The sequence below is a fragment of the Myotis nattereri genome (assembly GCF_964212035.1).
Source record: "Myotis nattereri genome assembly, chromosome: 10".
Lineage (NCBI taxonomy): Eukaryota > Metazoa > Chordata > Mammalia > Chiroptera > Vespertilionidae > Myotis > Myotis nattereri.
This window is the reverse complement of record NC_138085.1, coordinates 76680146-76824324: the sequence shown is the minus strand read 5'-3', so window position 1 is coordinate 76824324 and position 144179 is coordinate 76680146. Positions and strand designations below refer to the sequence as shown.

The 144179-nt window shown below is 46.1% G+C and overlaps 2 protein-coding genes and 1 pseudogene across 6 annotated transcripts; 1 reads left to right on the top strand and 2 right to left on the bottom strand.

Annotated features, from left to right (window-relative positions):
• Positions 1 to 23986: 23986 nt before the first annotated feature.
• On the bottom strand, positions 23987 to 45012 carry SDC1 (syndecan 1; the record flags this gene model as incomplete). Its single annotated transcript, XM_081100802.1, has 6 exons — positions 23987 to 26041; positions 26202 to 26337; positions 26920 to 27410; positions 28361 to 28442; positions 44483 to 44681; positions 44774 to 45012. 6 exons carry the CDS (start codon positions 45010 to 45012, stop codon positions 25872 to 25874), a joined length of 1317 nt encoding a protein of 438 aa, XP_080956928.1. The 3' UTR covers positions 23987 to 25871.
• A 13924-nt stretch (positions 45013 to 58936) lies between these two features.
• Positions 58937 to 125493, bottom strand: PUM2 (pumilio RNA binding family member 2). Of its 4 annotated transcripts, XM_081100925.1 has the most exons (22): positions 125230 to 125489; positions 111245 to 111313; positions 110228 to 110352; positions 109256 to 109329; positions 104607 to 104715; positions 100576 to 100763; positions 99836 to 100005; positions 96599 to 96869; positions 96262 to 96355; positions 94576 to 94701; positions 91763 to 91905; positions 90050 to 90179; positions 86077 to 86220; positions 85662 to 85958; positions 70151 to 70418; positions 67572 to 67701; positions 65579 to 65707; positions 64067 to 64204; positions 63292 to 63417; positions 62937 to 63058; positions 62252 to 62444; positions 58937 to 60881 (listed from the first exon to the last, which is right to left on the bottom strand). In XM_081100925.1, the coding sequence occupies exons 6-22, from the start codon at positions 100738 to 100740 to the stop codon at positions 60750 to 60752; spliced, it is 2778 nt and encodes a 925-aa protein (XP_080957051.1). In that variant the 5' UTR covers positions 100741 to 100763; positions 104607 to 104715; positions 109256 to 109329; positions 110228 to 110352; positions 111245 to 111313; positions 125230 to 125489; the 3' UTR covers positions 58937 to 60749. The 4 variants fall into 4 exon arrangements, with proteins under 4 accessions (XP_080957051.1, XP_080957049.1, XP_080957050.1 ...); XM_081100923.1 differs by lacking the exons at positions 109256 to 109329; positions 110228 to 110352 and adding an exon at positions 81452 to 81688 and having other exon boundaries at positions 125230 to 125493; XM_081100924.1 differs by lacking the exons at positions 109256 to 109329; positions 110228 to 110352 and having other exon boundaries at positions 125230 to 125493.
• Positions 87756 to 89312, top strand: LOC308526364 (charged multivesicular body protein 2b-like; annotated as a pseudogene). The gene is made up of 2 exons: positions 87756 to 87783; positions 88702 to 89312. The product of its transcript is annotated as a charged multivesicular body protein 2b-like (transcript).
• Positions 125494 to 144179: the final 18686 nt, after the last annotated feature.

The following is a 144179-nucleotide window of genomic DNA, read 5'->3' as shown; positions in this document are numbered from 1 at the left end:
GATCGGTCGTGGACTATGGGGCACGAAGCAGGACAGGGACCTCCAAACAGGCCTGAGGTGAGAATGCTGCCTCTCTCAGCTCCATCCCCGTGGGGATGGGGGGAGTGGCTCCCAGCCAGGTCCTCCAGCCTCCAGCACAGCAAGCTTGGGTGGGGCCACTTCACCTCCTGGCCACCTTCCCCCTGTGCTGGGCTCCTCCGGAGGTGCTCAGAGGCCTTCTACAGACACACCTGCCGGGAACCTATCTCACACCAGAGCACACGTTAAGCTCTGATGTTAAAACAAATGCAATGCAGGCCCTTCCCTGAAGGACTTCCTGGTGGGGAGGGAGCAGGAGCAGCGAATAGATGGCACAATCGTGCAAGGATAATGGGATGCATAGCCGGTCCTGGGGGCACCGAGGGGAGGCCCCCCGAATTGAGGTGGCAGGAGGGCAGACTGTGCATCCTGCAGGGACCACCGCCACCCAGCCCAACCTCGGCCAACTGCTCCCAGGCCCTCCTGGCGCTCCCACCCTTCCCTAGGGTGGCCAACAGCCAACAGGAAAGAGAGCACCCTCCCTCGGGGTGCTTCCCCCAAGCTTGTTTTGGGCTGAGGACACACACCCCTCTCCAAAGACCCAGCCAATTAGCCAGGCTGGGTGACTAACCCTTTGCACCTCAGAAAACCCAGAGTGACTTAGCTAAGTGGCCGGGTTCCCTGTCATGTGACCATCAGTTGCTCACAGGGGCCCAATATTCAGGTCACACATCCATGTTATTGAGTGCCTGCCATGTGGGAGGTCTCATGCTAGGTGAGGCTCACACTTCCCTGAAGGTAGGCAGGGTGTTGGGTTATCATCTGATGCTGGGTAACTAACCACCCAAAACTTAGTGACTTAAAGCAACAGCCACATTTATTCTGCTCATGATCAGGACTCAGCAGGGCCAGCTGTGTCTGCTCGGCCTCAGCTGGGGCAGCTCAAAGGCTCGGAGCAATCAGCAGTCATCTGAAGGTGCTCACTCACGTGCCTGACTCCCAGCTGGGAAGAGCCAACAGCTGGGGGCAGGATCAGCGGGGCTCCTCGAACACCTGCCCCTCCAGCACAACAGCTTCTGAGTGGCCAGGCGGACATCTGGCCCCAGGGCCCCTGGGCATGTGCCCGGGCGAGAGGAAGCCAGACAAATGCTGTACCCCTTTCCCAACGTAGACGCTGGGGTCACGCAGCAACATTGCTGCCTCCGCTAATTACAAGCATCTCATCAAAGCTGGCCCATATAAGGAGAGGACAGCAAGGCTCCACCTTCCGTGGGGAAGCGTGTCAAAGAGTGTGCGAACGGGAGTGTGACCTTGCGATAAACTCACCACGCAAGACAAAGGTCGTCGCCCCGTGCTGCACGGGCCCGGAATGAAGTGGCTTGTCAATCACTCAGAACCAGGTGAGTATTCGTGGCCACGTCTTCCGGCTCTGAGCCCAGGCCCTCCTCCAACCCGCCACCTGGCTCGGTGACAAAGGGCTCAGAGTCCCTCGGAGCATCTGATAAACTTTATAGTCAATTTTCCCAGGAGGAAAAAAAGCATACATAAAAGTGTGACTGTAAATCTGTTGGGGGCACTTTCTGTTTCTGGCCCAGGATGTAAGAAGCCACAAGTCGCCACTTCGTCCTAACAAGCAAAAAGCTGGACAAATAGAAAAATCAACAACTTTTCTCGGATTGGTCAGTGAGGTGGGGTCACCGGGCAAACCCCTGCCCGCACCCCCAGTGAGAGAGGCCAACAGGTGAAGACGGAGAATAACCTCGGCGGCCAGAGCAGAGCACCAGCAGCACAGACCTGGGGGGTGGGGGGGGAGCCAGAGCAGAGCCCCAGCAGCACAGACCTGGGGGGAGCCAGGGCTGGAACTGTAATGGACGAGTTGCTGGAGGCTCTGTGAGGACCAGGCTGAGGGAGAAAAACTCCCAGGGGGCGGGGGACCCAGTCACCGGAGGTCCCCACACTTTTGTGAGTTTTTCCTCTAAGAGCTCACCAGGTTCCCAGAGTAAAAACAGTGGGGCCTTGACTTACGAGTTTAATTCATTCCGAGACCGAGCTCGTTAAGGAGCTCGTTAACTCAAATTACTCTATCAACTCAATGCAAAAAATCGGCAGAGAGACAGCTGGTATCTCAAAAAACTCGTTAGTTGGGACACTCGACACTCGTAAGTCAAGGCCCCATTGTAGTAGAGGAAAATCCCTGGTGCTTCTGGCAGGGAGGGGAAAGGAACCATTTTCAAAGACCCAGAGTCCACTGTCCTTACCAAGGCCTGCTCTCGGGAACGGGTTAACCAGGGCCCTGAGCTGGGAGAATGCAAGCAGCCCACTCCAGCCTGCGCTAGCCATCCTGTCCCACCAAAGGGGGGAAATGCCGGCAAGCACGTGTGACGTTCACAGTCCAGAGGTACAGCTCACAGAAAGAGGAGACCTGCCCAGCTGGTGCGGCTCAGTGGTCGAGCGCTGACCTATGACCCAGGAGGTCAGGGTTTGATTCCTAGTCAGGGCACATGCCCGGGTTGTGGGCTTGATCCCCAGCAGGAAACATTTAACACTTTAACCAAATGTCTGTGAAGCGTTTTCCCGTGCCTCATCTCATTTGATCCTCACAGAAGTCCTGGAGTAGGTAGATAGGAGACTCGGCGGAATCCTATTTTCTTTTCATTAGCCGGAAAACGGAGATTTAGAAAGCTTAGAAACTTGACCCGACTGACTGAAAAGAAGAAATGGTGGACCTTGAAAATGACTTCAGGTTTTCTCACTGAGCAGAATATAGTCAGACACTCCTGCAGTTAAATATTTTACCCTTTGTTCTCCCTGCGTGATCTACGATAATAATCAGCTTTGTGTTGATATTTACTGCTGTGTTGCTGACAATTACTTGAAAGAGAAGTTGGGGTGCTTCACTGGGCTGGAAAAGTTTAGCTAAATCAGAAAGCAGGTCTAATTAAGCAAGTTTATTCTATATGTATAAAAGGCTAAGTTGACCCGCACATGCCCGATACATATAAAGCTCTCGCTGGCGCCAATCACACACGTGTGTTTCGATTTGTCATTGTCGATCGTGAATTTGGTTGACACTTGTATTATAGAGAAAGGGCGACTGGCGATATTAAAATATTTCATCTTATTAATTTCCTTTCGATGTGCACGAATTCGTGCACCAAGCCACTAGTCTTGATATAAACAACTTTATGAGAGACTTCACATTACTAGCTTACTTCCCGTAAGGCTCAGCTGATGAAAGGTGATACAGATTAGAAAGAGAAAGGACCTTCCAATGATGGGGGGCGCAATCCAGTGGGGTCTGAAGGCAAGGCTGCCCTGGGCCGGTGCCTTAAGTGTTTTGTTGCTTTGGAATGCAAGATAGCAGAAGTGGAAGGAAGGAGCAGGTGACAAGGGTGCCAGCAGGTGTGGCTCATTCTTGAACACACCTGCACACACCTTCGACATAGGGGGTGAGGATGACCCTGAATGGCACTGACGTCCTACAGTGGTGTGGCAGGGGGTGGCAAGTGGTCACGCCCACATGGCCTTGTGTGTGCCCAGTGAGGTGGGAGCTGAGAACTCTCGTCTCACTGGGGACATTGGCTGGACTTTTATTAATTTAACATTAATATGTTTTATATGTTTTTACAGAGACAGAAACATCAGTGAGAGAGAATCATTGATCGGCTGCCTCCTGCATGCCCCACACTGGGGATTGAGCCCGCAACCTGGGCATGGGCCCTGACTGGGAATGGAACCCTGACCTCCTGGTTCTTAGGTCAACACTCAATCACTGAGCCACACCAGCTGGGTAGCTGAAGTGTTAATAGAGAGATATGCAAAGCTCAGGAGCCCTGAGAGCAGGTTTGAGCATTGGGAGCCCACCCATGCATCCCTGTGCACCTGCCTTCCGAGTGTTTGTGGCCCTGGGTTCTCCCTTGGGGTTCCGGGAGAGCCTGGGCATCTCAGCCGAACACTGCTTCTAACAAGAGCCAGAGAAAAGCTGACCACACCTTCCTCATGATACCCAAGAATTGGTGCCAAGGCACTGAGACACTGTGCCAGGCAAGCTCATGTCTCACCACCTTGCCGGAAGCAGCAGGACCCTGGCTCTGCCTCACTCCTGCTTTCTGGTCTCTTGTGAATGCGATTACTAGGCAGAATGGAATTCACCCAAGAGCTCTAGCTGCAAGGGAGCCTGTAATGGAGGTTCTACATTTCTCACCTCTAGTCACGGGGAAGGCGCATTAGAAAGAGGAAATGGATGCTCCTGGTCTTATCAAACTGTCAGCAAATCTGACACGTTAAGTCTGCATTTTACAGGTGGTGACACTGGGGTGTAGAGAGAGAAGCGTGTGAAACAGAGTCACCTCCCAGCACCTAGCCAAGCCAGGACTTAAGCAGTGGGGTGTCAGCAAATGTTTACAAACCAGTTCTCCACGGGCAGTTCCAACATGCATGTTAGTTGGTATTTTTCTTTATGTTCATGAATAAAACAAACGTAAAACAACAAAGACATATGTGAAAACTTTGCTCTTTCTTAAAATGGCCTGAAGGAACTTAAAATTCGGTTCCTTAGTTGCCAGTGTTCAATGCGCACATCTGGTTGGGGTGATGGTGCTGGATGGAGCAAATACAGAACATTTCCGTCATCACAGACGGTTCCACTGACGGCACTGGGCCTGGAAGGAAGTCAGAGACCATGTGGAAGACGGGTTCTTGGGGGGAAAGGCCTTGAAGGACCAACTGCCATAAGCAGGGCCCCACCCCAGGCCCAGGCCTCCCTCCTTCGCCCGCCCAGCCCCGGCCCCAGGCCTGAACTTGTTCTCAGGCTGCCTGCCCTGACCGGAGGCCTGTCTGCAGCCCTCCCCACCGTCCACCGGTGGAGAATGGAGCTTGTGGGGACTTGCAAGGACCTAACCAGGAGCCAACAGCTGCGGGAGCAGCTGAGCCTCCTCAGGCCACAGTGACTGCAGCCCAGCAAGGTGGAGCCCACAGGAGCACCACCCACCTGCCTGAGCCCCAAAGAGCTTGGAGGACAGAAACCTACGCTCCGGAAGGGAGCTGGCTGCGGCCGGAAGTGATTCTGTGGCTCCGGGAGGGGCGGGCACTGCGCGTGTGTTTCTCCGAATCTTTGATGCACCTCAGAGACTTTGATGTTGGAGGATGTCCCTGGCCAAGCTGGCCTTGTGCCGTTTGCTCTGGGGTTTTGCTTTTATTTATGTGTAAATTCGTGTCATTCCATTGGTTCTGTAAAATGCAAAACAAGTGACCCAGCAGAAAAAGAAATGCTCTACAGTGTACAGGGCAGGGGAGGCCAGAGCCTGTGTGCGGCTGGCGGGGTACCGCTGAGAGCAAAGTCCCACGCATCCACCTCACACGTCGAGGATTTGGGGCGCAGACACGTTAAAAATCTAGTCTTTACAGAGTCTGTGTCCTTCTCGTGGGCTGGTCCTGCTGACAGAACATAGGCTAATCTTTGGGGCACCAACCTCTGGTGCAAGAGCCGGCTGGCATTCCTAGGGACAAAGGAAGGGGATGTCCCCACGCCTAGTGGAGAGGGTCAAATGACTGCTTTTGTGCCTCCTTGTTATTCAAAACATGTCACTGTTGCAGGATCTGATCTGAAAGTTGCTTGCATTGTAACTTACCTCCTCCTGAAGACTCATAGCCCCACCTAATCCTCGGGGACACCAATGTTTCCCTAACAACCTGATAGTCATTTTAGCGGCCACGTTGGCTGAGAGCAGGAGAGCATGCTGGGGGTGTGTGGGGAGGAAAGACAGGAGAGATCAGACCGTTTTCACTTCCTTCAGGATCTTCAGTGTCTTCCTCATACCTCCTGGCACCACCACCACGAATCACACCTCATCCCACTTACCAGGGTCTCATCTGTGGCTCCTCCCACCTGCATCTGTGGCTTCGGCCATGGTCAGGAATGGTCAGTGTGTGTCCAAGGCCTGGCAGGAAACACACAGAAGGGCTGTGAGTCTGGCCTTTGGGGCTGGAATTTGTCCTGGTGGCCAGGACTGGTTTCTCGCTTCCTCTCATCTGCCTCCAGCTGCAGCCAGGCAGGGACAGGCTGCCTGTGTGTCCCAGAGCGCTAGGGGGCCTGGCAGCTCCGTGCCACACTTCCTGCCCAGAGCGGGACTCCCTGGCCACAGGCCATGGCCATGCATTTGGGGGCAGGGGACAGTTAAAGAACAGCATGAGAGGCTGTGGGGGGGAGGTGGGCATTGAAGCAGCCTTATGTTCGGTCACCGGCAGCTCAGGGGAGATGAGCTCATCAGAGCATATTCTAGGAGCCTGTTTGGCTGGTGAGAGGTGGATGGTGGGAGCACTGTGCTTTGGAGTGGGGGGAGGGTAGGCATGCGGGGGGGGGGGGGCTGGGGGGTGCCAGCACCCAAGGGAGGACCCAGGGGGAGATTTCTAGAGCTGCCATGTGATGAACTCCACAAACTATACTGCTGCTGCCCTGGTCAGTCCTAAACACCATGCACATGTGGGCGTGCGCGCGCGTACACACACACACACACACACACACACACACACACACGTCCCTGGGCTGCGTGAGTTGGCCTCAAGGCCTTTTCTTTCACAAGGTCTCAGATTACTTGTCCTACATGGATGCTTCCTAGCTGCCAATCCCAGGGTGTGCTGACTCCCATGGGGTCCCCAAAATCCTCCCACCAGCCCCGGGGCCAGCTCCCAGCCTCCCAGGACTCTCCCCAAGGTGCACCTCTGACAGACTGAGGCAGAGGGCAGAGGCCTGCGCCAGGGTTATGCAGTGGGGTCTCTCGCACACCCAGCTGTGGCTGCCTTTGCCTTCATCCCAGCAGGTAACTGCGCCATGGGGGGCTTGGGGTAGGAAGGAAAGGGGTCCCAGCCTCTGGCAATCCTCTAGTTCCTCTTCCCCAAACCATGACAAATAAACATATACTGCCAACACTCCAGTGTGTGCCACCAAGGCCCTTTTTCCACCAGCTACCACCCAAGCCTGGCCTGTCTAGGGGTCCTGCCCCGCCCCCCGGATCCCAGCCCACAGTGGCATGTCACGGGTCTTCCTGTCTGCTCCTCCATCCGGGGTTCTCCGAGCTCTCAGACTGAGCATGGCAGTGATGGCGAACCTATGACACGCGTGTCAGAGGTGACACGCGAACTCATTTTTTTGGTTGATTTTTCTTTGTTAAATGGCATTTAAATATATAAAATAAATATCAAAAATATAAGTCTTTGTTTTACTATGGTTGCAAAGATCAAAAAATTTCTCTATGTGACACGGCACCAGAGTTGAGTTAGGGTTTTTCAAAATGCTGACACGCCGAGCTCAAAAGGTTCGCCATCACTAGAGTAGGGCATTGTTGGTGTACGTCTCACAGCAGAACTCAGCCCAGCACCCCCAGCCCCAGCCCCATCCCCACCCCCATGCTCCGAGGACGTCAATGAGTGTGGGCAGAATTTAATTGCCTGACAAGTTCAGATCCGCATCTTTGATCTGCGAAACTGGCAGCATTGGGTAGTGGAGAGAACTCGGGATTCTGGCCCAGATGGACCTGGGCTTGTCGCTTACACCGTGTGACCTCGGACAGCTGCCTCCCTCCCTTGAGCCTGGTGTCTCCTGGGAAATGGGATGGTCGCTGTACCTAACCCACAGGGACCATGTGCGGGCTGATTACACAACCTGCTCAAGCAGCCCAGCCCAGCGCCCGGTGGCCGCAGGCTTCCTCCAGCTGAGCCCAGTGGAGTGTGGTTTAGTCCTGGTTCTGGGCACCCAGGTTTCTGTATCATTGGCATAGTATGCACTTACGTATATCCTACTCTCCACAACGGTCCTGGGAGGAAAGCACCATCATCATCATCAACAACACCTTTTCATAGCCCAGGAAACAGACAGAGTCTGTGAGACTCAGCCAAGATCACACAGCTGGCAAGTGGCAGAGCTGCTGCTCGAACCAAGGCATCTGGGCTGCCTTGAGCTCATGCTAAGAGAGGAAGTGGACAAGGAAACGTTCTTTGATGCAATAAAAAAAGTGTGCCCAGCTGGCGTGGCTCACTGGTTGAGCGTTGACCTATGAACCAGGAGGTCACGGTTCTATTCCCAGTCAGGGCACATGCCCAGGTTGCAGGCTCGATCCCCAGTGTGGGGCGTGCAGGAGGCAGCCGATCAATGATTCTCCCCCCATCAATGGTGTTTCTCTCCCTCTCTCCCTTTCCATTCCTCTCTGAAATCAATAAAAATATTTTTTTTTAATAAAATGTTTGCTAAGCTCCCAGTAAAGAATCGAAAGAGGTGACTTCAGCTGCACCAGAGGGTCTGGGAGCAGCTCCGGCCCCGGGCCTGCTGGGAGCTTTGCTGAGACCTGGCAGAGGTGGCCCTGCCTGTCACGTCTTCCACCGCAGCCCACTCGCCTGGCAGGACATTTGAACAATGATTAACTGCGGCGGACAGGCCGGTGCAGGCTGGGGCGGGCACAGCAGGTGAGCTCACCCCTTGCACAACGGCTGCCACACCCGCCTGCCGGCTCAGGCTCCGGGGCGACTCAGTGGGGCAGGGCCAGGCAGGCTCCCAGCAGCTGGGAAAATGGCCCTGGGAAGGACAGGGACAGCCTGCTGGATGTGACGACCTGATCACCACCACGTTCACCCTCCTGACCCCTCCCGGCTCCTCACCTCATGGAGCCTCTTCTGGGGGCTCCTGTGCACCCCGGGCAGGCTCCAGCCTCAGTGCTCAGTGGGATCGGCCTTACTGGAGATTTCTCTCCACCAGTGTCCCCGGAGCCTGCCCTCTGCTTCAGCCACAAAACCACACCCCCAGATGCCACCGGAAGAGGCAGGAGCTGGCCCTTGGGAGCCCCCCAAGCTCCGAGAGCCTGCTTCTCTGCACCTCTCTCCTGGTCCCTGCCTGTTCCCCGCAGAGGCGCTCCCCGACACGCCAGCCCCCGACACCCCTTCCCCAGGAGCACCCCAGCTGCTGGAGTGGAGGTAGGAGCTCACGTGCGGACTGGGCAGACCTGCCTCCAGACTCGCCCTGGCCCACTCCACCTGCTCCCTGAATGGCGCACTAAAGCCCTTTGTCCTACATAAGCTCTGCGCCCACATCAGGTCTGCTTCAGGCTCGAGTCTGGAGCAGCTTGGGATGTGTGCGTGAGAGGGGGCACGGGGAGTGAAAGACAATGGTCTCTGAAGGCGGAGGGGGTGGCGGGTGCCAGAGGCAGAACCGACCCTCTGCCACCCCACCTCCATCCCTCAATATCCTGCTGGTCTGAGGAGGGGTCTTAGGTCGTTTGAGGAGTCAGTCAGCCTAACTGGGCTGTCCCTCCCCTTCCCCAATGGGAGACCCAGCAGGAGGTGCAGGGAGGCGTAGAAGAGTGAGGTCAAGGCATTAACTCCTGTTCCCTCCCTCCTGGCAGCAGGGTGCCCACAAGCTGGCTGCATCCCTTAGGGCAGACTTACAGACTTACGTCTCTAGTTCTAGGCGTCTTCCTACCCCTTGCCCAGCCGTCACAAGCCCTTCTCAACTTCTCCTGACTTGAGTGCCACCTGGCCGGCTGATTGAGTCAAAGAGCGTGAGACTGGAGAGAGAACCCAGTTAGGAGACCAGTGCTGTAGTCATGGAGAAAGATGAAGAAAGATGACAGCTGGTGACAGGGAAGGGAGAGCTGCAACACAACCGAGGCAGATTCAGAAGCGAACCTGGGGGAATGAGGAGCAGGAGGGGGGACTCTCTGAGGGGATGCATCCTGGCTTGGGTAGCTGGGAGTGGGGAGATGCCCAGGGCAGAGGAGGTGTTTGGAGTGGAAATGGTGAGTTCAGGTGGTGCCTGTAGGAAGGACACCCAGGTGGCTCAAGGCACAGGTGTACCTGCAGCCTTGGTTTTCTACCCACCCACCTTCCCCAGATGAGCCCGCAGGTCAGGAACGGCCTGGGAGCCCTGGAAGGTGGTCCCTGCATAAGTGATTGCTGGGCTTTTCCTTCCCTTGCAGGTGCTTGGAGAAGGCTCTCAGATGCATGAACTTGGCTGGGGGGAGTGATGGAGGCATGCTGCCCCCACCAAACTTCTGGGAGGACCCTGTCCTCAGAGGGGCCATGGGTTAATAAAGCCAGAGCAGCCAGCCAATGACGTTGACCATGGATGCTTTGGCCCATCAGCCAGGGAGGCTGATCATGATAAGGTGTCATTTGGGGGACAGTCACTTTACATCTTCCTTCTAACCACCCATTTCTGTGGCTTGCAGGAGGCAGGGGTCAGAGCCGGGCTTTCCTCCAGATCGGGTCCTGGTGTCAGGGCAAAGCCACACGTGGGGCCGGAGAGGAATAATCCTTCCCCAGGTCTTCATCTCCTTCCGATTACTGCATTGTCCTTCCAAAGAGAAACACTGGATTGAATGTTTCTCAACTGAGCCAGCATTTGGTTTGCCTTCTCCCAGGAAATCAAACGCTCCAGCTTTGCCTCCTCACTGCTCTGACCACAGCCGCGCCTTCCCCCCTCTCTCCCTCACGGGCACAGGACAGTTACTCTCATATTCACTGCCCGTGAGGGGCAGGCGTTTGCTCTCCAACTGCCCACAGTGAATTACCACATCTCCTCCTCCTGGGAAGCTGGCCTGCCTTCAAGTCCCCCACCCACCCCACCCCTCCAGCCCGAGTCCACAGGCCTGGCATTCATTAACGTCTAGCCAAGGCCTGATTCAGCCACTTGCTTCCCAGGCAGCCCAGTGGGCAGGCAGCTGATGCTGTAGGCAACTCAGGCCTGACCAACTGGTTGGTCCTATCAGTGGTCACCCAGCCAATAGGAGGAAGGGTGACGCGGGGTCCCATGCGTGTGGGCCGTCTCAGGCGTGCTCAGGACCCTCTGAGGCCCCCAACAAGCCCAGAGTAGGGCCCTGGGCAGTTTCACATATGGGGGCCTTCAGGGCCTGGGGGATCCCAGGCTCTGCTCAGGATCCATTGTCCTAAGTGCCCTGGGGGGTCGAGGGAAGGGGGCACCCAAACCGCCTTCTCCTGGGAAGATCCGCTTTCTGTTGGGATTTCCCTGCTGACATCCTGAGCCTCAGGCCACCAGGCAGCCTCTGTGGCAGCAACTCCCACAGGACTCAGGGAGTTGGGGAGCCTGGACTCCCTGCCCCAGGGTGGGCTCTGCTTAAGAAGAGTGACTCCCAGGGCCATTCTGACCATGCCCGGGACGCACTCTCAAAGGTCAGGAGCCCCAGGGGTCATCTGAACAGGAAGTCCTCAGGTCACATCAGATGTTCCGAGTCACAAACCCCCCATTTAGCCCCTTTTCAGGAAGTCATCAGCCTCACTGGCGGGTGGGGGAGGAGCACGGCGTTGTAACTGTCACACGTCTGCGGCAGCCAGCTGTCCCTCCGCCAGTGCCCCTGGCAAAGGCTCCAGCAGCCGGTTCCCGAAGCAGCCCCCACAGCAGCACAGCGTGGGGACCAGGCCCCGCAGGGGTGGGCACCGCTGGCCCTGAAAGCACCAGGGCTCTCCAGGAAAGAGAGAAGGGGTGCCTGGCAACAGAGACACCAAGACACTGCCCAGGGGGCCAGGAGGGCTCCTGTGCTCAGGATGGTGAAGGCAGTGAGGGGGCTTCTCTCTCTGTGCCTCTCTCTCTCTCTCTCTCTCTCTCTCTCTCTCTCTCTCTCTCTCTCTCCCTCTCCTAAATCCTCTCTTTGTGACCCCAGGCAGTGGCCAGCCCTGAAGATCCCACCAGACAGACAAAATTCTTCTTCGTCCCACAGATGCGAGCTTCTTCGTCTAGTCCTGCCTCCTCCCACTGCCCAACCCCAGCCCCACTCCCACTTGCCCGAAGAGAATCTGTGGGTCAGAGTGGCGGCGGGGAATGAGGGGCCAAGCTGCTTCCACTCACAGCCTCGGCCTCCCCTGGAAGCTCCTGGAAACTCCTGGAAGTTTCTAGAGTCACAGCAGAGCCTCGTGCACTCCAGGATCCAGTTCTGTGACCACTTCCTCCGGGAAGCCCCCCTGTGAGTGCTGACTGACAGTCTGAGAATCCCCTGCTGAGAAAGTAATTAGGAAAAGCAGAAGCCGGAATAGCACAAGAATAGCAAGCGGGGTGAGGAGGGGCAGGGAGGAGAAGCCACAGGTCTGTCCTGGGGCTCTGGCTCCCCAGGAGGCTGGCTCATTGGTGTGTGGCCCCAAATCTGAGGATCCCTCTCCCCAGTGGCCGCCCATGCACACGGGGAGCTGCGGGGAGAGGCAGCGGGGAGAGGGAAGGTCTTGCTAAACAAGACAAAGGGAGTGTCCAGAGGCCCAAGGGAAGCAGCCCTCACACTGGAGAGGGGGTGCTGGGTGGGTGGGAGGCACATTAACTATGCTCTCTGAGCCCCTGCCTAGGGGCACCCGGAGAGCTGACTAACCCTCCCAGGAGGTCACCTCCAAGCAGGGAGTGTGAGCCCATGCATCACAGTTCCCTGGGCCCATCATGCCCTGCAACCGTGGGGCTGGTGGAGGGGGGCGGGGCGCTGTCTGGCCACTGAGCCAGCTGCTACAGGGAAGCCAGCACCCACATCAGCACCACCCGGAGGCCAGGATCCAGCCCACCCCCACCCGCCACCAACTCACTTCCCTACAGGACCTCAGCTTCCTAATTTCCTTTTTCCTTATGTAGCTCTAGGCTTTTCCCATGGGGAATTCTAGGCCAGCCTGACGCCCTCTCTGCCGCCCACAGCCCTCCTGCCCTCACTCCTCCAGGCTTAGAGCCACTCAGCGCCAAGGGCAGGGAATCTGACGTGGGATTGGGGCTGGAGAAGCCCTAAGCGCAGAGGAGCTATTGCAGAGAGGAGCCCTGGCCGGGTGATCAGTGGGGACCCCGTGGAGGGCCGGTTCCTCAGCTCAGCCCCTGTTTGCCACCCTCTCTCCCCTCCCCACTCCGCTGGCCCGGGGAGCCGGGCCCCCTCAGAGCCACTGGGACTCCTGCTGTGGGCTCAGCCCTGCCCCCGGCTTCCCAGGCAGCAGCCCAGCCTCCTCCAGGCCGCACACACCTGGGGCCTGGTCTTAGCAGCTGCCCCTCCTGGGCGCTCTCGCTGCTTGGCGGTCACTGGCCATGCTCCTTTCCCTCCGAGGAACTGACTGCTCTGTGAGTCAGTAATGGGACAAAGGACAGGGTGGCCTCATGTGACGGCTACAGTCACGGAGGGAGGCGCATCTGCTTCTGCTTCTCCAGGGCGGGCTCCTTGTGTGGACAGGAGGTCCGGGTCACGGTCCGGGGTCCATGGACCTGCAGGCTAACCAATGGGTGTCTGACAGCCAGCCTCGCCGAGGAGAGGGCACTGGGCTGGGAGCAGGGAGACTGGGAGGTCTTGGTTCCTCCTCTGACTGGCAGATCACTCCTCTGAAATTCAGTGTCAAGGGTGTGGCATCAGAACCCTAAGAATCCCCACAGTGTGTGATTCCCAGAATCCCTGTACGTGGAGAAGTGCCGAGGGGCTGGCCATGTCCTAAGCAGGGGTGGGGGACGTCCAGCCCGCGGGCCGGGCTGTATAAGGCGCATGAGATCATTTGGTCTGGCCCTGCCCAGGCACTAGGGGCGAGTTAATTAAATGTTTGACGGACCATAGCAGGCTAATTATTGAGTTGATAATTCTGTGTGGCCTGCAAATGACGTTATAAATATCCAAATGGCCCTTGGCAGAGAAAAGGTTCCCCACCCCTGTCCTAAAGGATCCCTTGAGCAGCGTGTTGCAGTTGGGCTGGCTGCCCCGGCTGCCGCAGGGACCCCAAGGTGCCCCCCTGTCCCGGCTGGCGCAGGGACCCCAAGGTGCCCCGCTGCCCCGGCTGGTGCAGGGACCCTGAGCCCTGGGAGGAAGCTTTGAAGCCAAGCAGCTCTGAGTCCGGTTCCTGCGCTGCCTCTCACTGGGACGTTATGTAACTTTCTGGCCTGTTTTACTGATGGGGTGACCTGGGCCCAGGGGGAAGGGATGCACCCACGCTCTGGGCGGAGTCCCTGGGCCTGTGGGCTCTAGCCCAGTGCTCGCCCCTCCTTCCCCAGAGGACTCACCATAACGGGGTGATGGTCAGAGGAGGGCCGGGGTGCTGGGGAGGGTGTGCAGCGTCCAAGGGCTGAGATGAAGGTGGCCAAGTCCCCTACCTAGGGCGTCTGCCTGCACTGGGGACGCCGTGTGCCTGGAGGTGGGGTGGGGGCCGGATGGGACCACTTGGCTCCAGAGGGGACCCCTGGAGGGACAGCTGGCCTTTCATCTCCAGATGCCTGGGCCTCCCTCGGCACATGGAGCCCAGAAGGAGCGTGGGCTTCTCCCCTGGCTGCCTGGCCCCCGCAGAACTGTCAGCAGGAGGCGGGTGCTTAGAGGGGTTCACAGTGGGGTTCACAGTGAGCTCACCTCCCACAGCCCTTGCAGCATGTGAGGATTCTGCCTCCACGGCTCTCCTCCGCCTCCACGTGCCCGCCGGCCCCTCTCCCGGGCTGTTTACTAATGAGGCTGGAGTGGCCCGTGGATGGGGGAAGGGCAGAGAGGGAGGTCATGGAGACCGGAGTTTGTGCGCCAATGGAGCCCTCTCCTCCGGCTGCGGGAGGGAGTGCTGGGACCCAGGGGAGCCCCTGTGCGCTCCGGTCACTGCACAAGGGCTGCATCTGTTTGAAGGAGGGCCTGGAGCCCAGCCACCACCATGCCCACTCCAGGCCTCCAGGCACAAAAGCCTACGGGTCAGTTCTGATCTGAGAGCCAGGCTGAGCCAGGCCAAGCCCCGGTGGACACTGGGAGCAGCTGCGTCTCCCCTTTGGGGTCTCAGACCCTCCCTCACCCAGGCATCCTGGGAGGGGGATGCAGTAGGAGAGGACTCAGGCTCCGTCCTTCCTGCACACTCACCAATCTATCCCCCCCCCCACCCCCCGACACACAGAGGACTCGGGGACCTGGAGACCCAGGACCTAACCAAATTATGGCTCTGACATTCCGTGACCTTGACCAGAGCGTTCACAGATTACGCCCCCACCCAATCAGCGCTTTGGCTCGGCCATCACCAAGGGCCACGTCCAGTGATCCCGTCGCTGTGTCTCCTTTAGCCCTCTGCCTTCCGCGCCTGTTCTCACCCGGCCCAGGCCCGGGGCCCTGAGTGAAACACTGAGTGAAACACGTGGACGAGCTGATGAGCGAGCAAATGCACGGATGGAGGGCAAGGTCCTTCCTTCTCCAGCCTCACTTCCCATCCCCTGGTCCCCCTTCCCCAGCTCCAGCCAGGCGGGGCAGGGCCCAGGTGTTTCTCATTAAGGGTTTTATTGCGGATTCTCAGGCTCTGGCTGAGGAAGGCTGCAGGAGCTCCCTAATCCTCCCCCTCCCCCAGGCTGAGCTGGCAGAGCCCTCAGGTGATCAAGGGGCCTGGCCTCCTCTCCCATCACCAGCCCTTCTCAGGCAGCCTCTCAGGTCACCCAGGGCCCCGCTCCAGGCTCCACGCCCACTCCTCCCACCCATCATTCACATCGAAACAGCCAGAGCATCCTTCTGAGAAATAAAGCTAATTACTGCATGCCTCTTTAAAATCCACCAGAGGCTGCCCTCTTTGCTTTTGTTCTCTCTCTCTCTCTCCCTCTCTCTCTCTCTCTCTCTCTCTCTCTCTCCAAACAACTGGCTCTGATTTGTAGCGCTTGCCAGTGCCCATGGTGTAAATATTCCACCATGGCCAGTGTTCCACACTACCAGCGCCGTGAGGTCGTGGGACTCAGGGCACAACCAGCTCTCACAGCTGGGAGAATGGCTCGAGCTCACCACCACCTATTCCCTTCACCCTTGACCTTGACCTACAAAGCCCTGTTTTACTGGCCCCAGTTGTCCCTCCAGGCTCATTTCTCACTGCTTTCCCACCCCCAGCACAGACACAGAACACTGAATGACACCCCTGTGCATGGGTACTTGCTCCAAACACCCGTCTCCTGCCCTCGCCTGGGCAGCTCCTCTGATAATACTCTATTCAGATGTCTCCTCCTCCAGGCAGCCTCTCTAACTCCCCACACTGGGTCAGTGCCCTTCCTCTGTGTCGCTGGTACTGCCTTGGACATCTTAATAGTGCGTGTGGGGGTCGGGCTTGGTTAGTACTTGGATGGGAGACCACCTGGGAATGCCAGGTGCTGTAGGCTTAAAAAAATAAAATAAAATAAAGTAAAATAAATAATGCATGTCACCCAATTGGTGGCTCAGTGGCTGAGCATCAGGAGGTCTTGGTTTGATTCCCGGTCAGGGCACATGCCCAGGTTGTGGGCTCAATCCTCAGTGGGGGGCGTGCAGGAGGCAGCCAATCAATGATTCTCTCTCAACATTGATGTTTCTCTCTCTTCCTGTCTGAAATCAATAAAAATATATTTTAAAAATAATAATGCGTGTCTGTTCTTGCCATAAGCCGTGCAGAACCAGGGCTATGTTCTGGGGTCTCCGGGTCCCAGCCCCTGACCCAGAAGAGGCCTCAGTGATTGTGTTGAGGGTGAGGTGCATGGAGTGGTGAGCTCAGGGCCCAGGGCTCCAGGAGGAGAGCTACCCAGGGGCCCCAGTTGTTCTCTGGGGCCTTTCCTGGCAGAGCCCAGTGCCACCTTCTTGGCCAGCTTCCTAGGAGAGCTGCAGGACAGGAACAGGGGCACTGCCCCTGCACCTCCCTACTGGGGCCAGGGACATCCCCCTGATCCTGGATCTGGGCTCACTCGTGTCTCCCCTGCTTGCCCTCTAGCACAGAGGGGCACAGAGCTGGCTGGGGGGCGGGGGGACGAGCTCCACCCTCTCCCAGTTGTTTGTATCCTCGTGACCATGGTTTCCTGCAGGGCAGTTTATCATTATTGACTTTGGCACCAGCACCCAGGCGTTTCAGGGAGGCCACCGTTTCCCAGGCCTGGGAATACCTCGGGGCTTTCACAGCGGCCTCGGCCTAAGAGAGCCTCCCCCACTTTCTGTCCAGGTGGTCCTCTGTGGGCGGAACAGGTGAGACAGGAAACAGCCGTGGTCCAGGGGAGCGCCCTGGGCTTCTGAGTGACCAAGACCTGGGTCTGCATGTCAGCATGGCCACTCCGTAGCTCTACAAAGGAACAGCGTAGGGCCTTTACTTTTCCATCTGTAAAATGGGGTAGTAATACCTGCTTCTCAGGGGTTTGGGGAACATCAGAGTAACAGCCTCTATTTATGGAGTGCTTGCAAAGTGCCCTCAGCAAAATGCCAGTTTATTCGCATTATCTTACGTCGTCTCCCCTCGGCCCTCCGAGATAAAAGCTGCTAGCCCCATTCCACAGATGAGAATACGGAGGTTCTGGGAGTTTATAGTCACACAGCAAGTAAAGTGGGGTCTAGCTCCAAAGTTCCTGCCACCGTGCTCTTCTGTGACCCAAAAATCAGAGAGTAGGTGTGTGTAGGGCCTGGCACATTGAAGCACAGAATAGATTGTAATTATTATTAGTAATTACACAGAACCCTGCTGTCGGACACGTATCAGGAAATGGAATTTTCAAAACCCTTTTCCCACTCACTTTGACATTTGAATATGAACACATTTCACTTCCTGGGTATTTCTAAAGCCCCGCCTGAGTTCCAGGTCCTCGCCCACTCAGGGACCCTCCTCCAGGGTGTCCTCAGCCCACGCCCTGTACCCCACCTCCCAACCAGAGCGCCCCTATTTCTCTCTCACGAGGACTCTGGATCGCTTCAGCCCAGCGCTGACTGATGCGGGTCCGTCGGCAACTACGTGCTGAAATACTGGAATTTCTGAGACGTTTCCACGGTTTATGGGGCCATAATATTTGAGGTGGGAACCTGGAAACCGTCCTTGACACCTCCCTCCTCCTTGCCACCCCTCCCTGTCATGCCCCACGCAGGCAGGGAAGGGAGGGGCACAAGCCAGGCAGGTGGCCCAAGGGGCACAGGCCCAACTCTGTGGTTTCTGAACATGAACCCTGTGTCACAATTTGGGGGGAGGGCAGTCAGGACTGTTGTGTTTTTTCATTGACCCAAGAGTTGCGCAAAAAATCAATCCGCTGGCTGGGCCTGTCCGGCTTCCTTCCTGAAGGTCGTGCCAGCGTCCCTCCCCAAGGCCACTGCTGGCTCCAAGCCTTGTGCCTCTCACAGGGGCCCTGCTAGTGCCCTCACACCACAGCCAGAGCCATACTTCAGAGACCAAAGCCCCTCCCTCAAAACCATTTGCACCTAGGAACCCACGCCAATCCACGAGGAATAGACGAAAGGCCCATTAGGAAAATGGGCCCCTCCCGGCCGGCGTGGCTCCGTGGTTGAGCGTCGACTCATGTTGAACCAGGAGGTCACTGTTCGATTCCCAGTCAGGACACATGCCCGGGGTTGTGGGCATGCAGGAAGTAGCTGATCAATGATTCTTTCTCATCATTGATGTTTCCATCTCTCTATCCCTCTCTGAAATCAATAATAAAAATATATTTTTTAGCCCTGACCAGTTTGGCTCAGTGGCTAGAGCGTCGGCCTGTGGACTGAAGAGTCCCAGGTTCGATTCCCGTCAAGGGCATGTACCTTGGTTGCAGGCACATCCCCAGTAGGGGGTGTGCAGGAGGGAGCTGATCAATGTTTCTCTCTCATGGATGTTTCTAACTCTCTATCCCTCTCCCTTCCTCTCTGTAAAAAAATCAATAAAACATATTTTTAAAAATATTTTTTTTAAAAAGAAAGAAAAATAGGCCCCAAAATATGCAAAGCAGTTCCCCTCTGGAAAAAGAAATGCAAATGTCAAAAGCTTATGAACAGATCCCTTGTCTCCTAAATAAAGAAACATCAAAGCAACCATGTGATGTCATCTGCACCCCGACCCCCGACCCCCGTGGGAAAAAGGAAATGGAACCGTTTGGTGATCCCTGCGGTGACGGGTGAGGGGTGGCCCCTAGGACCCCCACAGGCGGAGTGTGATGCCAGGAGTGGCAAACTGGTGAGACTTCTGGGGGCGGTGGCCGGGAGCAGCCCTTTGACTAGAACTCTCCCCTGGGAGGGCGTCCAGGTGCAGACCCGGGACAGTCCCCTGTGTCCGAATCACACGGTGCTGACAACAGCGAGGCCTGGGGAGAGAGACGCCCACCCCAAGGGGAGAGCCGAGTCAGCGGCCTCCATCCACACACTAAGCCAGCGGTTCTCAACCTGTGGGTCGCGACCCCTTTGGCGGTCGAACGACCCTTTCACAGGGGTCGCCTAAGACCATCCTGCAGATCAGATATTTACATGACGATTCATAACAGTAGCACCATGACAGTGATGAAGTAGCAACGAAAATAATGTTATGGTTGGGTCACCACAGGAGGAACTGTATTGAAAGGGCCAGAAGGTTGAGAACCGCTGCCCTGAACGCTCCGCAGGCACGAGGAGGGGTGGGGTAGGGCTGACGAGAACCATCCCTCTGGTGTAACTACTTGAAAGCACAGACTTATCCTCAGAAATGTACGCGTGGAAGGAATTTCTGGACGCACACGACGCAGGCCCGTTCGGAGGAATCGCCGTTGGCCGGGGAGGCAGGTGGAAAACTCTTCACCCGCCCTGCCCTGCCCCGCCCGGGTTTCTCACCACGGGCACAGAGAATTGTCATGTTTAAAACGGCGTCAGGAGCTGCCTGGGTGGTGGGGTTCGAGACTGATTTTGTTTTCTTCTTCAGACCTTTCTCTATCAAAAGAATCAAAATCCATGGGTTCAGATGTTGCAAAACAAAAACTCTCGCTGCCTCGGGGGAAAGTCCACGTTCCTGAACTCACGCGGACGTCTCGTGGAGCCAGCCAGCAGCTGGGTCCCCTCGGGCGCCGACTCCTGGGTCCCCCACAGCCGACCCCACCCGCCTTCCACACCCCAAAGCCCTGTGCTCTCTCGTGCCTCCGGGCCTTTGCAGTTCCATGTTGTTCCATGCTGTCCCATTTACCTGAAAGGGGTGCCCATCCCCCCTTCACTTGGCTCCATTCAGCCTTCAGCCGGCCCCAGGTGCCAGCCCCGTCTTCCCCCAGTGGCCATCCCGCCCTGCCAGGCTGGCCCCCGGCACCCAGGGCTCCTAGATGCCGTCAACGGCCTTTCCACTGGCCAGTCTCCCTCACTGCCTCACGTCAGCCTTGAAGGTAACGCCAGGGCCCGGGTCCCCCACGACATCCGGGGCCCAGCGCTGTGCCTGGCTCACAGGAGGCTCCGCCAGCTTTTGAACTGACCGTGACTCCTGACCTGGAGGCACAGACAGCTGGCCCCCCAGGCTCAGCCCCAGAGCCGGCCTGGGTGGGGGGTGGGATTCCTGGGCCGGGCCCCAGACGGCAGGCCTGGGCCTCGGAGGCAATCTGGAGGGGCAGACAGACAACGAGGCCGCGCCGCCCGCTCGGCTCCAAGGTGGCTTTTATTTCCTCTTCTGCGGGTGCCAAGTCCCTGAACAAATATTTTCCTGGAGTGGAGGAGCGGCTTAGCTCCCGCCTTGAGTGCTGGAAACACCGGCGGGTCGGGCAGGTTCCAGGAACCAGAGGGAGACGGGCCTGGCTGCAGCCGGAGGAGGAGGGTCATTAGGGCTGCCCGCCGGCTGCGCCCACCTCCTGGCTGAGGAGGGGCCTGTTCCTCCGGCCGCCAGGCCCGGGAAGCCGCGGCTGCTCGCTCAGCACCGCGCGAGGCTTTGCCCTGGGCCGCGCTGCCCATAAATCAGGATCCTCTGGGGCCCTGAAGAACACGCCGGCCATGTGGGCCGCCTCGCTCCTGCGGAGAACGCTGCAGCGGCGTTTGAAGGAGCTAATTAGAATCTCAGGAGGCCTTTTATAAGCTTCCCCCCCTTTAACTTTCTTATTACAGAATAACATACAGAGTGCACTCATCGTACGGGTATAACTTGATGATTTATTTACATATACATACACCCTGGTAATCACCGCCTCCATCAAGCCAGAGAACATTCCAGAGAACCTTTCAGAGAAGGGGCCTTCGAGTGCCTGCCTGGACAACACCACGCCCCCAGCAGAGGTTCCACGGGCTGCAATGACCATCGGTTCGTTTTGCCTGTTCCTGGACTTTATGTAAGTGGAATTGTGCAATGTGGGCTCTTTGGTGCGACCGGAAGTTAGAGCGGCACAGAGGACCCAGTGCCTCTCCCTAGAGAAGCTTGGAGCCCATTCTGGACGCTGAGCAGGCGTGGGACACAGCACAGACGAGGGGCGCAGCCACACTCACACCCCTGCCCCCTGAGTAGGTGCTGGGTGGGGTGCAGTGGGGCTGGGGAGTGGGAGGAAGGAGGGAGCCAGGCAGGGCTGTGTCCACTGCCAGACAGAGCCAGCCGAATCCCAAGCCCACCCAGGCTCCCCGCCCAGGGCCCGCCCCCAGCTCCTGCGCCAGGAACCCTGAGCTCACCTAGGCCCACCTTTCTTCTGACCGCTGGAGAGGACAGGACATGAGGGGCCTGGGCTCCTCTCTGAGGAGCAGTCCCCTGCACACCCAGGGAAAGGACTTCTCTCCCCGAGGCTGCCTAACCTGAGAGGGGGCCTGAGACACCCCCTGAGGCCCGGCTCTGGGGTGACTGCCTTCCAGCCCCACCCCTGACGGCCAGCACAGAGGACAGCCTCCTCACAGGCCCCTTCTCCCTCGGGCTCCACTTAGTGCACCTATGGGAGGCTCCTGCCGCCCCAGTGAGGGGACAAACCTCCTGGGTCCTGCCAGTTTTAGCTCCTAACAAGCCCTCAAACCGAGCCCCTCCCCCACCCCCAGCCCCAGCCTCTCCGCTGTCACTGGGACTCTGTCTGCCGCCCCAACCCTCTGCACGTCCTAATTCGCCTGGCATCACCCTGGCTTCCGGCTCTCCGAGGCCCTCAGAGGTTCCAGGCGAATGGCCTGCCGCCTTCCCACCACATTCAGCCTCACCTCTCGCCACACCTGCTTCCAGTTCACATCAGCACGCAGTCCCTGTTTCTGCCAAAGCTGTGCCCTCTGCCTGGGATACCTTCTCGCCCTCGCTTGGGAGGCCAGTTTGAATGTCCTTCAAGACCCAGCAGAAGCACCAGCCCACACGGAGCCCGTCCCTGAAACTGCTCTCGCCCGTCTGTCTCCCCCGGACCCCAAACGCCCTGCCAGCGGGCGGTGCGTCTTTGCTTTGGATGTGAAAACCCAGCACCATCCCTCGCCCAGCCCCAGAGACAAGCAAGGCAGAGCGGCCGCAAAGTGCGAAGGCACACAAAGAGAATGGCTCATCCGCTAGAAAATAATTGAAATGAACTGTTAGTGGGAAATCCAGTGAGTCCCTCCTCCCTGTACCCTGTGGAACACACACACACACACGCACACACACGCACACACACGCGCACGCGCACACACACACACACACACACACACACGCGTGCGCGCCACATGGATGCGGCCCAAAGGCGAGGGGACTTGAAATGGCGCTCAGTCGCTCAGCCCCGGGTGTGGCGAGGAGGGAGCTGGGAAAGCAGAAGAGAAGGGGTCACGGTGGTGGAAAGGGGGGCAGCAAGCTAAGGCCTGAGAGATGGGCAGAGAGAAATTCCTGAGGCCAGGGTGCCCCAGGGACTTGAAGATGGTGTTTAAACCCCTTCACACGTGAGCTTCCTTACTGTTAGCCTCCAACATTCAGTAAATAAAGCCTGTGATGGCACCGTCGGGGCAGTGCCCTGGGGAAGGGACAGAGGTGTGACCCAGGAGCAGCAGGGAGCCCGAGCATTCAGCAGACAGAGGGGGTGGCACTGGGCAGTTTAACCCATTGGGATGTGACAGGAGCAGGTGGCCCAGAAGGCTGGGTCTTGAAAACCTGCTGATGGAGGTCTTGAAAACCTCCCCCCTCCCCACTCTAGTGCCACCTTCTGTGTGTGCACGACCCATGTGGCCTCAGGACCCAGGCCCCTGTCCAAATCCCAGCCCCACCCTCACCAGCATGAGACCTCGGGGCAAGATCCTTGCCCTCTGTGCCAGCTGTGGTCTGTAGAGCGAGGACCAATAACCGCAGCGCCGTCTCCGCCGGGTTAGTTTTCGGTGGGGAATGGAATAAGCGGGTGCCGTCTAGCGGTGTCTGGCCCACAGGACGTTCAGTAAAAACATTAAGTCCAGGTGGCCTCTCCCACAACGGTGCCCTCGATGTCAGCCCAGGGACGGGCAGAAAGCAGGCACTTGGGACAGTCAGTGTGTGAAAGACCTGAGGATTGTCCCGGCCTCCAGACCTTAGGAGCCATGTCAGGAGGGTAGCATCCCCCACGCTGCAAAGCGGCCCAGCGCCGGCCATCCCTGCCGCGCCCACAGGAACGGCCCTTCCCCGTGTCCCTAGGACACACCCGGGGTCTGGTGTAAGGGGCAGGCCTACACCCAGGGCCAGGCTGCAGGGAGATCTGCCATGAGGGGACAGCTGAGGGCTGGGTGGGCGCCCACAGCCTACAGGAGACTCTGGGTCAGGCTGGGCCGCCAGGTGCCCTGAGAACACGGGGGCTCCTGCAGTGCTGAGCTTTTCCAACCCCCCGAATTCCCACTGCCATGTCAGGCAGAACGGCCGCCGATTGTGTGCAGGCAGTATTTGCAGACCTTCGGCGCTTCAGACCGTCTGCTGGTGAGCTCTCAGGGGCCCCCGGACAATGAGCAAACATAGGGGCTAGCACACCTGAGTCATAGGGAGCCTTGTGTCCTGTGGGAGGGAATGATCTAGAACAGCCGTGGGCAAACTACGGCCCGTTTGAAATGAATAAAACTAAAAAAAAAAAATAAGACCGTACCCTTTTATGTAATGATGTTTACTTTGAATTTATATTAGTTCACACAAACACTCCATCCATGCTTTTGTTCCGGCCCTCCGGTCCAGTTTAAGAACCCATTGTGGCCCTCGAGTCAAAAAGTTTGCCCACCCCTGGTCTAGAAGGAGAGTAAGGCAGCGAGCCTCAGGAGGGAAGATGGTGAGGGCTGACGCAGTGGGAGCAGGAGGGACCGATGCTTCTTCACCAAGCCCAGTGCACAGCCCAGAGCCAGGCTATGCCTCCCAGAAGGTGACCGGAAAGGACATCGCCAGCCCAAGAAGACACGCGACCACACGGCAGCCCAGAATGACAAGTACCGTTTATTCGAGTTACACGAAGGGGCCCCGCCACAGGCTGGGCACTGTCCCAGGGACCAGCAGAGATGAGCTCGGTCGCAGACCCCTTCCCCACCCCCGAGCCATGTCCAGTCACACGTTCCAGGGCAGGAAGTCCCAGCACTGAGCACAGGGCACAGGTGCCCCTCCTTGGGCGGTGCGCCTGAGTCACATGTGTCCCCCCCTCGGAGCGGCCGACAGAGCAGCTGGAAGGCTGTCAGGTTAAATAAGCAAGTACAGGAGTTCCCAGAAGCCCGGCGGGGGGCCTCTGCTCCTGCAGAGGTGTGAGGGGGGCCGTCCAAGGTGTCTGTGAGGCCGGCCTTGGCTCCGGAGGGGCCTCCGTGTGGCCATGACCTCGGGTCAAGCTGTGCTGGGGGCGCTGCAGCTTCGTTAACCGCTGAGGAGACGGTGCTTTGAGCTTGGCTACGCGTAAATGTACGTCAGAACTTCTATGACCTTGGCTGAACCGACCGACCTCCAGAAGGGTATTAGCAAACAAACAAACAAACAAACAAAACCAGAGCGACTCTGGCCCCGGAATTCCACCCCGGGCGGCCAGGGGGCCGGGGAGGGGATGAAGGCACGGAGCCCTAAGTTTCCCAGCATCGTCGTGGTCAGAGAAAAGGGTGGTCGCATCCGCTGGCCAGCAGAGAGGAGACACAGGCAGCAGCGCTCACGTGACTACTTATATTACAGTTTATCACACCGGGAGAAGCTACTGTACAGGGAAAAACCCATTGGATTAAGTCGTGTTTTGCCAAAAGCAAAAGACTATCCCTCTTTGGAACATTCCGGATGCCAGCCGGGCCAGGGCCGCAGGAGCTCATTGAAGGTGAGCCTGGCCCTCGGGAGGGGCTCGGTGCCAGGTGTGCCCTGGCCGCCTCTGGTCACCTCCCAGGGGAAAGCGTTCCCAGGGATGGTGTCTAAGGAGCGGGGTCACGGGAGATTCCCGGGCCCACCGCCACCTCGGACCCGGCAGTCCTCCCTGGTCCCAGCCGGAGGTTCCCGGACGCAATTCTCCCGTGGGCTCCCCACCGCGGCTGAGCTCCTGGGCACGGGCCGGCTGCTCAAAAGAAGTGACTGCCCGCGGCAGCCGAGGCCGGCCAGCCCCCCGATGGGGCCGGCCAGACATCCCTACCCTGTTGCACACGTGAGTGACAAACTCGAGACCACACATACACTCGGCCTCTATGCCGGCTTCCAGATTTGGTTCTAGTTTTACAAAAAAAAAAAAAGTCTTCTTAACCCTGATGCTGCATCCTGACGGTAGATTAGGGAAGCAAGATGGGGGAGTAACCAAATCAGCTTAACTTACCTCAAAAGTAATAACGTCTACTGGGCTATGAACAAAGAAACTAGAGGAAACATGTGCAAAAACAAGTTGGTATCTAAGTCAGCCCTCCCCACAAAACCAAGCGAGCTCGCAGGGAGCCCCGAACTCCTCTCCCCACCACTCAGCCGACAACGCCCCCAAGACGGTGGGTCTCTCCCAGTAAGTGCTACAGGAGCGCCAGCCCTCAGCCCCAGCGGGCCATCCAGGTCCACAGCAGTGGGGTGGCCCCTCACCAGGGCTGCTCCAGGTTGGAGAAACTGAGTCAGGCGGTGAGATGCCAGGTGCTGGCTGGGGTGGAAAGGTCAGATGCGGAAGCCCTCGCGCCCCAGGCTCCAGGCGGAAGTCAGAGGAGCAGAGGAGAGCCCCCAGACTGCGCAGGACTCCGTGGGGAGGGGGCCGGAGGGGCTGGGAGCGTGGGGAGATGGCCCGGTGCCCGGGAAGGCCGGCCTGCAGTTGTTCTTCACGGAAGAGGCAATCGGGGGCCTACAAGCGGCAGGGGGAGGGGAGACGGCTCCTGTCAGGCATAGAACTCCTCCTGCTTGCTGGGTTTCTGGTAGGCCCCGCCGTTGGCCTGCTTCGGCTCCTCCAAGGAGTAGCTGCCTTCGTCCTTCTTCTTCATCCGGTACAGCATGAAGCCCACCAGGCACACGGCGCAGATGAGCCCCACCAGGCCTCCGGCGATGACCCCTGGGGAGGCGGACAGAGGCCAGCTCAGCGCAGCTGCTCCTGGGCTGAATGAGCAGCCGCCCCACCCGCTCCGGGCAGCCCCGACACCAAGGCTAAAGACACCCCGCACCCTAAAAGCAGCAGTCTGCCCTCCGTCCCACCCACCCGAGAGAAAACTCACCTCCCAGCACTTCCTTCCTGTCCAGGAGGCCCTGTGAGGCCCCGGTGGCCCCGCGACCCACTGGGGGTTCCTTCAGCTCCTCTCGTTCCTCAGGAGACCAAGTTGTGCTCTCCGTAGACACGTCGAAGGTGAAGTCCTGCGGGAGGGCAGCGACAGGATCAGGCTGGGTGGCAGCATCCAGGTCCATGTCCAAAGCCAGAAGCAGATCAGGCCTCCCCGGTCACAGCCACCGCCAACTCAGCCACGCCCATCCCCACCCCCGGACCTCTGGGACCTCCACGCCAGGTGCCTCCCGCCACACGGCGCTGGACTGTGGCGGAGATGTGTGCACGGATATGAAGCTCGAGTTTCAATAGGAAAATAAATGGGCTCGCTCTAGTGTGAATCACCACGCCCTACAGGACCGGCACACGCCCTGGTAGGACGGCACAGCCCAGCAGGGGCCTTGCAAGCCTGGGGCGCCCCGGTGGTCTCGGAGGGCTCCTCCACTCTGGCCTCATTGCTTTAGTCTGTCCCGCTCAGGGAAGGTGGGACCCCACGACCTTGTCTTCATGGTGGGAAACGGGATGTGCTCAGGGCACAGGCTGCTGGGTATGCCAGTCAACCAGCCACTGTCCCCGCCCCAAGCCCTGTGCTCAACCAGTCAATAGGGGCCGCCAAGCCCACTGGGCACCCCTCGTCCCAGGAAGCACAGAGGCCCGCAGGGGCCGGCACTCACCTCCTCCCCAGAGCCCTCGCCTTTCGGGAACTGGGTGACGGTCCCAGCCTCAGCAGTCCTCTCGGTGACCCAAGGGTCTCTCTCCTCCGTGACGGCCGTGTGAGGGTCGGCCGTGTGAGGGTCGAGTGGGCCACGGCCTTCGGGGGTTGAGGTCTTATGGTGGTCAGGCTGCATGTCCCTGAGGGGATGCAAGGTGACAGGTGCCTGGGCAGTGGTGGCTCTGGTTGTCGATGCCCGGTGGGTGGTTGGGTGTGGTGTGGTCTCGCTGGGCGGGTGGGTGGTCTTTTCCCGGTCGGGAAAGCCAGGTTCCAGGTGGGCCAGGAGCACTGTGTCTCGCTCCTGGTCTCCCGCTCCGGCGGGCAGGATGGAGGTGGAGGCAGCCATGGTGTCGGCGCCGGTGGGCTCTGGAGCCGTGGGCATGACTGTCAGGAGCCCCAGGTCCTTCCAGGTGAAGGAGGTGGTCTGGGACACGGTGAAATCTTGCAGAGCGCCTGCAGGGCCCAAGCAGAGCAGGTTGGGGTGGGGCAGGCCACAGAACATCTCAACGAGCCAAGTTCAGGCTGCGAGGACCCCTGGGTGGGTCGGGTGCCCAGGCTAGCACACCCAGCTCTTCCTCCCGAGAGGAGCTCTGCCCCTGGGGTCGAGCTAGCTGAAGCGGAACCTGACTCTGGGAAATGAAAAGACCTGCCTCTGTCTGCTGCCTGTGCCTCGGACGGCCTGGTCTCGGGGCCAAGAGGCACAAAGACCGCCTGGAAGAAACCTTCCCTGCACTGGCCGCAGCCGCTCCCTGGCTGGGGGTGTCCTCAGGGCCCTGGGTCCCCGTGCAGGCACCTCTCTGGCCCCCTCCGTTCTCTCTGCAAAGGTCCGGCTCCCACAGCGCAGAGGCCTATGTCCAACTCCCGGCCCCAGGCCCCTGCCCAGGCCACCTCCCCCAGGGATGGGCCTCAGCTCTCTTCTGAGGTCCAGCTAAAAGCACCTCCTCCGGGAGGCCTCCCTGACCCCCTCTAGCTCAGGGACTTCATTTCCCCAGGGAGAGGGAGAGGGGGGAGGCAGGGGAACATTTAGAAAGATACACGCCCCACCAGGCTCTGCACTGCCTTACAGCTAGTTCCCAATGACCTTATGAAGTCAAGGTATTATCCCCCTTTACAGATAAGGAAATAGGGGCTTGGAGAAGTCAAACAAGCTTCCAAAGTTTGCCCAGTGAGTAGAGAGGAGAGTAGGAGCCCACGTCTGTCTGCAGCGGGTGGCCTCCGGGACCTCTGGAACCCACCACAGTCCCTCCTGCTCGCCAATACATGTTTTCTCCTGGCAACTCGAACCCCATCCTTCTTCCCCGGCATCTCCAATTGGGCCCAGCCAGGGGGCTGCCGGGCCACTGTCCTAGCCCACAGCCCACAGCCCACAGCCGTCTTGGAGTGAGGCCCTCCTGCTAGCTCACCTGCACCCGAGCCGGAGAAGTTGTCAGAGTCGTCGCCAGAGCCATCCTGATCTTCGGGGGGCACATTTGCAGCCACAATTTGCTGGAAAAGGGATCAGAAACGAGTCTGAGTGGAGGCTTGCCAGGGTGCTGGGGTTCCGGAGCCCCGTCCTACTCACACACAGCACAGGGAGGAGCCCTGGTGGGTGTCTCAGGACTCAGCGCTGGGCAGGCTGTGGCCCCCCCCACACCTCCTAATGTTGGGGTGCAGAAGCACACGAGAGGGGACCAGGCCCTCGGTCCATGAAGCTCCATTGGGTGGAAGAGCCCAAGCCTCAGAGAGCAGACAGAAGACGCTGTTTCTGGAACACGGGCTGTGGCTCCCATGGGATCCCACCAGCCCAGCCCACACTGGGAATCGGCTCTTGGGGTCAAGGGCCAGGGAGCTTCGGGGTCGAAGACTGGGGCTTTCAGGGGCCCCCAGGAACAAGGACACAATGCCCTGGCTCCAGAAAGGCAGTCCCAGGCGCGCTGGGGACCAGGATACGGGCACCGAGGGCCCTGCGTGGAGGTGCGGGGGGCAGAGAGGGCACGGGCTGAGCTGTCTGTGCTGAGGCGGGTGTGGCCATGATGCCCCTTTCCACAGCTGACCTGATGTCCCAGCCGCAGGAAGGACTAGGTCAGGCCCTCTTGGGAACAGGTGAGGCTGATCTAGAGGGGCCCTGCACTAAGGAGGCACCTGCAATGGGCCCTGGTGCGAACAGCCGTCCCAGGCATGCTGCCCGCTTGGCCGAGGCTGTAGGTGTCTGGTCCTGAGGCAGGAGCCCCACAGCAGGACCAGGGAGCAGGCCGGAGGGAGGTGGGACGCTCCACACACAGCCGAGTGGGCATGTGCAGAAACACGGGCTCCAGGAGAGCAGGTGTGGAAGGGAGGCCAGCAGCCAGTTGGCAGGTAAGGTAGCTATGTGTCCTGTTCAGCAACAAGACTTTGACCCAAACAACCCTGTCACCAGTTTGTTTTGAAATGACCCAGCATCAGAGCCAGAACCAAAAAGAGGCAGAGAAGCAAACCAGCACAGGTCAGGTTTAGAGAACCCTTGGCCTTTGCCACTGCTGGCGGGGTGGCCCTGGGGACATGACTAACCCTCTTACAGCCTCAGTCTCCCCATCTGTAAAATGGGGCGATAGTCAAATCTCCATTCCAGGATTATTGCAAAAATCTAATGAGGCTATGCCAGCCGTGGGCAAACTACGGCCCACGGATCCAGCCCATTTGAAATGAATAAAACTAAAAAAAAAAAAAGACCATACCCTCTTATGTAATGATGTTTACTTTGAATTTATATTAGTTCACACAAACACTCCATCCATGCTTTTGTTCCGGCCCTCCGGTCCAGTTTAAGAACCCACTGTGGCCCTACAATGGGGCTGCCGGAACCCAGCTCGGGGAGGGGGGCCATGGGGCTGTCTGGGAAGAGGTGAGATGGAGGTGGGTAGCGTTTCAGGAGAAGAGGGGGCAAGAGGGCGCCGGTTCACAGGAGGCTCTGTGCAGACTTGTCAGAAGGCAGCCACCACCGGAGGCTGGGCTCCAGGGAACCGGCCTGCTTGCCAGGTGCTGGCCACGGCCACACGGCCTCACTCCTGAGTGGAGCCGATCAGGGAGGCACAGGCAAGCGGTGCGGCCTCCTGAGGCTGCCGGGGGCGGAGCTGGACCAGGTGGGGGCTTCCCATCAGGGGAAGCTTCAGACATGTGTAGAAACCGCGGGGCTAGAAATACCACTGAGCTTCCTTTGAAAGTGCAAGACCCAAACTGCCCCCCCCCACCCCCACCCCCGCTCCCAAGAAAAGGGCTTTGGCCCCAGAAGGATCTGAGCTGTCATGGCCCATCTACAATGAACAGCGTCCCTGACCACCCCCTGCACCCCCAACCACATCTCCCGTCTCTACTGTCCCCATTGAGGCTTCAAAAACCGGTCCCGCGTCCCCAGAACCCGTCCCCCCAAGGCAGGTCCAGAGTGAGGACCCACCACCCCAACAAACTCCCATCCAGGCCCAGGGCAGACTGCTCCCAACTGGGCAGCTGGGGGTGGGGGCAAGAATTCAGGGGACCCACCCCCCGAGACCCTGTTTCACCCTTGCCCAAGGCCTCTGCCCAGCCTCAGGCTGTCCTGAGAAGGCCCTGGGATGAGCCAGTCCCCAGGCACCGACTCCCTCCCTCGGAGAGGAAGCTGGATGTGGGACAGGGACAGGGCTCTGTCCAGGCAGAAGCCGTGGGGCCAGGCCCTGGTTCACAGATGTCGGACCTAGGCCTGCAGAGAACTCAACACACTGGCACCCTACCCTGCCAACCTTGAAGGCACCACCCGAGACCCAGGCAAATGCCAGGGAGGCGAGCCTCTCACCTACACAGAGAAGCCGCAACAGGTTAGCAATTTCCCAAGAGGGCCGCTCACGACTAGATAAGACTTCGGATCTGCCCCATCCCTGAAAACAATTTGTCTCCTCAGCTCGGCTCAGCTAATCCCTCGGGGATCTTGTTTACACAACAAGCTCTTAAGCAAACACTTTCTCCACTGAAACCAGCTCCCAGGCCCCAGGGCAGCCTCTCCCTGCAAGGGCAGGGTCTCCAAGCGGGAAGGGCTACGTGGCCTCCTCAGTCCCCTGCACCTGACGCCGCCTCCTGGGATGGCCTCAGCTCCCCGGGGAGGAAATCAGCAGAAACTGCTGAGCTTGAACTTGGATCGCCAGCTGCCAGCTGACTGGAGCTTGTGGTGAGACTTTGGTTTCACTCCGCAGTCCTCTGTGCTAAGCACGTGTGGCCTCATGGGGGGCCCTGCTTCTGACGCTGGTCCTCCCAAGAGACCCCTTGGCAGGACTTGGGGCTGCTCAGGGACAGGCTGGGACGGGAAGAAAGGCAAGCCAGCCCGTCCCTTTCATGGGGCCCTTGCACATCTCTAAATCCCAGGAAATCCAGCTTTTCATACAAAAATCAAAACCCTTGTGGTCAGTCAAGGTTGGAACCGCCACATACTCAGTTTGCTCAAAGCCTGGACCGGTTTGCTCCTTCCCCATCCTCCGCACAGACCCTTGGAGGCCCACCCGCCTGGGAGGGCGAGGCCAGGGTTGGCTGCGGGGGGGCTGGGGGTCGTGGGGCAGAGACTTGGAGACAGGAAAGGGTCTGAAAGCAGGCCGTGTTGACGTTGCAGTCTCCGAGCACCTGCTCTCCGCACCTGCCACCTCTGACCCTCCCCACCCCCAGGGAGCACCTGCCTGGCTGGCCCATCTGTTTTAAGAGTAACTTGCCTGAGCTTTTCAACACGGCCATTGGCTCCAGAGAGCGTCATTGAGCAAGAATCCCTGCCCCTGCCCCAGAGGCAGGGGGGACAAAGGTGCCAGCCAAAATGCCAGAGGTGGAGAGGGAAGGCATGGACACACACAGGGTCAGGGCTGCCAGGGGCCGAGTCCTCATCACTCAGCTGCCGGCCGCTCCCAAGAGCCAGTCGAGAGTCTGTGGCTAGAAGACTGGCAAAGAAGCTTCGAGAAGCAGCTGCAAGCCAAGTCCTGGCAGCTCTCACCCACACCAGCCACAAAGAGGGCCACCCTCCCGGGGGACCTCCGTCCAAGGGGAGCCCTTCCCGGGCCAGCCAAGGGGACCTGGGGCTGGGCTCCCTGCCAGAGCACCTTGGGCATGACAGCTCCTTGGCGGGGTCACAAGGCAGGGCACCAAGTGGGCATCTCAGAGGTTCAAGTAAGGCGCTTCTAACTCTGGGGTGACCGCTCCCCGAGCCCCACACCACCCTATCAACTGCAGCCACCAAGTAGGTCCCTAGCCCTGTGGTTTGCAACCCGAACCCTGAGTCACGAACGTGTCACCTGCTGCTTGACTCCGTGATGGGTAAACCACAGACCCTTTAAAAAGCACCCCCGAGTCCATATGATCCTGTTGCTTTCCAGCCTCAGGCGCTGTGTGAGGTCAGGCTTTGATATGTAACAGGCCCTGGGAGCATCGCCCCGGGGCTTTGGGGAGAAAGGCGGGTGAGAGATGGCCGGGTCCTGATGACCTCCCAGGGCCCAGCGCCAGGCACCCACTCCAGGCGGCTTCCGGAAAAGGGGGCTGCGGAGGCTGGGGCACAGAGAGCCACCCTACAGGGGGCGCCAGGGCCAGGCCTCGAAACCCCCAGGCAGGCTGGCGAGGATCAGACCCGCTCAGCCAGAGTCACGAACATAGGCAGCCCCGGCAGCACCCGTGGAAGAGGGCGCAGGGGTCTGCTGGCCACGGCTGCCCTCACCGTGGAGCTGGGGGGCACGGACCCCTACCCCCAGCAGCTCAAGAAGCAGGAAACTAAGAAGCCTCGGTCCTGATGCGAGGCTGGGTCTCCATCCTGCTCTTCCTCCTCCTCCTCCTCACCGCTCTTCTCCCCTCTCCCCCCTCAGGTGTCCAGGCAGCGAACAGGGCTGGCAAGGGGAGCAAGGGCCTCTGGGACAGGACCAGAGCCAGGGCTGCCAGCGGGGAAAGGGCCCTCACCAGGCGGCTGCCCCGGCTGAGGTCCAGCTCTCTGCCCCCTCCCTCGCTTTGGGCCTTGGTTGGAAAACCCTAAACTGCCCTAGGGCTCTGACAGGCTGGCGTCTGGGAGCAGAGGCCCCGATTCCTGTCTTTGTGGCCAGAGAGCTGCGGTGGCCAGTTGGTCACAGACAGGCATGCGGGGGGCGAATAGGCCCAGGGCCCAGGACGTCCCGGTGGGAGTGCGTCAATCACTTCCTCTCCCAAGGCTGCTTTCCTGACTTGGGAGCTGCTGAGGCCCACGGGGGAGGCACAGACGTCTGGCGGTGGCCTCCAGACCCTCAAATTTGCCCCTGCCCACACTCCCAGGAGGGAGGACCCCCGTGCCTCAGGGCAGCACCAGCATTTCCGGCCTGACAGGCAGTTATTTATCAGCCCGGTGTCTCTCCACCAGAACCAAGTCAAGCTGGGGCCTGCTGAGGGGGTGATGGGACTGGCCGGGTGGGAGGGGCCTGGGGAGCAGGCAGCCCCCACTTCACCCTGAGAATGTGCTTCCTTAGGGCCCCCCACCCCCCGAGCACTTCCATGGGAGGAGTGTCTCACAGGAGACCTCCTGGGCACCCGACCCTCCCCCCACACACACACAACCCCACCTCCACGGTGCCCGCATGGCCACCTGGACAGACCTCGATGCTCTGGGGAATTCCAGGGCAGGGCAGGGGTGCAGAGCAGCACTCATCCTTCGCTGTAGAGACCCCCCTGCGGTAACGTTTCCCATGGCACCGAATGCCAGGGTTTACAGATGGGAAACCCAAGGTCAAGGTGGTAGAGCCCTTTCCCCTGCCTGCCCCGTGTAGCTGGCTTGGGGCACCCCGAGACGCCAGGGATGTGTTGAGAGGGGATCCTGGCAACCGGTGCCAGCCCTGATGCCCAAACCAGGTCAGAGCTGCCGCCGACACCCGGGTCCCCCTTCCAGAGGAAGGGTGCCGCCTCCAGCCCTCATGAAGGGACTTGTCTGGGAACAGGCCCGGCCGAGGGCTGGGTGCAGGGCGGAGCTGGAAGACCAGTTCCTCTGCTTTCCCCGCCTGCCAGAGCCTGGGCCGCTTGGAAAGATTCCGCTCAGTGTTGAGCAAGGCCGCCCGGCCCGGCCCGGCCCGGCCCGGCGCTGCCCTGGGAGCCAGACAAGGAGTGGCAGGGAAAGTGACCAGCCCACGTTCCGGGAAAACCTGGCTGTCGCCTGGGCCCTGTTCCCAACTCACCGGGGGCCCCGGGGAAGACCCTGCCGGGATGCCCACTGCACCAGGTGCTTAGCCGAGTGGTGGCTAGAGAATCAAGGCCCGCCCTCGAGGGGCACCTGAGGATGGCACACCACAAACAAGGTCACTCAGGGTGGTAAGGTGGGGGATGGGGGGCTCTTGATCACAGTGACTCAGAGTCATGGGTCTCAGCTTCCCAAAGGGGGCTATGGCCCAGGCAGATTGCTGGAGGTGCCCCAAATCAAGGTGACCCCGGCGATGGTAACTGGTGCCCCACAGGGACAGAGGGAGCGCCAGGCCTCCAGAGCCTGGTCCCTCCCCAGCGCTGGCTGTCCTAGCGAGACAGCCAAGGCCGGAAGCTCAGTGCAGGATCCTCTAGATGGTGCGCCCCCCACTACCCCCCCCCGCCGCCCCCCCCGTGAGGGCCCCTGAAACTGCTCTCGAGCTGATTAATCTCCAGACTCCCCCAGGCCTGGGGGGCCTGTCACCTCTGGCACACGGGCCTGTAGAGACATCCTCCCCCTGCGCTGGCTAAATAAAGTGTTCTTCGGTTTCACTGGAGGCAGAAACGTGCAGCTTCTGACACACCTGCAGCCAGCAGCGCTCCAGCTGTGCACGCGGAGGAGGGAGGCGCGCTCTGTCGCCCAGATCTCCCCATCGGCGTCCCCTCTGAAAAAAAAGTGCCGCTGGGAAGGCTCAGGGGTGGCAGTCACCCACAGGAGAGTGGAAACCAGCTCTGTGTGTGTGAGGGGGGGGCTATTCTGGATCTGGGGTGCAGGGGTGAGCAGGAGTGTGGAGGATGGGGAAGGATTGCTAAAGGGAAGCTGGAGGAGCCAAGAGCACATTTTCCAACCTGTGTCAGAATGCGCGCCAGCCAGCTCCATACCCAGGAGGAGGACTGAGTGAATTCCCTGTGCCCCAGCGCGGAGCCACAGACGCCCTTGGCTTCTCTCCCGCACACGGAACAGTAACGGGCCAGCCTGGGCCCGGCCTCTGGAATAAAGCGCAGTTCGGAGCGGTCAGCACACGGAGGCTGCTGGGAGCCCAGCCAGACACACAGGAAGGGCAGAGCGTCCTTGAGGGGGTCCCATGGCTGAGCAGAGCTGGTATTTTCTGGCCTGAGTGAAGGAAGGCAGAATTTTCTAGAAAAGTGCAGAAGGAAGGGGGGGTCCTAAGGGTGGGGAAACCCTCAGTCTGCAGGTCTAGACACCAGCCACTGCCCGCACAGCCGGGGGCCCTGCTGTCTGGGTTCAGCTGGCCTCCTCCCACCGCCTGCCAGCCACCCCCCCCCGCACCCCCCCCCCCGCCCCGCCCCGGGGTCAGGAGCCAGCCCCTGGCAGAGGTCAGGCAGAGGGGAGGCTCCGATTTCTGAGAAGGGGCAAAAGCCAGGTTTGCAGGCCCTGTGACGTCAGCACACTGGGGTAAGACCAGGCGGCCATTCACACGGGGTGACTGCAGGCGCAGGTCAGGTTACGCTGCGTCCCTCCCCCATTAACGGGCACTGGGTGGGGGGCTCTCCCCAGGGACTCTCCAAGCAGCGTTAGCCCCAACGCTCTCCCCCAGACTTGCCCATCTGAGCCCAGGAAGGGACTACAAATCACGCCACGTATGTTTATTTCACTGAATATTTTCCAAAGCCCCTCTGAGTCACACAGGACATGAAACGCCCAGCTTACAGATGAGGAAACTGAGGCTTCGACGCAGACGCAGGAACATGCCTCAGGGCACAGGGAGGAAGTGATGGCGCCTGGTGATGAGCTGGGGGGGCCAGACTCCACGTCCTGTGCTCTCCCCATCCCTCCCCCTGCACCACCACCCCCCGCCCAGCACCTCGCTCTGCTCCAGCCCCAGGTGGAGCAGACTAGCCAGCCAGTTCTGGTCCCATCCTGCCTGCCCAGCCCCAAGGCTTCAGGACCCCAGTCCCTTCCCCAGAGGAAGGCAGACCCTAGATGGGGGTCTAGCAGAGGTCCGTTCCACAGGGGCAGAGGGGAAAGGGCATGAGGGGGCTCTCTGCTCCTCAGACAATTCCCAGAGGTCAGGATGCCTCAGCCAGTGCTGCAAGACCTCGGGCGGCTTCCTGGCTTAAGCCTTCCCAGGACTTTATCACAACCAGGCCTTTCCCAGGAAAACTGCACCTAGACCCATCCCCCAGCCCCAGCCCCCCAGCGTGCCTGTGGGGGATGGGAAGGGGAGGTGGGGCAGTGCCGAGGATCTCGCTCAGCCCAGGGGCCCAGTCTCCTAGCCTGGCCCACACAGCCCAGCAGGTCTTGCCGCCCAGACCCTCCCCAAGCCCCATCCTGAGGCGATGCGGTCACCAGGACGGCAGCACCGCACCCCAATGGCTCTCTCTGAAGTGACGTCAGAGGCTCCTCAAACCCCCGCAGCCTGGGGCCCTGCAAGCCCAAACCTGACCACACATCCGTCCAGGACACTCCCTGGAGACAGGACACCAAGGCCCCAAATAGTTTCCTGGGCAGCAGGGATGCCGAGAAGCTACAGGAGGGAAGAGCCAGTGCTACCCCGTGCGCTCACCATGGCACTGGTACAGCCACGTCCCACGGCGGGTCAGGTGAGGCCCCGGGCTTCCGCGGCCATGAGGTGCCAGGGCGTGGAAACAGAAGTCCAGGTCCTCAAGCCTCCCAGGCCTCCTGGTGCCCAGCACAGGCTAGATTTTGGGGTGGACCAGCTCACCTTGGCCCTCCAGAAGTCCCTCCCGTGGTTCCCATGTCCCCATGTCCCATCCACCCTGGCCAGGTCCCAGAACCCTGTCTCCTCAGTAGGAAAGGTAGTGAATTCAACATCACTGTGGGGGGACGGTTCTCCGCCTCTCTAGAGCTCAGTGGCGCCCAAGCTGTCCGAGAGCAGGGCTGGCCTATCTGCACAGAACGCCGCTCCTGTCTGGTCCCCGTAATAGCCACCCTCTCTTACATGCACCCCTGGACCAGGCAAGGACCCCTCCACATCTGCCCAGGGCTTTTAGATCTGGTCAGGCCAGGTAGGGCTCACGACCCCCATGCTTGAGACAGAACTCTGCGGGCAGCAGGAGCAGAGGCAGGCCCTGCCCAGATACCCTCCAGTCCTGTCACATCGCCGCGAGACCTGTGAACACCCAAATGCATGACCTCACCTCCGCCTCTGAGCCCCCTCCCCATTTCACAGATGGGCTCACTGAGGCCCATGCACAATCACTCAGCAGTAAAGGGGGCCGGGGCTGGAAGCCAGGCCCCCAAGTAGTGCCCCCACCCCATGGCCAGCACACAATGGGCTCACGGTCAAGGCTGGCTGGGTGAGTCTCTGAAAAAGGCCCGTGGGCCTGGCACCATGACTCAGCTGATGAGCGGAGCGATAAACAGATCTGCCTTCCCCACTGCCCCAACCTGCCCACCATGGCTTCCGTTCCTGCTAATGAGTGGCCCTGGGGCAGGCGGCCAGGGTGCCTGGGTGTGTGCGGGTAATATTCCCTGACCCCCACCCCCAGCCTGACCTCGCCCAGGGCCTCGTCCACCCGAGGTTCCCACACTGAGCTCCAAGTTCACCTCCTCCACGCAGCCTGCCCTCACCCCACCCCACAGACGCCCCTCAGGCAGCTGGTGCTCCCCACGCAGAATACTGGTGGAGGCTGCTGAGCCCACCCCAGTCCCCCAGGGCCACCTCCTCCTTCCCAGAACAAGGTCGCTCTGCAGCCACCGGGCTGTCAGAGCTGACGAAGGGAAGGGAGACCACTTGAGCAGGTGGGGGAACTGAGGCCCACAGTCAGGGCCAACCTGGGACTAGGACGGCCCAGAGCCCCGGCTGCCCTTTTCGGTGGGAATAATGCCGCAGACTCTGAACGAAAGCCAGGGATGGAGGAGTGTCAGAGCTGCAGCTATAAAGGGGAGAGGGCCAGAAAGGACAGGAGAGAGGAAGACAGCTTCCCGGTTTCTGAGAAGGAAGTTGCAGGCAGGTAGGTGACAACCAGGTTCCCAAAAAGCTCTGGACTGCAGCCTACCATCAGGAGAGCCTGGGGGGAAACGGAGTCAGGACTGACCACGCAAAGCCCAGCCATAGCTGCAACCCATGCTGCCAGCTGGACCCACCATCCTACCCCTTCGTACACACACACACACACACACACACACACACACACACACACGAGGGCCTTGTGGGGCTGCAACCCCCAGGTGAGTCACTGGGAAGCGTTTTTCCCAGGGCCGAAGGCCAGTGGAAGAGCAGCCTCTACATATAATTAGGCAGCCCACAGAGCCATAAACGCCAGGAGGAGAGATGCTCACCGGGTTCCTGGGGCAGGAGGGGGGCATCTGAAAGCCTAGGAGTTCCCGGGTCAACAAGAAGAGTGACTGGGCAGACAGCTGAGTCCAGGAGAAGGTCCTGCCACCAGCCTCCCTCTCCGGACCCGATGGTCCCAAGCCCGCGCCTGCCTACTGCACTCTTCTCCTCTGAGAGCCCGTGTCCACACACGTGCGGTCCCCAAACAGGCACAGCCTGACAGGCAGCAGGACACTTTCCGGAGGAAGCCTAGGCCCCCCACACCACCCTGGCTCTGGACCCCACAGCACCAAGCCCAGAGGAGCTGATCAGGTGCCCCTGCTCGGGCCTGGGAATGCAGCAGACCTTTTAGGGCCAACTCCCCACCCAACGGAGCCTTCTGAGGACAGGAGGCGGCGGTCACATCGCAGACACAGCTAGCCCTTCCTGGGCCGAAGGGGAGGCTTCCCTTGTCCACCCAGAGCTGGAAGGTACCGTTGCTTAAGTGACCCCGAGCACCGGGGCTTGCCTCTGTGACCTCAAGCTCTACAGCCTGCGCCCCAAACGAGCCTCCTGCATCGAGGGACAGCTACCCGCCTGCCCTCCCTTCCCTGGGCACTCAGGGCGCGCAAGGCCACTCTGAGAGGTTCCAGGGCGCGCACTCCACCCGCCCGAAGCCCAGCCCCTGCTGGATCAGCTGGAGGGAAATGACAGGGCGCTGAGCCTGTTCCAGGTGCAGGAGCCGGCGCCAAAAGCCCTCTTTCCAGACTCCCTAATCCCATGCCTTCTCTAGACACACGTAGGCAGGCCCTGGGGGGAGAGGGGGACTTTCAACCCGAGACTCCAAAATTGGTTGTTGAATAGGAGGAGGAAATCAGAAAATAGTTTGTTCTGTAAAAGGACCAGAGTTCTGGAGCTAGACGTCATTTAATGGCCAAGTCCTCGTGTGTGTGGCTGCTCCAGCAGCGGGACCTGGATTGCAGCGGGGCAGGAGGTGGAAGCCAGCGCAGGAGCCAGGAGCCCTGGATTCTGGTAACCCAGCTGTGCCATGGTGCATGGCTCTCAGGCTTATTCGGCAAATGTACCCCCACCCCATCCCTACCCCCATGCCCAAGAGGAAAGACAGTGCAGGCTGGCTGCTGGCTGGGGCAAGACTGAAGGTACCATCCGAACAAGGGAACTATATGCCCCCCAACCCACTGGGCCTCGGGTGCACACTCCCCACCCCACTCTCCTGGGTCCCACCGTTTCCTGGCCTAAATTTCCTGGGAGGAGCTCTTGCCTTGTCCCTAAGTGACCATCAAAGGAACCCAACCCAAACCCAGTATATTACCTAAACCCTAGGATTGCCTAAAGCCGTGGTCGGCAAACCGCGGCTCGTGAGCCACCTGCGGCTCTCTGGCCCCTTCAGTGTGGCTCTTCCACAAAATACCACGTGCGGGTGCGCACATACAGTGCGACTAAAACTTCGTGGCCCATGCGCAGAAGTCGGTATTTTGTGGAAGAGCCGGTGTTTTGTGGAAGAGCCATAACGAAGGGGCCAAAGAGCCACGGTTTGCCGAGCCGCAGTTTGCCCACCACTGGCCTAAAGCACTGTTCAGGCCACTGCAACAACACCTCCATTCAAAACACGCATCCATACGGCTCTTCAGGATGGAACCGCAAACACCCACGAGGGCTGTGCAGGACTCAGTGGGCTCCGTGTGCTGGCCTTCATGGGGGTCCATCAATTTATTCATGCCATGCACATACACGTGTACACACACACACACACACACACACACACACACACACGAGATCCTGGTTCTGCCCCTTGGAGGGGCTCGGCTCTACAGGCTCACCCACAAAATGGAGGCAATGACACAGGGTATACAGGTTTGGGGTAAATATGAAATCAGGTCGGGAAAGCCCTGAGCCCGATATCCACGGCTAACTTTCCTCGGGCACTTTCATTACCAAACGCTTTCACGAATTCATTATGAAACGAGCTCGCAAATGACAGAATGAGGGCAGGGAGAACAGGTATGTTACCCGCTTTTCACGGGACATCAAGATTTGGGAGTGAAGTGACTCACCCAAGATTACGTGGTAAATTAGGGGCAGAGTTGAGACTCCGTCCTGGGGCTCTGCTCAGCCCAAAGCTGTGTGTGGCCTGCCAAACAGTAAGGTGTGCAAAGACGGTGCCCTACAGTCCAAATCCACACGCTGAGCGGAGGGAGACGGACCCACGCGAAGAACGAGGCCTGGGCCAATCAGGATCTGTGGCCAGTTAGCCTCCCTGGGTCCCGGCTACTTGTCATTGGCAAGTCACTTACAACTCAAGCCAGGAGAGGAGCATGGGGTCATCAGGTGCTCCCACCCAGAGGTCACTCATATCTGTTCACCAAGGGAGCCCCTAAGAAACTCCCTTGAGCCCTGGCTGGTTCGGTTCAGTGGATTGAGCATTGGCCTGAAGACTGAAGGGTCCCAGGTTCGATTCTAGTCAAGGGCATGTGCCAGGTTGTGGGCTTAATCCCTAGTAGGGTGTGCAGGAAGCAGCCGATCAATGATTCTCTCTCATTGATGTTTCTATCTCTCTCCCCAATCCCTTCCTCTCTGAAATCAATGATATATCTATATATATCTATATCTATCTATATCTATATCTATCTATATCTATCTATATCTATCTATCTATCTATATATATATATATATATATATAAAGAAAAACTCCCTTGACAGCCTCTCTGTCATTCTAGGCACTAGAAGGGACAAGGCAGAGGTCCCAGTGGAGGTCCCTGAAGGCACAGGGTCCACATGTCACAGATCATGAACATTACTCAGAGGCGAGACCCTTACTCCAAGCTGAAAACTCTGGTCTTAGGATTAACTCTAACACATCGGACTCGTTTCTCAGAATGGAGAAAAGTGCCAATTAGAACTGAACGGGAGAGTGGCTAACTACACTTAAACACACCCATGTCCTTTTGGCTGCTCCCAGACAGAGATGGAAGAGTTGGGGGACAAAATGTAGCAACCTGGGGGCCCCGGGCACAGGGGCCAAGTACTCTTTGGAGCTCCATGAGCCCAGGAGACGTAAGATCACCTGGTACAGTGACCACAGTGAGGACCCTAGCATCCAGAGGGCCAATTACGGTTAGTGTTCTTCTGTTAGTAACGGAAGGGAAATAAATAGTTCAGAAAGCCCTGCTCAAAGTGAGAATACTTTTTTTTTAAAATATATTTTATTGATTTTTTACAGAGAGGAAGGGAGAGAGATGGAGAGTTAGAAACATCGATGAGAGAGAAACATCGATCAGCTGCCTCCTGCACATCTCCCACTGGGGAGGTGCCCGCAACCCATGTACATGCCCCGACCGGAATCGAACCCGGGACCCCTCAGTCCGCAGGCCGACGCTCTATCCACTGAGCCAAACCGGTTTCGGCATGAGAATACTTTTAAAGGTACCATGGATTCTTAGCTCCCTGAGAAAGCCCTGTATACTTCAGTCCCAAGGGATTTCAGAACCCCAAATTCTGCTGCAAAAGAAAAGACTTCTCTATAAAAGATTCCAAAATTCAAGCTTCTCACTAATTCTTTCCAGGCCCTTCTCCCTCCCCTCCCCCTCCCCGCCGATCTGGGTTAATGAGGTTTTATTGGAACCCACCAGAGCCACAGGTAGAGACTTACACCGGCTCCACCCTCGCTGCGGAGCCGAAGCCAGGAGTGACATCACCTCTGGAAGGCTGCGCGCCTGGCAGAGGCAGCTAGCACCTCCCCCACCCCACCCACTCAGCCAGGCCGTGGGGAAGTGTCTCTACTAGCCCCCATAATTAAGGCAAAAAGGAATTTTATGCCTTTCAAGAAAGAGAAGAGGGAAAGAGAGCAACCCAGCAAATAACTATTCCAGAACAAGCCATTTTTCTTGCACGGCAGAAACAAAAGACCACAGAAAGCTTTTTAGACAAACCTGTTCCCTTCTCTTGGGAGTGGCTGAGCAGCCTCCCCTTGCCCATTCAAAGCAGGTGCCCAGGCATCACACCCTACCTCCCCAGGCCCCAGGGGAGCTGTGACCTGCTTCCCACTGGGACCAAAGTGAACCCTTAGACACAGATCTGTGTGACCTATGAACATCTTCTCCCATTTTAGGCAAACCCCACTGCCTCATTTCTTTCAGGAAACAAGTAGAGGTGAGCTCTACGAAGGCATTTCATGGCACCTATATATACCCCCTTTTACCCAAACCTGGAGAGGAAGAAGAGGGCAGCGCTGGGAAAGAGAAAACAAACTAAACTTTAGTTAAAAAAGAAAGTGAGAAAGACCTAAGCTCAAGCCAGAGCCTTACCCCAAAGCTTAGGGCTTTCAGTCTCGGGTCTCAGTTCAACCACCACCACCAGGAAGCCCTCCCACCATCTCAGCTCTAAGAAGCCTCCCCACCTCTCCCTCCTTTCCCCTTTGAGATTCAACTAGTCCCTGGGCCCTGTGTCTCCACAAAGTGTCAAAGTTTCTAGGCAAGAAAAAAATGCCCCACACCGCAGCCCCTGCCCCTTCCCCACACACAAGGACTCTGAGCACCGTGGTCCCCGAGAATCTCAAATCCCATCCGCTTCCCTGTTAACGGTCACTCTGGGATCGGAGCGCACAGACACCCCAGCCTCGGCCAAGGCAGCCAGAGAAACCGCCACCGCCCCCACCCCCATTCTGGCTGAGAAGAGGTGGAGAACCCCACCTCAGCATCCCTGCTGGGGCCCCACCCGGGGCCTGGGGAGAGAGGAGCAGCCAGGTAAGGCCAGGGGGGCAAGGGAAGTAAGCCAAGCACCTCCACTCTCTTCTCCAGAACAGCCACTGTGACTCAGGACGAAAGCTGAGTCCCACAGAGGCCAGCAAAGGAGAAGACAGGCGTCAAATTCTTAAACCTGAAAGCCAGGATCGCACTGAAGACCCTGCTCAGAAAGCCTATCTGTCGCCATGGCTCCCCAATAGGGTACCCCCCACCACCACCACCACACACACGCACACAAACACACACGCGCGCGCGCACACACGCACGCACCCGCACACCCCAGCCCGTCAGTAACCCAAGAGGCATCAGGGACCTTCGCCTGGAGTTCCAAATGCTCGCATGCACAACAGTCGCCTGGGAAGCAGGGGGGCACTTCACCAACCCGCTAGCAAAACACCTCGCCTGGACCGGGCCCTGTAAAATGCCCAAGCGCTCAATAACCGGGGCTGTTATGCTCGGGGTAGGTAGGGCCTTACAGAGGGCAGCGTGGCTGAGACTAGTCCAGACCCCACGTTACGAGTGGAGGACCCACCCCCGCCGATGCTCCTTCCCGGCCCACGTGCCTCCCTGTGCCAGAGCCGGGAAGTCCAGCCATCCAGAGGTGGTGGCGAGAGGCGGCCACTTCCGGAAGGGGAAGCGCCCATCGCTCCGCACCTCCCCGCCCTCTCCATCCCGGGGGGATGGCCGACCCGGCGGCGGAGGGGACCTCTGGCACCCGGTGCGGGCGGGGGGGTGGCCTGGGCAAAGGCGGCCGGCGCTGACACCTGGCGGCAGCCCGGGTCCCAGCCCACGTCAGGGCCGGCGCTGCGGGGCGGTTCCCGGGAAAGGGCTTCAGGGGCCGAGAACAAAGCGCCCCCATTGGGGAAGGCGGGTTGGCGGCCGGCGGCCAGGGCGGGAGATCACTTTCTGGGGACCCTCGGGAGACGCTTTGTCGGCCAGGTTCCCCTCGAGAGGGGACCCACCCCCGTCCATGGTGGATGCTGGCGTCCTACCCAAAGGCCTCCCCAGCCTCGGGCTCCGCATTCGTCCCTCTTCCCCCAGCTCCGCGGGGCGGGCCGAGGGACCCGCCTTCCCCGCGCGCGGCTCCAGCACAAAGCCGGGCCGGGGGAGGGGAAGGGCCGCTCCCGGCCGCCCGCTGGAAGCCGTGCGCCACCCCGTCCCCAGCGCGGGCGCGCGCCCCTCGCGGCAGCACAACTTCGGCCCAGAAGTTGGTCCCCGCGGCTCTCCAGCGCTTCGGGGCCAACTTCCCGGAACCGAGCCGCCAGCTCGGACCGGCTCCCCGCCGACGGCCAACGGAAAGCGGCCCGCGGCCCGGCCCCCGCTCCTGGGCTAACGCGCCCGCCTGCTCCCGCGGGGCTCCGCTGCGCCCCAACTTGCCTCCGCCGAAGGGGCCAGCGCCCGGTCTCGCGGGTCCGGTTTGAATTGGGGCCTGCGGGAGGGGCGTGTGGCCGCGGCTACTGCATCCTCCCGGGTCACCGGTGGGGGCCCGGCCACCGCGGCGCCCGGGGTGATGGGTGGGGAGCCGGGGACCCGGTGCCGCCGCAGGCTGGCGGGCTCCGGCGCGTGTTTTACATCACTGAGCGCGGGGGGCGCGGGGCCGGCGCAGGCTGCGTTCCGCGGGGCGCCCCAGCCCCGCACCCGGAGCGGCGGAGCCCACCCGGCGCCCACCGACGGCGGAGGTGACTGGGGCGGGCGCCCGGGTTTCGGGGCGCACCGTCGCCGGGCGAGCGCGGGAAGAAGCCAAGTCCCAGGTTCCCCTCCCCCTCCACGTGCCGCCGCCGGCATCGGCGGGTCTGCCAGCCCGGCTTCCCGCCGCCTCCCGCCGCCGCGGCCGCACTCACCGGGAGGACCGGCTGCAGGCGCAGCGCCAGCGCGCAGAGCGAGAGCCAGAGCGCCGCGCGCCTCATGCTGCCCGGACCGGGGCGGGCGCGGCGGGGGCGCGGGTCGGGGCGGCGCGGGCTGCGCGGGGCTCGGGCCGGACCGAGTGCGCGGCGCTCGGCTCCCTCGGGCGCTGCCCCGCGTGCGGCTGTCCGGGGCGAGGCGTGCGGTCCGCCGGCTGCGCTCCGCTCTCTGCTGGATTCCTCCCGACTCCGCTCGGCTCCCGCCCGCCCCTCTCCCGCCGAGCTCCGCCTTATAATAAACCCACAGGCCCTCAGCCGCTGCAAAAAACCAGACCCCCACCCCCAGCTCGCCAGGTCTCCGGGCCAGTCCCCACCCCCGGACCCCGCCCCCTGAGCCACCCAGCCCGGCCCCTCGGACCGCCCCACCCCCGAGCCGCGCCCCGCCCCTCCCGCTCCGCCGGGGTAGAGCCTGGCGGGTCCCCCGAGCCGTGGGCCTGGCGGGCGGTGGGTCTGGCGTCTCCGCTCGGCTGCTCTCGGGCGGTGGGGACCCAGGCTCACCCCCTGCCGCCCCGGCCCAGGGCACTGAGCGCCGTCCGGGAGGGGGCGGGAGGGAGACCGTTGGTCCGCGGCTGTGCGCGCCAGCCTGCAGCGCCCTCTGGGCGGACACGAGCGGCCTCCAGGTGTGTCGGGCTCCCAGGTCCCGGAGGGAACACTTCGGGCCGCGGTGCTGGCCCCCAAGTGATGGGGCTTAGACCGATGGGTCCCCCCGCGCTTGTCCGACCGCAGGTGGGCTCCCCACGCCCGCCCTCCCCCGCGCAGGTGCCCAGGGGCTTGCGTTCTGCCTGCACTTAACACGCTGGAAGCTCAGGAGGGGTGGGGGGAGGGAGGAGGAGTTTTCAGAGTCCTTCTATGGAAGACAGTGCCCTCTCTCTTGATCCTCGGAGCTAAAAGGAAAAACAAACAGCTTGGTGTCCAGGTGACCGCGGGCCTGCTGAAGAGGCACCCACCCGTGGACTCCTGGTCCTTCGTGGTTCCCTGAGCTGGGCCTAGTGTTTCCATCCCCAGTCGGGCACCTCAGTGCAGAAGGCTGTGGAAGGCCTGCGGGTGGCGTGCAAAGGGCCCTGAGAGAAGCGGGCAGAGCCGCCTGGCCTGCCTGCAATCTGTGAGGAGGAGAAATGGTGCCAAATGACCTACGGACCTGAACCTGGAGGCCAAAGATGGCATCTTCCCCACCCACCTCTCCAGGCAGCCTCTGCAGCCCCGGCTGGGAACCAAGGGCTCCTGCGGCTTCTTGGCCTCTCACGCAGTCTCCATGTTTCTCCTTACGGATTAACATTCCCGGGTCCTGGGTTATGCGGTTCCGGACAACTGGCCTGAGTCCCCGTATTCTCCCCGCCCTCCCAGCAGCTTCCTGCATCCCCACCTCAAGCCACAGTCCTCCATCTGAGCAGTAACAGCCGGACCCCCAAACAGCACCCGCCCTGTTTGGCCCCTGCTCCTGAAAACCTGATGGACCGCAGGCAGCTCTCCCTTTTGGGGTCTCAGTTTCCCCCTGTTGTAACGGTACCCCGTGAATCACAGAAGGACGCCTCAAGAAGTCGAATTAAAGAGTCACATTTATTGCAGTCCGGGACTATGAGAGGCCATTCCCCAAATCTCATAGTAGTAAGATGGCCGCAAAACCAGACTTGTAGAGGCAAAGATCACAAAGGTATTGATTACATCCCAAGGTTTGGAATGAGGAACCTGGTTTGCAAAAAAGCAGTTTACAGAAGCAGAAGCAACAGGTTATCTAAATTATAGTTTGGGGTCTCCGGGTCACTGAATTGACAGAAACACATTATCTCGAGCCCTCCGGTCTGGAATGAGGAACCTGGTTTGCAAAAAAGCAGTTTACAGAAGCAGAAGCAGCATGTTATCTAAATCGCAGTTTTGGGTCTCCAACCGGGTCATGTTAACTGGAGCCCTCTGACCTTGGGATAACTGTGCTGTCCTTCCCAGGTAAAGGAAAATGTGCTTCCTAAGACCAGTGTGACCACAACCCATGGGATATTCACATTACAATCAATAGGGTATTTAATCGAATGGGGTAATTTATATAATTCAGAAAGTCAAAATAACTTTTCTATTATTTTAGCAAACAAATAAGTACAGAAACCAAACAGCAGGGTTAAAGTTAACCTATAGTTTCTCCCTGAGATGATTGCTACCATACTTCACCCTCTGTGTCCATGGGGGGCGATAGAGCCTCATCTGGGTTCTTGGGACCTGATGTGAGTCCCACTGCCTCGGTTTCTCAGATCATCCAGCATCAGGGCAGCAGCAGGCTGGGCCCCTCCGCAGCTCAGGGAGTCCTGCTGGGCTAGAAAGTCCTACCGACAGAAAGCTATGCGGGTGTCTCCAGGGGCCGCTCGCAGTCTGGTTAGCTCTCTTGTCTTTTTAGCCCAATATGGAGGAAATATTGGTCAGTTTGGAATCTTGTCTTTCTCTACCGCACAAAATAAACAAAACTGGAGTTGGGAGGGTGTGCTAGCGTTTTGTTGGTTTTTTTTTTGTATTATAGAAATTACCAGTTTATTGTTTCTTTCAGAATCTATTTTTTTTTAACTATATTTTATTGATTTTTTACAGAGAGGAAGGGAGAGGGATAGAGAGTGAGAAACATCGATGAGAGAGAAACATCGATCAGCTGCCTCCTGCACACCGCCTACTGGGGATGTGCCGGCAACCAAGGTACATGCCCTTGACCAGAATTGAACCTGGGACCCTTGAGTCCGCAGGCTGACGCTCTAGCCACTGAGCCAAACCGGCTAGGGCTTTCAGAATCTATTTGCTCCAGATCAATGTGTATTTCTTTGGGCCAATTAAGAAGAGGCGGGGCCCCAAGAATGACACATATACAGAGAAGGGAAGTAGAGGGTCAGGGCGCGCCTTGACCCGGCTGACCCCTGGCCTGCTGTGATCATCCCCAACACATCTCGCGGAAGCCACACGCCCCCGCCATCCCCAGCACGGGCAGCACAACACTGTCTTAAAATCCTATGTGTAGTGCACATAGATTACATGAATGTGCTATAAAAGTACATTTTCCTAGGGGAGGAAAATGGAGTGGGGGCCGTGAGGAGAGCATTTAAGTTTATTATGTATTCCTAGATGCTTATGAGAACATATACTTTATTTAATGTTTTAAATTGGAAGTTATTTCCTAAATCAGTGAAGATGCTTTCAACCTCAAGTAACAGCTCCCATTCAAACTGTTTGAGTAATAGGGCAATTATGGCGCCCAGCCAGTGTGGCTCAGTGGTTGAGCATTGACTCATAAACCAGGAGGTCATGGTTTGATTCCCAGTCAGGGCATATGCCCCGGTTGCGGGCTCGATCCCCAATGGGGGGCATGCAGTGATCAATGATTCTCTCTCATCAATGTTTCTGTCTCTCTATCCCTCTCCCTTCCTTTCTCTAAAATCAATAAAAACACATATTTTTCAAAATAGGACAATTATTGCATGTACCTGTACCTGCATAATCCACTGAACAACCCAAACCTCCACAGCACTGACACGAAGGCCCTCCCACCCTTCAGCTCTGTGCCCCTGTGTTGCTCCATCCTCAGAGTGGTGGCAAGATGGGCACTGTTTCCAGGCATCACAGCTAACAGAGTCATGTCCGCAAACAAGGCTACCTTCTCCTAGTGTTTTCCTCAGGAATAAGGAAATAGTTCCCTGAAGCCCCCCTCTACACACACACACACACACACACACACACACACAACACAACACACTTCTTTTCCCACCTCACTGGCCTGAAGTGGGTCCCATGCCTTCATGAAGCCATCACTAGGAAGCAGATCTTCAGCACCAGGGTGGGTGTAGATTAACCTTCAATGGCTTGGGGAAGCCATTGCCACGGCCATTCAGTACTTTGACTTCTTAAAGAGTATGTATGAGATACATGTAAGGGCATTCTGCTTCAAGATGATACAAAACACAAAAAATTTAAAATGGAATTATCATATAATCTAGCAAGTCCACCTCTGGGCATATACCCCAAAGAATTAAAAGCAGGGACTGAACAAGATATTTGCACACCCATGTCTATAGCAGCTCTATTCACAATAGCCCCAAAGGTGGAAGCCATCCAAAAGTCCATTGACAAATGAATGGATAAACAAAATGTGGTAAATACATACAATAGGGTATTATTCAGTCCTCAAAGGAAGGAAATCCTGTCACATGCTACAACCCCTGTGAACCTTGAAGACTTGAAGCTAAGTGAAATAAGCCAGTCACAAAAGGGCCAATACGCGTGTATAGAGTAGTCAAGTTCAGAGGCAGAAAACAAGGTGGCTGCCAGGGATTGGAAGGATGGGGGAGGGGGGCAGAGGCATTATTTTTTAATGGATACGGAGTTTTATTTTGGGAAGACAAAGAAAGTTCTGGAGGTGGATGGCGGTGGCTTTTGCACAACCATGTGAAATTACTTAATGCCACTGCACTGTACACTTAACTGGTTAAAATGGTAAATTTTATGCTATGTATAATTTACAAAAAATGCAAAAAAAAACCCCACCCCACCCTCAATTGCTAAAAAATAAAATAATGAACACCTGTGCAACTACCACCCGGTTCATCAGTTCTTAACATGATGTCTTTTTCTTTTCTTTCCTTATGAAATGAAACATCACAGATTCAACTGAGTTTTCTCCGTCGTGTTTTGAGGAGTGTCCGTGTTGACACATGTGGCTCGGGGTCATTTATCTTAATTGCTGTATTATAATTCATCACGTGCGCATGCCGTGCTCTATGAATCCCTGGACATTTGCTTGTTTCCAGCTTTTCAAAGCTACACACAATGCTCCCGCCAATTCTGGACCTTTCTCCTTGAGTGCATGTGAGCCTTTCTCTAGAAGAGTGGTTCTCAACCTTTCTGATGCCGCGACCCTTTAATGCAGTCCCTCATGGTGTGGTGACCCCCAATTTCATTGTTACAAATGGAACATAATTAAAGCGTAGTGAGTAATCACAAAAACAATATGTAATTGTAGATGTGTTTTCCGATGGTCTTAGGCGACCCCTGTGAAAGGGTCGTTCGGCCCCCAAAGGGGTCGCGACCCACAGGCTGAGAACCGCTGCCCTAGAAGTAGCCGGAGGGCCTGGGTTTTAGGTATAAACAGCGTCACCTTCCTTACACACTGCTCCGGGTGATTTCTCTAAACACACTGCTTCCAAAGGGCTTCTAGCCATTTTCACTCCCGGCAAGCGTTGTGAGAGCTCCCATTCCTCTCCATCCTCTGTTTGACTTGGCATTTATGGGACCTTTTCTCGTTCGCCAGCCTGACGCAGGTAAAATGATATCTCGTTGTCACTGGATTTTGAACGGCCCTCCCTTTATGAAACATTTTGCCGGAGCCCTTTGCTGCTGACTGCTCGTCCGGGCACTCCCGGCTGCTTCCCACATCTGTTTTCCTCCCCTTTTCCAGTAAAAGCGCTCCTAAATGTCAGCTGGCCTCACGGCCACTGGAAGTACAGACTCTTCCCCGCATCTCCTACAGCTCCATGGAGCCACGTGGTCAGGGCTGAGCGCAGAGGTGGTGCATGTATGTGCCTTCGGGGAAGTGTCAGGGGAAGGAGGCATGCCCGTCTCCGTGCCTCTTCTCTTTCCTCCTGGCCGGAATGCAGATGTGGTGGCTGCAGCTGGAGCAGTCATCTGGGACCCTGAGGCCATGCCTGACAGAGGATCGGGCTAGAAGGAGCGAGGGTCCCTGGCCCAGGAGGCGCCACGCCAGCCCTGGACTGCCCACCCAGACATGCACACGACGGAGAAAGACACCTCTGCGTTGCTTCCCTGGTCTCCTGGCTTTTCTGTCCCTGGCCAGCGAATCTAATCCTAACAATACGCTGTCAATTCCTCCTTCTACACACGACCAACAGGGTGCCGGGAGGACAGTTTCCCCGGGGAGAAGGGAGAGAGAAATGTCTCTCAGATGCCATCAGTAAAGGTCTGCAGGCCCTGGCCGGGTAGCTCTGTTGGTTAGAGCATCATCCTGATACGCCAAGGAAGTGGGTTTGATCCCTGGTCAGGGCACATACAAGAATCAAACAATGAAGGCATAAATAAGTGGAACAACAAGCCGATGTTTCTCTCTCTTGCCCTTCCTCGCTCTCTCTCGAATCAATTTTAAAAATTTAAATAAATTAATAAACACCCAGGGACCCAGCCAGCCTCCCAGTGCTGGACTGCCTGTTAGATTCTGGACTTGACTCAAGGCACCTAACAACCTCTGTCCCCAAAAGCAGTGGAGACCAGAGGGCCTTGTCTGAGGAAGGAGGTGTTTTCGGAGTCGGCAGCCCCGGCTCCTCGGGGCCCCTCTCTCGGGGTGCAGGCTCCGCGGCCCCGGCCTGCGTGGGGCTCTGTGGAAGCCCCTGCCCCACACCGACTGGGGGGTGCTTGTGTCCACTGTGAGGAGTGGGAACTGAGGACTGTGGGAAGTTTGCTGCTTTTAAGCAACGAATACGTTTGCTCTGACAGGTGTTGAGAACTGCTCGGCTCTCTCCCACGCTCAGGAAGCTCTGAAACCACAGGTGAAGGGGTTATTTTGAGTGGACTTGACAGCCATTCCTCACTTCCTGTCCTCACCCCCCAACCCTCTCCCCCTGCCCCCCGCCACCCTGCCCTCCTTCACTGTGTCCATTTTTCATGAATAGTTTCCCACGCCTTCTCAGTTGCCTCTAATATTTGCTAGAATGTCAGCAGGGGAGAGAAAGAATGAATACATCACTGGAATGTACACATCCAAACCGGAAAATTCACCTCCCCAAAGTGGTCCCATTGGGAGACTGATGCTGCCCATCCCATCAGCCCAGGATAGCTTCCTCCTCCTGCCCTCCTTCTCCCCCTCCTCCTCTTCTCCCTCCCCCTCCTCTTCCCTCTTCCTCCTTTCCCCCCTCCTCCTCTTCTTCCCCTCTCCTCCCCCTCCTCCTCCCCCTCCTCCCCCTCCTCCCCTCTCCTCCTCCTCCCCCTTCTCCCCCCTCCTACTCCCCCTCCTCCTCTTCCCCCTTCCTCCTTTCCCCCCTCCTCCTCTTCTTCCCCTCTCCTCCCCCTCCTCCTCCCCCTCCTCCCCCTTCTCCCCTCTCCTCCTCCTCCCCCTTCTCCCCCCTCCTACTCCCCCTCCTCCTCTTCCCCCTTCCTCCTTTCCCTCCTCCTCCTCTTCTTCCCCTCTCCTCCCCCTCCTCCTCTTCTCCCTCCCCCTCCTCTTCCCTCCCTCCTCCGTGGCTGCGGAAACACATTCCTGACTATGAATTTGGTAGCTTAAAATGTCGATGAAAGGGGGCCACATACGAAACCTGCCAAGCTCACAGGAGGCCTGCGTGGCGGCCTTACAAACTCAGAGACCAAGAGTCACCACATAGCATGCTCTGCACATTAAAATTCCTAGCTAAAGGCAGGCCTGGTAGTCACATCCTGGGCTTGTAGCGTCCCTGACAAAGGTCCGTCTTTCCCGTAAGCATGTCTGTCTACTGTCTTTTTGCATCTAAGATAACATGCCTTTGAAATGCTAGAGCGCCCCTCAGGGCACACCCACACATCAGAGCAGGGGACCACACAATCCCTCATTGGTATCGTATTCCCGAATACCATCTCCACGTGCTGTAAATGGTAATTATTAACCATCCGCACTCACCAATATGCTAGTAAAAGTACGTCTCTCCGTTTCACTTTTTTAGCCAGGCCTAGAGATTTCCCCGCGTTGCCTTCTCCCACCCCTTTAACCTACCACCCATTAAGGTCATGTAACCCCTCTTACGTCTCCCCGTTGGACGCTAACATATAAAATAAGCTGCAAAACTGCCAATTCCAGGAGCGTTTTCTCAATTCCTTGAGATTTTGTTTCCTGGCAGTTGTCAGCTTGGCTCAAATAAACTCATGAAAATTCTCTACAGGTTTGGACAGTTCTTACAGCAACAAAAATAACACTGTTTTATTCCTTTACTGCCTGGAAGCCAGAAATCCCAAATCAGTTTTACTGGATCGAAACCAAGGGATCAGCAGGCCTGCACTCCCTCCAGAGGCTCTAAGAGAGAATCCGTTCCTCTCCCAACTTCCAGGGGCTGCCAGCATTCCTTGGCTTGTGGTGGCATCACACGTACCTTAAGCGCCAACATCTTCATTCTCTTTCTGCATTATCTTCACATCGCCGTCTCTTCTGTGATAAAAACTCCCTCTTATAAGGATACAGGTGATTGCATTTAGAACCCACGTGGATAATCCCCCCATCTAAGGATGCTTACCTGAATCACATCTGCAAATCTGCAAAGACCCCTCTCCCCCCATTCTTATTTTCATTTTATTTTTTGCCATGGAAGGTAACATACCCAAGTCCCAGAGATTGGGACATGGCTATTTTGGGGACCATTATTTAGCCAACCACCGGCAGACAGAGTAGAGCGAGGCCATGCCAGGTGGAAACCCAGCAAAGAACAGGCAAGGAAGCAAGAAAGAGGTTCAGAATGTGCAGGAACTGGAGGGGATCTGAGTGGCCTGGATAGGCCAGAGCACAGGCCCTTTGGCCAGAGCTGGGTCACATGGAGACAGCCTGTGTCACGTTGCGTGCCACCGGTGGGCGGGCCTTGGTCAGAGGAGTCACTGACCTTTCAGAGCAGAGGAGGGGCTCGATGACAAGGTCCACATGTTAGAGAGTTCTCTGCCACGGCAGGCGGAAGACTGCAGGTGGGCACACAGGGAAGGCAGCAGAGGGAAAGGGCCAAGCCTGCCTTGAGGGGTGGCAGTGAAGACGGGGAGATGGGGAAGGGGCAGGAATGAAAACTATGGAAGAGGCAGAATGCAATTAGGCTCGGGGATGGACGAGGGAGAGGATGGGTGAGATTTTGAAAATCAGTGGTGGTATCTTTCCATCTGGTTTATGTTAACAGAGAGGCCAAACCGAGGGTGCAGTGGCTGCGGGGACTGGGGCAGCGCTGGGCACTGAAGTCTTTCGTTAGCTCCCCCCCGGTGGCTCTTGACTCATTTCTGGGTCATCTCCAGAGCAACCTTTGTTGGCGGCTTGGACCGGAAGCTCTTCTGAAGGTAGGTGTGCCGATGCCAGCCACACCCTTCCAGGTGTAATCTGGCTGATTCACCCCGAGCCACTTCCTAGGGTGGAGTGGCTTGCCACACACCCCCTTCCCCCCCTTTCCGGGTCCTCCTGCCTAGGACCTGGTGTTTGAGAAGCTTCGGGTTGGCTGTGACTCAGCCCCCTGGTGGGAGGAAGTGCCGATTCCTTGCGCTTAGGGCAGGTAAGCTGCAGGCCAGTTCTTTCTCACCTACTTACCCTCTCAGCTAGCAATAGTATGCACTTTTCTCTTGCAAGTTCTTAGCGGCTATTTTAGCTGTGTGTCCTTGAGCAAGTAACTTAACCTCTCTGTGCTTTAATTTGTTCCTCTATGAATTGGAGAAATGCTAGTGCTTACCTCAGAGAGCTGTTGTGAGGATTAAATAAGCACCGTGAAGGGCTAGTACAGTACCTGGCACACAGGTAAGTGCTGCCTGAACCTTAGTGATGTTGAAGATGTGACCGTGGGACTGGGAGAGGCAGACACACTTGGGTTTGAACCTTAGTTTTACAGTCCTCTCCCCATACAACCTGGGGGAAATTCCTGAAAAGGTCTGAACTCAGATCGTGGCGATTAAGTGAAATAATGCACTTTACCTGGCATCAGACAAGGGAAATAGAAATAATTCTTAGAGAAGTTAGGCAATCTCAAGCCCCCAGGAGACTCTGGAGTGGGTTCCGAAGGGATTCCTGAGCTCACAGTCGCCAGGCTGTAAAAGGCGTGATGTTATGTAGGAGCAGGTGCCTGTGTGAGGTGAGCTTTACCTCCAGCCTCAGGATACCTATGCAAATTCACTCCTCAGCTAGATTCCCTCACTGAGACTGTATTCAGCAGAGGTTGCACACTGGTAGCCCGAAGTTCTGCATTTGGCCTGCAGACATTTGCTCTCACTGTGCTTAAAAGGACACTTTTGCTGGGACGTGTGGCTCAGTGGTTGAATGTCAACCCATGTACCAAAAGGTCCCCGGTTCGATTCCCGGTCAGGGCACATGCTTGGGTTTCTGGGATTGATCCCCAGCAGAGAGCCTGCAGGAGGCAGCCAACTGTGTTGATGCATTGATGCTTCTCTCTCTCCCTCTCCCTCTCAAACCAGTAACATTTCTTTTTTTTTTTTTTTAAAGGAGATTTCCTTAAGGGAATTGCACATAATCCAGCTTTCTAAATTTCCCCACTTGACTATCACTATGGCTCAACTCTCAAGGCAGACACCTACCAAGGATCCATGGTGGCTCTTTAACCAGCAAAACATTGATTTGTTGGCAAAACTCTCTTTCACTGAAGCATAACCACAACAGAGGGGGTGCCCGCTCACACTGCTCAGCGGGAAGGACGCAAGGGCTGGCTGTGCGGAATGGCAGAAACCAAGCGATGTCCTGACCAGTCTGACTTCCACAACATTTCAGCAGCTTCTGGGTCTCACATGCTTTTCCAGTGGCGCAGGTGTGTGTGTGTGTGCGTGTGTGTGTGCGTGCACGTGTGTATCTCCACCACGCTGCTTTCGATTTCCTTGTCATCTCCATTATGGCAGCCGGATACCTCTGAGCAGAGCTTCTATTACTTATATTAGAACCAAGAAAAAATATTAAAATGCTGTAAAGTTACTTAATCATATCTTCAATAGTTTTCCTACCGAGTCAGTGATTTTTCTGCAACTTTAATCAAGAGCTTGTTTGCAGAAACATAAAGGAGCTCCAAACCAAATGTTTTGAGGCGGTTATGTAGGCAAAAAAAAAAAAAAAAACCACCACAAAACTCTTTCGTTAACTCACTACAGCAGGAGTCAGAGTCCTCACTGGGCCTGTGTGTCACATATTCTCAGGTAACCCTCACAATTTTAGGAGGTGGGTATCATTTCCCTTTCCGACACCACCAGGAAACTAAGGCTTAAAAGATAAAACTGTTTGCCTAGTAAAAAGCGAAAGGGTTTGGAACCTGGGCATTCTAATTCCAGGGTCCAAACTGATGCATTACACCCTGATGTCCAACAAAATTTGAACTAATGTTAGTTTAGCAAATTCCTCAATTACCAAGTAGAATACAGTGCAACTTCATTTGGCTTAAGATCCTGGTAAATAACTAGGAAAAAAATTTCTATCACTGGAATGTAAAAGAAAGAAATTGTCTACAGAATTCGGAGGTAGTAAAGTTCAACAAAAATTTTAAGCTTGTATGATCTACTAGAGGCCCGGTGCACGAAATTTGTGCAGGGGAGAGTCCCCTCAGCCAAGCCTGTGCCGTCTGCAGTCCGGGAGCCCTTCGGGGGTGTCCGGGGAGTGGGCCTAAGCCGTCAGTTGGACATCATTAACACTGCTGTGGTGGGAGAGGCTCCTGCCACCGCCACTGTGCTTGCCAGCCGTGAGCTTAGCTTCTGGCTCAGTGGCGCTCCCCCTGTGGGAGCACACTGACCACCAGGGGGCATCTCCTGCATTGAGTGTCTGTCCCAGTGGTCAGTGCACATCATAGCGATGTCAATTTGCATGTTAGCCTTTTATTACATAGGACTAGAGGCCTGATGCATGAAATTCGTGCAAGAGTAGGCCTTACATCCCCCAGCTGCTGGCACCGGCTTCCTTCGCAGCCCTGGCTTTGTCTGGAAGGTCATCCAGGACATCCAGTCTAATTAGCACATTATGCTTTTATTATTATACTGTAGCTGTTAGGTTCTTGGCATCAAGTATCCCTCAGACCCAATGTTCTATGGGAAGTCAGGATATTATTCCTCCTTCACAGGTAACTTCAAGGCCTAGAGCAGTGACGGCAAACCTATGACACGTGTGTCAGAGGTGACACGCAAACTCTTTTGGTTGATTTTTGTTAAATGGCATTTAAATATATAAAATAAATATAAAAAATCTAAGTCTTTGTTTTACTATGGTTGCAAATATCAAAAAATTTCTATAGGTGACATGGCACCAGAGTTAAGTTAGGGTTTTTTAAAATGCTGACACACCGAGCTCAAAAGGTTCACTATCACTGGCCTACCTAGAGGGTTGTTTGCCCACATTCCTCAGGGCCCAAGCTAGGCCTGCCTGCCTCCCTCCCTCCTTGGGAGCACTGGATGCCACAGAACTCCATTCCTTCTCACCCGTTTTCATAGATGAATTTACCGCAAGTCGGGGCACCAGCTCCCCCTCAGATATGTCAGTCAGGTCCTCCTAAGTATGGTAGATGGTGAATGGTGCTCCTTAGGGGTTTCTCTGCCCTCCCCCTAAACCTGAGAAACCAATCGCGAGGGCAAGTAGAATACCACGTTTAGGTTACTAAGCAAAGAGTGGGAGGGTATATTATTGACTTCCTTTTGAGAATCTTTAATTTCATCACTACGAACTGGGGTAGGTCAACAATTTAGTAAGGGTTGATTGCAGCTCAGAATAGAGCCAAATCAAGGTAACATGAAAACAGGATAAACAATGTGTACAATGAAAATTCCTTTTCCCTTGTATGTAACCTCCATTTTGGATGCTATCAAATTACGTGCGGTTTTTACTTTAAATAGCTATAGAAGGGATAGGAAAAGGAAAATAGCATTAGCATTAGTTGTGAATTAGGTTCTAGGTATCTTTATTCTCAATTCTTAAGATCAATGAGGATTTAGAACTAGTACTACCCTGGGGTAAAGCACTGAACTTCTGAGTTCACAAACCCAAAATGTATAATCACTCTATGTAATTGGACAGAAATCCTGAAATTGATCAAAAGAGAGGACTGATACCATGAGAGGGATCAGTTGCTCCAGACTGGTGGCCATGCAATAAAAATATCTTTTGTTTTCCTTAAGTCAGAGTAAACTTGAACGGGCAATCTGAATTAAACTGAGGTACAAAGGGGTATTTATCTAGAGAAAAACACAAGACCAGATTTATTTCATACAATGTTATTCACACATTTTTCATTTTCTAATTTATACATAATATACAAAGAAGTGAAGATAACATTATTTCATATGAACCAATAAGAGCCAGGACTTAAGACAAACTGGTCCAGAAACAATCCATGTGGAAAGGAGACACTCAAGAGTGAAGTCTCAGTGGCTCTGCCCAGTGAAGCTCCTTTATTCTGAAAAGCCATTTTCAGATTTTGTCAAAGTTCCATGCCAACTTTTATTAAAAGTGAAATCCCGGGTGGGTACCAACAATGGCAGACCACACCATGTCTACCATGACACATCCTTTTCTAGAACAGGCCCCAAGTACTGGGACGATTAGGTTGTCAGGACACAGGGGACCCTCAGGACCCCAGAAGAGGGTTGCTTCCCAATGTGCTCATCTCTAGGACTTCCCTCATTTGCAGAGGTAACTGCCTGTGCCAACAGAGGCTACGGATAAAGGGAAATCAGGAATTCAACTGTGCAAATCCAAGAAAGTCACTACCAATCTCCAACAAGGACAACTTGGATCCTAAAACCATGAGCTGATTGATACTGGGAACAAAAATTGGACGCGGCGCCAAGACACTAAGGCTGGCAAAACAAAGGCAAGAAGGTGGGAGAGCAGCTTCGCAGGGGAAGCACTGCCACTGTGACTGGGACGTGATGAACCAGTGTGACTCTGAGAAGTGACAGTGACAAGTGGTTGGATTTAATGGCCTCAACATGGAATGTTGGGTTAAAAAAACAAGAGCAACTCAAATAAAATATGAAAAAGTATGCCTGGCATCCCAAACTTCATGCCATTATTTTTAGGTTCATGATATGAGCAGCTCTGTGATAAAACCTTTATATTCAATATTGTGCTCAGAAGATTGCTTTTCTTCTGCAGCCTTCCTAGTAAAAACCCCTTACATGTTCCATCTAAAGAGAGAGCATGGTTCATTAGTTTTCAGCACTAAACATAAGTGGGTCAACATAAATGTTTTATACAAAATACTGACTTCAACAAAATACAAAGCACTTTCTTTATCTTTCAGAAACTGAATATACAAAGCAAGTTTTTTTCCAAAATATTTTCATAGGCAAAGGATTAAAAACGATTTTAATTATACACATATGGTCACAATTTTGCCTTAAAAAGATTGTTGGGAAATGTACATAAGGCCGCTTGTAAATGTACATCATGTTACTGTTATGTCTTATGTCCAGAGAAAAAAATGTTATCATACAGATTTGCTCTTACTTGGGAGTAGGCTATCCAAAAATACAGTACTCTTCTGTACAAAGAAAAAAGTCACATCACATTTAATAAGATGGAAAAAGCATTGGCCTCCATGTTAACCAAATATCTCAGTCCAATACTTTCTATTATGCACAATACCCTGACTTCTTGAAAGGGATCCAAATCCTAGCATGTCCATATTAACTATGTTATAAAACAAAATGTTTCTCATAATAATAAAAAGAAAGTTGGTTCATATTTCTGAAATCATATAAAGATAAAAAAATTTTAAAAAATCACTCTTGATTTGGAGAAATAAATTTACATTATACAACACTATATGCCAGGTCAAAGAGGGCAGGGACATAAATGTACACTAAAATGCAAATGTTTCCCAAAGAGATAAAACAAATTCCATTTACAGCATGATGGTTTACAAATGTACACCTGTACAACCAAGGAAAGCATTACTACTAAATTAGCAAGGCTTTTATAATAAACACTGAAACAAGATTTGCTTTTCCAAATTGTAAACTTACCATCTATTACTACACACACAATGCATATATTTATAGGAAGCAAAAAAGGCTATCTGAATATGTAATCATGCTTAAATGTTGAGCTATCAAATTCACTTTTCAGTGGCCCCCTTTTCACCTCTATCTGGTTCCTACTTTCTGAAATCTACTATGAAAAAGCAAAATAAAGCTCAACACTTCCTCAACATGTCCTTGTAATTCTATAAGCAAAACAATACACAAATTTCCACTCTTTCTCATTGCAAACCAAACCGAAAAGTTAAAATGGGACTTAACTTTCCGTTTAGTGCACTTAACTCGATGGAAATGTCACCATGATTTTGTTTTTTGTTTTTTTCTATCTCTTACAACAATTACATATGTTAAGTATATACAATACTTCTGTACATTGCCAGAAACATTTTAGGGCAGTATTTGATTAAAACCACATCCACTGTAAATAATGTTAAGTTCTTTTCATCTCAAATCATTTAATTCTTATCTTACTTGCTGAATTTTATTTGCATGATAGATTGTGAATTACCAAAATACAACTTAACTTTTTAAAAATATTAATAATATTTATGTAGTTGATTGTTAATCTGTTATAAAAGGCTTCACACAAAGGACAAAAAAAAAATGACTATATTTCTATATACATCTCTATAAACCTGTTGTGCTATGGGGTCCATAGACCTACCAGACTGCAAGCCAGTTTATTAAAAGAATACTGTACTTTTTCCTTTAAAAACTATTTTTGTGGCTTTACAAGGTAAAAATTTACAAAATATGTGACAGCTTTTTTTTGATACAGTTACATCATATACAGGCATTCTGTGCTTTGCCAGCAATCCAATCTGATAGGTCTCCACTCAGGGCGAAATATCATTTATAATTCACCACTCCCACCCCCCAAATATACACAAGAACCTTAAAAAATTTACAAATGGATGAATAAAGTCAATAAATAGTTTTGCTTTAAAAAAAATTTTGACGATTCATAGTTGAGTTGTGTTTTGATAATTCACAAAAGAAAAGTTCTTTTCACGTGGTTATGGTTACATTATCTTCTTTCTCTTTTTTCTTTATAGCATTCCATTTGGTGGTCCTCCAATAGGCCCTAGATCTGGGCTATTTTTCAAATAGTATTTTTCCAACTTGGCCAGTATATGCTTCCCATATGTGTATTTGCGCAAAGTAGTAATGTGAGGTCGAATCTGAAAAACAAATAATCTGCTTAGGTATGTTCTTTTAGTTTCTGATTTCTTTAAAAAAGTGCCCCATAGCCAAGTAATTTAGAATAATAATTGGGATTTTCAAAGAATAGCAGAGGAGCTCTAAGCACAGCAGGGGAGTATCTCTAGTGAGCTACCACAGTCTAGGAAGGCAGAATCTTACAACTTGAGACAGCTGGACAAAAACGCAATTCAAAATAAAGCAGAAAACATACGCAAATGGTCAGACGTGTGATGGCTACTACATTTAAGATGTTCAATATCTTACTAAATGTGTTAACACTCAAAATCTAATAGGTTTGAAAATATAAATGAAAGAAATCATAACATTATCTTCCCATTTAGATAGGCAAGAACTTTATAAGTAATTGGTAGTTATGAGATAAATGTAAAACAGGTACCCTTTTTATATACTGACTAAATAGATGTGCAAACTGAGAGCAACTTGGCAGTACCTATTAAAATATAAAATGTTTACATACCTTTACCAGCAATTCCACTCTAAATATTTTCCTTACAAAAACATTTATGCAGACATTCATATAAAGCACTGCTGATTACAGTTAAAATATTAGAAATTGCCCAGACAGTTTTGACCTATGAACCAGGTCACCTCGATTCCCAGTCAGGGCACATGCCCAGGTTTGGGCTTGTACCAGTAGGGGACATACAATGATCAATGATTCTCTTTCATCATTGATATTTCTATCTCTCTGAAAGGTAGAAAATTAATACATCAGCTGAAAAATGTTAAAAATCAGAAGGCCAAAAATATTTATGATCATACAAGATCATTTTCTCTTTAATATAAACAGGAATCCAAAGAGGTTACATATGTTGTTCCATTTTTTAAATGACTAAATTTAGAAAAAGATCAAGATATTCAAATATTATTTCCTCCAGTGTTCTTTTTAACAGATTTTCCTATGGAACTTGATGTCTTTACAAAATTATTAGATTCTAGGAAGATGATAGAGAGAAAAAACAACTTAAATGATTTAAAACAATCAAACATAAACTCTGTCCCTGGAAAATTTATTACGTTATTGAGAAAATCAATGTTCGACCCATGTAAAATGGCAAATCAAGTATACTGAAATAAGATGGGGAAGGGAAGAACAATGCTAAAGGTAGATGAACAGATAAGAAATGAACCTGATTTTACTGAGCACATTACCTTAAAAATTTAATAAAGGGTACACCATACTAACCTAAAATCAGGGTATCAATACATTCCACCACCACCCCAGTTATAACATAGATAAGGAAAATTAAAGCCTAGGGAAATTAGATGCATAGCCTAAAGCCACACAAATTGAATCAACTGTTTTCAGAGCTATTAAGTATATTACCTTGTGCATGATTATCTTTCTCTGAGCAGGTTCAGCCATATCAATCATCTTCTGAATCACATAATTGGCATACTGGTCCTTCATCATGGTGTATAAGGCACTGTGAGGACCGTCATTCTGGCAGCATACTTCATCAATCAGTAAAGCTCTCTCAGCACGGGAGGCATGAGTAACACACTTTTCTACTACATTGCTGAAAATTAAAGCACATACACAAGAATTTACTCAATACACTGGAAGAGAGAAGAATCAAGGTGGGAATCTCTTGTAGTTTTCTTACAATTACTTTTAAAACAAATTGATATCACAGAAGGACACATATTGGACTTCCACAAGTTTAATTATGGGTCTCTTAAAATCGAAATTAAATTGTAATTAATATAATTTTAAAACGGGGAAACTAGGTTATTAATAAGGTTTGAGACTTTCACAAACATGCACTAAATAAACTAAATTTGCATTTACTCAGAGGTCTTGGGGACATAATTTTCTAACTACAGATTTCAGAAATAGAAACTAATTTGTCATGTAGATTCTTTAAGAATAAAAGCAATGTTCTACATGTCCTTTTTGACTCTACTAAAGAAAAGATTATATTTCAATGTTATGTTCTATATGCATTTCTGTGCTTACTAATAAAAAAGAGTTGAAAGAAGAACCTTAGAATTAGAAAATAATGCAATACCTGGCAAATTTGTGTTGACTCAGGGCTAAGACCTTTCCTCTGATTTCGGAAACAATTTTGCTCTTGTCTTCAGGTCGACCATGTTCCAGTACATGCTGAATAACATAATTGCCATACTGATCCTAAGTACAGATATTTAAAATTTATTTTAAGTCATTCCTTAAGAATTATTATTCTTTAAAAAGATATTAACCATTTTTCTAAAAAATACAGTATATGTACTCAGGAGAGTACACTAGCTTTTGTCTCACTGTGTTTCTACAGTGTATTAAGAAAATTATTATACCTTAAAAAAAATAAATCAGAACCATTTAAGTATATATATAAACATTTCATATTATGAGGGAGCTTATACCTGGACTAACTGCTCAGTGTGTTGGTGGAGTTCTTCTAAGATAGGCAAAGTCTGCTCTGCAGTGCAGTGTTCTAGGATGCGCTGGATCACTCTGCACCCGTAAGGATGAGTTGAAAGTACAAACACCTTAAAAAAATGGGAAGAATTAAAATTTCCTTTCTCTGACACTCTGAATTAATTTAAATAAAATGGTGGGGAATTCACATTTAATACATCATCAAATTTGTTTGGATTTTCCCATTGTAACACATATTCAATTTAAAAATATGATTTTCAAATTGCATTAATCCATTGGGTGCTCAATATGAGTTAACAGATATTTTGATTAAAAGGAACCTAAACAGAAGATGAAAGACATGTAATAATGAGGAGAAATGTACTGTGGGGTGAGGACAGTGCACACTGTAATTAGAAACTATTAATTACAATGTATTAGTTACTAATTAATATTTGTCTTTTATTATACAGTTTTGTTTTCCTCACTCTTCTCCCAAGAAATTTGAAAAAAAATTAGTGTACAATTCTAACAGAGGTTATCTTTACTTCTTAAAGTAATGTAATTAAACTCATATTTCTATTTCTCAGCTTCAAAAAAAATGAAGGTATTGACTCACTCTGTAACAGAGGCAGAAATTAGTGTACATTCACTACTCTGTCCCCTATTTTTTATGTGAAAGTACTGGGAATTATCTTGTGACTTATGAAAAATGTGTTAACACTCAAAATCTAAAATAATGCCCTGCTAACTAGGTAGAAGCCAAAAAAACCCTCTTACTTGTCCTTTGAAAGCATCAATGATGAATTGTAGTGACTGTGGCTGAACACATTCAATACATTTTTGTACAACATGGTTCCCATTCTGATCTTTCACACATTTGAGTACATGACCATCCAGCTCCTTTACCATTTCACTCTGCAGGAGAAGATGACATTTAAATAACTGCCTCATCAAACAACATTAACAGGATTACAAATATTGAAATGAGAACAAAAGTATAATAAAAATTTTGTTTGCAGTTTTTTTCATATGAAAGTTTAACCCTCCCCCACAAAGTATAATTTGCAGAAGCCAATAAGGTGAAAATTACTAAAACATTTTGCAAGATTATAATTTGAATTATACTAACTGAAATACAACCTAGTGATGAACTGGCCATATTTAAACTATCTTCACTGTGTACATTTTCTACTCATCTTTCTCAGCTGACAACTAATATAACTCATTCAGAACTTTTTCTCTACTTAGCACTATTCTTCCCCAAAATAATTATTTTAAATGCATGAGTCCAGCAGCATGGCTCAGCGATTGAGCGTCTACTTATGAACCAGGAGGTCATGGCTCAATTCCCGGTTAGGGTACATGCCTAGGTTGCGGGCTCGATTCGCAGTAGAGGGTGTGCAGATGATTCTCTCTCATATTGATGTTTTGATCTTTCTCTCTCCCTCTCCCTTCCTCTCTGAAATCAATAAAAAATACATATATATATATTTCAAAAACAATACCATTACTCATTAACTGGTTCATGTAAAGCTTACTCCCAAGAGTTTTACACTTTCAAATATTAAAGAAACTTAAAATAACTTGAACATGGTATATTTCCCATTTAATATATATGTATCTTCTTTTAAAGAATTATAAATCTTGTTAATTCTTAGGTTACTTTTCCTGTTGAGTGAGATTTATAAAAACTTCATTCTTATGATAGAAGTATAAATATAATCCAAATAAACATTGGAAATAGTAAAATGTATTCCCGATATGACAGAAAATCAAATAAGCAAGTGATAGCAAAAACACCCACTGTCTACCACTCTGCTTATCACACAGTAGGTAATAAAATATATTCATGAAAGAGATGAAATGATGAAGAAAATAGAGGGCAGAGCAAAGATCTGTTGTATAACTTTTTAAAAAAATATAATTTTATTGATTTCAGAGAGAAAAGGAGAGGGAGAGAGAGAGAGAAACATCAATGATGAGAGACAATCATTGATTGGCCGCCTCCTGCATGTCCCCCACTGGGGATTGAGCTCACAGCCTAGGCATGTGCCCTTGACTGGAATCGAACCTGGGACCTTCAGTCCGCAGGCCAATGCTTTATCCACTGAGCCAAACCAGCTGGGGCTGCTGTATAACTTTTAACTAATAACTTAACTGTTAAGACAGTTTAAAAATCTTTTAGTCTAACTGGAAACATGTAATATTTCACTCCAAGATTACTGTATGATAAAAAAGGTAATTTAAAAACTGAAAAAATACAAAAATTTTGTCTTAACTTACAATTACCTGTTGGTCAGATGAAATAGACTCTAATGCTTTCTGAATAACACGGCAGCCATACATCTGCAAGGCCAAGGGTAGAACATGACCACGAATACGAGTAGCCAGGGCTAATTTTTGATCCAAACTCCCAAACTGACAGAGAGGAAAATAATATTATTAAAAAGTGACCATAATGCTACTTTGCTAAACTTAAATAACCCACTGTTTGTAGCCTACTGAATCGACTTTTAAAATAGGTATTGTAAAGGGAGGAGGCATTTAGGTAAAAGTTAACTAAGACAGACCCAGAGATGCTTAAAATGGTAAGTGTATTACTTGCTCTGGGGTCAAAAATTTCTGTTATTAACATACACCTTCACTTTTCATTTCAAACCAACAGCCCTCATCTCTAATATAATAAATCTGAGCCATACATTCAGACTAGTTAATTCTCAACTATATTCTAACATAAACTACAACACAGATGTTTAATTATAAACTAATTATGTAAATTATAAACTAGAGGTCTGGTGTACGAATTTGTGCACGGGTGGGGTCTGGCCAGCCTGCCCCGATAGATCAGATTGAGCAGGGCCAGCTTGGGGGAGGGGCCTGGGTGGTTGGCCAGTTGGCACTGCACCCTGGTCGAACACCTACCTGGTTGAGGGAACAATTTGCATATTAGCCTTTTATTATATAGGAAAGATAATATCTAACAAATCCAAGTAAAGACTATCCTATTATTTACTGCTTCATCTAAGAGTTACTCCCAATGCTTTATATTTTCAGATATTAATCAGGATTAATATTAACATTCCATTTTAAGGTAGGCCCATATATTTATCTGTTGGACATTTGGGTTGTTTCCACCTTCTGGCTATTCTGTATAATACTGAAATGAAAACTTAGTGTTTGAGACCTTGTTTTCAATTCTTTGGGTATATACAGTGTGGGGCAAAAGTAGGTTTACAGTTGTTCATATGGAAAATACAGTAATTAATAATACAAGAAAAACTTTTGCCTATTCACAACTATAAACGTACTTTGCCCCATCCTGTACATATCTAGGAGCAAAATTGCTGGGTTGTATAGCAATTTTACATTTAGTTTTTGAGGAAATGCCAAACTGTTTTCCACAGCAGCTGAACCATTTTACATTTCCACCAACAATGTACAAGGATTATAACTTCTTCACAGCTCCACCAACATTTGTTATTTTCCATTTTTAAAATTACAATCATCCTAATAAATGTAAAGTGAAATCTCACTGTGGTTTTGAAATGTTTCCCTAATTACTAAGGATGTTGAGCTTCTTTTTCTATACCTATTGGCATTTGTATATTGCCTAAGAAAACATGTCTATTCAAGTCCTTTGTTCACTTTTTAATTGAGTTGTCTTTTTGAACTTTAGTTGTTCTTTAAATAGTGTGGGTATAAAATATTTATTTTATATGATTTACAAATATTCCCACCCAAGCTCATGTATTTTTATGTAAAAACTAGAGGCCCGGTGCACGAATTTGTGCATGGGTGGGGTTCCTTGGCCTGGCTGGTGATCATGGCCTATTGGAGGGCCCTCTGGCCTGGGGGAGGGACCCTGGAAAGTTGGTCAGCCAGGGGGAGGGGCCGTGGGACGTTGGCCACCTGGGCAGAGGGGCTGCGGGAAGTTGGTTGGTGGGGAGGGGCGGGGGCCCACAGGAGGTTGGCTGGCTGGGCCCCACCCCCGATCGGGACTGATGGGGGGACTGGCCGCCCAGGGGGAGGGGCTGAGGGAGGTTGGCCGGTCACAGGAGGTTGGCTATGTGAGTGCACTGACCACCAGGGAGCAGCTCCTGTGTTGAGCGTCTGCCCCCTGGTGGTCAGTGCACATCATAGTGACTGGTAGACTGGTTGTTCTGGTTGTCGTAAGGGTCGCTTAGGCTTTTATATATATAGATGACTTTTACCCAATTTCCTGAGCTTTTTTAAGTATTGAGCATATACTTAGATAGATATACAAACATGTATGGGTGCTTACCTCAAAAAACTTTTGAATAACATAGTTGCCAAAAACATCTGTCATTAATTGATATGCTGCTTGTAAAATTTCATTAAAAACCATCTGTCGCTCAGCTGGAGTAGCTCTCTCTAGTTTTTGCTGTATGAACCTACATGGAAAAAAATTTTAAATGCATGACAGTACACTGAAAACAAGCTCCTACAAAATCCGTAGGACTTGAGTACTTACACCCCCAATCCACACAAACACAATTATTTTCAGAAACAGTACTAACACATTTTCTATGGTGGACAGCCAAGGTAAAACAAAAAGAAAAAAGTTATGAAGCATTTCTTTTACAACACCTTTAATTTAAAATTACTAGTTAAACAGGCAAAAATAAGAATGTAAAGATGTTTAAGTTAGTTCTGGTTGCATTATAATCAAAAAGAAAATCACAAACATTTTACTGGTTATTCATGTATTTTCAGAATATACATACAATAGTACTAAGTATCTTTTTAGGCCAGAATAAAAGAAACCCTTAGAAATAAAGCTCATCAAACACAACTGAATTCCTTATAAGCTAGCCCTTGTGAATGATACAAGGTTCATTTGCTACTCTTAAAGAACTTGCAACTAGAGAGGGAGATAAAATTTATATGCAGCTATCTGATCAATAACTGTATTTCTTAAATTTCAGTTGTAGTACTCGCTTCAGCAGCACATATACTAAAAATTTCAGTTTTACCTTAAAACTATAAAAAAAGAAAACATCTCAAATTTGATAAATGTATTAGAATTCTATTACCATTCTCCTTTCTGTGCTGTATCTTGAGAACACGACCTCAAGCCTTGCTGGTTTGGCTCAGTGGACAGAGCGTCAGCCTGCAGACTGAAGGGTCCAGGTTCGGTTCCAGTCAAGGGCACATACCTGTTGCAGGCTCCTCCCTGGCCGGGCCCTAGTCACATCTACCTCAAGCATTATGGTATATGCATTTAATGTACAAAGGCACTGCCCTGGCAACTGTGGCTTAGTTGGTTGGAGCATCGTCCTGTACACTAAAAGGTTAGGGTTTGATTCCGAGTCAGGACACATACCCATGTTGCAGGTTCGATCCTCAGATGGGGAGTGTGAGGAAGAAAACTGATTGATGTTCCACTCTCACATTGATGTCCCCACCCCTCCGCCTTCCTCTATCTCTAAAATCAATTTTTAAAAAGCATGTCTTTGGGAGACAATTAAAAAATAATATGTACAAAGGCACTAATATTTCTATATTTGAATGTTTCAATTTAAGCTGAATATCTATAATAATAAAAGCATAATATGCTAATTAGACCAGATTGCCTTCCAGACAAAGCTGGGGCTACACGGGAAGCCCGGGTGCCGGGTGTTAGAAGGAAGCTGGTGCTGGCAGCTGGGGGAAGGAAGGCCTACTTTTGCATGAATTTCATGCACTGGGCCTCCAGTAAATCTATAAAGGAACACAAAAGCATTTAACTGGTTTTTAACTTTTTTAAAAAAAGATAATACATACATCAGGGATGCTTAAAGTCCACAAATGAAATTTAAATTTTTTTAAAAAAATATATAGTATTTTTAAATATATTTTATTGATTTTTTTACAGAGAGGAAGGAAGAGGGATAGAGAGTTAGAAACGTTGATGAGAGAGAAACATCCATCAGCTGCCTCCTGCACGCCCCCTGCTGGGGATGTGCCCGCAACCAAGGTACATGCCCTTGACGGGAATCGAACCTGGGACCCTTCAGTCCGCAGGCCGACGCTCCATCCACTGAGCCAAACCAGTTAGGGCTAAAATATATTTTTAATGATTTCAGAGAGAAAGGGAAAGGGAGAGATAGATAGAAACATCAATGATGAGAGAGAATCAATGATCAGCTGCCTCCTGCAAGCCCCACACTGGGGATCAATCCTGCAATTTAGGCACATGCCTGACCTGGAATCAAACTGTGACCTCCTGTTCCTAAGTCAAAGCTTAAATATTGAGCCATGCCGGGCGGAATGCAAAAAATTTTAAGAAAAATTTAAAGATGTTAAATGATTTAGAGTCAATGTAATAAAAACAATCCAATAAAAAGGCACTACTATATTTTAGGTATTAAAAATTCTCACAAAAGAAAATTGGAAAATTAAAAAAAATGTAAACCTGTATTTTTATTATTTATCCTAATATAAAAGACAAAATATAATCCATAGTAAGTATTTATTTTTTTAAAAGCTTCCAACTTTTATGCAGATCAAATGATTCTAGTCAAGAAAAATTTAGGCTTTTACAAGGTAGCAATTTCCAAGACAAAAATGCTGTGACTCTGGCCAGTGTGGCTCAGTTGGTTGGAGTGTCGATCCATACACTAGAAGGTGGTGGGTTCAATTCCCAGGCACGCCACATACTAGGGTTGGAGGTTCAATTGCCAGTCAGGGAGTGTGCAGGGGCAACCACTCTCAATCTCAATCTCTCTCTCTCTCTCTCTCTCTCTCTCTCTCTCTCTCTCTCTCCCCCTCCTTCCCTCCCTCCCTAATAAAAATACATCCAATAGGATTAAAAAAATATTTTAAATGTAGTGGAAAGTATCAAAAATCATAATCACTTACCTAGAACCATGCTGGTCTTGAGAAAACTCAACTATGTGTCCAATCAAGTCTCTAAGTTGAAGGTTTGGGAAGCGGTTATTTCTGAAATCTTCCAATAATCTACTTCGGCCTGAAGGCATAATGTCAGACCTATTATACCGAAGCCTCGGAGGAGGAAAGAGCTGGCTGCTGGAGCTGAACAGACTGGAAGTGCTGGAAGCACTTCGATACTTTGCTTCTGCTCCGGGGGCTGCAGAGATATAGCGACCACTACCATTTGTCAGTCCTCCTACAACAAAGCAGTTGTGGTTAGCAAATAATTTTGACAAAGTCATTCCTCAAATAAAAGTCACTTAAACTAAAAATTCAGTCAGTAGAGAAATTTTTCACCCCACTAATTCCTGTATGTTTTAACAAAGAAATAAAAATGGGAGGAAAATCTCACACATTTACTTAATGTGTGTGGCTATGAGATAAGGGGGAAAAAAGAGACTAGAAAACACGAGGAAAAACTGTATTTGTTCTTGGCAGTTTAGTTTACAGCATAATTATAACATCTAATATCATACACAAAACCTGTAGTTGTTCTTGGAAGCATGGTTTAAAACTTCATTATAACTAATGTCATACATACTAATATCAATAACAGAATACTGAAACCACCAATAAAACTTTCAGTTACATTAACAAGCAAGTTGCAAATAACTAGCCAACTCAGGTTTGAAGCCACTGAAAAAGTTTGACTAAAATTTGGAGTATTAAAGGAACATAGAAGGCTAATCTGTATTTTTGGAATATATTTAAAAGCACATTAAGAAGTATATACTTCTGTGTAAAAAAAATCATTTCTTAGTTAACACATTGATAAGTTTTTATAAGTTAAAAAACCACAATAATATTAGACAATAAATTCAAATGACACACTATTTTAAAATATTGTTTAAAAATACTCTCCATAAATACTATTTTATAGATAAGAAATTATAGTAATACATAACATTATTCCTAGAGCTCTAATACTGATCTTTAAGATAACGAATAAAAATCCTCTTTAACTTACATACCATTCTAAACAAGAACAATAAATGGCAGTCAATAGAAACAAAAATAAATATAAGCAGGAAATTGTCCTTAATACATATAACCATTTAAAACTACTTGACAGTGTCCTTTTAAAAAAGAAAATGTATAGAAAATTGCTAAATGCAGATTTAGTAGTTCAGATTAACAAAAATCCACCAGCAGCTTTATGCTATTGTATACCAACTACATGTAGAACAGTGCTGTATATGCAACCAGGCCACAGGGTAAAGATGATGCCAAGGACACACTGTCGGTGCGAAGTTATACAGAGGCGCTAGGCCAAAAAAGTTAAAAGGACAAGGAGCAGTAAAAATGTTATAATCCTGGAGTGAACTGCTTTACTTTCAGTCCCCAGCTTTATTCTTCTTCATTGAATTTCCCTTCATCCATATTTACTCGAACCCTCAGCCCCCTCTCCAATGTTAAGTGCCATAAAATTGCATTCACTCCCATGCTGGAAACCTAGTGTCTAACACATGTCTGTTCAGTATACAATAAATATTCATGAGTATTTTATGTAACATCAACTGCCTAAGGGCCAGTTCTATTTCTTTCTTTAAAAGTGTGTAACTTAAGTCATTTCATACACCAAAACTACTAACATCAAATTTTCATGTTATATCTAAAAAGTGAAAGAATTTAGTGTCTTAATACTTGTCTCAATTTCCTATTAACTCTTCCGGTCCACTATTATTATTTCTATTTATATAGTTCCACTAACTGTTCACAACAATAACTGACCACTAGCCCATTCAATTCTTAACAATTCCTTAACCTTTCTGCAGGATAGGGGTGCTATGATTAGCATTCCAATTTGTTTTTACAATTTTATTTTCCCACTCCAAGGCCCTTTTTGATGGTGTCACATTACACTAAAACCTATAGCACCCTGCTAGAGTGCATCCTCTATATTCTTTAGTCTAGTTTTCACATCATTATTCCAAACCTATTTCTTACACAAATTTCGTACTGCCCTAACTGTTCACTGCCCCCCCCATGACTATCTCTATATTGATTCCCGGTCAAGGTACATAACCAGGCTGTGGGTTTGATCCCTGGTCAGGCTGTGCGCGGGAGGCAACCGATCAATGTTTCTCTCTCTCTCAAATCAGTAAGAACTATTTAAAACCCATTTTATAACATACATTAAACATTTTAAATTTGGCTTTCAAAACATTGAAAACATGTCATCCAAAATCTAGTTGGGGATTGAGGGATATTCTACAAAACTACTGGTCTATAATCTTCAAAAATGTTGAGGTCATTGATAGTATTACTACATTATTGTTAATTTCCTCAACCAACTTCCTTTCACAAATGTAAGGAAAAAAATTGGGTGTGAGGGGAAAGGGAGATGAAGAGAGGGGGGGAAAGAACAAAAATGATAAAGTAGCCCTAGCTGGTTTGGCTCAGTGGATAGGGTGTCGGCCTGCAGACTGTAGGGTCCCAGGTTCGATTCCAGTCAAGTGCACATGCCCTGGCTGCGGGCTCAATCCTGGGGGGGGGGGGGGGGGGGAGGATCTGGGGGCAGCCAATCAATGATTCTCTCTCATCATTGATGTTTCTCTCCCTCGCTCCCTCCCCACCCCTCTTCCTCTCTGAAATAAAAAATATTTTAAAAAAAAGATAAAGTAAATGTGGGAAAATAACATTTAGAGTATCTAGATCAGCCGTGGGCAAACTATGGCCCGTTTGAAATGAATAAAACTAAAAAGACCGTACCCCTTTATGTAATGATGTTTACTTTGAATTTATATTAGTTCACACAAACACTCCATCCATGCTTTTGTTCCGGCCCTCCGGTCCAGTTTAAGAACCCATTGTGGCCCTCGAGTCAAAAAGTTTGCCCACCCCTGATCTAGATGAAGAATATGCTGGAATTATTTTGTATTAATTGTTACAACTTTCTCATAAGCCTGAAATTATTCCAAAATTTGTTAAAAACAATCAAACAGGTCATCTATATTCAAATCACTGCTACTGATAGTGTAAAGACAAAATAGTCCATTTAATTCATCACTGACATCCCCCTATCATTTACCACTTCTTAATCACTATCTAAATAAGAGTGTAGAGGACATGAAGATCTATATTATAATTTCACAGATGAAGTCACTATGGTTCAAATGATGTGACTTACAGCTAGTCAGCCAAGACTCTTAGACCAGAGCTTATCACACAAGTGTGCTGCTCCTTATGCTATTTACATAGTTATCTTTCAAGTTCATTCGTGAAACGGAAGGAAAGTTAACAACCTTGTAATTATTATAGTACAAATTATATGATTTTATACGTTTTCATTTAATTCCTTTGAAAAGTCTATTGTTTTAGAATCTTTCCCTAGTAAATATCAGAATTCAAAAAGATTTTAATACTGGCTGGGAAAATCACAGGGAAGAAAAACAATGCAACAACTAAAACCACTTAAACAGTCTTTTTACTTTTCCTTCCTTTCCCACCTCCTTAGGATATGGAATGATAGCTCCTCAACCTATCAGACCTGTGTGTTCTTTTAAAAATACAGTTTCATCAATCTTATTTAAGACCTACTGGATTACCCTCAGTGGATAATATTTATTAAAGAAAACAATGTATCTGAAGGTTATTCTGATAGAAGAGTTTGGCAGATAAAGAACTAAAATCAAGGTAATTTATTGATCTGTATTATGCAGATAAATAATTTCATTTTATAGCAGGTTGTCAACTACTTAAATTAAAAAATCATAATCCAAGTAAATTCTGGGTTCTGAAGACTACAACTACATACAGGCTACTAGGCAGAGTCCATTTCAGAAGGCAAACTTCTGGAAAGGTCAAGAAATGTTAACATGATAATGGAAGATGACTAGTTACTTGGAGTAGGCAAAGAATCAATGGTATAGTAACTGAAAAAAGTAGAAAAAAGACAATTTTATGGCATTAATTTTGGTTACCCCTAGCTCAATAACAGATCCACTTAGTACTTTTAGTTTAATATTTTTTCTATGATCAGTTTTCAAAATAAGTATATGAAACATTCAGCCATGGATAATCTGACTTATTAGTACATTTATCTGTGTGCTGCTAGACTTGAATGGGGGAAAAAGACTTCACAGCAGTGCTTTTCAATATGCACATAAATCATTTTGGGATACTTATTACACATTTCTAAAAGGACAAAACTGGTCAGACCTTTGTCTTGAGTCCTGGCATCTCATTTTAAATAGGTTTTATGTGTTCAACATAATCAGTTTCTTTACAAAGCCCACTTAATTAATATTCAAAATTGATACTGTTTGTTAGACCCTGAGAATCCATGGCATGTAGTTTTTTTGCTGAGAAACAAAAAAGCAACAAACTCATCTATGAGCCTAATTCAACCTAAATATCTGCCTATTAATATGATAGTGTTTTCCTCTTATACACAATAACTGTTATTTAAAAGGCAGCTACCATTTATTGAACACTCTTTGTTGGACACTTAGAGAGTAAACTGCATAAAATGCTATACTGTGCTGAACTGTGTTCCCCTGAAAGTTTGTCTTTTGTTTTAAGCCACTTGACTGCAGTAATTTGCCACAGCAGCCCTAGGGAACTAATACAGATTTTGGTACTAAGAGTAGGTTGCTACTAATAATTATACCGAGGGTTTTTCCTTTTTACTATTATGTCTGCAATGACAAGCAGAGTTCAGGTCAATAGAAGGCAAGTAGTTAGGAAGAAAAAAAAAATGCATTAGGGAAATGATGGGGGACACAATCAAAGGCTCATATGAACATGCGAAGATTATGAGTTAATTATGAGTTAAAAGGGAAGTGTAAAGTCGTCTGTAAATTATGAATTATTCCTTTCCAAAGTGTGTCTCTCCATGTGGACGCTACTGGAAATTTCAATGGGATAATCCTTTTTTTGTTATGAAAAGTTTAGCACCTGGCTGTTAAATGTTAATAGAATCTTTAATGTCAATAGAATCCCCACAACCTTTGTGACAGGCAAAAACTGTTGTCACACCTTGGTAACCATACTAGGTATTTTAAACAAGCACTCCAAGTGATTCTGATGCTGAACCACTGAATCTGATCAAGTATTTTCTAGTCCTAACCCTGTGATTATCCTAACTGAATTAACTGGTGAAAAATTCTGGCACTGAAGCACAAAAATCACATTTAATGTATTAAAGGATAATGAGTAAAATTAATCATTGTGAACCCAAAGTAGAACTAAGATCAGTAACTTTGTGTACAGAAGTGAAACAAAATGATTTCTCCATATAATACTTTCAGAATTTCTACTCAATAGGTTTCATACTCATCAACAAATAAATGACTTTTAGACACACAAAAAGGTTGAAGCAGTGCTTACATTTAACCACCATGAAAACCTGTAAGTAATATTCTGTTGAGGCTGAATATGCTTTTCTGTGGCCTATCCCTGAGTCACCTGCCTGATTAAACATTCTTACTTCATAAAGTAGGTAATATGTTTGGACTTTAAATGTCTAGATAAGAACTTTACTATAAATCTCAAGAGTAACTAAAGTGAGAAAGGTATCTAGAAGTCTAGTAATCTTATACACAACTTAAAAACATAACCATGCCACTTTGAGATAAACAGTCTGAGAGGCTGATTAGAATATTGTTATTTATACACTTTGCAAAGTTGTTTAGTTAATTATAGGCTAACAGAAAAAGCAAGGATAGTAACAGGAATCAGAATTGTGTTCTAGCCTCAGTTCTGTCATTTACTGTCTCTTGGGCTCATGTGACCTATAATTTTATCATCTTTACTGGGCATATCACTCAGCCAGTCTATGTTAAGAATTAGGATGAAATGAAATAATGAGCATGAAGGAACTTTAGAAAACTACCAAATGCTATTCAGTTATAGAGAACTTACTACTTAATGATAATAGTACTTCTAATGAAAACTTTAAAAAAATCAGTTTTCTGCATATATGAAACTCAGAAAAACTGCACACAGCTTTGCAACCAATTTGAACATACTTGTTTTAATTCTTAGACATTTCATTCTAGAGAAGTTGACTATATGTGCCAAAGGTCAGCAGTTTTAACACATGTAACTACTACTAATAGGAAAATGATCTTAAAAGTTACTATTATCCTGCTCACACACTTAATAAAAATTTTGCTGTGATTAAGAGAGAAGATAGGTTATAAAATTTTCTAATCCCTAGAAAGCTAAAGTACTATGTGATTACTAAATACATGATGTTAATGAATCTTCAGAACCAATAGCCGCCTTTCAATAACGAATTTCACTAAATACAAAGCTTGGGTTACACGTTTTAGTGTACTTTTCTTACAAAACGCCCCCCACAAGCCAGTTCAAAAATGAAAAGGCACAAGGGAAAATATCCATTAGTTTGTCATGCCCTAAATTAAATACATACACAGAATACAGCTTTTACCCAAGAAGTTCTGTATCAACCTAGTTACTATGAGCATAAAGATTGGAGTAAACAAGAAACCACTAACATTTCTAACATTTTAAAAGTTTACTGAAAGAAGAAAAGAGAGGAAACAAGGAAGGAACAAACTAGTCAGCTAGCTCCAGGTAGAAGAATAAAATAATAGTGGAAATCTTTAATGTTCTATTACAAATAGTGAAGAATCTTTTTTTTTAAAAATATATTTTATTGATTTTTTACAGAGAGGAAGGGAGAGAGATAGAGAGTTAGAAACATCGATGGGAGAGAAACATCGATCAGCCGCCTCCTGCACATCTCCCACTGGGGATGTGCCCGCAACCCAGGTACATGCCCTTGACCGGAATCGAACCCGGGACCTTTCAGTCCGCAGGCCGATGCTCTATCCACTGAGCCAAAACGGTTTCGGCAATAGTGAAGAATCTTGAAATAAGATGCTGACTTCTATCAGAGAGAATGATTAAATGTAACAACTGCAGGTAGAAGACTTTTCCTTATCACTACAGATAAATACATGAGAAATTAATTCAAGTATTATTCAACTCTAAACCTGATGCCCAATATTTGACACTGACTACTCTTTGCATTTTAAAATAAAAATCATGCCAGAACCGGTTTGGCTCAGTGGATAGCGTGTCAGCCTGTGGACTCAAGGGTCCCGGGTTCGATTACGGTCAAGGGCATGTACCTTGGTTGCGGGCACAACCCCAGTGGGGAGTGTGCAGGAGGCGGCTGATCGGTGTTTCTCATTGATGTTTCTAACTTTCTATCCCTCTCCCTTCCTCTCTGTAGAAAATCAATAAAAAAAATAAAAATAAAATAAAAATCATTAAAGTTCTCTTTCCTTGTTCTTTTCACATGTTTCTCTGATCCACCAGTAATTTAAATGCTGTTTGTAGAGTTGAAGTCAACAGGAGAGCCAATCTGAAGGAGCTTCAAAATGACCCCAAATGGTAAAATTTTGGGATTAAAAAAAGGGCATAAAATTGATGTCTCAGACTGCAATGGACAGAAACATATCAACTAGTATAAAAATCCATCAATTTACAGGTACAATGATGACTGAAAAAACAGTCACCTTTAGATGTTGCTAGGACATCAACTCATTCTCAAAGTTAGAAAATCAAGGGGGAAAAAATCAAGCATTATCCTAACTCATATATGAACTATACATTTCATGGTAACCTCACAATTGATGAGGAAAAGTTCTTCTTCTGGAAAAGTTCCAGCTAATAAATGCAGAAGTAACCAGAGAAGTAAGAGTATCACCATTTTACAACTGCTGCAGAAATAGTTAGGTAATGATCAAATGGACAACCTCACAATAAAGACACCAGACGTGTGTCTCCTGATAGAAGTATAGAACCATATCCTGGCCAAGATGATAAGCCAACAAACCAATAATTAGATCAAACCCCTAGGCTTAATTCCATTTTACAGGAAATACAGAGAAATAATGTTAATATAGAGGAACATGTTAAATACTATCGTTGCTTATTGCTATACGCAAAGTCAAGAATATGGGAAAGGCAACAGGAACAAAGTTTCTTCAACAAATACATGGAAAGAAAAAGAAAAAAGATGAAGGGGAAATGGTTCCTATAAAACGACATATCAAACAAATCTAATGTATGGACCTTATTTGGATCCCGATTCAAACAATACAACTGGAAAAAGACATTTAAGTAATGACATTTAAGGAATTAAAAGTAATGAAAAATTACTAATTTTAAAAAGTATGATAATGACATTGTGGTTATAATTGTTTTTTTGTTTTTTTTAAAAAGAGTTGCTCTTTGAAATTTCATACAAGAAAATGGAGGAGCCTGGCTGGCATGGTTCAGTGGTTGAGCGTTGACCTATGAACCAGGAGGTTGGAGTTCGATTCCCAGTTGGGGCACATGCCCTGGTTGTGGGCTCGATCCCCATTGGGGGGTTTCAGGAGGCAGCCAATCAGTGATTATCTCTCATCATTGATGTTTCTGTCTCTCCCCCTCCCTTCTTCTCTGAAATAAATAAAAATATATATTAAAATGAAACATCTTTCTTGGGAAGCCAGAAGCACTAAATGCTGTCATTAGGCTTTTTCTGTGAAAGTGACTAGCACAAGCAAAGAGAGAGCTGGTAAAAAAAGAAACAAGTGTTTTATCCAATACTTTAAAAATGTAGCTATCAAGGTCTATCATTAAGTATAATGATTGTGTGTCTTAAAATCTCAATAATTTGGAACTAATTCCAACCAATTCTAATGAAACTGAGAACTTTATCTCATGATATTATACTCCTAATGTGTGAGCTCAGTAAAACTATTTTTAAAATGAATATGCAAATTCATTTCCACAGGAATTTTATAAATAATCACAGCCCTGATAACTTGATTTATAAAGAAATCCACTTAAAGGACATACAATTTAAAATAGTTTTTAGACCAGAGAGCATGTAAGTCTTGCATTGTGACTGAATCACAGGAAAGCAAAGGATCAACCATTTCCATGAACACTAAACCAAGAGCAAATTTATGAAATTACTTTCAATCCAGCAGAGTCTATTCCTTGTTAACAATACTGTCTGTCATACTACATACAATTAAAGCCAGAGGAAACTAGAGAGTAAACAAGAAAGTAATCTACAGATAATTCCAATCAGAGGTATAGTAAAGTATCAGATTTCAAGGTGAAGGAATTTAATTAAGGGTACAAAGTATCGCCCTGGCTGGTTTGGCTCAGTGGATAGAGCGTCGGCCTGCGGACTCAAGGGTCCCAGGTTCGATTCCAGTCAGGGGCATGTACCTTGGTTGTGGGCACATCCCCAGTGGGATGTGTGCAGGAGGCAGCTGATCAGTGTTTCTCTCTCATTGATGTTTCTAACTCTCTATCCCTCTCCCTTCCTCTCTGTAAAAAATCAATAAAATATATTTAAAAAAAAAAAAGGGTACAAAGTATCAGGATAATGTAGAACTGCTGGCCCAAGTTATGATTTCTCTTAATTGACTAGAATTCCTTCCTTAAGCATCTATATAGCTAGATTTTTTACATTCTAAAATAAACACACCTAGATTGCTACTTAATCATAGAGACATCTGAAAAGTAATTTATAATCCAATTTCTAAGCAACCAGTGTAGAATAATTAATGCTATTTATACAGGCTTTAAAGCACAACATAAGCAGTAACAGTTGACAGGAATCTGACCTGAAACTTACCTATGAAAAAAATGACAAGACATGACATATAATTTTAACAAATAAAACATAAAACTACTATGAAAGATCTAGTCTTAGTTATGTTCCAAATTTGTGTGTCCATTACAAAGTTTCAAAGGCATGTTTTATAGAAAGGTGGAGGAAATAGGTCTGAACAGAAATAATAGAAATCAGGAACTGAGCAGCTCCTGTGACCGAGAAATAATAAATGAAGGTGTTAAAATAAAAACTGATACATTTACACAAATAGTGCTGCAAAACAGATCATAGGAGCCCACCTGAATAAATTCATTATTTGTGTACATATATTCAATATCCCCCATAGAGCAAAGGTCCAGAATTTGGGGTAGAGGACCCATCTTTAAAACGAAATCTGGCCCGACCAGGGTGGCTCAGTAGTTGGGCGTTGACCCATGAATTAAGAGGTCACTGGTCTGACTGCTTGTCAGGGCAAACGCCCAGGTTGTGGGCTCAATCCCTGGTAGGGTGTATGCAGGAGGCAGCTGATCGATGTTTCTCTCTAATGAATATTTCTATCTCTATCCCTCTCCCTTCCCCTCTTTCTAAAATCAATAAAAACATTTTTTTTTATTTTAAAAGGATTTTTCAATGACATAATTCTAAATGATGATTACTATAAAAGATATTTTTGTTACATGGACACTTACTGTATTACTGAGCTTTAAGAAAAAAAATATCTATACTCCTATGATGAGGGGGAGAGGTCAAACATGTCTGCTTATAAGGACAACATTACTTTTTAAATTGGAAGCAGATTTAAATCTTTCCAAGTACATAAAAATCAGCAATAGAACCTCTCACTTTCAGTTGAGGTAATTAGGATTACAAAAATCCAAACTCTAATTTTAATGAAATACTTTTTAGAGGAGACAGGGATTCATATCAAGCCTCAGATATCCAAAAACCCTTCTAAATATACTGTTAACTACTTGGACAAATACTTCCCAGAAAGGGAAAAAGGTAACCACTAATTCAATAATCTTAGGGTGGGGACAATTTTAATACACAGATATAAACAAAGTTCTAAATGCTCCAACTTCAAGGATACAATAAGCCTAAACCATTTTTTTCCTTAAACATATTTAAAAGAGAAATATATGGACCAAACCCTTAAGTTTCTTTACCTCACAAATTCATATACCCTTTGGGTAAATGGCCAAGCATTCAAAGGCCAAAGCAAAAACCATTGTACTCAACTACATAATTTAAAGTTAAATAACTATGTGACTAATTGCTTTTTTTCTGGTGTACAAAAACAATAGTGAAAATTCTCTTTCACTATCATGTACAAATAGTTGACTTTTCAGATGATCTAAAACACATACAAATCAAAAGCACAGACAAGAAAAAAACACACCACTGTATTTCATAAAAGAAACAAGATACAATAGGGGTCTTTACCTTACTGTACATTAGACCCTCACTTTAAATTTTCATGATAAAATAATTTTTTCAAAAGGCTAATATCTAAAAGCAAAAGCAATTTGGCATGTTTTATCCAACATTAAATATTTCACATATATTATAAACACACACACACAAACACACATGTATACATACAAATAAAAAGGGTTTTGGTTGTTTTTTTTTACCTAAATGCAAACTGGATGAGGATCCATGTGATGAAAGTGATGGCGGTGGCGTAAGTGAATGTCCTGGAGTTTGGCTTGGCAGAGGCATGCCTATTGGACTTGGAGAGGAGGAAAATCCCAGACTATTGTAAAATGGTTGCCCTATGGGTGCTAGGCTGCTACTAGATCTTTTGTACAAGTCAGAGCTAGTAGATAGAGACTCTCTCCTTGTGGCACTACTACTTGCAGAACTGCCAACTGAAGAAGAAATAAAAAAAACCCTAATTACATACAGTGTTAACTGAATAAAACCTATCCCCAACTCTTGCTGGGAAATAACAGGAGTGATCACAATAATTATTTTTAGAAACATTATGGAGAAGATAATTACTGTGATAACTATATATACACTAACTTATTAATCATAAAAGGGTATAAATGCACCCCAATAAAGTAACCAAATATTTAACATAGCAGTCATATGTTCATTATTTCACACATATTTATCACTGGCACATATGATTACTGTGCTTTAATACCCTGGTATGATTTATAAACCCTGGAATTGTAAGTAGTCTGCTTTATGATATGCTAGAGAGTCAATTCCAATAAAGTTAAATTTTGCTAGTGTCCTAATCTCTGGAGCCAGTTCTCAAACTTCAACTCAATGCCAAGAAAAGACTACACTAATAAACAGAATATTAACATATTTCCCTCATCATTCACATTTAATTTGGCTTCTACCTTGTGTTCAAACCATAGTACTTTAAGTCCATACTGGCCCGAATATTATTCAGCTGTGAAATATAGATGGCAGCTTATTCTCCACTATACATTCTCCTTATCCTTCAACAACTAAATAACAAAATATATATGAAAAAACTAAACTTTTAAAAAATTGTTGTCATCACTGTTATCACACCAAAAACATGCTTTCACTTACCCCTCAGGAGCTTCCATTCCTAAGTTTTTATTACTGGCCCTCTTAGCCCCTTACTCAAGTGAAGACTGATCAGCCTATTTTTTCTTAGATAATATATAATTATTTTATATTACATCTTTTATTGTCCTACATACTGAATTCTTTTTACTTAATTCCAAATTCAACTATTAACCTCTACTTAATTTTTCCTTTTGTGCTCCACAAAAATCATAAAATAGTATCACATCATCATATAGCTGTGCATGCAATGAACAGAAAGCAAGATTTGACATTTAACATTTATCTGGATAATCAAATTCTTTACGTGTTTGAAGTGGCTGTTCAATTCTTGTCTCACTTGGTATAAATATTTTCAAGTATACTTCCACTTATTTCTAAGCACTGTCCTTTTAAACCAAATGCCTTTTTCATCTAAGGAAATTTCACATTACTTTTCTTAACCTGTCAAGTTTTTTAAGAACATGCTCTATATTCGGACCAATATGGTAATTTGCTTCAAGAGAATGTTAAAGTTTACATTTGGACTTGGTTTTTTAACCTCAAGTCAATTATATATAGGTCATAAGGGTATAGTTTAAAGAGAAAAATTAAGCAGAGTACATGATGGGTACACCAAGGTAAGCTTATAATTCAGACATAAAGAAACTTTAATTACGTCGGTTCTTGTCAAATTCAAAATTCTATAAAGAAAAAAACCAGGCTCCCACGGCTATATTAGGCAAAATATTATAACAATATTCATTCAACCTTTTATACCTGCCAGTTCAGTTTCTGAAAGACTGATGTTGATGTGTTTTATTGAAAATTTTACATCTTAGGATATCATAACAGGGAAGTATCAGGTAACTATATGCATTTTAATAGCAAAAAAAATCACAAACAAATGTAAACGCTAATGTAGTAAATAGCTCTTTTGAGTTGGTTTTGTCAAAACTGTCAGTGTTTGCTACAGTAACTATGCTAATTTAAAAGGACACTGTCAAAGTGATTTTTGTAAGACATGGCTACATTTTAAAGTCCTATTTATTTCAGTAACAATTTAACTAACTGACAAAGACAATAGCTCTCTAATGAAAATAGTAGCACTATCTTTCTCCTGGCAAATAATTAAATGAACCGTAATTTTGACACATGCAATATTTTCCTCCAAAAAGGAAAAGTCAAACCAAACATTTAAAAGTAATTCAGAAATAACTTTAAACATATACAAACTAGCTCCTTTTTACTATATGCTTAAATTATCTGCAAGTGTAATATGAAATATAAAACAAAGTCTATCTAAAATATCTAAGCAGCTAGAAAATGGAGTCACTAATCATTAATTAACTGTGTATATAAAATGTTCAACTGCAAACTTTCAATTGTAACAGCACTTTCTAAATAATGGGTATCAAAAGGATGATTTAATCACTATGTTACAATGGTTAAGCTTCTTGGCCAACTGTTTTATAGAGTACTTAACACTGTTAAGCATTAAATAATTTCATCATATAAGAGAATGACTATGTATGTTATTGTGTGCAAAAATGTGCACATACCACAATATATTTTAAATTTCGTATAGGCATGGAACTGCCATAATGTGAAACGGCAATGATAGATTTGTAACCAAACATATCGTAGCACTTGAATGAATTCTCACAAAATGTCCAAGAAGAGGGAGATGGTATAAGACTATTTACTAGTATTTGGGGTGGCAATTGTTAATACCCTCTGAAGCAAGATGAAACAGAGGTACCCCAGACTGAAAATCAGAATTGAGTAAGCAATGCTCATAGAGGCATGAAGAAGATTAAGTTTTGGGGAAAGAGGCATCTGTAGGGGTCATTTGTGGGAAACAAAATGTTCAAGCCAACCATTTCTGAATGCAGGGGAAAGCTCTTCAAAACTAAGAGACAAATGGGAATTTGGAAGAATTACATAAGGGGCCCTACAAATCTATACCAGACCACCAGCGACATATTTTATCAGAAAAGGGTACACGAGGTTTATCAAAGCTCTTCTCTATTTTCCTTGGGTTACTTAGGGTTTATATTTATAGTTTATGAACTAGTTATTTCAACAAATTTTGTGTTTTTTAAAAGTTATATTCTCTTTGATTTTCTTTGGCATTTAGGATTACTTGGGGAAAATGCTTGTTAACTGTGTTAGAAGCAAAAAATTAGTCCGAACGGAGTCCTTGGGCTGGAGATAAGAATACTAAACTCCAAAAGGGATTATAAAAAAAAAAGAGTAGAAAAATTAAATTAAAAGATTGAACGGTCTCCATGTTCACTAGGTTTTCCCTCAGAAGTTATCGTGCCCATTCTTTAGGCAATTTTGTTAGGCAAGGGTTAAGTCCCTATTGTATTACATTGTAACAAAAAAAGCATTTTGCATCTAAAAGTTTATAGCTGCTATTCAAGACCATTCCTCCCATAAATATTAAACCTGGAAAGCATATTAATAATGGCTGACACGTTAGTTTTGCCATTTTTCACACCAGAAAAGGATATATAACTTAATGGGTGGGAAAATAGACGAGAAGCAGTTTTAATGATTCTAAGAGGTGAGAGAAATAAGGGTAAGCAGCTTTCCCCCTAATGCTTCCTGAATACACTGGAAATGTGAGAGAATGATTAATACAAGGTGTTGTCATCAGTGGGCCTCTTCTCATTTCACTCAATTACAAAATCAGTTTGTATGGATAAGTTATTTAACATTTGAATCTCTCAAGTATTATATATAAAATTAGGCCCTGGGAAAAACACCCTTTCAAACAAACTTTTAGTGATAAAAAGGCTAATTATTTAATCTAAAATAAAGTAAGCACACTGGTAGTTTCTTAGGGACTGTTTAGAACATTTCATTATATTTTATTTTTATATATTATATGAAATAAAGAAAATCATAAGAATCAGTAGCATTTAATAATAAATAATCTAATAAGTACACAAAGACACCAGAAATTTAAGATGGCAAAAGTATTTACTTCCACAAGCATTATGTACAGAATAAGGAAGAGCTAGTAACTAGCATAAAATACTGCTCCAAACAAACCTACTAAAACAAAAATTACAATTCTTAAAGCCAGGGGAAAATGTGTTGTATTTGAGAAAAGGATGGACTGCTTGAAATGAGTTAAAACATTCATGGCTATTTACAGATTTGCAGGAAGTAGTTTGCTTCTACAAAAACCAATAAACCAGTATTTTAATCCTGTCCTTTCTACACTACAAGCTATTTATTATTGCTTATTTTAACATTAAAAACATATATATACCGGATATCATCTTAAAGGGAACTTACCTGATGAACCAAATCCACTGAGAGCAGAGCCTATAGCAGCACCCAAAGAACTACTGCTTCCAAAGCCAAGAGATGTACTTCCAGGTTGGCCAGGTCCGTGAGAAAATAAAGAACTGCTCTGGGAGCTATTAGTCAAAGATGTGCTCCCGTAAAATGAATTAGACTGTAGATTAGTGCTTGGCTGCTGTTGCTGCTGCTGCTGCTGTGGTGGCTGAGTGCCAATTGGCCGAAATAGACCATTTGTGCTGCCTGTAAGACTATTTGCAGTTCCGCCAGCTGCCGCTGCTGCTGCCGCTGCTGCAAAGTAAATTGCAGATACTTCTTAAAACTACTCAGAAAAAATGTTTCTGTTTTTTAAAATATCTCAAACAACATCAGAAAAAAAATTATCCCTGAAAATGCCAATTACACTTACCAGCTTGTGCTGCTGCTGAACTAATTAAAACAGGTGTTGGAGCCATTAATCTAACTGGAGCTCCAAGGCCAGTTCTTGCTCCAGGGCCAACCACTAAGGCACCAGTCTGATCATAATAGGCAGTTGGAGCTAGTACTTGATAGCCTAAACAATATTAAGATAAATGTTTGATGAAAACATGTATTGTAGAAAACATGCATATTTATTTCCCCCTGAATGTTTTTATCAAGCAAAAAACATAGCTATTATATACTTATTTATATAAAACCCGTAGTTACTATATGAAAAACATATTTGAGAAGGTATGGCTAAATGTGTGAAAATGTAGTAAAGCACAGGTTAAGTTTTAACCATTTGTACGCCATAACCGTCTATAGACTCAAGCGGCGGGCCTTTTTAAATTAAATTCAAAATATCGTGGCAGTTAACTGGTTAACAAAGATGTCTTTCACTTGTGGATCACAAAGTAAGGTATTTTCCTTTATATAAAAATTATCAAGTGCTGATAAAAAAAAATATTCCTATTTAGTCATTTCTGAGAAGAGGATGGATAAAAAGACTAAGAAAATGAGTTATAACAAGATATAGAAATGTTTATTACACATTAGTTAAGTTCTAAACCAAGTGCCTCAGTAACAGCATTCCCTTAGATTTTCATTTGTAAGCATCTCTTTAAAAACTTAAATCATGATATAAACAGATACCTTAAAATCATAAGGTAACAATCTATTTGTAAAGGTTCTCAAGCTAAAATTTGAATAAAAATCATGCAGGCATTAGTTTTTTTCATAGCCCTGAACACAAGGCAGGTGACAATTTGCATTATTCCAACTATAGGAGAGTGAAGTTTACCTCTTAGCAGTCTTTCTCAGTAGGGATTCCTCATCTGAACCACAGAACAGAAAATAACTATTTTGCCAATTCTCCCAAGGATGATACATAACAAGTATCACTGTAGATGCACAGGAGAGAAGTTAACTACAAATAGTGGATACTTTAAGTCAATAGGGCTTAGTTTACTCCAGAATTCAAGAGAAAGTCTGCCTTATACAGTAACAGGGACTCAAGCTCAATAGTGACAACCACTTGAAAAAAGGTACTGCCAACCTCCAATACTAAGTTTAAACACTAAGACAACCAGTTTCATGTGTAAAGGTTGTTTTTAATTAAATACAGTAATTTTGACTGTTTTACAATTACAGTTTTATTGTAATAAATATAAATTAGGAGGACTAGTCAAAAGAAGAGATGCAAAGGGCAAAATCTAGGAGGAACGCAGAGCTTCCAAGAACTTTCCTCACGAATGAACTCCTCATGAAATGATAAATTTGAGATTATTAGATATCCAACAGGAGAGGTCCAATAGGATATACAACTCTTAAGTTCAGGAAAGTAAAAAATCTGGGTGTTGTCAACATAAAGATAATATTTAAAGCTATAAGACAAGATGAAATCACCAAGAAAATAAAAAAGGGGTCTATGGATTGAGGGCACTTCACATTAAGAGGTTGGAGAGAGGAGGAATCAGGAAAGAGCCTCAGAAGTAATAACCAGTAAGGAAGAAAAAAAATTTAAACAATGTGGTTTCTTGAAGGCCAAATTAAAAAAAAAAAATCAATGAAGATTGAGTGATCAATAATGTCAAATGGTGCTAAAAGCCACGAGTTGAGAACTGAGCAATGGAGTTAGCAACCTGGAAGCCCCCTGGTAAGGGACAAAAGCCAAACTGGCAAGTTCAGTAAAGAACGAAACCGAAGACCCACAAACAAGTACAGACAATGCTTTTGAGGAATTTTGCTGTAAAAAAGGGGGTATTGAGAGTAACTTTTTTCTTAACCAGAAATGTACTTAACTAGCAGAACATGATAATTTGTTATTGTGAAATAAAACACAAAAAGTCAAAAAAGTATAGTGTTAATGATTGTAACACAAAAAAGTATAACCACTATCTAGTCAAGAAATAGAAACTGCCCAGGAACCCATCTCTCCTATGTCCTTAGCTTAACCACAGTTTTCTCTTTCCCTTAAAAGAGTTACACATTGTCTTATTATTTATAACAATCACTTGGCTTAGATTATTTAAAAGTTTTTATATATAATTCATCCAAGTGGTTGTATACAGATCTTCCCAGTTTCCACTTCCATTATTATACAGCCCCTCATTGGATGGACACCAAAATGCATTTATTCAGTCATCATTTACTGGCAACAGTCTGGGGCTACTATCAACAGTGCTGCCATAAACATTTCTGTACATGTATCCTGAAGTGTATGTGTACATATTTCTCTAACATATAGTAGTTGACACCCTGAGTCAGAGAGTATGCACAATATTTTCAACTTTGGTAAATAATGCCAAGCCACTTCCAAAGTGGTTGTGCATTTTTACACTGTTACCACCTTGGTATTAGAGTTCCCACTACTCCATGATTTTAATAATACTCCACACTGTCAGGCTTTTTAAATGCGGCCAATCTGGGTGACTCTGCAGCGGTATGCTTCACGGATACCATCCTCTGTGGGTCCTACCTAGAGTCCCTGCCCTCTTCTCTTATCCATGGGCTTCACCACCCTGAACTCTCCAAGGGCCTGTCCTTTCCCAGTCATGTGCCAGACTTGGCACAGACTCTGACCATGGCAGCCCTCTTCAAGTAGAAACCGTGGATGGTGTAATAAAGAACAGAATTGAGAGTTACGAGAGGGCTATAAACAGAGATGAAGCAGCATTAGAGAGACAAGAAAAACAGGTAAAATCAGAAATTAAGAAAATGGCCAAAATTGGTAATAAAGAAGCTTTCAGTTTTAGCCAAAGAGCCTGCACAACTATGGAAACAGCAAACAGGAACTTTTGCCCTAAGTACAAAAGTCATTTCTACATCCACACACAAGTGACAAATTTCCAGATGAAGATGGCTGCGCAATGTCTGCTATAGCAAAGACAACGTAGGCAGTTGACAAGAAGATGAATCCACAAAAGACATTACAAAAAATGCAGAATTTCCAGTAGGAAAATATGAAAATGACTGAAGAAATGATTGATGACACACCTGAGGACATCTTTGATGGCTCTGATAATGAAGAAGAAAGCCAAGATACTACGAATCAAGTTCTTGATGAAATTTCTGGAAATATGGCCAAAGCTGTCAGCTCTCTGAAGCTGACCATCTGACTCTACTTCAAAGGCTACAATCTCCAATGAAGAAATTAAACAACTCAAAGTTTTAGGAATGGATTAGTTAAAAAAGCTGTAACATTTTATTTATAATTATTTAGTTATAATTATAAACCAGGCATATTGCCAATTTCTTTTACAAAACACATTTATTTTGCAAAAATGAAGACCATGAGTGAACAGGTGTTTCCTAACCAACTGGTTTTATTTCTTGAAGGACTGCCATGAGAATTCTGGGCTACTTTCAGCTGGAAAGATGCTACAGTTTATGCCACAGAGAAAAAATGGCCCTGGCTACAAAGCTCAGGTGGATAGAGAGTCATCTCAATACACCAAGGTTCTGGGTTCAATCCCTGGTCAGGGCACATACAAGAATCAATCAATGTATGTATAAATAAGTGAACAACAAATCATTGTTTCTCTCCCCCCACCCCCACCCCCCACATCCCCTCTTTCTCTATAATCAAGTGTGTGTGTGTGTGTGGGGGGGGGGGGGGGGGGGGGCTATGTTGAGAATTCTAATACATATTTTCCATCCCTGTCATTAAGTCTCATAAATAGTATTAATTTCAACTCTTGGCATTTGAATTGTAAATAATTTATTGCAAGGTAGGCAAGATTTTTCACTCTTCCGTGTGACAGTCTACATTTAATATTCTAAATCTATTCAAGTAGCCAGTTGCAGGCTCGATCTCTGCTAGGGGGTATAGGGGAAGCAGCCAACAGATATTTTTCTCTCTCTCTAAAAATCAATTACAAAATAATATCTATTCAGATTTCTACAATTAACCAACTATATACCTGGCATGCCAGTAGCAAGACCCTGACCAAAAGCCAAAGTTGGATTTGTTGCTGCAAGTGACTCTGCTTGTTGCCCTTGCTGGCCCTGATTGGGAGTAAGAGGGCGCTGACCTGTTCCAGCACGAAGAACCTACAAAGGACAAATGATTTCCTTAAAAACGAAATTATAAAGTAACACATATATAAATTTATCTTGAACAATTTTGTATATACCAGAAATAGCCTTTGAATATTCTTTGAACATATTTATATGCAATGAAATGTCGATTTAGCATGAAATAATCCAAAATACTCAATATCAAAAACACAATCACTGACTCTTGACAATTAGAACAATCTATTTATTAAGGAACTTGGAGGTTCTAGGTCTTTCAGAAAAATTATTTCTAGTATTTATGCTCTGACAAAATCTTAGATGAACATAAGAAGTTTAATTTATGTTTTATTAGTCTTTAAGGCTGAACACTGAAACACAGGAAGCTTAAGGAAATAAAGTATTATTCATTTAGTCTGTTACGAGATTGTAGTTGAGTGAAAACTTTTAATTGAACCAAGTTTTTAGAATTCAGAAGCTGCTTTTTAGGGTAAAACCTTGGGGTGAACAAAAGAACACAAGATTACATCAAAACAGAGCAAACTCTTAGGGCTGGTCAAATTTTACTACTTTGCAATATGTAGTTGTTTTAGTGATTAAACACAAGCACAATACACATTAATTTCATAAAGATAAATATTTAAGTAATTCAGGATAAGGGGGATTCATTCATTGTAAGACCATCCTATAATTATCACAAATGGGTGCATTATTCAGGTAGTTTGCCTAAAAAAGAAAAAATTTAGATTAAAAATAATTTTTATATGATGTTTTTGTATCTATAAGGATTGAGCCAAAAAACAGCTTCGATAGAACATCAATATATAGTATATTAAACTATATTTAAGAAAATTTAGAATAAAATTTAACTGGCAAGTAAATAACACTATACTTGTCATTAAACTGTTTCTTTGCTAAAAATATGTTGAATTTGACAACCGGATATCTGGAATTTATCAATAGTTTTACATTTACCAAAATAGTTCTAGGAAAGTGCTTGAAATTAAAAAAAAAAAAAATCTTTGTGATAAACATTTTGTTTGAAGAAGGTAAATCTAACCTTTAGTGAAAATATTTCATCTTTTCGTGCTTAAAAATATGAAGTACCCAGTAATCTTCTTTTTCTGGTCAGAACTATATTAAGTTAATACTTAAAATAGTAATTTAAATATCCAGAAGAAAACTGAAAAAAATTGAAGTGACAATTATTTTGATAGGAACATTATTAGCACACTTTAGGAACTGAAAAGAAAAATGTAATATTGCTAGAGATTTCAACAGAAATGTACAACTGAAATACAAGCAAATCTTTAAATTCATAGACTACAGATTAGAAAAAAATCATGTAATCGAGACTTGTGCACTAACTACACAGGTATGGACAAAAGTAGATTTACAGTTGTTTGTATGGAAAAAGACATGCAGGTTATGATTATTAAAATAGCTTTATTAACTAAAAAGAATGTCACAATGGCGCAGTAAACCTACTTCTGGCAATCAGATATATGCATCTCACATATTGAAGAAAATAAAGAGAAAAGACACACATCTTGAACACAAAGAGCTCATACAATTTCAGAGACGCTTCAGATATTAACAGAATGAAGGCAGGCCTATACCTGTTGCTGTCCAGGCTGAGCTTGAGATGCGGCTTGCTGATTTGCTGTGTTGTTTGCCGCAGCTGCAGCTTGTTGCTGAAATAAATTGGCTGGATACACCCCCCATGGAACACCATAATACTGAGGTGGAACCACTGCCGGACCTAAACCTCACATCCCCCACACACACACAAAAAGAAAAAAAAGGGGGGGGAAAGTCACTACATTTTATAGATAAATGAGGTCAGTCACCGCTAGATCATAAAAGGGGATAGTATTTAAGACTTAGAGAAGATGTCCTTATAATCCTGTATCCACTTACACCTACTATACCCTTTTACTTTTGCTTATTCTATTAGGGAGAAAGTCTCACTGAAACATTAATTACTGAGAGAGAGAGTGAATATTTAAGAGCAACAGCAGTGGCCTTAATGGAGAAACGTGAAGCTAAACTTAAGAGGACCAATGAATTAACAGGACAGTTAACTATCCAACATTCACTAAATGCCAGTTTATGGGTTTGATACTGACAAACAAGTTAATTAGAAAACATTATTCACCAAAGAATTGTAAGATCCTCTATTCTCAATTCATTACTTCTCTTAAAAATATTTTGACTATTGAAAAGAATTATGAAAATAAACTAGACACTCATCTTCTGATTTGCAATCTATAATATAAAACTAAAGAACATTCTGGTACCAAGCTTGCCACAACTATTTTTGAATCGCAAACCTTGAATTTTAAAATATTTTTCATATTTAAAGTAGACTTAGTCACAATTCTCACAAGGCAACTGAAAATCACACAAAAACATCAGTTTTTATGTGGTTAGGAAAATGGGACTAGTGAGTCAAGGCAAGAAAAAACTAGATAATATGAGCACAGAGGAACACAAACATAAGAAAGCAAACTAAGAAAAATAGAATTACTCTCTTTTACTTAATTCAAGACAATGTTTGATCCCTAGAAAGTAAATAGCATCATGTACAATAAGCCCATCATTAAACTAGTAAGCAAGGTGTCATGATTCCTGACTAAGAAACATGTTCCACTGATATGGAATTTAGTGTATCTAATTTGTAGATTTTTTAAGAGTCAGACAACTACCAAGAGCCTCTCTGTTCAAAACGGTATCCAGAAGCCATTAACAGCTATTAATAGCTTGTGGCTATCTAATAATTAAAAGTTGGATAGCCTAAATTGAGATGTGTTGTAAGTATAAATAAACACGGATTCTGAAGAGCTAGCATGAAAAAAGGGAAAAATATCTATTAATAATTTTAAAAATGTTGATTATATATTGAAATTATTTTAGATATGTTGGACTAAATCAAACATATCATTGAAATTAATTTCATCTTTTTTTATTTCTATAAAGTGGCCACAAGAAAAATTTTAATTACATTATCTGGCTCACACTATATTTCTGCTAGATAGCACTGGTCTTAGAAAGCCGAAGTCCAGAATGCCTACCATGTGCATCTCAAAACTAATGACCTCTTAAAGTTGCTTCTTTCAGTTCCATAGATTAATGATTTCTGTATGAATGATATACCAGCACTTTACACACTAACATCCAATTAAATGGCACCAAAAAAACTGACATGCTTATGGAATCACATGCAGATATAGACCAAAAACTACTCAATGTGATAGATCAGTTTCAGTCAGCAAACTAAGATATTAAACAATACGAAATTAACAATTTTTTCCACTTCTTAAACTCCTAAATAAAAAAAAAAAGTCCCCAAACTCCTCAGCAAAGACTGTTCTCATTCCAGTGAACACACTTCTGTGGTTGACATCACCCTGTGCCTTCCTTGATAACCAACATAAACCATGCTTAAGACAAATTCATTTCTGTCTTTGTAATCAAGTCAACCTAAAACACGCCCCTCCCCCCAAACTCCTATAGAGCAGCAAATTACTTTGCTGAGAGAGACTGTGCCTGACAAGCACGGAACTTTTCCTTACTTAAATGAGCAATAAATACAGCTTCAGTTTCTAAAAAACATCCCCCCAGCTTTATTGTGATATAATTGGCATGTAACACTATATAGTTTTGGTGTTTATTTCAGCTGAGTGGTGGTTTCAAGGTTTCACAGTTTTTAAGAAGTTCTTTGTAACTCCACCCCATCTTTTGTCCCTCAACTTACTTGCAAATTTCAATATTGCTAAATAAACTTTACTTTTACATACTCATATTCAAGAATGCAGAAGCACTTTAACATATACTTTCCCTGATGTGGGTATTTACAACACTAACCCAGTTTATTTTTTGAGAAGTAACTTTAATTTACATTGTCTCTGTGGGTAATGAATGGGATTGGCCACAAGAATGAAGATTTTTTGGCAATGTAAGATTTCTGAAACTAAAAAACTAAAAGGTAAATCAATTATGTATAGGAGGAAAATTATCAGGCTTATGTTTCTTCTGTAGCATTACAGTTAAAAAATAAACTCTGGCCCTAGCTGGTTTGGCTCAGTGGATAGAGCATCAGCCTGCAGAGTGAAAGGTCCCAGGTTTGATTCTGGTCAAGGGCACATGCCTGGGTTGTGGGCTCGATCCCCAGTGGGGGGCGTGCAGGAGGCAGCCGATCGATGATTCTCTCTCATCATTGATGTTTCTATCTCTCTCTATCCCTTCCTCTCTGAAATCAAAATAACTAACTAACTAACTAACTAACTTACTTCTGGAAACTTCAGCTCATTTTGTATAAATGTTTCAGTTGTTCCTAGGAACTTCAAATTGCCCAAATAGACCAAAATAAAGCTTAAACCAAGATTAAAACTAAATCCATAATAAGCAACAGGGATGAACAATAAGTTACCTGCTAGTGTTGCTGCTGCAGCCAATCCTGCTGCGGTATATGGATCAGTCCCTGCAGGAGGAGCACTAATAATATATGGATTTGGCACAAATGCAGCTGGAGCAAGGCCTGCTGAGAATACACCAGCTATATTTAAAAGGGGGAGAAATAATGAATGAAAATGTAAAGTATGATTTTCGTCATTAAATAAAAACATTTCTACTTTGAATTTGGGATGGAGAAGGAGAATGTACTTAAATTCTTGGGCATTTAACAATATATTAAAAGGTTCTTCATTTCTGAAACAGAGATTCTGATGGTCAGAGTTTTCACTTTTCCAACCAGGAAATAAATCAAAGTTAGCCAAAATCAGATAGGCATAAAATGGTTACATGTGATAAAATGACATAAAACTATACATGCACACATTTATTATGTCGTATTCCTGGTTTTGGTACTATACTATAATTATGTAAAGTGTAGCTGGGGAACCTTTAAAAAACCCAACACAAACAGCACATACTTGAACTCCAGTAGTAACAAATATGTCATTTTAATAATTCACATTAAAGACTAAAGATTGCTCAGCTGGCGTGGCTCGATGGTTGAGTATTGACCTATGAACCAGGAGGTCACAGTCCCTAACATGAAGGTCAGGGCATATGTCCGGGTTGTGAGCTCAGTCCCCAGTGTGGGGCGTGCAGGAGGCAGCCAATCAATAATTCTCTCTCATCAGTAATGTTTCTGTCCCCCCCCCCGCCCCCCCCCGCTTTTCTCTCTGGGTGGGGGGAAAAAAGACTAAAAGTCCCAAAACCTTAATGAAGGAATAAAATACCTTTAAATTTTTTCTTAGGATTTCTATTTTTAAACCGCTTTAAAAAGAAACATTCTGGCCGAAACCGGTTTGGCTCAGTGGATAGAGCGTTGGTCTGCGGACTGAAGGGTCCCGGGTTCGATTCCGGTCAGGGGCACGTACCTGGGTTGCGGGCATATCCCCAGTGGGAGATGTGCAGGAGGCAGCTGATCGATGTTTCTCTCTCATCGATGTTTCTAACTCTCTATCTCTCTCCCTTCCTCTCTGTAAAAAAAAAATCAATAAAATATATTTAAAAAAAAAAAAAAAGAATGTATGGCAGTTAAAAAAAAAAAAAAAAGAAACATTCTGTTCTAGCAGGTTTGGCTCAGTGGCTAGAGCGTCAGCCTGCGAACTGAAGGGTCCCGGGTTCGACTTCAGTCAAGGGCATATACCCAGGTTATAGACTCGAGCCCCAGTGTGGGGTGTGCAGGAAGCAGCCAATCAATGATTCTCTCTCATCATTGATGTTTCTCTCTCTCCCTCTTATTTCCTCTCTGAAATCAATAAAAAAATATTTTTACAAAAAAATAAACATTCTGATTTGATAATGGAAACAAATAATTTCAATGGAATTTCCAAGTGTTTGACTCTCTCAACTGCACATTGTGAAATAAAATTATTTGCTGACTTCATTCACCAAATTAGATTTTTATATAACCAAGGATACACATAATAATCAGAAACAGTGTTCCCTAGTAAATCTTTACTCCTGCCATGTAATCTATTAATCTTTGATGATCTCAATGAGATGTTTAAAAGAGTAATGAAATAACACTCAGTAAAAGGAAAAACATCTAAATGCTTTAACACAGGATTGAGTCTAATCAAAATGGTAACTTATAAAAACTCACCTATATGTGGCTGCTGAGCTGCGGCTAATGCATATTGTTGCTGTTGAGCTGCAGTTAACTGCTGAACTGTTAATGCATTAGTCCTTTGAAAGAGCTATTAGGGGAAATATTTAATACAAAAATTAGTCTCAAAGCATTACATTTCTATTTAGAAAACTGTGAATAGAATATTTTACACACTTAGTTAAAAAACTTTCTCAACTACAAAAACATTTATTCAATAAAATATGAAGTGTTCCATAGCACCCCTATTATTCATATTAATGCCTCTTAGCACTTCAGGCTACACATCAGTACATAGTTAAGAGGAGCCTCTTTAAAGGAGGGGCATGCTTACCTGCTGCTGGGAATTGTAGTCAAACAGGCCTACAGTAGCTCCTGAAGAGTCCATTGGTACCTGATTACCAGGATAGTCAAACTGTAAAGAATCCAGACCAACTTGTTCCATGGCATCCAGATTCTGAGTTTCAGGATTTGAAAATTCTTCAACAAGTGGTTTATTAGTTGTAGGATTAGGAAGAGGGCCCAATCCTTCTGGGGAATTAGTATTGGGGCCCAGGCGCTCAACTACTTCAGTTGGAGAGGCTTGACGACTTCCAGGAGTACGACTATAAAAGAAAACAGAAAGACATTATGAGTAAAAGTAACAACTCAAAAATTGAAATGGGAAAGCAGGAAAATCATAAAAAACACGTAGTTGTAGAGAGGACAAATTAGGCATCCCAGGTCACCAACCATTTTACTTTAAAATATTATTTGTCTGTCTAAACTAAATTCTTCTGAAGAACTGACATGGTTTTAGTTATAAAAATTATTAATGAATGTTCTTTCCAATTTAAATAGCATAAAGATATAACTCAATTTTATAGATAAGAAAACTGGCCAATACCACAATTTAGGCTCAGACTACCTAAATTTTTTTTCTCAAAACATAGACAAAATGAATAGCAGGTATATGAAGAGCCACCTATAAGTGACAACGCCTACCATCCTCCTGGCCCGTCTTCCAGGCCTCAGTTTCTTTACTGAAGAAACTGGAGATGACCTGTGGTTCCAAGTAAGAGAAACAAACCAAAAACTATTTGTAAACCTCTCCCCATCCCCACCCATGACAGCTCCCCAATTTGGCATAATCTTTATAACACCAAATTGCTCCAGTTTAATTAAGTCATCAGAAAGAAATGAAAATGTGTAACACTGGTCAAAACTGTTTTTCTACTGACTAGCCTCCTTAACTTTCCCCAAGAAATTAATTAACACTGGACTAAATTTTAAGCAATGACTTTTTATAAAATCAACATCTCTCATCGTCTAAACTTTCTTTTTACTTCTAGACATAATGAATCCTCATTTATAGTCTGTTTTTTTCTACAGTAATATATTTTTTAAATTTATCTTTATTGTTGAAAGTATTACAGATTTCCCCTTTCTTTCCCTACTGACCCCCTCCACCCCCAGCAGTTCCCTCCTAGCCCCTCATCACACTATTGTATGTGTCCACTTATATGCATATAGGCATGTAAGTTCTTTGGTTAATCCCTACCCACCCACCCACCACCATCTTCCCTCTGAAATATTTTAAATAAGATCCTTTCCCCGTACAAGAAATAAGTTTGTTTTGAGGAACAATGAGTTCACAGTATGTTCATATATAAGTGCTTAAATAAATGGCAATAATTATTTTACCTAGCTTTCAATGCCAGTTGTTACACCTATGTAACTGTCCCCCACTATCAGGTATTTTACATTGGGGTAAGTTTGCTAACACATACAGAACATTTTACAAAGTAACTACTGAATTATAAGAATGATTTCCCAGATATTTAGGTGAACTTACATTTTATTTAAAGATCAACTATTGTCCATATAATATTAGAAGAAATTTCAAACTCCTTTCTGCTTTATGCATACCTAATTTTTCATGTGACTATTCCAAAGGTTTATTTATCATTCAGAATATATGGAGGAGGGGAGTGAGACTGAAATGATGTTCTTTAAAATCAGCCAATTAGAAAAATAAGACAGTCTGCTATAGTTTTTTCATTCGTTTCAGTTCTATTCTGATAATGTATATATTGATGACTTATCAGTTAATGTACATATTAATGATATGCAGCAGTGACCATATGGCCACAGCTATTAGTTTAAAATACTTTTACACTGTAATGTAAATTCATGTTAATATGGAAAAGTATAACCTCATACAAAACAACTCTAATTTAGCAAAAAGTGCAGGATACAATGGGAAAAAAGTCATGTGCTATCAGTGGTGCTCTTTTCTTGCTATAGTTAATGGTGTATTAACACTTCAATTATAAATGTATACTCTGAGGGGTTTATAATCAATTCAGTTTTACATGCATGCCCTTGACCAAAATTTAGGTAACAGCAGAAGAGCAAAATCAGGATACGGTTCTAAAACAAATTGACTAGCATTAAATTTATTTCTTATCAAAAGAGGTTTCCAGGTTTTGGATGCTTTTTTGCACTTAGGACAAATAAAATGACACTTTTAAAGGGCCCTTGTTTCTCTGATTTTGATGACTAAGGCAATGAATGTAAAACCCACATGTACCTACACTCAGTTAACTGAGATTCCACGGTTCAGAAAATCTCAAAGAAATGGCTCATTTTCAGGGACAGGCCCCAAAGCATCTGATTATTGAAGTATAAAGTATAGGAAATCATTACAAAGAAACAACTTCCTAATATTTAGACAAAGGTGCACCACCTAATCAAAGGTTAGAAGAAATATTTGTTTAATTGCCATAAATAGACAACTAAAAAGCTACAACTTATAGAATTGAGCTGAAAGCTAACTTTTTGAAGCCTCTAATATGCTCCCCACTTGCCAATTTCAGGAATGTTAAGTATTAACACAAACTCATATAAAGGTCACAGACCCTAAGAGCTAATTATGTTTCCTCATTTTCAAGATTAAGAATTAAATTGGAGGTAGGAAACACAAAACAGGGATAAAAATAGGAAACTCCACAGAAAGGTGCTTAAGAGCAACCCCAAGCCCTAACTGGTTTGGCTCAGTGGATAGGCCTGTGGACTGAAGGGTCCCAGGTTTGATTTCGGTCAAGGGCATGTACCTTGGTTGTGGGCACATCCCCAGTAGGGGGTGTGCAGGAGGCAGCTGATCTCCATGTTTCTAACTCTCTATCCCTCTCCCTTCCTCTCTGTAAAAAATTAATAAAATATATTTTTAAAAAAAGAGCAACCCCAAGAAGTCTGCCAGGAAAAATCACTATTAAATTTGAAATCCACTAAACTTTAGCAGAAAGGAAAAAGTTAAAATTTAGAAAGGTAACAGTAGCTTCTAACATTAACGCCTTCAATAGAATGCACTAGATGAGAGAATATTTTTAAGAATTGTTTTTAAAAATGGCTCATAATCATTAACTAATATTTCTTATTTAAAAAATTAAATGTTCCTCCAGAGTAACACAAGGTACAAAGGGAAATAAAATAAACCCAAACTGGAAAAATGTCTACATCAGTTACATCAACTAGTAGTAATAATCCCTAAAGAGATATGCTTTTCTTCTTGAGAAAGTTAAAATCTTACTTAAAATCTTTGCAATCGGCATCCATTCCATTTGGCAAACCTCTGCCATTTATTTTAGAATCATCATCATCTCCTTGTTTAAGATCTCTGTTTTGGTCCTCCTCAAATGGAGAAGCCTTGCCTTTTTGATCTCCTTTCTCAGGTCCATCTGTTTCAGCATCTCTAGTGCCCTGAGGAAAAAGAATCTGTTTGATTCTGAATATTTAATAGAACACACAAAAAAGAGCACCATAAGGTGACCTAAAACTACACTATGGTGCATGTAAACAATAAAAACATTGAATCTTACTTTAATTTTGTATTCAACTAATTTATCAAAGGCCAAAAAATTGAGTGCAAACCAGTGATTTATAACAGAAGGGCTAAGGCAACCTTAACTATAGCGGTGCTGAATAAGCGGTAACACCACAAACGAGATTAAAATTCTACTTAATGCAGAGATGATTTTGTTTACTTACTTTCAGATCAAGTTCTACCACAAATAAGCAATTTTAATCTTGCAAATTATGTATTGTAATTAATATGGTTTCATTTTTGTAACATGGTTAAGATTATAAATATTCTCAGGAGTTCTACTGTTTCATGTATTTCAAGAAGTGGCCAAGAGAAGAAGATGAGCACTAATAGCTAGCTACACAATTTCCTTTAGCTCTAGGAAGGGCCAGAAAAATAAACTGATTTAAAGATAACCAAATAACCACTGAACAATTATTAAATATTTCTTTATTCAAAATACTTACAAAAGTCCCCTTCCTAAATCGAGAATCCAATTTATCAGCAGGAGAAGAACTTAGCACATATTCTACCATGCTCACACCAAGGCCTCCACTTTCTGATCGCGGAGACAGTATTGCATTTACTTCACTGTTTCCATGAAAACCCTGTCCAGATCTTCTCTGTACCATAATAGGCTGGGATAGTGAATGGTCTGTTTGGAAGAAAGAACACAATTTCATATTTGTACTTTTAAATTAACTGAATAAACTTACACAAATTAATACACTAAAATAAGAAAAATCAGTATACTGTTCTATTTTTAATGTTATTACAATCTTTATGAAAAGCTCTTCATTCTGCTGAGACTTACTGGGCACATGTCTTAATCCAGATAAAAAGAGCCATTTGATAAAAAAATAGGTAAAAGCCTAAATGAAGTTTTATGTTTTGTTTTAAATATGTCAACCAAAAAAGGTCAATGGAGAAACAATCTGAAGGCTCAGTTGCCTATAAACATTAAAAAATGAAGGTTCTTCAAACTGATGGTTGCCAGATGGGAGGGGGGCTGGGGAAATGGGTGGAAAAGGTACAGAGATTAAGATGTACAAATTACCAGTTATAAAAACAGTCATAGGGAATATAAAGTACAGCATAGGGAATATAATGAATAATCCTATATAATAAAAGCATAATATGCTAAGTGTTTGACCAATCGGTCGACCATTCAGTTGACCGCTTGACCAGTCACTATGATGCACACTGACCACCAGGGGGCAGATGCTCCAACCAGTAGGTTAGCTTGCTGCTGGGGTCAGGCTGATAAGGATTAGGAGAGAGGGCCAGACACGCCCTGGAGCCCTCCCGAAGTCCCTCCCCGGCCAGCTGGCCCCAATCGGCCCTGATCACTGGCCAGGCCAAGGGACCCCACCTGTGCACAAATTCGTGCACCGAGCCTCTAGTAATATAATAAGTACATATGGTATTAGATGGGTACTACTAGGCTTATTGGAAAGATCATTTTGTAAGTTATATAAATGTCTAATCACTATGTTGTACCCCTAAAACTAATACTGTATGCCAACTGTAATTGAAAAAGAAGTTATTTTGGTGATTCATAACAATTCAAGACAAAAACCTTTAGGGATAAATTCTAGAATAAAGATAACTGTTCCTAAATTGGCAGAGGCACTTCTCAAGCTTACTGTTATGTACTGGACAGATGCAGAACACATGGCAATACTGCTATAAACACAAACTTATTGTTTGTGTTTATAGCACAAACTAGTAGTAACACCGAATTTTCTATTCTTGGTATAAAAACTAAGTAGTAACACAGAATTTCCTATTCTTGGTGTAAAAACTATGTATTGAAGATGTTTAAAAAACAAACGAACAAAAAACAAACAAAACAAAAAACCTAAGCATCACTTAAAGGGTATTTTAAAAAGTCCCTTCTAGTTTAAAAGTTTTCCATTTATTTTTGATTAACAAAAAATTATCCATCTGGTACGAATACCCTTTCTTAAATATTTCTGTAACAAAAGAAAAGGCAGTACTTAAGCTCTGAGAGCAAATGAATACAAATATAATAAAACATTTGAGGCAACATTCATATACATTTGCAAAAAAAAAAAAAAAAAAGGTTTTTAAAGGAACCAATAGGCTCTTGCTACCTATGGCTTTTTTGTGAACATGTTCAATACTCAATATGAGGTCTAGTCCTTAAGTGGCTGAACTATCACAGAAGTACCTAGTCTTTATTTCATTAACTGTAATAATTTTTAAATGATTGCTACTTTTGTTAAACCATATGAAAACATTTCTATTTTAATATCTTTATCCATGAGAAATTTAGCCATATTTTTTATTTGATCATTCACCCATTCATTTACCCAGTTCAAATACTGATTTACTGCCTGTTGTATCAAAGAACAAACAAGACAGTCCCTACCCTCAAAGATATTATAGGCTTAATAGAAGGCAATCATAACAGAGTAAAAGTGCTTCAGTAAAAACAATCCAGATTATTATTAGAAGGGAAGGAAAGGGTATCAATCTTTTCTAGTCTTAGAGTAAACTCCAATCAGAAGGGCAAGAATTAAAGTGGGGAAAAAATAAAAGTGAAGATGGGGGTGGAAAGAGCATTTCAGTTAAGAGAAACCAGCATGTTCAAAGATCTGGAAGTTCCAGAACAAAATGAAATTAACAATCACAAGTAGTTCAGTTCAGCTGAGAAGGAAATATGACAGTCTCCTGCAGTCATGGAAATAATCTTTCTTAGAACAACAATTCCTTTAGAACAGGAATGTTATTCTTATTTGTACATGCTTGGAATTCAATAAAGTTTTTTCAGTAAATATAACTCCATTTATTTCTCATGTCTACTACTAAAAACTAATATTCCTCTTCAAAATTTTATCCATATAACTAAAAAAATTGGGAGAGTGATATAAGGAATTAACTAAAATTATAAATTAGAAATATCAGGAACAAATGTGCTCAAGATGCTTTGCTTTGGAATGCTTTAAAAAATATCTGGTTCTGGTAAATAAAGTTATTAATCATTCAACTCCCAAAACAAAAATCAAAGCATGTCTATCAGTTTTCAAGCACATGTGATTTCTAGCAAAGTATAAGTGCCTTTTAGGGGGAAAATGTATCCCGGTCCAAATAAATGAATAATTTAAATTAAGAGATCAATCTAATATATGTTAAAATCGGGGGCGGGGGTGAATTCCTTGAGGCAAAAGATCAAATCTCATTTATTGGTTTGAGAATACATTACCACTGGCTGGTGAAACTGGTGGAAAAGGTACAGATCAAGCACTACCATAAACTGGTAGTGCTCACTGGTTAAACTCAAAGAAAATTCTCATTATTTTTAGGAAAATTTAGTCTAAATTAGTAGTTACCAAAGCTTTCAATCTTTTTCTTAAATATGTTTTTTAATTGATTTCAGAGAGATAAAGGGAGAGAAATATTCATTAGCTACCTCCTGCACACCCCCTACTGGGGATCAAGCCCACTGAGCCAGGGCATGTGTGCTACCAGAAATAGAACTGGCAATCTTTTAGTGAATGGAAAGACGCTCACCCAACTGAGCCACACTGGCCAAGGCTTTCATTCCTTTTTCCATTTTAAATGTAGAGTATTAATTGCCAGAGAATAGACTGAGGAATTGGGGAGCTGGGTGAAAAAGGTTAAGGGATGGGGAACCACAAACTGGTAGTCACAAAATAGTCCTGAGAATGTATAGTACAGCAGAGAGAATATAGTCATTAGTGTAATAATTATGTACGGTGCCAGTTTGGTACTTGAAATATCGGTTGGGTACTTGTAAAGTACATGATTGTCTAGCCACTTATGGTGTACACATAAAACTAAAATTAAAAAAAAATAATAATAAAGGCACAGCCAGTGTGGCTGTGGTTGAGCATCGACCTATGAACCAGGAGGTCACAGTTTGATTTCTGATTGGGCACATGCCCAGGTTGCAGGCTCAATCCCAAATAGGAGGCATGCAGGAGGCAGACGATCGATGTTTCTCTCTCATCAATGTTTCTGACTCTCCATCCCTCTCACTTCCTCTCTGTAAAAAATAAATAAAATATATTTAAAAAAAAAAAATTCAGTCTGCTCCCTTTCTGGGAATTCTATCTTACTAAGGAAGTTTACTTTCTTTTTGGGTGTGGCTACTGTCTTATAAAGCTGGATTAGACTGCAATTAGATAAATCTGTCACTGTCCTGTAATACAATTTAAAATTTCTATGGTTAATGCATCCTCTATTTTAATGAGAATTCAGAATTCTATAATCAGTTTTCACTTCAAAGAAAAACTCAGTAAATCTTATTGTGACAAGCACTTCTAGTCAATAAGTGGATCATTAAATAAGGATCAATTTACACCTGAAAATGTGCATTATAATGATTAATGAAATCTTCAACCAAGACATCACAAATTTTCTCCAACTATTGCCTGGGAGTAGGCAGGGTTTTTAAAAAGTCAAATAAATTAATAATTCAATAATTCTCACACATATATCACAAACTTACGAGAAGTTCCCCATGCAGTCTCTCTCCATTCATCATCCCCAAGAAAAATGCCTTTTTGTCCATCTTTTGTTGAATCATCAGGTTCCCAAAACTTTTTGGTAGGCAAAAGCTATTTGGGGGAGAAAAATATTACATTTAAATTTTATTCTAATTACAAATAACTAATATGTAGAGGAAAGCAAACTTACCACTAATATGTACAAGTTAATTTCAATGAAAATTCAGAGTGACCTATTACCTAATTTGTCTCAATAAAAAAATAACTTCCTACTTATATTTGAGTACTGGCTCTAATAATTCTAGTCTTAAACATTATATCAAAGTCAACATCTGACTTTTCCTGATTTTTAACATTTTTCAAAACACATATTGGTTGAATGTCATGTGATTTTCTTTATAAATTGATCAAAAAAATTACTAAATTTCTAAGATATAGGTAATACAATAAAAATATCTACAGTGATAAAAAATTTGCCTTTACTTCCAAATACTGCCCTTGGTTCACCTCCTATCCTACAGCTTCCTTGATGGAAAACATTATTTTCATTCCTACTTCACTTAATCAATGGAAGTGAACTTCACAACTCTTCCTAGATCCTGATCCTAGTAACCTATCAATTCCAAATCAGGAAGCTATAGATAATGGGGGAGATACACAGAAAAGATCCTCAAATACTTTGGAGATAACAATTGCAAAGTCCTGTGCTCTATCTATCCTATATTGCAACATACACAGCACATAAAAGTTATATTGATACAATTATTCACTGATTACTCAAAATGTACATCTGGCCAATTCCTAACCATACTTTAATATTCATCTCAGGTCTCTCCTCACCTTTCCTGACAGTCAGGAGGTGGGCTGGAAATATGTTTATTTAAAAAGAACAGACTGGTTTTCTGAGACATGCATTTGGCATTTTAAACCATTTGAAAGGCTATCATCTGTCTCAGCCCAATCTTTCAATGCTCAGAATTAAACATGTATATACTTATTCGTGTTTGCCTCCTTAAAGGCATGGAGACCTTATCTACAGAGAGTTCAGAAACATAAAATTAACTATAATAAAATAAATAGTAAAACTTGAATTGGGTCTGAGAGATAAAACTGTGTGTGTTGGGGGTTCAAAGTGTATGTGGAAGGTGAGGAAGACAAAGTAAATCATAAACAAAGGAACAACCTGAGAAGATGCACAGAGTGTGGAGTAGTGTGTGAGAGAGAAGAACAGATGCAGGAAGGTCAAAGTTGATGCTGATAAAGATATCTAGGTCAGATTATGAGAAACCTTAAAGACATACTAAAGAAACTGCATATTACATTAAAACCAAAGAGAATCAAGAGAGGTTGGCAAGAGTGACACTGTGTTTAGAAAACAACTCAAGTTGCACATTGTAAGAATAGAGATATTCTAGATTATAGGCAAGGAAATCAGTTTAGGAGAATTACAACAGGGTGAACATGACAAGAACTGAAATAGTATGTCAGAAGCGAGAAAATAGAAATGGATTTGGGAAACATTTAGGAGAATCAATAAAATATAAATGCAAATGAGGATGGGTTGATAAAAAAGATAAAACTTTAAAATTTGGTTAATAAGGTAAATGGTTGTACTATTGACCAAAACAGAAAAAGAAAAAGAAAAAACAAAAAACACAAAACACAGGAGAAGCTGCTTTGAAGAGAAAGGGGAAAATTCAACTTGGGCATGTTCCTAATCTACAAATATATATTTTTAAATTTTTAATTTTAAAGGAAACTAACTTCTGCTATTAAAAAAATAAGTTTTTGCATGTTTGCATTTCCTGGGTTGCAAATAATATGTATTTAAAATTTAGACAATAATCTGCTCTAAAGAGGATCCCAATAAAATAATCCCTGTTCCTTCAATTTTTAAAAATCTCATTACAGAAGCTTCATGTAAATATGGAAACAAAAAACAAAGCTAGTAATACAATACTAAAGCACTGTACTTAATATATTTAAAATGAACACTTACTCATAGTAAAAACCCAAGTCAATCCCTTAAAAACACTGTATAAATAGGCCACTTCACGAAGAAAAATGACAAATGGTCAGAGAATAAAGACATGTTCTTATCCCACACTTAATGAAGAAAAATGTTTCAAATGAAAAATTGAAAATAAAGTTTTAACACCTTAATAGAAACATTTATCCCAGACATAGAAGTGGTTAAAACAAACTTATCTTCTGAGATATTAGAAATAACAGAATCTCTTTAGAAGAGTATTTCAAAGTCTTCTGGGTAAGGTTCAGTTTAGTGATTTAGTCATAGAGCACTGCTTTAAAATGCAAACTGTACAAATGGAGGGGGGGGGGATCTATGTCAAGCACTAATCTAGTGTGCCTACTTTTTGCCAAGCACTGTGCTGTGTATATCTTTTCATTTTGCAACCATTTCTAAGTTATCATGCACAGGAAAAGAATTTAGTAGTTAATAATATTAATACTTCTAGCAAAGGCTGTTATCAACATTCCAGAAACAGCTTTCTGTGACAGTTTAGACACTGTCACACTTTTGAAGAAACTACTAGCTTGTGACCAAAAGTAAGTTCAAAGGACTAAATATACAGAAAGGCAACAATTCCAGATAGAATAGTTAAAAAAAGAAAAGATTACATTGCTACATTGGTTGAAACTGCAATAAAAATAGAGATTTGCCCCTGGAGACTCTTTTACTGTAATAACACATTACAGAAAACAAGGGCTAAGAGATCTTGAAGATCTGTAAGATACATTATCCCATACCACTTCCGTATTTCCATAATTCACAAAAGCTTTAAACCAAGGTCAGACAACTCAGTATTTGTCAACCTGCTCGTCTGTCCTTCCAACTCAGAAATGATTGAGTAGACATACAAATTCATCCCTCCATGGTCCTCCATTTTATCAGTTATTTTCTTAAAGAAGCATTTATAGCTTGCCCTCTCCATCCCCAAAGAAATCAATCAACACTCTAGGGTACTGTCTCAAAATAAATACACTCCAGCTAGTATATACTATGAGGGCACTTAGACGTCAGATTTGTTATGTAAAATGACCAAACTAACAAAATTAACATAATTCTAAGGATTTAAAGGCCATGTGTCTATATTATGGTGTTTTAAATTAAGGTGTTCATATAACATCCAATTTGGGACAGTTTTGAGAAAGGAGGTGTTCGTGTTATTAATAATTATGCCATGAAGACAGATATATATCCGGACTGTCTTGGCAAATTAGAATGTAAAGTGACTATAATAGAAGTTCATACAAGATAGGCATAACTAAGATGTTAATAACTAAGTGTGCAGAGAACAAGAAAGACACAAAGTAATTCCCTACTAGGACTTTTCTGTTAGTAAAAAGATATCAATACTTCTTCATTTTTTAAAATCATACTATTTCCCCAAATGTTCTCCATTTCTAATATCCCTTAATGTCACCAGTAAACATTATCATATGTTGTTACTTCCAATATGAAGAGGTATTGTAAATAGTCAAGGCACTTATAAGTTCAAATTGCCATTTAAGCACTATTAATAGTATTGGTCCATAAAATTAACCACTTCGAGCTTCAGTTTCCTCATCGATAAGGTAAGAATAATAAAGCTACCGTCAAAGAATTTTTATGAGGCTAGAATGAAATAACATAGCTGCTTAGAACAGCATCTAGCACATAGTAGACACATAAATATTAGGTATCTTCATTACTGAAAATATGAATCTTTTAACACAGGGTAAGGCAAAAGGAGGCTTACAGTTGCTAATAAGAGAAACAGTTTATGCATGTATTATTATTAATTATATTATTTTCCATATAACTGTAAACCTATTTTTGCCCCACCCTGTATATACATAGTAGATCGCAGCATTAAAATTTAAACCCATCTGTTTAATTCTAAGGTACTGTTTTACATTCAACTACCACAGAAGATGGTTCTTTTTAAGCATAGTGTAATCCATCAATGTCTCTGAAATTTCCAATAATAGGCCACCACTAGATATAATGAATAAAACAGTTTAAGATATTATTATGATATTCGGCCCATATGTGGGTATTTATTATAGTGGATAAAGTTTAAGATAGAATTAAGATAGGAATTTATGCAGATGAAATTATGCTTAGGTATTTAAAAACTATTTGAAATAGCTGGTTTCCATTATATATACATATATAAAATAGGTATATGCCTCTGCAGTATAGTTTGAAAACACTACATGGATTAGCTTTGCTCTTTTTAAGTCATATGACATAACACAAATAGGTAGGTCTTTTGATGAAAATGTGCAATGAAAAAAAAATGGAATGAGTATATGAATGAATACAAACCTGTTTCTATTTGTGAATGAATAACTAGAAGAAACTACCCTTCTGATGATGGGCATGATCTACAAAAACCAATACATATGCAAATAGGTCTCTATGTAATGCAGTGCTTTGTATATTAGAGGTTTACAACTTAAGACATAACAAGGACAACTTTATTTTTTAAAGAAAAAGTCAAGAATAGGCCAATCCATTAAAAAAGGATGTCACATTAAAAAAATAACAAGCAATTTTAGAAAACTCAAGAACCAGAAATTTAAGGCTGCTTTTATTTATTAAAATGAGTGAATTCTGGGATAAAACAAAAACAAAAAACCTCACCTGTCAGGAAAGGAGGAGAAGACTGGTGAGAGAGAGACAGGCAAAGAAGGAAATCCCAGAAGGTTCCCTGCTGCCTGTGAGATGAGGAAAGATAGAAAGACTTGTGGGAGAGAGAACCCAGAGACAGAAACCTGGGTAGGTTTCTTAGCTATCTCTTGGAGGTAACAGAATTAGTTGGTAAACTGTTAAGAAAAACACTTAATTAGTGAGTAACAGCTTATTTAAAAATACATTTTTACTAGATGAAGGTCACAGAAGCACTAACCTGCTGCTAGCCACCAAAAAAGCAGGAAGTCTAAACCTAGCCACTTTTACTCTGCATTTCTGACATTTCCATTCAGAAAGCCTAGATTTAAGCTTAGATCATTTAACATACTATTCATTCCCGCTCCTCTCTTTCCATAAACCTCAAATATCCCTCCTCCATCCCCAAATAACTAACTAAACTCTTTCAACTACTGGTTCTGATTATTATGACTTTTTTTTTTAAAACAGCAATGATATCTTTGGATTTACAAATACTATTTAGAAATGAAGAAAAAAAAGAGCCAATCTGTAAATATATACATAATGTAGACTTGGGAAGTAAAGTGCTGGGAGGGGGGTATGTCTAAATAGAATTAAGGTAAGGTGCGACTTTACTTGCTCTTAAAAATCATTTAAGTTCAAGTTTGTCACAGACTAGACTGAAATATTATTCAACCCTGCTTTTAAGATATGTTATTCTGCTTTCTAAAGACCAAAGAAAACAAGCAGCAGGGGAAAAAACAAAAGCCCCTTTCAACTGCTTCTTTTTATTCACCCACAGGGTAAGTAATGCCTAAGCAGACTCCACTGCATTGTCGTGAAACTGTAGTTCTAACTAAAGGATTATTCCCTTTTTCAAATTTTTTTAGGGCCCAGAATTTTACGTTATGCACTGAACTAACAAGTTTACTTTGGCAATACTCATGCTTAAGCACCTTAACTCACCCTTAAATCAGTCCTCTGAAAATGACAAACTCTTTGGAAAACGCTGTTCTGGAGAAGGGGAGGGTTAGCTAGCTGCAGGGTGCCCTCTTGTGGTCCAGAGGAGTGACTGGACTCTTTTTCTGCATCTGAAGAGCACAGCATTGGATGGAGTGAGTCTCAGGAAGGTCTCTAATCTACCAAAGTAAAATAATCTCCAGGAGCAAGCAATTAATTACACATCTTAGGTCTGTTCACGATTATTTTGTCTTATCAAAGTTCACACTATGTTAGTACTATAGAACATGACAAAATAAAGATGTGACCACAGGGTTTTCATCAACAATTAAGATTTTCTAAATACTCATTAGGTATATGGAAAACTAAGTATTTTTGATGCCTTAAATAATATAATGATGAGATTAAGTGGGATCCCCCAAGTCACAGATTAACAGGACTGATAAAAAGCATTAATAAATTTAGAATACCCACTGTGTGCTAATCATTTGAAGCTATCAATCTACTAAGGAGACTAATATAAAACAATAAACTAACCAGTAATATAATAAAGTATATATAAAGATCTGTAAGAAGTCAGATGAGGAAGTATAATTCCACTGCAGACAGCAAAAGGACAATAGATGAGCATCTTTTCCAACAGAGTCTTGTCGAGGATTAGAAGTTTTTTTTAAGCAAACAGCAAACAAGGAGAGATTTTTGGAAGAGAAAATAGTGAACAATTTAGTATGCCTAACGCAAACAGCATACATATATAAAACAGAAGGACAAGAATCAAGAAGACTCTTTTCTGAGCAAAGTATTTATGATTCATTACAAAATATAACACAGTATTTAACCAATCAACTGGACACATACCTCACACACAAAAAAAGCTGAAAATCACAACTACATAAGTGTATAATCGGAGGTTTTAAAAACCTACACCATTAACCACTAATTTCAAGATTTACAGTTAAAAAAGGCTAAATGGCTCAAATAATCAAAGTGAAATATACATTCTTAGCATTCATAAATATTTACCTCTCCCATTCCCCGAGATTCTAATGCAAGAGCTTGAAAATCATGATTCATTTCATCCACAAATCAAACCTGTTGAATAACAAAAACAGAATTAGTAGAAAGAAAAATTTAAATAATGGACTGCATCAACTATTTTTATATTAATTTTTATATCATATTAGTTACTACTGATGTTAGCATGAGTTGAGATGGGCAAGAACAGATTTCTCTATGAAGACAGGTTTTCCTAAACAGAGCACATGACAGCAATCTACATTAAAAACTGTGTGCCAGCCTGGCCAGTGTGGTTCCGTGGTTGAGTGTCAACCCATGCACCAAGAGGTGGCTAGTTCAATTCCCTGTCAGTGCACATGCCTGGGTTGCAGGCTTGATCCCCAGTGTGTGGGGTGCAGGAGGCAGCCGATCAATGTTGATGTTTCTCTCTCATCGATGTTTCTCTCTCCCTAAACTCAATAAAAAAATATTTTTTAAAATTGTGTGGGGAAAAGAAAACCTACTAGTTTCTTGAGCAAAAGAATAGAAGGAAAATAAAGAGCAGAGAGGAATCGAGCTCAAGTACTAAAGTGTAGTTATCTTTTTTTTATATTGCAGTTCCTATTATATTATTTTGCATTACATCTTTCAGTTAAGGTTTTTCAAAATTCCTCAGCATTTCATTATTTGCAGATCTCATTTCAATAAAAAAACTTCACTAAAATTACTTTAGTGATGATATAGTTCAAAGCAATGCATAAATTAATCAGCTGTAATTATAATGCTCATGTTTTCTTAAGAATTCCTTTCCATCCCTCTCAAACACAAACTAAAATATGTATTTATTTTTTCCACTTCTAACATAGTTGAAATTGCTTTTTATCTTTCATATGACAATGAATATGTTCTTGAGTCAAAGGCCCTTGCCTCATAGTGTTAAATATTGCTGGAGAAAAGCACTTAAGCCTAAAATAAATGCATAGCCCTCAAAGTTTTGGGCCTTACAATATAATCCTGTTATTTTTTCCAGTCAGTTATCTCTCTCTAAAATTCCATAGCATTTTTATGTTACAAAGCACTCCTTCCTTCCTGTAATACTGCTCTCTGTTGCTATTTTGTCCCATATTATTCTTTTTTACTTTCTTATGTGTCCAGTTGCTTCTTCACAGACTAATTGTCACCTCAACTCATAAATTAATGCTAGTGTTCATTTACTATTCTATCCAAAGTACTCTCTTTTCTATCCTTTCTTCTGAGCAATCTCTTTAACTCTAATTACTTTGAGAAATATATGTATATTCTTAGGACCCTCACCTCCATATTCATATTTCTAAACCAAATCTCTCCTCTTCAAAATTTCCAACTATCTTTGCCTTCAATAGAAACACACACACAGCGCGAAAAATAAAATCATAGACTAGAAGAACAATATCCACAAATCGCATATCCAATATAGGATCTGTATCCAGAATATATGAAAAACTTTTTAAAAATAAGGAGAATAAATAGCCCAATTTTAAAATGGGCAAAAGATCTGAACAGATACTGTATCAAAGATATGTGGTATTGCATGATCTCACTCATATGTGGAATTTAATGAACAAAATAAACTGATGAACAAAACAGTCCCAGAGACATAGAAGCATGGAACAGACTGTTGAACCTCAGAGAGAAGGAGGGGAGGGTAGGTGGGTGGTAAGAGATCAACCAAAGAACTTGTATGCTTAACCCATGGACACAGACAATAGGGCAGTGGTGAAGGTCGAGGGGGGGGGGGTGGCTAGAAGAGGTCAATGGGGAAAAAGGGGACATATGTAATACTTTCAACAATAAATAATTATTAAATGAAAAATAAACTAAAGTTAAAAAAAAAGTTCAGGGTTAAAATGACACAGAGGACCCATGAAATGCACTGACTGTAATGTTTGTTAATCTCTATACTGTACTACTTGATAACACTGAAATAAAGATCCTCAGGATCTTCGTGGTACCAGAAGGGCATTAAAAAATGTTTTTGGTGTCTTATGGAAAAAAAGAAAAAGATATGTGGCAGCAAATAACTATTCTTTTCTCTTAACTTGTTAGGAAAACTGGTTCACCAACAGTTCTCACACAACCAACATTTCATTCATCCATTAGTTCAATAAGCTTTTACTGGGCATTTTCAATGTGTAAGATTTTTCTTTTTTGGGGGGGGGGGGGGGAAGGAAGAGATGTGAGAGGGAAACATCCATTGGCTGCCTCCTGTATACCCCATACTGGGAAAATTGAACCAGAAACCTTCAGTGCACAGGACTACACCCCACCAGCCAGGGCAATGTGTAAGATTTTGTAAAGAAAACACTGAGTTAAAATATGACCACTGTTCTCAAAGAGTTTAAATTAGCCTGATATGTTTTATGGTAATTGGAGGAGTAGCTCCTACCAAACCAAACAAACCCTCCTAGAGATAACAATAAACTCTGGACAAAATAAACAAAAATAAAGCTATAATTTAAAATAAATAAAATAACTGAAATCCCTATAAACAACCCAGTCTTAAAGGCTTGAAGATCCAAGTAACAGAGTTTGGAACAAAAAGAGCAGCTGGAAACTAAGAAGGGAAGTCTTAAAAAGGAGGCAACCAAATTCTGCTCAGATTTTTAGACAATCTCTATACTCCACATGTGGAACAGATTCCAAGCAGCCCGATTAAGGTGAAAAGAACTAAACAAAATATCTGCTGCTGACCACCATAGAAGTCACAGAGTTTGAGTCCCATAAAAACAAAAACAATCAGAAACCAATATTCTCCATAGAATTGAGCATTTTCAATGTAAAATATGTCTAGAACACAAACCAAGATTATTAGACATGAAAAAAAGAACAAAACCCCCCAAAATTATTAGACATATATAGATACCAAAAAACTCCATTAATAAAGACCAACCCCAAGATGACCCAGGGGTTAAAATTAGCAAAGATCTTAAAGCAACTACTATAACTTTGTTCAGAGATAAAAGAAAAAAAAATGCTACTAATCAAAGAAAAAATACAAAATTTCAGCAAAGCAAAACTATAGAAAGAACCAAAAGGAAACCCTAAAACTGAAAATAAATAAATAAATACATTTTAAATGTCATTGGATGCACTTAACAGCAGATTGGAAATAAAGGGCTAATGAATTTGAAGTCAGATCAATAGAGATTTCCAATTTGAAGAAAGAGAAAAAGAGAGAATTAGGTGGAAAAATTATTTGAAGAAACAATAGCCACAAATTCCCCCCAATTTCATGAAAGCAAAATTTGCAGATTCAAGATACCAATGAACCCTAGGCAAGATAAATAGGAAAAACCCATACCCATGTACATCCTAATAAAAATGCTGGAAACCAAAGATAAAAATAAAATCCTGAAAAGAGCTAGAGGAAAAAACATTACAGAAAGGGGAAAGTTATATAAATGATCACTGACTATGCACTAGAAACAATCGGGACCAGAATATAAATGACCAGACTTTAAAGTGCTGAAAGAAGAAAAAAATGCCAAACTAGAATTTTATCTGATGGAAATAACTTTAAAGAACAAAGGCTAAAACAAAGACATTTTTAAATAAAAAGAAAATCCATTACAACAGACTTCTAGCTCCAGAAATGCTTTAAAAGAAATTCTTCAGGCTAAAGGGGAACATACCAGATGGAAATTCAGATGATCAGGAAGGAATAAAGAGCACCAAAAATGGAAGAATGTACATAAGTACAGAAGACTATTTTTTCCTCTTAATTTCTTTAAAATACATAAGCCCATTTAAAGCAGAAATTTCAACACTGTATTATGAATTTTATAATATCTGTAGAACTACTTTACATGTACATTCAATATCCACTATAATAAATATTTCTAGCCATACCATCATGACACTGAGTTTTAAAGCAAAACCCAGTTTAAGATCAAAATATTCTTTTATCACACAACACATACACATATACATAAAATTTTATATACATAAATACCCCCAATTATCAAGGTAAGAAATCTTAGTCGGAATATGTCCTATCATTTTGTAACATATAATCTAAATTCTTTATCATAATATTAGTGGCCCAGGGCACGAAACTCATGCACATTAAAAAGGAATTAGAGGAGGTATTTTAATATTGCTATTTGCCCTTTCTCCATAATAGAAGTGTCAGATATTAAAGAAAATTAGTAAAATGTATATGAAAATCTCCCTCCTGTCAGAGTCAGGGGTGCACCACAGGACCCAGAGTCAAGTCCCCACCCACTCGTGCGGCCACCCAGACCCGGCCAGCCCCACCCCCGTCGAGCCCCGCAGGGCGGGGGGGGGGGGGGGGGGCACAGCCTCAGGTCCCCTGGCCCCTGAGTGAGGGCATGAGGGCTTGACGACCATTTGCATATTAGCTCTTTATTATATAGGATTATATAGGCTGACACACTAATGACTTAGTATAGTCTACTTTAAACATCTTTGATTTCTAAGTTTCTTTTTTTTTTTTTAAAAAAAAATCTCTCTTTAAAATATATTTTGATTTTTTACAGAGAGGAGGGGAGAGGGGTAGTTAGAAACATCGTTGAGAGAGAAACATCCATCAGCTGCCTCCTGCACACCCACCCCCTGGGGATGTGCCCGCAACCAAGGTACATGCCCTTGACCAGAATCGAACCGGGGACCCTTGAGTCTGCAGGCCGACGCTCTATCCGCTGAGCCAAACCCGTTAGGACCCTAAATCTTAATTTACTTATATCTGTTGTGAAGGTCAAAGAGGTAATGTATTCAAAAGTTCTTTGGTGTGGCTCAGTGGTTGAGCATCAACTCATGAACCAAGAGGTTACTGGCTCCATTCCCCAGTTAGGGCACATGCCTGGGTTGGGGGCCCAATCGCCACTAAGGGCCGTGCAGGAGCCAATCGGTGATATTTCTATCTCTCTAGCCCTCTTTCCCTTCTCTCTCTTTCCCTAATATTGTATTTGGAAAAATATGAATCATCACCAAGAGCATCATTATAGACTACTCTAGAAAGAATGGACACTGCCTTGGCCAGTGTGGCTTGGCTGATTACGAGACAACCCATGCACTGCAAGGTTGCTGGATCGATTCCGGGTCAGGGCACAAGCCTGGTTTTTGGGATGGATCCCCACTAGGGCCATGCAGGAGGGAACCAATTGATGTTTTGCTTTCACATGGATGTTTCTCTCTCTCAAAATCGATTTTTAAAATCTTAAAAACAAAAGAAAGAATTGATAACTTTGTGAAGCTCTTCGGGTGCTCAGTGTTTGTCTTTTTAGTATTCCAGCCTCCTGCCTTGCTGTCAGGTTAAGCATCACTTGACTTGAAAGTTATAGTACCACCTCTAATATTTCTAATTAGGTTACTTTTAATTTGCAGTAACCTATAACCTAAGATATCCAAGTATGGTAGATTTTTAAGAGTAAACAGGCTCTAAGAAGGAAATTACCTCTAACAAACACAAGAACACATTTTAAAATTACAATCCTTTAGGAAAACAATTTGGCATCATATCTATATCAGTGCATCTACCTCTTGAACCAATCTCCCCAACTCTGATGATCAATCCTAAAAATAAAACCTAAATATAAAATACCTTTATGTACAAAGATATTTGCAGTAGTGTTGCTTGCAATCCTGAAATTATTAACTGCATAACTGTCCCACAAAGGTAATACAGCACTACTATAAAATGGAGTATCATGTAGCTTATAAAAATATTTGAGTTTATAATTTAGAAAATGCTCGTAATGTTACAAAATATTGAAAGGAAATAAAACAAAATCCATAATTCTTATGTGATCAGAGTACACCAATTCTTTCATCTATTTATCTGAATTTTATTGCCTTTCTACAATAAATCTGTATAACTGGTGAGAGAAGGAAGATTTTTATTATTAAAAAAGAAACTTAGTAGCAGACTTAAGAAATTTTCTCGCCCTGGCTAGGTAGCTCAGTTGGTTAGAGTGTCATCCCAATACGCCAAGATAGCAGGTTCGATCCCTGGTCAGGGCACATACAAAAATCAACCAACAAATGCATGAATAAATGGAGCAACAAAAATCACTGTCTCTGTCTCCCTCCCTCCCTTTCTCTCAAATTAATCAATAAATAAAGAAGCATAACAAAAAAATTTTCCCCCAAGAGTAAAGCACTGAAACTTTACTGAAGCTCTTTTTTGCTTACTTTCAGGTTTTTATCTGTCGTTTAAATAGATGAGGTCATAAGGTAAAGAACCTCTGGATAAATGTGATAGGTCTCTTACCACTATGGATCAATTCTTTCATTTGCCCAGCACAGGGATCAACAAACATTTTCTCTAAAGAGCTAGACAGCAAACATTTTAGGCTTTGTGGGTCTCTGCTGCAGCTTCTGAACTTTGCATTTTTAGCACAAAAACAGACATAAACAATATAGAAGTAAAAAAGCATGGATGTGTCCTAATGAAACATTATTAACAGTGAAATCTGAATTTCATATATATTTAATGTGTCACAAAATTATTCTTTTGATTCCCTCCCCCCAATCATAGACAGAGGGCCAAACAAAAATGGACAGCGGGCCAGATCTGGCCTGCAGGTCATCGTTTGCTGACCTCTCCTTCAATGCATTTACTCTCTTGACTGCTTCACACAAAGAAAGTAGACAATCCACTCTCAAATATGAGGAAACCAACAGTTAAGCATCAGGGCTTCGTTTTCAACTTTTTCAATTATTCTATCTACATGCATTTTAAAAAATAATGAAGATTTCAGATCACATTTAACCAAAGGTGATTTTATTATTTTCTTTAAGCGATCAAGTAGGTTACAGGGAAAAAACTTTAAAACACTTTAGGGCAATGACTTTCTATCAGTGTGCTGCAAGAATTTTTAAAACATGCCCCCTGACTATTATTCACTGGCACTGACCCCTTTTCTTTTTCCTTAGACTGTCAAAAAAAAAAAAGAAAAAGAAAAAGAAAAAAGACAACAGCCAACACAATAATCAACAGCCATCTAGTGTGAATGAATCAAAATTATAGATTTTTTTTTTGCCAGATTGGCAACAAATATTTTTCTGATGTGCCACAGAAGTTTAGTAATTAGCTTATGTGTGCCATGAGATGAAAAGGGTTGAAAATAATAGGTTTAGAGTGCTACCATTTATTTCAAACAAAAGAAAGAGAATGGAGAACAAAATGGGCAAAACAATGGGACAAAAAGAAAATAAACACTTTCAACTCTCCTGCAATAGCCTCCATACTCCCATAATAAAGTTGAAGGGGCATGGTAACACATATGCCATAAATGGGACTCAAAATGCCAAACTGCTATGTCCGATATGGCTACAAATGTTGGTATCATCTTGACCGGGGTGGGGGTGGAGAGTAAGAATTTGGACATAAATTTGACAAGTTTAGATCTTAGGAAGGAAAAAGAACAATCTTTTCTTCTAATGAGCAACAGAATATCTAACAATCAGTTACATAATATTGAACTATGTTTACTTACAGAAAATGTATTCAGGAGTACTTATATATAGTACACAGTACTGCTTAGGGTGTAAAAGAAACTTTCCAATATTACTTCCTTTAATAATTAAACAATTAGCATTTGCTAATATAGAAGATACATAATAGAAACTTTTCTAGGGCTAAGAACCTGTGAAATCTTGAGATAAATTTGAATTAAAGTTAGTTTTTGAGGTTATAATTCTGCTTCCTAGCAAAAGAACAGTGTTTTACTAAATTCTAAAATCCAACATTACAGGCATACATCATTTTATTACAATTCCCTTTATTGCACTTCTCAAATGTGTTTTTACAATTTAAAGGCAAGACCCTTTATCAACAAAAAGATTACCACTTGCTTAATTGTGATACATGCTTTATTGTGGTGGTCTGGAACCAAACCAAAAATATCTCCAAGGTATGCCTGAAGCTAATTTTTCTGTAAGCAGCATTATTACTAATTATGTGAGAGAAAAAAAGATAAAAGTACATCAAATAACTTGGTTAAGTTCTGTCAGTTTTTAGATGTACTAATGTATGTTCCAAAACATTTACAAATAGTGTGAAGAACCAAGAACATGCATTAGTAAGTATTATACATTTATATCATTAAGAGCACTAATTTTTCTCAGTATCTGATGCAATTCCTCATCATCCTATATAATAAGATGCAATATGCAAATGGTCGTAACACCATGACGCGTCACGACCAGATCACAGATCAGCAGAAGAGAGGGGCTGCGGAGAGCTACGGGAGGGGGCAGGGCAGCAAGCTATTGGGGGGGGGGGGGCGGGGGGGGGCTACAGGAGGGCGGGGCAGCGGGTGGAAAGCTACTGGAGGGCAGCAGCGAGCTACTGGCGCAGGGCTACTAGTATACCTATAATAAAAAATAAGTTAGGAGAAAAACCCATTTAGAGCTACAATAAATGGTGTTAAAGCACTTTCTACCATATTACACTAATCACATTTTCAAATTAGTTTTATTTTAAGGCCATAGTAGAAATTAAACTCTGGTTAGAGGGGGTAGGGTAGAAACTGTGTGACAGCCACCTAAATGCTCAATACTGAATGAAAAATTTTAAGATATTTTATAAAATATAAATTCAGATCATGAAATCAACTAATATCTGTGGAGTGACCATACATGTCTTCATAGATATTAAATAAACAATGCTCATTTTAATAAAGAGACAATGAATAAGGTTATTCCTCAGACTTCTTGTAATGCTGAAGACACCAACATAAAATGACCGAAAGCAACTTCCCCTTGGCACTACTTCTCCAAATTAGTCCTCTAACACCTAGAGGCTGTTGCTACCTTGTCCATGAATTACAAAATTACACAAAAATATTAATTCAAATAAATGTAAGTCAGTACACACCAAGTACTATTTATAAAATATTACTATTATTGGATAGTCATTAAAAACACTACAAGGAGGCCCTAGCTGGTTTGGCTCAGTGGATAGAGTGTCGGCCTACTGACTGAAGGGTTCTGGGTTTGATTCCAGTCAAGGGCACATGCCTGGGTTGCGGGCTCAATCCCCAGTGTGGGGCGTGCAGGAGGCAGCCAATCAATGATTCTCTCTCATTACTGATGTTTTCATCTCTCTCCTCCCTTCCTCTCTGAAATCAATAAAAATATATTTAAAAACACACACACGGAGTGTTTTTAATGAACATCATCATTGAGCAAACAAACAGGTGCTGACATCCTTAAGAAGTACCTTGTCTCTTCAGTGTATTAAATCACTTCTACAAATTCATCAAGAAAATAAATGTTTAGCAGTGCTTTTTCTTATCCATGAGAAATGTAAACCTAAATCCAGATTTAAGTATTTATAGACCATTAATTAGCCTTCAAAGATTTAACATTAGAAATTTCTACTAATTACCAATACCAAGTAATTGAGTTGAATCAAACACTTTTCTAGTAATATTGGACAAGTCACTTAGGGAGTGGTTGAGTCAAGATCCATACCAACACATTTTGATATTTGCTACTTGTTTGTCCATGTACTTCATGGGGGAATTATGTGTGCTTGTTTTACTTGCATAAAGAACAATATTACTGACAACTATATTGAAGACAAGCTAAGTTTTACGACAAATTTGGCAAGAACGTGTTATCAAGCATCTTGTGGCCTCTATGGCGCCCAGGCCCGCAATACTGGGCCTCAATGGGGACCTGGGCATGCTGGTGAAGGCGGGCGAGGAAGGCAAGGATGACGGACGGCTTCAGGGAAGCAGAATATGCTGCCATCAACTCAGGTTGCACCAGATCAATTCCTGTCTGGACCACTTGGTAGAAAACAACCACCTCCATGCCCGCCTCCAGGAGCTGCTTGAGTCCAAGCAGCAGACTCTCCTTGAGCTCCAGCCCCTATGCTCCAGGAACCCCCAACCAGGCCCCAACCCTGATTCCCTGGGCTAGACTCTGGACTGGGCACTCACCACCTGACTTAAGATACCTTCTCAAGGGTTGGCCTACAGGTCCCCTGGTGGCTCTGCCTGCTTGATCCACTTTTCAGGTACTCCCCGCTGTGTGTCTGGGCCAACACCACCCCCATCCAACTTCCCTCTGGGGGTCAGGTGTGGGCCTGCAACCCAGCCACCTCGCCTCCTCAATTCCTGGGCACTCTCTCCCCAATTCCTGGGCACTCTCTCCCCAATTCCTGGGCACTCTCCCCCCAATTCCTGGGCACTCTCTCCCCAATTCCTGGGCACTCTCTACTTTGCCCAGGCCTTGAATGTCCTCAACAACAAAAAGTATTATCAATATACAGACTCCCAGAAACCAGAAATCTTCAGACTCTAGTTCAAATCTTCAAAGATTAGAAATTATATTATTCCAGCACCAGCACTGAGACATTAAATAAAAATTTACCAAACACTTCTGTGCAAGATGCTTTAGCTATTTGAGGATAATCTTACAGATAGTCTCAAGAAAGCAAAATAGGATAAATAAGTATACATATACTTACATATATGCAAAATATAAGGCCAAGAGAGTTTTTCCTTAAAATTCTTTCAAGGAGAATCAGCATATATTTGAGTCCTTACAATGTATCTTGGATTATAAGTCATTGTCTCAATTTAAGAAAATATTGTTTAGGGAAGTTCCTTTATTTTAAAAAACAAAATACTGCTTTGAGAAGATCTACACACTAAACCCCCTCAATCAATGTCAGTTTTTGATGCTTTTTAGATATCTGAAAGAAGCAGGTCAAATAGATGGTAATATAGATGACACGCTTTATAAAATTGTTAGATAATACAAAGTGGCTCTAATGAGTCAAAGATACACGTGGAATGACAAAGATATATTTTAAAATGAGCCTCCCCAAAACAGTATTTCTAAATTAGCATTATTTTGTTATTTACTAATCCATTACCCTAAAAGTGGAAGCAGACATTATATGTCTAATGATGTAATTTAATGAGAAACAGCACCACCACCTATAAAGAATTGTCTCAAAAACAAACACCCCACTAACTCAGTGTGGCCCAGCAGTTGAGCATCAACCCAATAACCAAGAGGTCACTGGTTTGATTCCTAGTCAGGGCACATGCCCGTTTGAGGAACTGATCCCCAGTACGGGGTATGCAGGAGGCAGCTGACTGATGATGTTTCTCTCTAGCTCTCTCCCTTCCACTCTCTAAAAATCAATAAAAACATATTTTTAAAAAAACCACTAAACTTCAATCTAACTAATGAAGCTGCCAGATCTAAATACTGGTTTATCAGAAATAGGACAGAGATAGAACAAAATCAATATATGATAGAAGAAAAGTAATTTCCCAGTCCAGAATTAAAAAAAAGTGGTAGGGGATGGAGGGAGGGGGGGAACCACCTGGTTTCACTAACATATCTATGACACGAAAGAAATTTTAAAGGGAGAGAAGACTATTATATATACAAAGAGGCTTAAAGATCAAATATGCTGTGTAAACCTAGTTTGAATCCTGAGTCTAACAAATTAACTATAAAATACTTTTTGGAGAAAATCAAGGAAATCTGAGCACAGACTGGGTATTAGATATTAAGGAAGGTGACACATGTTTTAGGCAAGTCTTCCAATTTTTCATTTGAGTTAAAAGAAAAAATCACCAAGGAAAAATATAACATTAACCTTATGTTTCTAAACATACTGCTACCTGAAACTCTGAGAAGAAAAAACATTTATCTTGCATCAACCTATGTAATAATGCTATACAGTGTTTCACTGGAAACGCTTAAAAATATTTCCATAAATTCACCTTTTACATTACAAAAGCAATATATTTTTAAATGAAAAAATGTCTATATTGCTAAACATAAAAATCTAATGTCAGAAACAAACTTACCCAGTTATAAATACAATTATTTCAATCACATCCATCAATAAAATGGCCTCAAACTGTGAAAGCCAAAGCCATGAGATACAAACATTCAGACACTTAAAATATCTGTAAGTCTTAAGAAAATGAAAAAAACACAATTTTCCTATCTTAGAAACCCAGCAAGTTTAAAGGTTATTGAATAAGGAAGCATGTAGAACGTGAGTTCAGGAGATAGGAAGCAACCTCCACTTAAAATTATGAAGATCCTGTCAGTGTCTATAAAAAGGAGACAGTCTGGGCACTGGCAAGATTGGCTCTGGACTCATACTTGGCCCGAGTCTCGGTTCAGAGTTATAATTACGTCTGCCAGCTACGATAAGTGCCTACACAGGAAGGCAAATTATCTCTCACCATCAGAAAGATTTATAAACAAGTATGAAAGGTTTAAGCATTAATATGTGTTAAGACTGCATTATTTGGTTTATGTACTTTTAATGCCAAAGAATAACTGACCTATTAAAGTGAAAACCTTGTTAAGTCCCATTTAAATATGGCAGTAATTTAGACTGTTTTTTAAAAGTAGAATCTTACTAAATATTGGGACATCTAAGAGAACTTTGGAGTCAGACAAATTAAGTTTAAAAAACTATGTATTAAAATTTACTTTGTTTGAAGATCAAGTATGCTAACAGAAAATCTAACTTGAAATAGCTAGACTTGTGAAAGAAAATGGACCTTTAAAAGCAAAAACTAAACAGCTTAAGAACCAGGTTTCTGATATATAACTTTAATTTTTTAAATTAGAGAAAACCTTTTCTGGTACAAAAACTGCCCTCAAGGACACCAAAAGATTCTAAATAACTTAATTTTACCCAAAATTGGAATTTTAAAGACATTCTTGCAATAAGGAAAATGCCAACAACCACTTATGATGACTGTGCAGGTGAAACAACTGATTTTTTTTTTTTAAAAGCAGGATATTAAACGACCAAGAACAAAAGCTTAGCCAATTAAAAATATGTATCTGTATCTTCACAGGATCCCTACGCAGAATTCCTTAAATCATCCTCAAATACGCCGGGGTCACATGGTGTGGTCATCTATTAAACATGAACCTCAGCAGTACACAGGCTTTTTAAACAGTAAACAAGCGTTTAAAATCCTTCGGTAATTCCCTTTATTAAAACTCTCGGCATACAATACCTTTGCAGGTATTCCATTTCTCTTACGCGTTTAAAAGCATTTTTTTTTCTAATAAAGCTCTCCCTAAAAACCTTTACTAGAAACATCTGTCGCCAGTTTTCTGAAGATAAAAAAAATCTCACGAAATACTAAGTCCGGATTTTAATTGACACGATTGTCTAATTACACCCATTGTGTCCGCGATACTGCCCCCCCCCCCCAAATACCAAAAGTTTAAATATGTGTTAGGAGCGTTAAGAAAAGTGCGTTTCCCCTAGCCATGTTCTCGGAAGCAGCACTAACTTTTACAAACGTGCTTGGGCATAAAACCTTCAACAATGTTTTCCCCTAAATGTAGCCCATGCAGACGGGAAGCTACGGCTACAAGGTCTGAAGCCGCCAATCTTTTCTTTGGCCCTAATTTGCATATCCTTGAGTCTCAGAATCTGTTCCAACAACAAAAACACAACATTCTTACTAAACGGCACCCAACCAGTCGAACCCAAGCCGCCGTTTCTCTCGTACCCACACCGGTCTGCCGCCAGCTTTGCTCGGGGCCGCGCTCGGGGCCTCGCGACTGCCCACACCTCCTCGCAGACCCACTCCTTCCCCTTCGCCCACTCCCCACACACGCGCTTCTCTGGACCCCCCCGGCCTCGCCCCGCTTCCCGAACCCGCGGCCGGCCGGCCGGGCGGACCGACAGACAGCCCCGTCTCCAACCTGAGAGCAGAGGGGGTCCCAGCGCCGCAAGGCTTCGGCGCAGGGGAGGGCAGGGAGCGGGAAAGCCGAGAGCCCCCGGCGCCCGGCGCACACCCCCTTCCGGCACCCCTCCCCCTGCATTGTGCGAGCGGGCCCAGGCCGCGGCCGTCCCGGGCCCCCGCAGGCCCCGTCCATCCTCCCCCCACCCCCACGGGGGGCTGCTCCCGCCGAGGCCGCCACACAAAGCCCGAGGCGCAGCCCCAGCGGCGCCAGAGCACGGAGAGAGGGAGCAAGGGCGACTGACTTACGGGGCTGCTGCGGCCGCGCTGCCTCAGCCGGGGACACCGACCGTTGGGCACACGGCGGCGTCGCTCTTAGACGTCCTCCCCTCCTCCGCCTCCGGTGGCGGCAAGATCTTCTTTCTCCACCTACCTCCCTCCCCCCCACCCCACCTCCTCCTTCTCCTCCCCCTCCTCCTCCTCCGAACCGCCGAGGTACCGAGGGTGAGACACAGAGACTCACAACAACATGGCTGCCGCCGCCGCCTCCCCTCCCCTCCCCTCCCCCCGCCCACCGGGCGCGCGCAAGGCACTCCGGGAGAAGGAGGAGGCGGGCGCTCGCCTCTCCGCGGCGTCCGACGCTGCTCCCGCGCTCCCGCCGGGGGCTCTGCGCGTGCGCACGCTCCCTTCGCTCGCACGTCTGGGCCGTCCCTCCGGCGCGCGCTCCCCGCCCTCACCTTGCGGGCTCGCGGCCGGTTCTGGGCTCCGCGGCGGCGCCTGGCTGTATTGTGCGCCGGGAGTGGGCGGCGCGGGCGCGGCGTTTCCGAACGCTGCGTTCGGCTGTCTTCCCGCGTGGGGCCTCGACTTCCGAGTTCGCTTCCCCTCCGCTTCCTCCCCGGGAGCTCGTTCTCCCCCAACCGCGATGTCCTTACTGCGCGCACGCCTCTTCCGGGGTGCTGGCACCCACAGGAGCCGGACCGTCATCCAGGCCTTTAGGTTTCACCCTTATCCTTTCTCCGCGTCAAGATTATGGAGGCGCATTTTTTTTTGTTTAATTTCAGAGAGAGAGAAATACAAATGATGAGAGAGAATCGGTGGTCGGCTGCCTCCTGCACAACCCCTGTTGCGGATTGAGCTTGCAACCCTGGCATGTGCCCTGACCTCCCGGTTCATGTCGATGCTCAACCACCAAGCTCACTGGCCAGCCTCTAGGAAGTCTTAATGCTTTTTGGGAAAGAGGGCCCTCATTTTTATTTTACCAATCATACAGCTCGTTTTATTTATGAAGTATTATCTCTATTTGAGAGAAGACTTTTTTACTACCATAATTCTTAGCACCTTTAAAACCAAAACATGTATTATAAATAGATGGGGGACATGCTATGCAACATTTCCCGAACAAATTTGACTCTGGAAACATTCCTTCGCAGAAAATCCCTTAGAGGTTTTGTGCTCTGCAGAACACGGGTGCAAGCCCAACCCTTTAGTGATCTGACTCCACCGATCGCGCTCCTGATGCCCTAAGCACAGTGAGCACTTGCTTGCCTCTGAGCCTTCACATATGCTTTGCAATCTGGCCCTGCTCATTAAGCACCTTCTCATTATAATTGGCTTCTCTGGTGGATTTGCCTACACGGTAAGGATGCACTCCTCTGCTACCATAAATATTAGATAGTTAAGGTGAACATTGTAATTGATGCCTCACACCCATCCTGATCACTTGGGAGCTTGTGAGACATGGAGAATCTTGGCCCAACTACAGACCTACTGATTCAGAATTTGCATTTTAACAAGATTCCTGGGTCATTCCTCTACATGATAAAAAGTTTAAGGAGCATGGGTAAACCAACCACAGTCGTTTTATTTGGCCTGATAGGAAGTGGCTTTGTAATGGGTGTATCATCTGTTCTGAGACACAAAGAGGTGCCAACTCAGAGCATCTATCTATACTAATAAAAGGGTAATATGCTAATTAGACTGGGAGACCTTCCAGGAGACTGGCCAGGGAGGGCAGTTGGGGGCCATGAGGCCGGCAGGGGAGGGCAGTTGGGGGCGATCAGGCAATCGTGATCCGTCCCCAATGTGTTAGGAATGTGTCTACATGGCCTGTTGAGACAAGTGGTTTTCAACCAGAGCTGCATATCAGGATCACCTGGGGAACATTTAAAATAGATCAACTCCTAGGGCCCAGCCCAGAGATGGGTGTAAGCTGAGGCCTGGATATTGATATTTTCAGAAAGCTCCTCAGTTGTTTGTAATATGTAGCTGTTGAGAACACCAGTTTAGACAGACTGCATCTTAGAGCAGAACGCCATTTTAATATTCCCTGTGCAAATGCCCTTTCCACTGGGACTGCTTATGAGACTTCTTGTAAACTTATTTTCTTTTTTAAAAAATATGTTTTTATTGATTTCAGAAAGGAAGAGAGAGAGAGAGAGAGAGAAACATCAATGATGAGAAAGAATCATTGATGGGCTGCCTCCTGCACACCCTGTACTGGAGATTGAGCCCGAAACCCAGGCATGTGCCTAGACTGGGAATCGAACCATAACCTCCTGGTTCATGGGTTGATGCACTCAATCTGTGCTGTTTTAAAAATACAGTGTTGAATTTGGCCTTACTTGAATTTAATAAAAGAAATAACTGAAGCAAATGCTCAGATGCATGTTCCTTCATTGCAAGAGAGATTGATTAATAAAAGGTTCCTCAAGGTTAAACAAGATTAGGTGGGGTTCTCCCAGCTTGTTATGGTTTCTCAGGGGGAAAATCCTGGGTATTCCTCCAATTGGGGCCTGCTGGAGAGTAGGACTTTTCTTGGCTTACAATAAGAAAGTTTAGGTCCTTAACACAGGGAGATCTATGACTGTCCAGTGTCTCTAAGGCCAGGGCAACTCTGGACCAGGAGGCTGATCTATCTCAGACATGCCACACTTCAATAATTCCCAGAGGACGACTTGCATACCATTGGGGTGACTCTGAGGCTGGGAGAAGGTGAGTCACGGAGTCAAATTACGCTCATAAATTCAAAAATAAATCACCATTAGTCCGTGGTGTCAAGGAAAATCGACTGGAATCCTGTACGTTATAGACTGCCAGGAAAGTATAGTATGCTTTCTAATTTTGTCATTAAACTAGAGATACATTCCGACAGGAATACAAAATATTATAGAAAATTTCCCAGTAGTGCAGCAGGCTCACTGTGTTATCGTGATTTATAAAGTGGACGGAAAAGGGGTGCTTTAATAAATCTAACCAAAAGTAACCTCGCAGGGTGACCTGATCATAAATGCCTACCTGGGCAGGTCATGGTAGGTAGTCATGCCCCAGACATATAACTTCTTTATTAAAAGGTTGAAGCAAGCTGTGTCCATGGTTCTTGGGGATCTAGGTTAACACACCTTTGAAATGCCCACCTCCATGTAATCTTTCATACAGTTGCTCACTCCTTAATTCCAAAGGTATAGCATAAACGGCAAAATTGTCATTTTTCCACAGCATTTAAGAGCTGGCTTCCCGGTATTGTCATCAATTTGGCTCACATAAAGTCTTATAAAAATTCTCTCCAAGTCTGGATGTTTCTTACGTTGACAATAATAAGAAATATATGTTTGGTCTTTATTGCCATTTCTGGAAGAGAGATCCCCAAACCCTTGGAATTTCCTTAGTGGAAGAGAACTGAAGATATCTTTTGTTCATAACAAATCCTTTTTTAATCACACTGAGTTTATGCTAATATGGTGACTTTTGGAAAGCCCCTGAAGATAGGGGCTGGTTGCCTGAGGAGCCAACCAGGTATTGAGAGAGTTGGAACTTTCAGCCCCATCCCCCACCTCTGGAGAGGAGTTGGAGGTTGAATTAATCACTAACTGCCAATGATACAATCTACCATGCCTACATAATGAGGCCTCTATAAAACCTCTAAACAATAGGGTTCTGAGAGCTACTAGATTGGTGAAGGTGGGGCTGCTGGGAGAGTGACACATCTGGATTGATTTCAGAGAGGAAGGGAGAGGGAGAGAGAGGTAGAAGCGTCAATGATGAGAGAGAATCATTGATCCGCTGCCTCTTGCCCCTTCCCTACTGGGGATTGAGCCTGCAACCTGGGCATGTGCCCTGACTAGGAATCGAACCATTACCTGATGGTTCATAGGTCGATGCTCAACCAATGCACCACACTGGCTGGATTCCTCTCTCTCTTACGAATCAATAAATAATAAAAAAATTAAGGGGTAGTAGAAGTGAGCCCGCGGGGCTGCATGGGCTCAGAGGCAAAAGAGGCCTTGGAGCTAGGAGAGAGAAAGGCAAAGGCAATAGCCTGGCGGCAGGGGTGGGGGGAGAGAAAGGGAAAGCAGAGCCATGCTCAGGGGCAGCTCCCAGGGAGTTCTTCACTGGCTTATTGTCTTGTTTTCCGCCCTGGAATGTAAGCTCCCTGGAGGCAGGGCTTTTGTCCTGTTTGCTGCTATAGCCCAGCTCCTACAGCAGTGCAGGACCTGGGGGAAGCACTTAAGATGTGTGGGAGGAGTGGATGAACTCCTCATGGGAAGGTGGCTGCTCACACTTGCCCAAGCATTTCTGGGAAAATGCATTTCTGGGAGGTGTTTCCTCCAGCCCCTCTGAGGAGACACGGGGAGGGAGGGCGCTACCTGGCTCTGCTCTGCCCTCACCAGAGTGGGCACGGCCCCCAGGGAAGTCAGATGAGCTGTGGGGGAGATGTTTATGTTTCTAGAAGTGCAGGCCGCTGGAAAAGGAGTCATCCAAACCTGTCCAGCGAGAGTGAGGGCAGGATTCTGCCCAGACTCGTAAAAATGAGAGAATCATGGGGGCCTCCCAAGTCTTGCTGTCCGTTCCAAGTGCGACCAGCAAAATGGACACGGTGGCAGCCCATAGAGCAGTAGTGTTCTTCTTCTTCTTCTTTTTTTTTTTTTTAATACAATGCTGATTTATTTTAAAATCCTCACTCAAGGATTTGTTTTTATTGATTTTAGAGAGAATGAGAGAGAGAGAACGAGAGAGAGAGAAGCATTGATCAGTTGCCTCCTGTATGCACCCTAAGGATCGAACCCATAACCTGGGTATGTGCCCTAACTGGGAATCGAACCCTCAGCCTTTCGGTGCACGGGATGAAGCTCTAACCAGCTGAGCCACACCCGCCAGGGCCCGTAGAGTTCTTACTGAAGGACCGGGACGCGGAGATAGTGAGGGCAATGGGCCACTGTCCCAGCACACAAGGACGTAGAAGCTGCACCGTACGCTGCTTTGCCACGAAACCGGTAGCTACAGGGAAGCAGGCCTTACTTTCAGAGTCACTCATTGACTCAGAAAGTATTTTTTTACTTCGTATATGTGCCAAGCATGGTTTTAGGCCTTAGAGGACTGTTCCAGGAGCTGGAGGTTCCTGGGATCTGGACCATGGGGCCACAGGGCGGGGCCCAGGTTGGCTCAGGAGAGCACCCAGCCTCCCTCCAGTTCAGCTCCTCCTTATTTCTCCACGGGGGAGGCAGCTGAGGACGGCCAGCCTGCCCCTCCACCTGCAGCAGAGATCAGCACGGCCTGTGTCACTGAGGCTGCCAGGAGGCACTGGGCAGCCTCTGGAGGTTCCCATCACTGCTCCTCACCAGGGGACCCCTCAGCCCCTGCTAACTGCTGCCAACGCCCCAGGGGAGGAAGGGCTGCCCCGTGCTCTGCAACCAGAGCTCCACCTGCTGATAGATTCTGTCCCTTCGCCACCCTGGAGCTGCCTCGGGCACTGGCTCTGTGGCTTGCTGGGGGCAAGGAAGACCTACCGCTGTGTCTAGGGGGGAAGCAGAAAATGGAAGATGTTTCTTCAGGGCGGGGCATTTGGGCGAGGCGACCTCCCGTAGCGTTGGGAGGGGGGCCAAATGATGAGCCAGTTGTGTCGGGAGTTTAGAATGGAGCTCAGCCCCTGACACTGGAGCCCGGGCACTGAGCCCAGGACCAGGCTGACACTGGCAAGGGGAGACCCACAGCATCGTCAGCGGGGCATGACAACCCTGAGGTCTTACAGGTGGGTCTCACTCATTCACCCGGAGACACGGGGGCCGCAGGCTCAGCTCAGACTTCCCGTGGGACTGCGGGAGCGGCAGGACTTCTGTGATGACTGCCTTGTCCCTGGCAGCTGGAGGGGGTGAAATCACCTGTAAACTCCTGGGTGCATACCCGAAACAGCTGGGTGAGGCTAAGAACACCCGAAGGCCGATGGGATCTGCTTTCCATAATTTGGCGCTCGCTGCCTGGCCCATGCCACCCATCCTGGGTTTTGGTTATGACCAGCCAGGGGGGCTGGGGCTGGCTCACAGGTAGGACTGTGGCGTTTCTTTGGGTCCTCTCCGGGGGAGCTTCCAGCCCTGCTGTTCTCTGACTCCAGGGAGGAGAGAGATATCTTCTGGGTTTGTAGACTTTGCAGTTTCTTTTCCTCTTTTCTAAAAAAATATGTTTTTTATTGGTTTCAGAGAGGAAGGGAGAGACATCAATGATGACAGAATCATGGATCTGCTGCCTCCTGCACGCCCCCTACTGGGGGTGGAGCCTGCAACCCGGGTACGCGCCCTGACCAGGAATGGAACCGTGACCTCCTGGTTCATGTGTTGATGCTCACCCACTGCGCTGCACCAGCCAGGCTCCGTTTCGCTCCGTTTCTCTCTAAGAATCCTCTGAGCTCTGGTGCAACACGCGGCCATCAGAGCATATTTGTACATGGAACTTGTGAGAGAGCCCAGGGCTGTTACGGGGCTGGCCAGAGGTCAGCGCTTGCAGAGTCTGGGCCCCAGGGGTGACCCTGAACAGCAGTTCTCCAGGCGGGGGAAGCTGGTGCGTGACAGGAAGAATATGTCAAACGGCCTGGGGCCTCAAAATACCTGGAGGGAGGTGCTGTCCATGGGGCTCCCTCCTCAGAAAGAGGGAGGTGGGACGTAGAGGAGGATCTTATTATTATTAAAAATTAGATTAAAAATTTTTAAATGAGGCCTGGGAATTGTGGTGAGACAAGCAGGGTTGCTCCAGGTGGTCAAGTGTTTCACAAAACGAGGGACATTTCTGCCTGGAGGCTGGCACCTCGGCACCTCAGTCAGCAGCCTTGGGAGGGTGCTGTTGGCACAGACACGCATTTTCACGAGGGGCGCACAGATGAGGCAGAGTCAGGCGCCTTCCTGCAGGACCTCGAGCAGGGGATACACGGGGTGAAGATGGCTGGCGCTAACCATTGGTTTGTGAGCACACATAGGGCGCTGCCTGAGAAGGCCCCCTACTACCTTAGGGTCGTTTGCAGGGCCCTGGAGCCTAGAGAAGGCAGGTGGGAGCAAGAGCAGGAAGTCTGACTTGGTGAAATTGCCTGTTGGTGCTGCCCCACCAGGCAGAAGCCCTCCTCACCCATCAGGCTTTAACCCAAGCCAGGCTGCCCCCCAGCATGGACACTCCCCCCACCCGCTTGGGCTGAGACACCAGCGTCAGCCAGCTGTTTCCCACGTGGCCCCTCCTGACCCAGTGAGGTGCCAACATCCCAGGACAGGTTACTCTTCCTAGTATGTTCTGGCGGCTGCAAAGTAGCATAGACTGGTGAGGTATAAACAACAGAAGACCGGAAGGCCGAGATCGGGGTGCCAGCATGTTGGGTTCTGGTGGAAACCCTCTCCCAGGTCTCAGACTGTGGACTCCTTTGCCGTGTCCTCACGTGGTGGAAAGAGAGCCAGGGAGTTCTGTGAGGTCCCTTTTGTAAGAACACGAAGCCCATTCACAAAGCCTTCACTTTCATAACCTAACCACCTCCCAAGAGTCCCATATCCTATATCCATCGCATGGGGGGTTAGGATTTCAACGTAAGAATTTGGGGGTTGGGGGCACAAACATTCAATCCATTCCACTCTTCTACCCAGATGCTCCCCTGACTCTGTTCAGGCTCCAACACAACTATTTCGGGGCCTATGGCAGGCCCTGCCCCTCATGCCCTACAAGCATGCCTGTTTTGTGTGGTGCCATCAATTGACTTTGGGCTGAATTGATTAGAAGGGAAACAGGGGGGGGGGAAAGAGGAAGAGAGGTTATCTTTAACATCTCATCAGTCTCGGCAGGGACCCATTTTGTGTCATTTTCTCCTTGTGCACAGTTTTTCAAGTTGCCTTTTATTTGGGGAACATTTTCCCACACTGTTTGTTCACTTCCCTTGTCCTGTTTTTCTTCTTTGGAGATTCCACTTATGTGCCTGTTGCATCTCCGCTGTCTGTCTTCTCCACACATTGCTCTCTTTATGAGATGTCCAAAAGCTGTATTCTGTTTCATTTTCTACAACTGGTTTCATTTCTACTCTCATTTCTACTTTTCAACGCCTGTTCATTCTACTGCTACTCACACCAAATGGGAGAGGTTTCCACACTGAACAAACCTCCAATTTTTGGTGGGCGCCAATTGGCTGTCCTGCTGTTGAGCTAATTGTGTGGAGTTAGTGACGACCCCTCAGGCTAAGAGTTTAGTCCCACAGAACTGCCCATTTTCGGATGCTAATCACAATCCCAGGTGCACATCCGAAGAACACCCAGCTGTTGTATCTGTACTTCCGACCATGGGGATTCCCGTGACCCCACCCTCATGTTTGATAATTTGCCAGAAGAGCTCACAAAATGCAGGGAAACACTTACCTTCACTGGTTTATGATAAAGGTTACAGGAGAGGATACAGACGAACAGCCAGATGAAGATGTACATAGTGCAAGGTCTGGAAGGGTCCCCAGTGCAGGAGTTTCTGTCCCCGAAGAGTTGGGGTGCGTCACTCTCCACCAACCCAGAAGCTCCCTGAAGCCCATACTTGAGGAACTTTGATGGAGGCTTGATCACTGACGCAGAATGGATTATTAATTCAATCTTTATTCCCTCCCTGGAGGAAAGGGTTGGGGCTAAAAGTTCTAAGCTTCCAATCATGTTAGTCTTTCTGGGGATGGCCCCCGTCCAGGAGCCCACCAAGAATTAAAACAAGCAATACCCTTTTTTAAAAAAATATATTTTATTGATTTTTTACAGAGAGGAGGGGAAAGGGATAGAGAGTCAGAAACATCGATGAGAAACATCAATCAGCTGCCTCTCGCACACCCCCTACTGGGGATGTGCCTGCAACCAAGGTACATGCCCTTGACCGGAATCGAACCCGGGACCCTTCAGTCCGCAGGCCGATGCTCTATCCGCTGAGCTAAACCGGTTAGGGCCAAGCGATACTCTTATCCCCCAGGAAGCCAAGCGATACTCTTATCCCCCAGGAAGTTCCAAGGGGTTTAGTTCTGCATACGAGGCTCTTAACACCCCACCCCTCAAGAAATTCCAAGCATTTTAGGAGCGCTGTGTCAGGAATGGGCCCAAGACCAAATATCAGGATGAAAGGTGCTCCCAGGGGATTATAAGGGTTTTAGGAGCTCTGTGTCGGGTACTGGGATCAAAGATCAAATAGTAGCAGAAACTGCGGGCAGAGACGAATATACATGTTTCTTATTATTTTACATCTACCGTTCTTCTTTTACCCTTTTAGTCGTCTTCTGTAGTTGACAATTCTTTAACGTTTTCCTGTTAATAAAATTGCTGTGTGGTTCATGTCACCTGATTGGACTCTGACAGATACATGTGGCGTCTGGTTTTTGTGATATAACACATTTCCCCCCATATTTTCTTGTAGGATGTTGTTTTTACATTTAAATCCTTGATTCATTTGTTAATCATCTTGGTAAAAGGCAAGAAATATGGCTATATCTTAATATTTTTTCCAAGAGAGCTATCTAGATGTCTCAGTACCATTTATTGAAGACTCCATCTTCCCTCCATTGATTTGAAAGGGCACCTTTATTTTTAACTATATTTCCATCTACACGTGTGTCTGTTTCTGGATTTTTAATTTTGTTCCATTGCCTATTCATGTGTCAGTATTATACTTTTAATTATTAAAAAATAATAATTTATTTATTTTAGAGAGAGGAAGGGAGAGAGAGAGAAACATCACTTTGTTGTTGCTCTTACCTATCTATTAATTGGTTGCCTCTTGTAGGTACTGAGGATGGAGCCCACAACCTCGGTACAATCTTGGTGCATCAGGATGCTCTAACCAACTGAGCTACCCCACCTGGCCAGGACACTTTTAATTATTTTAGCTTTATAACATATTTTCATATTCCATAAGGCTAATCTTCCCTCACATTCTTTTATTTTAGAATTTTCTTGGCCATTCATTAGTAGGGCCTTTAGAGCTTAGGAGAGAGAAAGGTGAAGGTAATGCACCATGGGGGGAGGGGGGAGGGGAGGGGTGTGGAGAAAAGGGGGGAGACGGGGCGGGGGGGGGGGGGTGGGGGAAGGGAAAGGCGCAGGCGTGAGAAGGAGGGCATGCTTGCTGGCCATTCTTATTTGTTTGATTGTTTCCATAAGAACTTTAGAATCAGTGTGTCTAACTAATTAATGAAAAATTAATTAAAGTTTAATTAATCTCCTAACCTAGATCATGGTTTGTGTTTCCATTTGTTCTAGGGTTCTTTTCCTATCTCCATCAAGAGTTTAAAAACGTTTAAAACGAATCTTGTTCATTACAGTTTAATTTGCATTCCTGTATTATTAAAGTAGAGCATCTTTTTGTTTTAATTGGCCATTCATTCCCCCTCCCTCCCACACACACACACTTATTTTGTTAATAGCCTGTTTATAACTTATTGCCAATATTTTACGTGGGCTATTTTTTTCTTATTCGTTTATAAATGGTGATTTATACACAGTATATCATCTGGATACTGTTGTCAGTTACATGAATTGGAAATATCTTCTCCCAGTCTGTGGCTTGTTCTTCATGGCCATCATTTGATTTTTAAAAGTTTAATTTTAAAATATAATAATATCTATCAATCTTTTCTTTTTTGGTTAATGCTCGTTGGGTCCTGTTTTAAAAAGAAATACTTTCCTACCTTAAGGTCAGGAAACTATTTCCCTATGCTTTTTGTCTTAACAAAGAACCGATCATTCATTTGAAATTAAGGTACCTTGGAATTCCTGTTTAGCAGGACACTAATTGCATCTGGAAGCATTCTTAGTAAGCACAATCATGAACTGGATTTATGCAGAAAAGGAATTTACTAACATGTATTAAGTAATAACAACATCAATTTCTGGTGCCAGGTAGCGGGTCACCATGAGGTTCAACCCCATTCGTGGCCTTGGGTTGCAAGGAGCTGCAGCAGAAGTACAAGGTCCCCTCCGTGCCCTTCTGCAAGGACAGTAAGGTCCAGAGGGATCGAGGACACTACAACTGGCAGCAAAGCGGCAAGGTGAAGCAGGCGCACAGAAAGACATGGGTCATCTACACGGACCGGGGCAGCGTGAGAAGGCCAAGGGCACAACGGTGCATGTGGCATTCACCCCAGCGAGGCGGCTGTCACCAGGCTAAAGCTGGGCAAATGTCAGAAAAAAACTCTTGAACGCAAAGCCCAGTCTCCACAAGTTGGAAAAGAGGCAGGCAAACAGAAGGAAGAACTTACTGAGAAAATGCAGAAATAAATATAACCTGTTGTGCAACTGCGGGTTAGCTGTCGATTTTTAGCCTGCTGTGTACGCCTTTGAAACTTTTCAAGAAGTCTCTGGAATATTTTGTTTCGTTCCTGTTCTGTTATTGATAAAGCCTGTAAACCTACTGTTGCTATGTTGATTAAGTTTATGAATAAAATTTGGAAATGTTCTTATACAAAAGCAAAGCAAGCAAACAAAATGTAATAACAACAACAGGTAAGCATCACTGTCAAGCATCATTTGAAATTCCTTTCATATATGAAACGCATGGAATCTTAAATCCTGGGGCCCTGGCGGTGTAGCTCAGTTCGTTACAGAACCTTCCCAATGTGCCAAGGTTGCAGGTTCTGTTCCTGGTCAGAGCACATGCAAGGATCAACGAATGAATGCATAAGTAAGTGGCACAATGAATGGATGTTTCTCCTTACTCTCTCTCTCTCTCTCTCTCTTTCTAAAAAAGAAAAAGAGAAATCCTGGACTCAGGAGAACGTAGTGACTGAATATAATCCTTGGTTGCTTCCCTTTGGTGACTATGCTAATGTACCAAGTAGCTTTCACTGTGTAACAAATTACCTTAACACGCATGGCTTAACATGGTAACCGTTTATTAGTTAACGATTCTGTGGGTCAACATTTTGGGCTGGGTCAGTTCCTCTGGTCTTGGCTGGGCTCAGTCAAGCTTCTGTGGCCTTCTCTAGTTTTGGAGGCCCCTCCCCGCCTCCCCCCCCCCATTTCTGGCTGTTGGCAGAGGCAAACAGGGCCATTGGTTATATGTCTGTCACCATCCGGCTCATTCCCACGGTTGATGTCAGGGTTCCAAGTGGAGCAGCGAGGGCAAGCTTCAACGTGCAATTACTTTCTAAGTCTCTCTGCTTGTGTCCAGTTTGCTCTTATCACATAAAGTGACATGAAGCCCAGCTCTGGGTTAGTACGAAAGAGGTCAATGAGATGAAAGCTTGAGAGAGGATACATTTCCAGGAATTTTGCTTGATATCGGTCACGGTGAAGTATTTACACATAGAAATTGGCAAACAATACAAGCAAAGGCTTTTCCCCCCCTCTTTTTTCCCCCAGAGAACCAGTTTACTACGATGACCCCAGGACTAGCTGAGGATGTGGGTTCACAGAGAGCAATGATTGCCGCTGTTTTTGAAACGATCCCAGTGAATGTGGTCTTTTTGTATATCGGGGAGTCACCGTTTTCAAGCATAGCCATTATTGGAGCGGTGTGTGTGTACAAAGATAGTTGTGTATGTGTGGAGCAGTCAGGGGTTCACACTGTAGTGGTCACTGATGTCTTGTAAAGCGCGCCCGTTAGTCCTTTGCGGTAAGACCCTGCTTGAACCCAGCTAAGCCACTCTCCGTGACTCAGTGATTTATCCGAAGGACAAACCCACAAACCAAGCTAATTCAGTCAGAATTATTCCCCAGGGTTTTTTTCCAACTGGAGTTGAGGGGAAGAAAGTCCCTCTTACACATTGTGATAATATGAGCCAAGAGCTGCCAGTGGTAATAATTACACTTTTGCGGGGGACAGTCAGCCCAAGAGAGAAGAGCTAACAGATTTGCATGAAAGAGAGGCAGGAACAGAGAGAGTTGAAGGGAGACAGAGAGGAGAAGACAAAATCCACTCCATCCCTTCTTGCTATTTGGTCTTGTCTAACACCACATATACAGTCTGAAGGAGGGTGGATTAGTGTCTGTCACTTACACCCAAAGCGTTTGGGCAAATACACAAACACACATATCTTGTTGCAGGGGTGGAGAAAGTAGGACAAGGACGGATCAGCATTGCTGTGCAAAGACAGGATCTGGGTCAGGGCATCGAGTTCATCCCTGGGGGGTACATTAAACAAAGGCCTTGGTAATATCATATGTAGAGCTCCTCTGAGATTTGTAATTCTCCCCCTTCCTCCCGCCCCATGTCAGTTCAAGGTCTGGTTGAAGATAATAGAAATGACTCCAGACAACTGAAGCAGAAAGAGACTCACTACAGGGAATTCGGTGATTACACCGCTGCTGGGAGGGCAGGAGGCTGAGCTTCCAGGAACGGCTCCCCTGCCCAGAAATCATTATCCCGTGGTGCTCCGTCTCTTTGTAACCACAAAGCTGGCGCCCACCATTGAGATTTCTGCTTCTGCAACCACAGAAAAAACAAACAAACAAAAAAACCCAAATACCCCCTTGGCCGTGCTCGCTAGCAGAAACGCCAGCCGCCACAGAAGCACGTCTCACTTCCCAGTCTCACTCCTTACCGTTAACATCTTCATCTGTACCCTCCCAGAACATTTCCGAGCGTACACAAACACACCTGCTTGTGTGTGTAGCCATACGTATTTGTATAAAACAAATAGAAGCACACTGAGTATTAGTCTGATTGCTAATGGATTTAAAGGACCTCTATTTAGATGACTTTTCTTTCTGTTGTTTGGAGGGGGATGGGTGATGCCTTTTCTAAATGAGAATGAAAGAATATGACTAGGTTTTCTTTCTTTCTTCCTTCCTTCCTTCTTTTCTCTCTTTCTTCCTTTCTTTCTTCCTTTCTTTCTTCCTTCCTTCCTTCCTTCCTTCCTTCCTTCCTTCCTTCCTTTCTTTCTTTCTTTCTTTCTTTCTTTCTTTCTTTCTTTCCTTATTAATGACTGGGTTTCATAAACATATCACTTTGATCCCTAATTTTAACATGGAGTCAGAGTCCTTGGAAATGAATCTAAAATACTTAGGAACAACATTAAGAATTAACTAAATAAAGAGGCACATAACTCTTTGAAAATCACTTTAAAATAAAGTGTTCTTTTGAGAGGAAACTTTAGATTTGTATATTCACATCTTTCTCTCTTAAAAGCCAAAGTCTTTATACTTTGTGAAAGTGAAAATGTATACTTACTAATTTTTCTTTCTCTCTACTCATTAATTTTTAAAAGGGCAGAATTTTACAGTTTTGTCTAAATTCAATCTCAAAATTTACAGAGCAAAGAACAAATACATTGTCCTTTTAAAAACACAGCCGAGAGGGAACAATAAAAACAAATTTAAAAGACACCTCTAAATGCTAAAGACGGAAAAACAAGCAAACACAAAACAATAATAACAACAAATAACCCCAAACCGAAAAAACCCAAAAAGAAAGAAAACAAATTCTGAATCGAAGGTAAATAGCGTTTATGGGCTGGATCACACATAAGGGATAATCAGATCCATGTATCACCTAGTCAGTGCCACTGACTCAGACTCCAGAGCTCAGCGATGGGAGACAAAGATGGGGAAAAAGAGCAATGGCAGTCACTGGGCAGGGAAGGGCACCGGCCTCAGCCTGCTCTCGGCTTCTCACGGGCACAGGCCTGTCCCACAGACCCTGGGGGTTGAGTGAGGGACAGAGGAGGCGGGACCAGCCTGAGTTACTGCCTTTGTGTGGGGGCCCTGCTGCAGGAGCCCCATCTCGGTGTGAGATGCATGGATCCTGGTGCACTCACCGCTGTTAATCATCACAGCCCAGGGCGTGGCCTCTTGAGTGGGAGCCTCAAAGTGGGGAGATTCCAGCCCGTCTCTATGGGCAACCAGTTCGTTCTAAAGGCAGCATCACCCAGCGTCATGCTCCAACACTGGGCCGTCCCCCTGGCTGGCCTGTTCTGGGGGCCTCATGGGGGCTGACTGGGAGGCTCAGGAAGGAGGGGTGGGGTCAAGTGAGGGCCATTGGGCTCAGAGAATGGGGGGCCCTGAGTGAGCCCTGGGCTTGAGTGCACTGCAGCCTTGGAGAGGAGATGGTGCTCCTGAAGGTACATCCTGCTCCTTGTCCTGAGGGAACCCAGGGTGAGAGCGGCTCTCCAGGGGGCCTGGGGGGTGGGCAGCAGCAGGTCTGAGGGGCGTGGATGGATCTGAGGCCACAGCGAGGGAGGGCTGGCCTGCTTCCTGGTTGTGGGTGAGGAGGCGAAGACAGCCACGACTCAGAGTCCGAGCCCAGGTGACCAGGGCGTGCAGATGCCTGTCCTGGAAAGGGATCCCTGAGACAGAGAGTTGCATTCCAAAGGTTAATTGGGCAGTTCTCTTGGGATCCCTGGGGGCTGGAAGGAAGGAGGCAGGATTGGGAATACGGAGAAGTGGAGCCACAATGCAGCCCCGTGGGAAAGCTCAGCGACCCCACAGGGATGGCCCGGCAGAGCTGTGCCAGCTGGGGTAACGGGGCTGGCCTTGCTGTTCCCACACCCATCGGTCTCTGCATGGGGACCTCCCTGGGGAAGGAGGCGGCTCTGTAACTGAGGAATCCCAGAGGCATCCTGACAGCCGGGCCTTCCTGCCAGCAGCACTCCCAGCAGCTGAGGGGATAAACCCGTAATTTCTGAGGGGACCTGGGAGGCCCGTCACAGTGTCCACCACAGTAAGGAAACACGGCAGGCCTCATAGGCGGCGTGGGCTCGGGGGAGGCGACGAGTGCTGTTGGGACACTCTGAGTTTGAGGTGTCTGAGGGATGGGCAGGTGGGTATCCACTGGACAGTGGGTGTATAGGTCTGACGCTCTGGAGGAAGGTCAAGGTCAGAAATACGGAATCAGCAAAAACATAAAGTGGAATGGAAGTCAGAGGGCTCGATGGGGCAGGTGGAGTCAGAGAGATGGAACCTGAGCTGATTCACTGGCCGCTGGTCCTCAGAGGGTCCTCGGAAGAGGAGGCATCTGGGTAAGATCAGCAAAAAGCAGGGAATTCCCAACCCGATTGCAGCTCTCGGAGATGAGCGAGAGCCCTGATCGCACACAACCTGATGGAGCTCTGAGAGGCTGATGCGCAAATCCAATGGAAACATGGACTGCATGCTGCGGATTAGCACGGCCCCGGGGATGGGGATGCTCACAGGGGAGGGTCTCCTTCCATCTCCCACACCCTCCCTCCTCCTTCCCCCTCTACCAGTCCTTTACTCTGAGGCCTCTCTGCCCCTCTCTCCCCTTCTCTTCTGTCTTTCCCTTCTCTGTCCAGTTCTCTCTCCTTCCCTCCCTCTGCCCATTAGAGGGCAGTAGCTCACTCTGAGCCTTTGCCTGTGCTCCGCCGTCTAGTGTGTGTGTGTGTGTGTGTATGTGTGTGTGTTGTGTGATGATGGTGGTGGTGGTGGTGATGGTGGTGGTGGTGGTGATGGGTGAGGGGTGCTTGAGGGGGACAAACACCAAGAATACCTCGGGCCCTCGGGGCTCCTCACCCAAGAGTCAGGCCAGTACTTGCAGGGAACGTGGTGGGAAACGCATGTTCAGTAGAGAAGGCAGGGACTGCTGCTTCTTTGCCTGCTTTGAAGCACAGAGACAGTGGCCAGCTGGATCTGCCTTGAATATGGGGACAAACGGACCTACTCACGGTCTCTGAATGGGTAGTTCCTCTCCTCTGCTTGTTCATGGGGTGGTAGGTCCACAGAGCCACAGCAGTTGGGGCTGGGTCTTATTCCCACCATTTGTGTCCCAGGGTTTTCTTAAAAGGATTTTTCCTGGAAATAACAGGTTTCAACGTTGCCAGAGTGTCAAAGGCCCGATGCTGGTCCCCAGGTTGTTCCAGTCTACCTCCCCTGGAAGCCCCCCGAAGGCCTGGCCACCTGGGTGTGAGCCCTCAGGGGCTCCTGAAAGCCTCCTTGTGACTGACCACAAGTCAGTCACATGGTCAGGCCAAGAAAGACTACGTTTTTCCAAGTGAAGGGGGGAAATAATGAAATAACCTGGTTGGGGAGGGGGCATGCTGGGTTAAACCCCTACAACAGCAGCTTGGGGACCGGAGTGCTTGCCTGGAGTCAGGTCCCAGCTGAAACCCCTGCCTTCTCTCCCCACCTCTCCCCAAACATAGGCACACAGACCAGCTTCAGAGCTTTGGTCACGTAAGGGGCGGCCTCGGCTCCTCTGGGCTCAGAGAGCAGCCCTGGTCAAGGGGAGGGCTGAGGAGCCAGGCCTAGGAGTGCTGGGATTTCAGTACCCCCAGACAGGGCACGTCAGCTACCCTGTGCCTGTGGAGGCAGCACAGGGATGTCATATGAGGTGGCTCTGCTTTGGAGGACCCCTTCCCCGCAGGCAGGTGGATCCTAGAGCTGAAGGCTGCACTGTGTCGGATTCTGGAAGGCCTCCTGGAGTTGCTAACTGAAGCCCATAGAACTTCAGCGTCTCCAGGTCTCCCCACCCAGGAAAACCCTGCAGTGAGCCCTTCCCCACTCTACTTTCACTTGTCCCCTCTTCCTTCCAATTCCTGCTGCTCCCAGCTCCTCAACCTGGCATTTAGGGTCCTCCTGTGTAGACACCCTGCTTGGCAAGATGAATCATTAAAAAAAAATCTTTATGCCCTGGCCAGAGCATCATCCTGCTATGCCAAGGTTGCCGATTTGATCCCCAGTCAGGGCACCTAAGAATCAGCCAATGAATGCGGAAATAAGTGGGACAACAAGTCAGTGTTTCCTTCTCTCTCGCTTGTGGGAAACCGCCTATTGTCTTCTCCAGCAGAGAGATGTGGACAAGGAGCCTGGAATGCTGGTGACCCTGGAAGTCCTGGCAAAGGCCAGGGCTATGCACCCACTGTTTAGTGGAGACAATGGTAGCTGAAGCAACTTCCCCACCAGAAAGTCATGTCAATCCTTACTGATAAGATAGTCTGCCTGTTACTGGAACTTGCCTGCCTAAGGCCTATAGGTGGGTCCCAAACTGAATAAAAGGATGGGGAGGCCTGAGCCCAAGCGGAGTCCATCCTCTTGGGATGGGCTCTCACCTGGCTCCCCAATTTCCAAATTATCTCTTGTCTCGTCTCTTTCATTTGTGTGCGGCCCCTCTTCCAGATCCTGAACCCTGAACCGCACGGGACGTGGGGGAACACACACACTCTCTCTTTCTCTCTCCCCCTTCTTTCCTCTCTAAAATCAACAACTAGATTTTTAAAGAAGCATTTATAAAACCTCACCATCCTTATGCTCTCATAATGTCCCTCAGGTCACAGGTATCTCCCCATCTGTGTGGTGAAGGATTGAACCCGGCCCACAGAGAGGTCTGGGCCTTGCCCTCAGCTTCTGAGAAGTAATCTCTACGTCCGCGGAACGCCATGCTTGGTCACAGCACCTGTGTTCGCCTGGGAGCCTTGGACCCGCCTGAGAATGATAATGTCATTTTGGATGGCAACTGTGGGTCACGGAATACCAGCTCGACCTCCTGATGGAAACTGAGGGTAGCCACATGAGCAGTCAACCCTGTCTGTGTGATGGGCTTCCAGGCTCCTGACTCCACAGGAAGAGAACTGGAAGTCTTGGGTTTGGAGTTCTCTTGGATTCCTCTCCATGTCCTTCCTTTCTTGGCTGATTTTATATCCTTGGTTGATCTGTCGCCTTGATACGAAAATAGCAGCTTTTGGTGAGTTCTATGTATCCTTTTAGCAAATTATTGGACATAATGATCTTGGGCACCCCCAAACTTGCCATTGGTGTTAGAGATGAGGGTGGTTGTATGAACGGCTTTATTTATTTATTTATTTATTTATTTATTTATTTATTTAATTGATTTGAGAGAGAGAGAGAGAGAGAGAGAGAGAGAGAGAGGCGTTGATTTGTTGTTCCACCTATTCATGCATTCATTAGTTGCTTCTTGTATGTGCCCTGACCGGGGAATTAAACCTGCAACCTTGGCTTATCGGGATGACATTCTAACTAACTGAGCTACCCGGCAAGGGCTTGTGACCTCCTCTCAGACAGTTCAGAGACCTTGTCCCAGGTCACACAACGATGAAGGAC

Coding starts and splice junctions, on each gene's coding strand:
- PUM2 (XM_081100923.1), bottom strand. CDS start 111,295: ATGAATCATGATTTTCAAGCTCTTGCATTAGAATCTCGGGGAATGGGA. Junction 91,906..94,575: donor TGCAGCAGCAACACTAGCAG/GTAACTTATTGT, acceptor TGTGAGGTTTAG/GTCCGGCAGTGGTTCCACCT. Junction 63,059..63,291: donor ACACTGAGCAGTTAGTCCAG/GTATAAGCTCCC, acceptor ATCTGTACTTAG/GATCAGTATGGCAATTATGT.